The following is a 133,399-nucleotide window of genomic DNA, read 5'->3' as shown; positions in this document are numbered from 1 at the left end:
TGCAAGAGAGTGCTAGAGAGTGTCAGAGAGTGTCAGAGAGTGTCAGAGAGTGATAGTGAGTGTCTGAGAGTGATAGAGAGTGTCAGAGAGTGTCAGAGAGTGTCTGAGAGTGATAGAGAGTGTCAGAGAGTGTCAGAGAGTGTCTGAGAGTGTCAGAGAGTGTCTGAGAGTGTCAGAGAGTGATAGAGAGTGATAGAGTGTCAGAGAGTGTTAGAGAGGGATAGAGAGTTATAGAGTGTCAGAGAGTGTCAGAGAGTGATAGAGAGTGTCAGAGAGTGTCTGAGAGTGTCAGAGAGTGTCTGAGAGTGTCAGAGAGTGATAGAGAGTGTCAGAGAGTCTCTGAGAGTCTCTGATAGTGTCTGAGAGTGTCAGAGAGTGATAGAGAGTGATAAAGATTGTCAGAGAGTGTAAGACAGTGTCAGAGAGTGATAGAGAGTGTCAGAGAGTGTCAGACAGTGTCAGAGAGTGATAGTGAGTGTCTGAGAGTGTCAGATACTGTCAGAGAGTGTCAGAGAGTGTCTGAGAGTGTCAGAGAGTGTCTGAGAGTGTCTGAGAGTGTCAGAGAGTGATAGAGAGTGATAGAGAGTGATAGAGAGTGTCAGAGAGTGTCAGACAGTGTCAGAGAGTGATAGAGAGTGTCAGAGAGTGTCAGAGAGTGTCAGACAGTGTCAGAGAGTGTCAGAGAGTGTCAGAGAGTGTCTGAGAGTGATAGAGAGTGTCAGAGAGTGTCAGAGAGTGTCTGAGAGTTATAGAGAGTTTCAGAGAGTGTCATATTATGTCTGAGAGTGTCAGAGAGTGATAGAGAGTGATAGAGAGTGTCAGAGAGTTTCAGAGTGTGTCAGAGAGTGTCAGAGAGTGTCTGAGAGTGTCAGAGAGTGTCTGAGAGTGATAGAGAGTGTCAGAGAGTGTCTGAGAGTTATAGAGAGTTTCAGAGAGTGTCAGATTATGTCTGAGAGTGTCAGAGAGTGATAGCGAGTGATAGAGAGTGTCAGAGAGTTTCAGAGTGTGTCAGAGAGTGTCAGAGAGTGTCTGAGAGTGTCAGAGAGTGTCAGAGAGTGATAGCGAGTGTCTGAGAGTGTCAGAGAGTGATAGAGAGTGATAGAGAGTGTCAGAGAGTGTCAGAGAGTGATAATGAGTGATAGAGATTTTCAAAGAGTGTCAGAGAGTGATAGAGAGTGTCAGAGAGCGATAGAGAGTGATAGAGAGTTTCAGAGAGTGTCAGAGAGTGTCAGAGAGTGTCAGAGAGTGTCAGAGAGTGATAGAGAGTGATAGAGAGTTTCAGAGATTGTCAGAGAGTGTCAGAGAGTGTCTGAAAGTGATAGAGTGTGTCAGAGATTGTCAGAGTGTGTCAGAGAGTGTCAGAGTGTGTCTGAGAGTGTCAGAGAGTGATAGAGAGTGATAGAGACTGTCAGAGAGTGTCAGAGAGTGTCTGAGAGTGATAGAGAGTGTCTGAGAGTGATAGAGAGTGTCAGAGAGTGTCTGAGAGTGATAGAGAGTTTCAGAGAGTGTCAGATTCTGTCTGAGAGTGTCAGAGAGTGATAGAGAGTGTCAGAGAGTTTCGGAGTGTGTCAGAGAGTGTCAGAGAGTGTCTGAGAGTGTCAGAGAGTGATAGAGAGTGATAGAGTGTGTCAGAGAGTGTCAGAGAGTGATAGAGAGTGTCAGAGAGTGTCAGACAGTGTCAGAGAGTGATAGAGAGTGACAGAGAGTGTCAGAGAGTGTCAGAGAGTGTCAGAGAGTGATAGAGAGTGTCAGAGAGTGATAGAGAGTGTCAGAGAGTGTCAGAGAGTGATAGAGAGTTTCAGAGAGTGTCAGGGAGTGTCTGAGAGTGTCAGAGAGTGCTAGAGAGTGTCAGAGAGTGTCAGAGAGTGTCAGAGAGTGTCAGAGAGTGATAGTGAGTGTCTGAGAGTGTCAGAGAGTGTCAGAGAGTGTCAGAGAGTGATAGTGAGTGTCCGAGAGTGTCTGAGTGTGTCAGAGAGTGTCAGAGAGTGATCGAGAGTGTCAGAGAGTGATAGAGAGTGTCAGAGAGTGTCAGAGAGTGATAGAGAGTGTCAGAGAGTGATAGAGAGTGTCAGAGAGTGTCAGAGAGTGTCAGAGAGTGTCAGAGAGTGATAGAGAGTTTCAGAGAGTGTCAGGGAGTGTCTGAGAGTGTCAGAGAGTGCTAGAGAGTGTCAGAGAGTGTCAGAGAGTGTCAGAGAGTGTCAGAGAGTGATAGTGAGTGTCTGAGAGTGTCAGAGAGTGTCAGAGAGTGATAGTGAGTGTCTGAGAGTGTCAGAGAGTGTCAGAGAGTGTCAGAGAGTGATAGTGAGTGTCCGAGAGTGTCTGAGTGTGTCAGAGTGTGTCAGAGAGTGTCAGAGAGTGATAGAGAGTTTCAGAGAGTGTCAGGGAGTGTCTGAGAGTGTCAGAGAGTGCTAGAGAGTGTCAGAGAGTGTCAGAGAGTGTCAGAGAGTGTCAGAGAGTGATAGTGAGTGTCTGAGAGTGTCAGAGAGTGTCAGAGAGTGATAGTGAGTGTCTGAGAGTGTCAGAGAGTGTCAGAGAGTGTCAGAGAGTGATAGTGAGTGTCCGAGAGTGTCTGAGTGTGTCAGAGAGTGTCAGAGAGTGATCGAGAGTGTCAGAGAGTGATAGAGAGTGTCAGAGAGTGTCGGAGAGTGATAGAGAGTGTCAGAGAGTGTCAGAGAGTGTCAGAGAGTGATAGAGAGTTTCAGAGAGTGTCAGGGAGTGTCTGAGAGTGTCAGAGAGTGATAGAGAGTTTCAGAGAGTGTCAGGGAGTGTCTGAGAGTGTCAGAGAGTGCTAGAGAGTGTCAGAGAGTGTCAGAGAGTGATAGTGAGTGTCCGAGAGTGTCTGAGTGTGTCAGAGAGTGTCAGAGAGTGATCGAGAGTGTCAGAGAGTGATAGAGAGTGTCAGAGAGTGTCAGAGAGTGATAGAGAGTGTCAGAGAGTGATAGAGAGTGTCAGAGAGTGTCAGAGAGTGTCAGAGAGTGATAGAGAGTTTCAGAGAGTGTCAGGGAGTGTCTGAGAGTGTCAGAGAGTTCTAGAGAGTGTCAGAGAGTGTCAGAGAGTGTCAGAGAGTGTCAGAGAGTGATAGAGAGTTTCAGAGAGTGTCAGGGAGTGTCTGAGAGTGTCAGAGAGTTCTAGAGAGTGTCAGAGAGTGTCAGAGAGTGTCAGAGAGTGTCAGAGAGTGATAGTGAGTGTCTGAGAGTGTCAGAGAGTGTCAGAGAGTGATAGAGAGTGCTAGAGAGTGTCAGAGAGTGTCAGAGCGTGTCAGAGAGTGATAGTGAGTGTCCGAGAGTGTCTGAGTGTGTCAGAGAGTGTCAGAGAGTGATCGAGAGTGTCAGAGAGTGATAGAGAGTGTCAGAGAGTGTCAGAGAGTGATAGAGAGTGTCAGAGAGTGTCAGAGAGTGATAGAGAGTGTCAGGGAGTGTCTGAGAGTGTCAGAGAGTGCTAGAGAGTGTCAGAGAGTGTCAGAGAGTGTCAGAGAGTGTCAGAGAGTGATAGTGAGTGTCTGAGAGTGTCAGAGAGTGTCAGAGAGTGTCAGAGAGTGATAGTGAGTGTCCGAGAGTGTCTGAGTGTGTCAGAGAGTGTCAGAGAGTGATCGAGAGTCTCAGAGAGTGATAGAGAGTGTCAGAGAGTGTCAGAGAGTGATAGAGAGTGTCAGAGAGTGATAGAGAGTGTCAGAGAGTGTCAGAGAGTGTCAGAGAGTGTCAGAGAGTGTCAGAGAGTGATAGAGAGTGATCGAGAGTGTCAGAGAGTGATAGAGAGTGTCAGAGAGTGTCAGAGAGTGATAGAGAGTGTCAGAGAGTGTCAGACAGTGTCAGAGAGTGATAGAGAGTGATAGAGAGTGTCAGAGAGTGTCAGAGAGTGTCAGAGAGTGATTGAGAGTGATAGAGAGTGTCAGAGAGTGTCAGAGAGTGATAGAGAGTGTCAGAGAGTGATAGAGAGTGTCAGAGAGTGTCAGAGAGTGATAGAGAGTTTCAGAGAGTGTCAGGGAGTGTCTGAGAGTGTCAGAGAGTGCTAGAGAGTGTCAGAGAGTGATAGTGAGTGTCCGAGAGTGTCTGAGTGTGTCAGAGAGTGTCAGAGAGTGATCGAGAGTGTCATAGAGTGATAGAGAGTGTCAGAGAGTGTCAGAGAGTGATAGAGAGTGTCAGAGAGTGATAGAGAGTGTCAGAGAGTGTCAGAGAGTGTCAGAGAGTGATAGAGAGTTTCAGAGAGTGTCAGGGAGTGTCTGAGAGTGTCAGGGAGTGCTAGAGAGTGTCAGAGAGTGTCAGAGAGTGTCAGAGAGTGTCAGAGAGTGATAGTGAGTGTCTGAGAGTGTCAGAGAGTGATAGAGAGTGCTAGAGAGTGTCAGAGAGTGTCAGAGAGTGTCAGAGAGTGATAGTGAGTGTCCGAGAGTGTCTGAGTGTGTCAGAGAGTGTCAGAGAGTGATCGAGAGTGTCAGAGAGTGATAGAGAGTGTCAGAGAGTGTCAGAGAGTGATAGAGAGTGATAGAGAGTGATAGAGAGTTTCAGAGAGTGTCAGAGAGTGATAGAGAGTGATAGAGAGTGATAGAGAGTTTCAGAGAGTGTCAGGGAGTGTCTGAGAGTGTCAGATAGTGATAGTGAGTGTCTGAGAGTGTCCGAGAGTGTCAGAGAGTGATAGAGAGTGTCAGAGAGTGTCAGAGAGTGTCAGAGAGTGATAGAGAGTTTCAGAGAGTGTCAGGGAGTGTCTGAAAGTGTCAGGGAGTGTCTGAGCGTGTCAGAGAGTGATAGAGAGTTTCAGAGAGTGTCAGGGAGTGTCTGAGAGTGTCAGAGAGTGTCTGAGAGTGTCAGAGAGTGTCAGAGAGTGATAGAGAGTGATAGAGTGTCAGAGAGTGGCAGAGAGTGATAGACAGTTATAGAGTGTCAGAGAGTGTCAGAGAGTGATAGAGAGTGACAGAGATTGTCAGAGTGTGTCAGAGAGTGTCAGAGTGTGTCTGAGAGTGTCAGAGAGTGATAGAGAGTGATAGAGAGTGTCAGAGAGTGTCAGAGAGTGTCAGATAGTGATAGTGAGTGTCTGAGAGTGTCAGATAGTGATAGTGAGTGTCTGAGAGTGTCAGAGAGTGATAGAGAGTGTCTGAGAGTGTCAGAGAGTGATAGAGAGTGATAGAGAGTTTCAGAGAGTGTCAGGGAGTGTCTGAAAGTGTCAGGGAGTGTCTGAGCGTGTCAGAGAGTGATAGAGAGTTTCAGAGAGTGTCAGGGAGTGTCTGAGAGTGTCAGAGAGTGTCTGAGAGTGTCAGAGAGTGTCAGAGAGTGATAGAGAGTGATAGAGTGTCAGAGAGTGTCAGAGAGTGATAGACAGTTATAGAGTGTCAGTGAGTGTCAGAGAGTGATAGAGAGTGACAGAGATTGTCAGAGTGTGTCAGAGAGTGTCAGAGTGTGTCTGAGAGTGTCAGAGAGTGATAGAGAGTGATAGAGAGTGTCAGAGAGTGTCAGAGAGTGTCAGATAGTGATAGTGAGTGTCTGAGAGTGTCAGATAGTGATAGTGAGTGTCTGAGAGTGTCAGAGAGTGATAGAGAGTGTCAGAGAGTGTCAGAGAGTGATAGAGAGTGATAGAGAGTTTCAGAGAGTGTCAGGGAGTGTCTGAAAGTGTCAGGGAGTGTCTGAGCGTGTCAGAGAGTGATAGAGAGTTTCAGAGAGTGTCAGGGAGTGTCTGAGAGTGTCAGAGAGTGTCTGAGAGTGTCAGAGAGTGTCAGAGAGTGATAGAGAGTGATAGAGTGTCAGAGAGTGTCAGAGAGTGATAGACAGTTATAGAGTGTCAGAGAGTGTCAGAGAGTGATAGAGAGTGACAGAGATTGTCAGAGTGTGTCAGAGAGTGTCAGAGTGTGTCTGAGAGTGTCAGAGAGTGATAGAGAGTGATAGAGAGTGTCAGAGAGTGTCAGAGAGTGTCAGATAGTGATAGTGAGTGTCTGAGAGTGTCAGATAGTGATAGTGAGTGTCTGAGAGTGTCTGAGAGTGTCAGAGAGTGTCTGAGAGTGTCAGAGAGTGATAGAGAGTGTCAGAGAGTGTCAGAGAGTGATAGAGAGTGATAGAGAGTTTCAGAGAGTGTCAGGGAGTGTCTGAAAGTGTCAGGGAGTGCTAGAGAGTGTCAGAGAGTGATAGTGAGTGTCTGAGAGTGTGAGAGAGTGTCAGAGAGTGTCTGAGAGTGTCAGAGAGTGATAGAGAGTGTCAGAGAGTGATAGAGAGTGTCAGAGAGTGTCAGAGAGTGATAGAGAGTGATAGAGAGTTTCAGAGAGTGTCAGGGAGTGTCTGAGAGTGTCAGAGAGTGCTAGAGAGTGTCAGAGAGTGTCAGAGAGTGTCAGAGAGTGATAGAGAGTGTCAGAGAGTGTCAGAGAGTGATAGAGAGTGATAGAGAGTTTCAGAGAGTGTCAGGGAGTGTCTGAGAGTGTCAGAGAGTGCTAGAGAGTGTCAGAGAGTGTCAGAGAGTGTCAGAGAGTGATAGTGAGTGTCTGAGAGTGTCAGAGAGTGATAGAGAGTGCTACAGAGTGTCAGAGAGTGTCAGAGAGTGATAGTGAGTGTCCGAGAGTGTCAGAGAGTGTCAGAGAGTGATAGAGAGTGCTAGAAAGTGCTAGAGAGTGTCAGAGAGTGTCAGAGATTGTCAGAGAGTGTCAGAGAGCGTCAGAGAGTGATAGTGAGTGTCTGAGAGTGATAGAGAGTGTCAGAGAGTGTCAGAGAGTGATAGAGAGTGCTAGAGAGTGTCAGAGAGTGCCAGAGAGTGTCAGAGAGTGATAGTGAGTGTCAGAGAGTGTCAGAGAGTGTCAGAGAGTGATAGAGAGTGTCAGAGAGTGTCAGAGAGGGTCAGAGAGTGATAGTGAGTGTCAGAGAGTGTCAGAGAGTGTCAGAGAGTGCTAGAGAGTGCTAGAGAGTGCTAGAGAGTGTCATAGAGTGTCAGAGAGTGTCAGAGAGTGATAGTGAGTGTCTGAGAGTGATAGAGAGAGTCAGAGAGTGTCAGAGAGTGATAGAGAGTGATATCGAGTTTCAGAGAGTGTCAGAGAGTGTCTGAGAGTGTCAGAGAGTGTCAGAGAGTGTCTGAGAGTGTCAGAGAGTGATAGAGAGTGATAGAGTGTCAGAGAGTGATAGAGAGTTATAGAGTGTCAGAGAGTGATAGAGAGTGTCAGAGAGTGTCAGACAGTGTCAGAGAGTGATAGTGAGTGTCTGAGAGTGATAGAGAGTGTCAGAGAGTGTCAGAGAGTGATAGAGAGTGATAGAGAGTTTCAGAGAGTGTCAGAGAGTGTCAGAGAGTGTCTGAGAGTGTCAGAGAGTGTCAGAGAGTGATAGAGAGTGATAGAGTGTCAGAGAGTGTCAGAGAGTGATAGAGAGTTATAGAGTGTCAGAGAGTGTAAGAGAGTGATAGAGAGTGTCAGAGAGTGTCAGACAGTGTCAGAGAGTGATAGTGATTGTCTGAGAGTGTCAGAGAGTGTCTGAGAGTCTCTGAGAGTCTCTGAGAGTGTCTGAGAGTGTCAGAGAGTGATAGAGAGTGATAGAGAGTTTCAGAGAGTGTCAGAGAGTGATAGAGAGTGTCAGAGAGTGATAGAGAGTTTCAGAGAGTGTCAGAGAGTGTCAGAGAGTGTCAGAGAGTGATAGAGAGTGATAGAGAGTGATAGAGAGTGTCAGAGAGTGTCCGAGAGTGTCAGATAGTGATAGTGAGTGTCAGAGAGTGTCAGAGAGTGATAGAGAGTGTCAGAGAGTGATAGAGAGTGTCAGAGAGTGTCAGAGAGTGATAGAGAGTGATAGAGAGTGTCAGAGAGTGTCTGAGAGTGCTAGAGAGTGTCAGCGAGTGTCTGAGAGTGTCAGAGAGTGATAGAGAGTGTCTGAGAGTGTCTGAGAGTGTCAGAGAGTGCTAGAGAGTGTCAGAGAGTGTCAGAGAGTGTCAGAGAGTGATAGTGAGTGTCTGAGAGTGTCAGAGAGTGCTAGATAGTGTCAGAGAGTGTCAGAGAGTGATAGTGAGTGTCTGAGAGTGTCAGAGAGTGATAGAGAGTGCTAGAGAGTGTCAGAGAGTGTCAGAGAGTGTCAGAGAGTGTCAGAGAGTGATAGTGAGTGTCAGAGAGTGTCAGAGAGTGCCAGAGAGTGATAGTGAGTGTCAGAGAGTGTCAGAGAGTGTCAGAGAGTGATAGAGAGTGATAGAGAGTGATAGAGAGTGATAGAGAGTGTCAGAGAGTGTCAGATAGTGATAGTGAGTGTCAGAGAGTGTCAGAGAGTGATAGAGAGTGTCAGAGAGTGATAGAGAGTGTCAGAGAGTGTCAGAGAGTGATAGAGAGTGATAGAGAGTTTCAAAGAGTGTCAGAGAGTGTCTGAGAGTGTCAGAGAGTGATAGAGAGTGTCAGAGAGTGTCTGAGAGTGTCAGAGAGTGCTAGAGAGTGTCAGCGAGTGTCTGAGAGTGTCAGAGAGTGATAGAGAGTGTCTGAGAGTGTCTGAGAGTGTCAGAGAGTGCTAGAGAGTGTCAGAGAGTGTCAGAGAGTGTCAGAGAGTGATAATGAGTGTCTGAGAGTGTCTGAGAGTGTCAGAGAGTGCTAGATAGTGTCAGAGAGTGTCAGAGAGTGATAGAGAGTGTCTGAGAGTGTCTGAGAGTGTCAGAGAGTGCTAGAGAGTGTCAGAGAGTGTCAGAGAGTGTCAGAGAGTGATAATGAGTGTCTGAGAGTGTCTGAGAGTGTCAGAGAGTGCTAGATAGTGTCAGAGAGTGTCAGAGAGTGATAGTGAGTGTCTGAGAGTGTCTGAGAGTGTCAGAGAGTGCTAGATAGTGTCAGAGAGTGTCAGAGAGTGATAGTGAGTGTCTGAGAGTGTCAGAGAGTGATAGAGAGTGCTAGAGAGTGTCAGAGAGTGTCAGAGAGTGTCTGAGAGTGTCAGAGAGTGCTAGATAGTGTCAGCGAGTGTCTGAGAGTGTCAGAGAGTGATAGAGAGTGTCTGAGAGTGTCTGAGAGTGTCAGAGAGTGCTAGAGAGTGTCAGAGAGTGTCAGAGAGTGTCAGAGAGTGATAGTGAGTGTCTGAGAGTGTCTGAGAGTGTCAGAGAGTGCTAGATAGTGTCAGAGAGTGTCAGAGAGTGATAGTGAGTGTCTGAGAGTGTCAGAGAGTGATATAGAGTGCTAGAGAGTGTCAGAGAGTGTCAGAGAGTGTCAGAGAGTGTCAGAGAGTGATAGTGAGTGTCAGAGAGTGTCAGAGAGTGCCAGAGAGTGATAGTGAGTGTCAGAGAGTGTCAGAGAGTGTCAGAGAGTGATAGAGAGTGTCAGAGAGTGTCAGAGAGGGTCAGAGAGTGATAGAGAGTGTCAGAGAGTGTCAGAGAGTGATAGAGAGTGTCTGAGAGTGTCTGAGAGTGTCAGAGAGTGCTAGAGAGTGTCAGAGAGTGTCAGAGAGTGTCAGAGAGTGATAGTGAGTGTCTGAGAGTCTCTGAGAGTGTCAGAGAGTGCTAGATAGTGTCAGAGAGTGTCAGAGAGTGATAGTGATTGTCTGAGAGTGTCAGAGAGTGATAGAGAGTGCTAGAGAGTGTCAGAGAGTGTCAGAGAGTGTCAGAGAGTGTCAGAGAGTGATAGTGAGTGTCAGAGAGTGTCAGAGAGTGCCAGAGAGTGATAGTGAGTGTCAGAGAGTGTCAGAGAGTGTCATAGAGCGATAGAGAGTGTCAGAGAGTTTCAGAGAGGGTCAGAGAGTGATAGAGAGTGTCAGAGAGTGTCAGAGAGTGTCAGATAGTGATAGTGAGTGTCTGAGAGTGTCAGAGAGTGTCAGAGAGTGTCTGAGAGTGTCAGAGAGTGATCGAGAGTGTCAGAGAGTGATAGAGAGTGTCAGAGAGTGTCAGAGAGTGATAGAGAGTGATAGAGAGTTTCAGAGAGTGTCAGGGAGTGTCTGAAAGTGTCAGGGAGTGTCTGAGCGTGTCAGAGAGTGATAGAGAGTTTCAGAGAGTGTCAGGGAGTGTCTGAGAGTGTCAGAGAGTGTCAGAGAGTGATAGAGAGTGATAGAGAGTTTCAGAGAGTGTCAGGGAGTGTCTGAGAGTGTCAGAGAGTGCTAGAGAGTGTCAGAGAGTGTCAGAGAGTGTCAGAGAGTGATAGAGAGTGTCAGAGAGTGTCAGAGAGTGATAGAGAGTGATAGAGAGTTTCAGAGACTGTCAGGGAGTTTCTGAGAGTGTCAGAGAGTGCTAGAGAGTGTCAGAGAGTGTCAGAGAGTGTCAGAGAGTGTCTGAGAGTGTCAGAGAGTGTCAAAGAGTGTCAGAGAGTGTCAGAGAGTGTCTGAGAGTGTCTGAGAGTGATCGAGAGTGTCAGAGAGTGATAGAGAGTGTCAGAGAGTGTCAGAGAGTGATAGAGAGTGATAGAGAGTTTCAGAGAGTGTCAGGGAGTGTCTGAAAGTGTCAGGGAGTGCTAGAGAGTGTCAGAGAGAGATAGTGAGTGTCTGAGAGTGTCAGAGAGTGTCAGAGAGTGTCTGAGAGTGTCAGAGAGTGATAGAGAGTGTCAGAGAGTGATAGAGAGTGTCAGAGAGTGATAGAGAGTGTCAGAGTGTGTCAGAGAGTGATAGAGAGTGATAGAGAGTTTCAGAGAGTGTCAGGGAGTGTCTGAGAGTGTCAGAGAGTGCTAGAGAGTGTCAGAGAGTGTCAGAGAGTGTCAGAGAGTGATAGAGAGTGTCAGAGAGTGATAGAGAGTGATAGAGAGTTTCAGAGACTGTCAGGGAGTGTCTGAGAGTGTCAGAGAGTGTCAGAGAGTGCTAGAGAGTGTCAGAGAGTGTCAGAGAGTGTCAGAGAGTGATAGTGAGTGTCTGAGAGTGTCAGAGAGTGTCAGAGAGTGATAGAGAGTGCTAGAGAGTGTCAGAGAGTGTCAGAGAGTGATAGTGAGTGTCCGAGAGTGTCAGAGAGTGTCAGAGAGTGATAGAGAGTGCGAGAAAGTGCTAGAGAGTGTCAGAGAGTGTCAGAGATTGTCAGAGAGTGTCAGAGAGCGTCAGAGAGTGATAGTGAGTGTCTGAGAGTGATAGAGAGTGTCAGAGAGTGTCAGAGAGTGATAGAGAGTGCTAGAGAGTGTCAGAGAGTGTCAGAGAGTGTCAGAGAGTGATAGTGAGTGTCAGAGAGTGTCAGAGAGTGTCAGAGAGTGATAGAGAGTGTCAGAGAGTGTCAGAGAGGGTCAGAGAGTGATAGTGAGTGTCAGAGAGTGTCAGAGAGTGTCAGAGAGTGCTAGAGAGTACTAGAGAGTGTCATAGAGTGTCAGAGAGTGTCAGAGAGTGATAGTGAGTGTCTGAGAGTGATAGAGAGAGTCAGAGAGTGTCAGAGAGTGATAGAGAGTGATATCGAGTTTCAGAGAGTGTCAGAGAGTGTCTGAGAGTGTCAGAGAGTGTCAGAGAGTGTCTGAGAGTGTCAGAGAGTGATAGAGAGTGATAGAGTGTCAGAGAGTGTCAGAGAGTGATAGAGAGTTATAGAGTGTCAGAGAGTGATAGAGAGTGTCAGAGAGTGTCAGACAGTGTCAGAGAGTGATAGTGAGTGTCTGAGAGTGATAGAGAGTGTCAGAGAGTGTCAGAGAGTGATAGAGAGTGATAGAGAGTTTCAGAGAGTGTCAGAGAGTGTCTGAGAGTGTCAGAGAGTGTCAGAGAGTGTCAGAGAGTGATAGAGAGTTATAGAGTGTCAGAGAGTGTCAGAGAGTGATAGTGATTGTCTGAGAGTGTCAGAGAGTGTCTGAGAGTCTCTGAGAGTCTCTGAGAGTGTCTGAGAGTGTCAGAGAGTGATAGAGAGTGATAGAGAGTTTCAGAGAGTGTCAGAGAGTGATAGAGTGTGTCAGAGAGCGATAGAGAGTGATAGAGAGTTTCAGAGAGTGTCAGAGAGTGTCAGAGAGTGATAGAGAGTGTCTGAGAGTGTCTGAGAGTGTCAGAGAGTGCTAGAGAGTGTCAGAGAGTGTCAGAGAGTGATAGTGAGTGTCTGAGAGTGTCTGAGAGTGTCAGAGAGTGCTAGATAGTGTCAGAGAGTGTCAGAGAGTGATAGTGAGTGTCTGAGAGTGTCAGAGAGTGATAGAGAGTGCTAGAGAGTGTCAGAGAGTGTCAGAGAGTGTCAGAGAGTGTCAGAGAGTGATAGTGAGTGTCAGAGAGTGTCAGAGAGTGCCAGAGAGTGATAGTGAGTGTCAGAGAGTGTCAGAGAGTGTCAGAGAGTGATAGAGAGTGTCAGAGAGGGTCAGAGAGTGATAGTGAGTGTCAGAGAGTGTCAGAGAGTGTGAGAGAGTGCTAGAGAGTGCTAGAGAGTGCTAGAGAGTGTCATAGAGTGTCAGAGAGTGTCAGAGAGTGATAGTGAGTGTCTGAGAGTGATAGAGAGAGTCAGAGAGTGTCAGACAGTGATAGAGAGTGATATCGAGTTTCAGAGAGTGTCAGAGAGTGTCTGAGAGTGTCAGAGAGTGTCAGAGAGTGTCTGAGAGTGTCAGAGAGTGATAGAGAGTGATAGAGTGTCAGAGAGTGTCAGAGAGTTATAGAGAGTTATAGAGTGTCAGAGAGTGATAGAGAGTGTCAGAGAGTGTCAGACAGTGTCAGAGAGTGATAGTGAGTGTCTGAGAGTGATAGAGAGTGTCAGAGAGTGTCAGAGAGTGATAGAGAGTGATAGAGAGTTTCAGAGAGTGTCAGAGAGTGTCTGAGAGTGTCAGAGAGTGTCAGAGAGTGATAGAGAGTGATAGAGTGTCAGAGAGTGTCAGAGAGTGATAGAGAGTTATAGAGTGTCAGAGAGTGTAAGAGAGTGATAGAGAGTGTCAGAGAGTGTCAGACAGTGTCAGAGAGTGATAGTGATTGTCTGAGAGTGTCAGAGAGTGTCTGAGAGTCTCTGAGAGTCTCTGAGAGTGTCTGAGAGTGTCAGAGAGTGATAGAGAGTGATAGAGAGTTTCAGAGAGTGTCAGAGAGTGATAGAGAGTGTCAGAGAGCGATAGAGAGTGATAGAGAGTTTCAGAGAGTGTCAGAGAGTGTCAGAGAGTGTCAGAGAGTGATCGAGAGTGATAGAGAGTGATAGAGAGTGTCAGAGAGTGTCCGAGAGTGTCAGATAGTGATAGTGAGTGTCAGAGAGTGTCAGAGAGTGATAGAGAGTGTCAGAGAGTGATAGAGAGTGTCAGAGAGTGTCAGAGAGTGATAGAGAGTGATAGAGAGTTTCAAAGAGTGTCAGAGAGTGTCTGAGAGTGTCAAAGAGTGATAGAGAGTGTCAGAGAGTGTCTGAGAGTGTCAGAGAGTGCTAGAGAGTGTCCGCGAGTGTCTGAGAGTGTCAGAGAGTGATAGAGAGTGTCTGAGAGTGTCTGAGAGTGTCAGAGAGTGCTAGAGAGTGTCAGAGAGTGTCAGAGAGTGATAGTGAGTGTCTGAGAGTGTCTGAGAGTGTCAGAGAGTGCTAGATAGTGTCAGAGAGTGTCAGAGAGTGATAGTGAGTGTCTGAGAGTGTCAGAGAGTGATAGAGAGTGCTAGAGAGTGTCAGAGAGTGTCAGAGAGTGTCAGAGAGTGATAGTGAGTGTCAGAGAGTGTCAGAGAGTGCCAGAGAGTGCTAGAGAGTGCTAGAGAGTGTCAGAGAGTGTCAGAGAGTGATAGAGAGTGCTAGAGAGTGCTAGAGAGTGTCAGAGAGTGTCAGAGAGTGTCAGAGAGTGATAGTGAGTGTCTGAGAGTGATAGAGAGTGTCAGAGATTGTCAGCGAGTGATAGACAGTGATAGAGAGTGCTAGAGAGTGTCAGAGAGTGTCAGAGAGTGTCAGAGAGTGATAGTGAGTGTCAGAGAGTGTCAGAGAGTGTCAGAGAGTGCTAGATAGTGTCAGAGAGTGTCAGAGAGTGATAGTGAGTGTCTGAGAGTGTCAGAGAGTGATAGAGAGTGCTAGAGAGTGTCAGAGAGTGTCAGAGAGTGTCAGAGAGTGTCAGAGAGTGATAGTGAGTGTCAGAGAGTGTCAGAGAGTGCCAGAGAGTGATAGTGAGTGTCAGAGAGTGTCAGAGAGTGTCAGAGAGTGATAGAGAGTGTCAGAGAGGGTCAGAGAGTGATAGTGAGTGTCAGAGAGTGTCAGAGAGTGTGAGAGAGTGCTAGAGAGTGCTAGAGAGTGCTAGAGAGTGTCATAGAGTGTCAGAGAGTGTCAGAGAGTGATAGTGAGTGTCAGACAGTGATAGAGAGTGATATCGAGTTTCAGAGAGTGTCAGAGAGTGTCTGAGAGTGTCAGAGAGTGTCAGAGAGTGTCTGAGAGTGTCAGAGAGTGATAGAGAGTGATAGAGTGTCAGAGAGTGTCAGAGAGTTATAGAGAGTTATAGAGTGTCAGAGAGTGATAGAGAGTGTCAGAGAGTGTCAGACAGTGTCAGAGAGTGATAGTGAGTGTCTGAGAGTGATAGAGAGTGTCAGAGAGTGTCAGAGAGTGATAGAGAGTGATAGAGAGTTTCAGAGAGTGTCAGAGAGTGTCTGAGAGTGTCAGAGAGTGTCAGAGAGTGATAGAGAGTGATAGAGTGTCAGAGAGTGTCAGAGAGTGATAGAGAGTTATAGAGTGTCAGAGAGTGTAAGAGAGTGATAGAGAGTGTCAGAGAGTGTCAGACAGTGTCAGAGAGTGATAGTGATTGTCTGAGAGTGTCAGAGAGTGTCTGAGAGTCTCTGAGAGTCTCTGAGAGTGTCTGAGAGTGTCAGAGAGTGATAGAGAGTGATAGAGAGTTTCAGAGAGTGTCAGAGAGTGATAGAGAGTGTCAGAGAGCGATAGAGAGTGATAGAGAGTTTCAGAGAGTGTCAGAGAGTGTCAGAGAGTGTCAGAGAGTGATCGAGAGTGATAGAGAGTGATAGAGAGTGTCAGAGAGTGTCCGAGAGTGTCAGATAGTGATAGTGAGTGTCAGAGAGTGTCAGAGAGTGATAGAGAGTGTCAGAGAGTGATAGAGAGTGTCAGAGAGTGTCAGAGAGTGATAGAGAGTGATAGAGAGTTTCAAAGAGTGTCAGAGAGTGTCTGAGAGTGTCAAAGAGTGATAGAGAGTGTCAGAGAGTGTCTGAGAGTGTCAGAGAGTGCTAGAGAGTGTCCGCGAGTGTCTGAGAGTGTCAGAGAGTGATAGAGAGTGTCTGAGAGTGTCTGAGAGTGTCAGAGAGTGCTAGAGAGTGTCAGAGAGTGTCAGAGAGTGATAGTGAGTGTCTGAGAGTGTCTGAGAGTGTCAGAGAGTGCTAGATAGTGTCAGAGAGTGTCAGAGAGTGATAGTGAGTGTCTGAGAGTGTCAGAGAGTGATAGAGAGTGCTAGAGAGTGTCAGAGAGTGTCAGAGAGTGTCAGAGAGTGATAGTGAGTGTCAGAGAGTGTCAGAGAGTGCCAGAGAGTGCTAGAGAGTGCTAGAGAGTGTCAGAGAGTGTCAGAGAGTGATAGAGAGTGCTAGAGAGTGCTAGAGAGTGTCAGAGAGTGTCAGAGAGTGTCAGAGAGTGATAGTGAGTGTCTGAGAGTGATAGAGAGTGTCAGAGATTGTCAGAGAGTGTCAGAGAGTGTCAGAGAGTGATAGTGAGTGTCAGAGAGTGTCAGAGAGGGTCAGAGAGTGATAGTGAGTGTCTGAGAGTGTCAGAGAGTGATAGAGAGTGCTAGAGAGTGTCAGAGAGTGTCAGAGAGTGTCAGAGAGTGTCAGAGAGTGATAGTGAGTGTCAGAGAGTGTCAGAGAGTGCCAGAGAGTGATAGTGAGTGTCAGAGAGTGTCAGAGAGTGTCAGAGAGTGATAGAGAGTGTCAGAGAGGGTCAGAGAGTGATAGTGAGTGTCAGAGAGTGTCAGAGAGTGTGAGAGAGTGCTAGAGAGTGCTAGAGAGTGCTAGAGAGTGTCATAGAGTGTCAGAGAGTGTCAGAGAGTGATAGTGAGTGTCTGAGAGTGATAGAGAGAGTCAGAGAGTGTCAGACAGTGATAGAGAGTGATATCGAGTTTCAGAGAGTGTCAGAGAGTGTCTGAGAGTGTCAGAGAGTGTCAGAGAGTGTCTGAGAGTGTCAGAGAGTGATAGAGAGTGATAGAGTGTCAGAGAGTGTCAGAGAGTTATAGAGAGTTATAGAGTGTCAGAGAGTGATAGAGAGTGTCAGAGAGTGTCAGACAGTGTCAGAGAGTGATAGTGAGTGTCTGAGAGTGATAGAGAGTGTCAGAGAGTGTCAGAGAGTGATAGAGAGTGATAGAGAGTTTCAGAGAGTGTCAGAGAGTGTCTGAGAGTGTCAGAGAGTGTCAGAGAGTGATAGAGAGTGATAGAGTGTCAGAGAGTGTCAGAGAGTGATAGAGAGTTATAGAGTGTCAGAGAGTGTAAGAGAGTGATAGAGAGTGTCAGAGAGTGTCAGACAGTGTCAGAGAGTGATAGTGATTGTCTGAGAGTGTCAGAGAGTGTCTGAGAGTCTCTGAGAGTCTCTGAGAGTGTCTGAGAGTGTCAGAGAGTGATAGAGAGTGATAGAGAGTTTCAGAGAGTGTCAGAGAGTGATAGAGAGTGTCAGAGAGCGATAGAGAGTGATAGAGAGTTTCAGAGAGTGTCAGAGAGTGTCAGAGAGTGTCAGAGAGTGATCGAGAGTGATAGAGAGTGATAGAGAGTGTCAGAGAGTGTCCGAGAGTGTCAGATAGTGATAGTGAGTGTCAGAGAGTGTCAGAGAGTGATAGAGAGCGTCAGAGAGTGATAGAGAGTGTCAGAGAGTGTCAGAGAGTGATAGAGAGTGATAGAGAGTTTCAAAGAGTGTCAGAGAGTGTCTGAGAGTGTCAAAGAGTGATAGAGAGTGTCAGAGAGTGTCTGAGAGTGTCAGAGAGTGCTAGAGAGTGTCCGCGAGTGTCTGAGAGTGTCAGAGAGTGATAGAGAGTGTCTGAGAGTGTCTGAGAGTGTCAGAGAGTGCTAGATAGTGTCAGAGAGTGTCAGAGAGTGATAGTGAGTGTCTGAGAGTGTCAGAGAGTGATAGAGAGTGCTAGAGAGTGTCAGAGAGTGTCAGAGAGTGTCAGAGAGTGATAGTGAGTGTCAGAGAGTGTCAGAGAGTGCCAGAGAGTGCTAGAGAGTGCTAGAGAGTGTCAGAGAGTGTCAGAGAGTGATAGAGAGTGCTAGAGAGTGCTAGAGAGTGTCAGAGAGTGTCAGAGAGTGTCAGAGAGTGATAGTGAGTGTCTGAGAGTGATAGAGAGTGTCAGAGATTGTCAGAGAGTGTCAGAGAGTGTCAGAGAGTGATAGTGAGTGTCAGAGAGTGTCAGAGAGGGTCAGAGAGTGATAGTGAGTGTCTGAGAGTGTCAGAGAGTGATAGAGAGTGCTAGAGAGTGTCAGAGAGTGTCAGAGAGTGTCAGAGAGTGTCAGAGAGTGATAGTGAGTGTCAGAGAGTGTCAGAGAGTGCCAGAGAGTGATAGTGAGTGTCAGAGAGTGTCAGAGAGTGTCAGAGAGTGATAGAGAGTGTCAGAGAGGGTCAGAGAGTGATAGTGAGTGTCAGAGAGTGTCAGAGAGTGTGAGAGAGTGCTAGAGAGTGCTAGAGAGTGCTAGAGAGTGTCATAGAGTGTCAGAGAGTGTCAGAGAGTGATAGTGAGTGTCTGAGAGTGATAGAGAGAGTCAGAGAGTGTCAGACAGTGATAGAGAGTGATATCGAGTTTCAGAGAGTGTCAGAGAGTGTCTGAGAGTGTCAGAGAGTGTCAGAGAGTGTCTGAGAGTGTCAGAGAGTGATAGAGAGTGATAGAGTGTCAGAGAGTGTCAGAGAGTTATAGAGAGTTATAGAGTGTCAGAGAGTGATAGAGAGTGTCAGAGAGTGTCAGACAGTGTCAGAGAGTGATAGTGAGTGTCTGAGAGTGATAGAGAGTGTCAGAGAGTGTCAGAGAGTGATAGAGAGTGATAGAGAGTTTCAGAGAGTGTCAGAGAGTGTCTGAGAGTGTCAGAGAGTGTCAGAGAGTGATAGAGAGTGATAGAGTGTCAGAGAGTGTCAGAGAGTGATAGAGAGTTATAGAGTGTCAGAGAGTGTAAGAGAGTGATAGAGAGTGTCAGAGAGTGTCAGACAGTGTCAGAGAGTGATAGTGATTGTCTGAGAGTGTCAGAGAGTGTCTGAGAGTCTCTGAGAGTCTCTGAGAGTGTCTGAGAGTGTCAGAGAGTGATAGAGAGTGATAGAGAGTTTCAGAGAGTGTCAGAGAGTGATAGAGAGTGTCAGAGAGCGATAGAGAGTGATAGAGAGTTTCAGAGAGTGTCAGAGAGTGTCAGAGAGTGTCAGAGAGTGATCGAGAGTGATAGAGAGTGATAGAGAGTGTCAGAGAGTGTCCGAGAGTGTCAGATAGTGATAGTGAGTGTCAGAGAGTGTCAGAGAGTGATAGAGAGCGTCAGAGAGTGATAGAGAGTGTCAGAGAGTGTCAGAGAGTGATAGAGAGTGATAGAGAGTTTCAAAGAGTGTCAGAGAGTGTCTGAGAGTGTCAAAGAGTGATAGAGAGTGTCAGAGAGTGTCTGAGAGTGTCAGAGAGTGCTAGAGAGTGTCCGCGAGTGTCTGAGAGTGTCAGAGAGTGATAGAGAGTGTCTGAGAGTGTCTGAGAGTGTCAGAGAGTGCTAGAGAGTGTCAGAGAGTGTCAGAGAGTGATAGTGAGTGTCTGAGAGTGTCTGAGAGTGTCAGAGAGTGCTAGATAGTGTCAGAGAGTGTCAGAGAGTGATAGTGAGTGTCTGAGAGTGTCAGAGAGTGATAGAGAGTGCTAGAGAGTGTCAGAGAGTGTCAGAGAGTGTCAGAGAGTGATAGTGAGTGTCAGAGAGTGTCAGAGAGTGCCAGAGAGTGCTAGAGAGTGCTAGAGAGTGTCAGAGAGTGTCAGAGAGTGATAGAGAGTGCTAGAGAGTGCTAGAGAGTGTCAGAGAGTGTCAGAGAGTGTCAGAGAGTGATAGTGAGTGTCTGAGAGTGATAGAGAGTGTCAGAGATTGTCAGCGAGTGATAGACAGTGATAGAGAGTGCTAGAGAGTGTCAGAGAGTGTCAGAGAGTGTCAGAGAGTGATAGTGAGTGTCAGAGAGTGTCAGAGAGTGTCAGAGAGTGTCAGAGAGTGATAGAGAGTGTCAGAGAGTGTCAGAGAGGGTCAGAGAGTGATAGTGAGTGTCAGAGAGTGTCAGAGAGTGATAGAGAGTGCTAGAGAGTGCTAGAGAGTGTCAGAGAGTGTCAGAGAGTGTCAGAGAGTGATAGTGAGTGTCTGAGAGTGATAGAGAGTGTCAGAGAGTGTCAGAGACTGTCTGAGAGTGATAGAGAGTGTCAGAGAGTGTCAGAGTGTGTCTGAGAGTGTCAGAGAGTGTCTGAGAGTGTCAGAGAGTGATAGAGAGTGATAGAGTGTCAGAGAGTGTCAGAGAGGGATAGAGACTTATAGAGTGTCAGAGAGTGTCAGAGAGTGATAGAGAGTGTCAGAGAGTGTCAGACAGTGTCAGAGAGTGACAGTGATTGTCTGAGAGTGTCAGAGAGTGTCTGAGAGTGTCAGAGAGTGATAGAGAGTGTCAGAGAGTCTCTGAGAGTCTCTGAGAGTGTCTGAGAGTGTCAGAGAGTGATTGAGAGTGATAGAGATTGTCAGAGAGTGTCAGACAGTGTCAGAGAGTGATAGAGAGTGTCAGAGAGTGTCAGACAGTGTCAGATAGTGATAGTGAGTGTCTGAGAGTGTCAGATACTGTCAGAGAGTGTCAGAGAGTGTCTGAGAGTGTCAGAGAGTGTCTGAGAGTGTCAGAGAGTGATAGAGAGTGATAGAGAGTGATAGAGAGTGTCAGAGAGTGTCAGACAGTGTCAGAGAGTGATAGAGAGTGTCAGAGAGTTGCAGAGAGTGTCAGACAGTGTCAGAGAGTGTCAGAGAGTGTCAGAGAGTGTCTGAGAGTGATAGAGAGTGTCAGAGAGTGTCAGAGAGTGTCTGAGAGTTATAGAGAGTTCCAGAGAGTGTCATATTATGTCTGAGAGTGTCAGAGAGTGATAGAGAGTGATAGAGAGTGTCAGAGAGTTTCAGATTGTGTCAGAGAGTGTCAGAGAGTGTCTGAGAGTGTCAGAGAGTGTCTGAGAGTGATAGAGAGTGTCAGAGAGTGTCTGAGAGTTATAGAGAGTTTCAGAGAGTGTCAGATTATGTCTGAGAGTGTCAGAGAGTGATAGCGAGTGAAAGAGAGTGTCAGAGAGTTTCAGAGTGTGTCAGAGAGTGTCAGAGAGTGTCAGAGAGTGATAGCGAGTGTCTGAGAGTGTCAAAGAGTGATAGAGAGTTTCAGAGAGTTTCAGAGAGTGTCAGAGAGTGATAGAGAGTGTCAGAGAGTGATAGAGAGTGTCAGAGAGTGATAGAGAGTGATAGAGAGTGTCAGAGAGTGTCAGAGAGTGATAGTGAGTGATAGAGAGTTTGAGAGAGTGTCAGAGAGTGATAGAGAGTGTCAGAGAGCGATAGAGAGTGATAGAGAGTTTCAGAGAGTGTCAGAGAGTGTCAGAGAGTGTCAGAGAGTGTCAGAGAGTGATAGAGAGTGATAGAGACTTTCAGAGATTGTCAGAGAGTGTCAGAGAGTGTCTGAAAGTGATAGAGTGTGTCAGAGATTGTCAGAGTGTGTCAGAGAGTGTCAGAGTGTGTCTGAGAGTGTCAGAGAGTGATAGAGAGTGATAGAGAGTGTCAGAGAGTGTCAGAGAGTGTCTGAGAGTGAGAGAGAGTGTCTGAGAGTGATAGAGAGTGTCAGAGAGTGTCTGAGAGTGATAGAGAGTTTCAGAGAGTGTCAGATTATGTCTGAGAGTGTCAGAGAGTGATAGAGAGTGTCAGAGAGTTTCAGAGTGTGTCAGAGAGTGTCAGAGAGTGTCAGAGAGTGATAGAGAGTGTCAGAGAGTGTCAGACAGTGTCAGAGAGTGATAGAGAGTGATAGAGAGTGTCAGAGAGTGTCAGAGAGTGTCAGAGAGTGATAGAGAGTGTCAGAGAGTGTCAGACAGTGTCAGAGAGTGATAGAGAGTGATAGAGAGTGTCAGAGAGTGTCAGAGAGTGTCAGAGAGTGATAGCGAGTGTCTGAGAGTGTCAGAGAGTGAGAGAGAGTTTCAGAGAGTTTCAGAGAGTGTCAGAGAGTGATAGAGAGTGTCAGAGAGTGATGGAGAGTGATAGAGAGTGTCAGAGAGTGTCAGAGAGTGTCAGAGAGTGTCAGAGAGTGATAGTGAGTGATAGAGAGTTTCAGAGAGTGTCAGAGAGTGATAGAGAGTGTCAGAGAGCGATAGAGAGTGATAGAGAGTTTCAGAGAGTGTCAGAGAGTGTCAGAGAGAGATAGAGAATGTCAGAGAGTGATAGAGAGTGATAGAGAGTGTCAGAGTGTGTCTGAGAGTGTCAGAGAGTGATAGAGAGTGATAGAGAGCGTCAGAGAGTGTCAGATAGTGATAGTGAGTGTCTGAGAGTGTCTGAGAGTGTCAGAGAGTGATAGAGAGTGTCAGAGAGTGATAGAGAGTGTCAGAGAGTGTCAGAGAGTGATAGAGAGTGCTAGAGAGTGTCAGAGAGTGTCAGAGAGTGTCAGAGAGCGTCCGAGAGTGTCAGAGAGTGATAGTGAGTGTCTGAGAGTGTCAGAGAGTGATAGAGAGTGCTAGAGAGTGTCAGAGAGTGTCAGAGAGCGTCCGAGAGTGTCAGAGAGTGATAGTGAGTGTCTGAGAGTGTCAGAGAGTGATAGAGAGTGCTAGAGAGTGTCAGAGAGTGATAGAGAGTGCTAGAGAGTGTCAGAGAGTGTCAGAGAGTGTCAGAGAGCGTCCGAGAGTGTCAGAGAGTGATAGTGAGTGTCTGAGAGTGTCAGAGAGTGATAGAGAGTGCTAGAGAGTGTCAGAGAGTGATAGAGAGTGATAGTGAGTGTCAGAGAGTGTCAGAGAGTGCCAGAGAGTGATAGTGAGTGTCAGAGAGTGTCAGAGAGTGTCAGAGAGTGATAGAGAGTGTCAGAGAGGGTCAGAGAGTGATAGTGAGTGTCAGAGAGTGTCAGAGAGTGTGAGAGAGTGCTAGAGTGTGCTAGAGAGTGCTAGAGAGTGTCATAGAGTGTCAGAGAGTGTCAGAGAGTGATAGTGAGTGTCTGAGAGTGATAGAGAGAGTCAGAGAGTGTCAGACAGTGATAGAGAGTGATATCGAGTTTCAGAGAGTGTCAGAGAGTGTCTGAGAGTGTCAGAGAGTGTCAGAGAGTGTCTGAGAGTGTCAGAGAGTGATAGAGAGTGATAGAGTGTCAGAGAGTGTCAGAGAGTTATAGAGAGTTATAGAGTGTCAGAGAGTGATAGAGAGTGTCAGAGAGTGTCAGACAGTGTCAGAGAGTGATAGTGAGTGTCTGAGAGTGATAGAGAGTGTCAGAGAGTGTCAGAGAGTGATAGAGAGTGATAGAGAGTTTCAGAGAGTGTCAGAGAGTGTCTGAGAGTGTCAGAGAGTGTCAGAGAGTGATAGAGAGTGATAGAGTGTCAGAGAGTGTCAGAGAGTGATAGAGAGTTATAGAGTGTCAGAGAGTGTAAGAGAGTGATAGAGAGTGTCAGAGAGTGTCAGACAGTGTCAGAGAGTGATAGTGATTGTCTGAGAGTGTCAGAGAGTGTCTGAGAGTCTCTGAGAGTCTCTGAGAGTGTCTGAGAGTGTCAGAGAGTGATAGAGAGTGATAGAGAGTTTCAGAGAGTGTCAGAGAGTGATAGAGAGTGTCAGAGAGCGATAGAGAGTGATAGAGAGTTTCAGAGAGTGTCAGAGAGTGTCAGAGAGTGATCGAGAGTGATAGAGAGTGATAGAGAGTGTCAGAGAGTGTCCGAGAGTGTCAGATAGTGATAGTGAGTGTCAGAGAGTGTCAGAGAGTGATAGAGAGTGTCAGAGAGTGATAGAGAGTGTCAGAGAGTGTCAGAGAGTGATAGAGAGTGATAGAGAGTTTCAAAGAGTGTCAGAGAGTGTCTGAGAGTGTCAGAGAGTGATAGAGAGTGTCAGAGAGTGTCTGAGAGTGTCAGAGAGTGCTAGAGAGTGTCAGCGAGTGTCTGAGAGTGTCAGAGAGTGATAGAGAGTGTCTGAGAGTGTCAGAGAGTGCTAGAGAGTGTCAGAGAGTGTCAGAGAGTGATAGTGAGTGTCTGAGAGTGTCTGAGAGTGTCAGAGAGTGCTAGATAGTGTCACAGAGTGTCAGAGAGTGATAGTGAGTGTCTGAGAGTGTCAGAGAGTGATAGAGAGTGCTAGAGAGTGTCAGAGGGTGTCAGAGAGTGTCAGAGAGTGATAGTGAGTGTCAGAGAGTGTCAGAGAGTGCCAGAGAGTGCTAGAGAGTGCTAGAGAGTGTCAGAGAGTGTCAGAGAGTGATAGAGAGTGCTAGAGAGTGCTAGAGAGTGTCAGAGAGTGTCAGAGAGTGTCAGAGAGTGTCAGAGAGTGATAGTGAGTGTCTGAGAGTGATAGAGAGTGTCAGAGATTGTCAGCGAGTGATAGACAGTGACAGAGAGTGCTAGAGAGTGTCAGAGAGTGTCAGAGAGTGTCAGAGAGTGATAGTGAGTGTCAGAGAGTGTCAGAGAGTGTCAGAGAGTGTCAGAGAGTGATAGAGAGTGTCAGAGAGTGTCAGAGAGGGTCAGAGAGTGATAGTGAGTGTCAGAGAGTGTCAGAGAGTGATAGAGAGTGCTAGAGAGTGCTAGAGAGTGTCAGAGAGTGTCAGAGAGTGTCAGAGAGTGATAGTGAGTGTCTGAGAGTGATAGAGAGTGTCAGAGAGTGTCAGAGAGTGTCTGAGAGTGATAGAGAGTGTCAGAGAGTGTCAGAGTGTGTCTGAGAGTGTCAGAGAGTGTCTGAGAGTGTCAGAGAGTGATAGAGAGTGATAGAGTGTCAGAGAGTGTCAGAGAGGGATAGAGACTTATAGAGTGTCAGAGAGTGTCAGAGAGTGATAGAGAGTGTCAGAGAGTGTCAGACAGTGTCAGAGAGTGACAGTGATTGTCTGAGAGTGTCAGAGAGTGTCTGAGAGTGTCAGAGAGTGATAGAGAGTGTCAGAGAGTCTCTGAGAGTCTCTGAGAGTGTCTGAGAGTGTCAGAGAGTGATAGAGAGTGATAGAGATTGTCAGAGAGTGTCAGACAGTGTCAGAGAGTGATAGAGAGTGTCAGAGAGTGTCAGACAGTGTCAGAGAGTGATAGTGAGTGTCTGAGAGTGTCAGATACTGTCAGAGAGTGTCAGAGAGTGTCTGAGAGTGTCAGAGAGTGTCTGAGAGTGTCAGAGAGTGATAGAGAGTGATAGAGAGTGATAGAGAGTGATAGAGAGTGTCAGAGAGTGTCAGACAGTGTCAGAGAGTGATAGAGAGTGTCAGAGAGTTGCAGAGAGTGTCAGACAGTGTCAGAGAGTGTCAGAGAGTGTCAGAGAGTGTCTGAGAGTGATAGAGAGTGTCAGAGAGTGTCAGAGAGTGTCTGAGAGTTATAGAGAGTTCCAGAGAGTGTCATATTATGTCTGAGAGTGTCAGAGAGTGATAGAGAGTGATAGAGAGTGTCAGAGAGTTTCAGATTGTGTCAGAGAGTGATAGAGAGTGTCAGAGAGTGTCTGAGAGTTATAGAGAGTTTCAGAGAGTGTCAGATTATGTCTGAGAGTGTCAGAGAGTGATAGCGAGTGATAGAGAGTGTCAGAGAGTTTCAGAGTGTGTCAGAGAGTGTCAGAGAGTGTCAGAGAGTGATAGCGAGTGTCTGAGAGTGTCAAAGAGTGATAGAGAATTTCAGAGAGTTTCAGAGAGTGTCAGAGAGTGATAGAGAGTGTCAGAGAGTGGTAGAGAGTGTCAGAGAGTGATAGAGAGTGATAGAGAGTGTCAGAGAGTGTCAGAGAGTGATAGTGAGTGATAGAGAGTTTGAGAGAGTGTCAGAGAGTGATAGAGAGTGTCAGAGAGCGATAGAGAGTGATAGAGAGTTTCAGAGAGTGTCAGAGAGTGTCAGAGAGTGTCAGAGAGTGTCAGAGAGTGATAGAGAGTGATAGAGACTTTCAGAGATTGTCAGAGAGTGTCAGAGAGTGTCTGAAAGTGATAGAGTGTGTCAGAGATTGTCAGAGTGTGTCAGAGAGTGTCAGAGTGTGTCTGAGAGTGTCAGAGAGTGATAGAGAGTGATAGAGAGTGTCAGAGAGTGTCAGAGAGTGTCTGAGAGTGAGAGAGAGTGTCTGAGAGTGATAGAGAGTGTCAGAGAGTGTCTGAGAGTGATAGAGAGTTTCAGAGAGTGTCAGATTATGTCTGAGAGTGTCAGAGAGTGATAGAGAGTGTCAGAGAGTTTCAGAGTGTGTCAGAGAGTGTCAGAGAGTGTCTGAGAGTGTCAGAGAGTGATAGAGAGTGATAGAGAGTGTCAGAGAGTGTCAGAGAGTGATAGAGAGTGTCAGAGAGTGTCAGACAGTGTCAGAGAGTGATAGAGAGTGATAGAGAGTGTCAGAGAGTGTCAGAGAGTGTCAGAGAGTGATAGAGAGTGTCAGAGAGTGTCAGACAGTGTCAGAGAGTGATAGAGAGTGATAGAGAGTGTCAGAGAGTGTCAGAGAGTGTCAGAGAGTGATAGCGAGTGTCTGAGAGTGTCAGAGAGTGAGAGAGAGTTTCAGAGAGTTTCAGAGAGTGTCAGAGAGTGATAGAGAGTGTCAGAGAGTGATGGAGAGTGATAGAGAGTGTCAGAGAGTGTCAGAGAGTGTCAGAGAGTGTCAGAGAGTGATAGTGAGTGATAGAGAGTTTCAGAGAGTGTCAGAGAGTGATAGAGAGTGTCAGAGAGCGATAGAGAGTGATAGAGAGTTTCAGAGAGTGTCAGAGAGTGTCAGAGAGAGATAGAGAATGTCAGAGAGTGATAGAGAGTGATAGAGAGTGTCAGAGTGTGTCTGAGAGTGTCAGAGAGTGATAGAGAGTGATAGAGAGCGTCAGAGAGTGTCAGATAGTGATAGTGAGTGTCTGAGAGTGTCTGAGAGTGTCAGAGAGTGATAGAGAGTGTCAGAGAGTGATAGAGAGTGTCAGAGAGTGTCAGAGAGTGATAGAGAGTGCTAGAGAGTGTCAGAGAGTGTCAGAGAGTGTCAGAGAGCGTCCGAGAGTGTCAGAGAGTGATAGTGAGTGTCTGAGAGTGTCAGAGAGTGATAGAGAGTGCTAGAGAGTGTCAGAGAGTGTCAGAGAGCGTCCGAGAGTGTCAGAGAGTGATAGTGAGTGTCTGAGAGTGTCAGAGAGTGATAGAGAGTGCTAGAGAGTGTCAGAGAGTGTCAGAGAGTGTCAGAGAGTGATAGTGAGTGTCAGAGAGTGTCAGAGAGTGTCAGAGAGTGATAGAGAGTGTCAGAGAGTGTCAGAGAGTGTCAGAGAGTGTCAGAGAGTGATAGTGAGTGTCAGAGAGTGTCAGAGAGTGTCAGAGAGTGATAGAGAGTGCTAGAGAGTGCTAGAGAGTGTCAGAGAGTGTCAGAGAGTGTCAGAGAGCGATAGTGAGTGTCTGAGAGTGATAGAGGGTGTCAGAGAGTGTCAGAGAGTGATAGAGAGTGATAGAGAGTGCTAGAGAGTGTCAGAGAGTGTCACAGAGTGTCAGAGAGTGATAGTGAGTGTCAGAGAGTGTCAGAGTGTTTCAGAGAGTGATAGAGAGTGTCAGAGAGTGTCAGAGAGGGTCAGAGAGTGATAGTGAGTGCAAGAGAGTGCTAGAGAGTGTCAGAGAGTGTCAGAGAGTGTCAGAGAGTGTCAGAGAGTGATAGTGAGTGTCAGAGAGTGTCAGAGAGTGTCAGAGAGTGATAGAGAGTGTCAGAGAGTGTCAGAGAGTGTCAGCGAGGGTCAGAGAGTGATAGTGAGTGTCAGAGAGTGTCAGAGAGTGTCAGAGAGTGCTAGAGAGTGCTAGAGAGTGTCATAGAGTGTCAGAGAGTGTCAGAGAGTGATAGTGAGTGTCTGAGAGTGATAGAGAGAGTCAGAGAGTATCAGAGAGTGATAGAGAGTGATATCGAGTTTCAGAGAGTGTCAGAGAGTGTCTGAGAGTGTCAGAGAGTGTCAGAGAGTGTCAGAGAGTGTCAGAGAGTGATAGATAGTGATAGAGTGTCAGAGAGTGTCAGAGAGCGATAGAGAGTTATAGAGTGTCAGAGAGTGATAGAGAGTGTCAGAGAGTGTCAGACAGTGTCAGAGAGTGATAGTGAGTGTCTGAGAGTGATAGAGAGTGTCAGAGAGTGTCAGAGAGTGATAGAGAGTGATAGAGAGTTTCAGAGAGTGTCAGAGAGGGTCTGAGAGTGTCAGAGAGTGATAGAGGATGATAGAGTGTCAGAGAGTGTCAGAGAGTGATAGAGAGTTATAGAGTGTCAGAGAGTGTAAGAGAGTGATAGAGAGTGTCAGAGAGTGTCAGACAGTGTCAGAGAGTGATAGTGATTGTCTGAGAGTGTCAGAGAGTGTCTGAGAGTCTCTGAGAGTCTCTGAGAGTGTCTGAGAGTGTCAGAGAGTGATAGAGAGTGATAGAGAGTTTCAGAGAGTGTCAGAGAGTGATAGAGTGTGTCAGAGAGCGATAGAGAGTGATAGAGAGTTTCAGAGAGTGTCAGAGAGTGTCAGAGAGTGTCAGAGAGTGATAGAGAGTGATAGAGAGTGATAGAGAGTGTCAGAGAGTGTCAGAGAGTGTCAGATAGTGATAGTGAGTGTCTGAGAGTGTCAGAGAGTGTCAGAGAGTGTCTGAGAGTGTCAGAGAGTGATAGAGAGTGTCAGAGAGTGATAGAGAGTGTCAGAGAGTGTCAGACAGTGTCAGAGAGTGATAGTGATTGTCTGAGAGTGTCAGAGAGTGTCTGAGAGTCTCTGAGAGTCTCTGAGAGTGTCTGAGAGTGTCAGAGAGTGATAGAGAGTGATAGAGAGTTTCAGAGAGTGTCAGAGAGTGATAGAGTGTGTCAGAGAGCGATAGAGAGTGATAGAGAGTTTCAGAGAGTGTCAGAGAGTGTCAGAGAGTGTCAGAGAGTGATAGAGAGTGATAGAGAGTGATAGAGAGTGATAGAGAGTGTCAGAGAGTGTCAGAGAGTGTCAGATAGTGATAGTGAGTGTCTGAGAGTGTCAGAGAGTTTCAGAGATTGTCAGAGAGTGTCAGAGAGTGTCTGAAAGTGATAGAGTGTGTCAGAGATTGTCAGAGTGTGTCAGAGAGTGTCAGAGTGTGTCTGAGAGTGTCAGAGAGTGATAGAGAGTGTCAGAGAGTGTCAGAGAGTGTCTGAGAGTGATAGAGAGTGTCTGAGAGTGATAGAGAGTGTCAGAGAGTGTCTGAGAGTGATAGAGAGTTTCAGAGAGTGTCAGATTATGTCTGAGAGTGTCAGAGAGTGATAGAGAGTGTCAGAGAGTTTCAGAGTGTGTCAGAGAGTGTCAGAGAGTGTCTGAGAGTGTCAGAGAGTGATAGAGAGTGATAGAGAGTGTCAGAGAGTGTCAGAGAGTGATAGAGAGTGTCAGAGAGTGTCAGACAGTGTCAGAGAGTGATAGAGAGTGATAGGGAGTGTCAGAGAGTGTCAGAGAGTGTCAGAGAGTGATAGAGAGTGATAGAGAGTGTCAGAGAGTGTCAGACAGTGTCAGAGAGTGATAGAGAGTGATAGAGAGTGATAGAGAGTGTCAGAGAGTGTCAGAGAGTGATAGCGAGTGTCTGAGAGTGTCAGAGAGTGAGAGAGAGTTTCAGAGAGTTTCAGAGAGTGTCAGAGAGTGATAGAGAGTGTCAGAGAGTGATGGAGAGTGATAGAGAGTGTCAGAGAGTGTCAGAGAGTGTCAGAGAGTGTCAGAGAGTGATAGTGAGTGATAGAGAGTTTCAGAGAGTGTCAGAGAGTGATAGAGAGTGTCAGAGAGCGATAGAGAGTGATAGAGAGTTTCAGAGACTGTCAGAGAGTGTCAGAGAGAGATAGAGAATGTCAGAGAGTGATAGAGAGTGATAGAGAGTGTCAGAGTGTGTCTGAGAGTGTCAGAGAGTGATAGAGAGTGATAGAGAGCGTCAGAGAGTGTCAGATAGTGATAGTGAGTGTCTGAGAGTGTCTGAGAGTGTCAGAGAGTGATAGAGAGTGTCAGAGAGTGATAGAGAGTGTCAGAGAGTGTCAGAGAGTGATAGAGAGTGCTAGAGAGTGTCAGAGAGTGTCAGAGAGTGTCAGAGAGCGTCCGAGAGTGTCAGAGAGTGATAGTGAGTGTCTGAGAGTGTCAGAGAGTGATAGAGAGTGCTAGAGATTGTCAGAGAGTGTCAGAGAGCGTCCGAGAGTGTCAGAGAGTGATAGTGAGTGTCTGAGAGTGTCAGAGAGTGATAGAGAGTGCTAGAGAGTGTCAGAGAGTGTCAGAGAGTGTCAGAGAGTGATAGTGAGTGTCAGAGAGTGTCAGAGAGTGTCAGAGAGTGATAGAGAGTGTCAGAGAGTGTCAGAGAGTGTCAGAGAGTGATAGTGAGTGTCAGAGAGTGTCAGAGAGTGTCAGAGAGTGATAGAGAGTGCTAGAGAGTGCTAGAGAGTGTCAGAGAGTGTCAGAGAGTGTCAGAGAGTGTCAGAGAGCGATAGTGAGTGTCTGAGAGTGTCAGAGAGTGTCACAGAGTGTCAGAGAGTGATAGTGAGTGTCAGAGAGTGTCAGAGAGTGTCAGAGTGTTTCAGAGAGTGATAGAGAGTGTCAGAGAGTGTCAGAGAGGGTCAGAGAGTGATAGTGAGTGCAAGAGAGTGCTAGAGAGTGTCAGAGAGTGTCAGAGAGTGTCAGAGAGTGTCAGAGAGTGATAGTGAGTGTCAGAGAGTGTCAGAGAGTGTCAGAGAGTGATAGAGAGTGTCAGAGAGTGTCAGAGAGTGTCAGAGAGGGTCAGAGAGTGATAGTGAGTGTCAGAGAGTGTCAGAGAGTGTCAGAGAGTGCTAGAGAGTGCTAGAGAGTGCTAGAGAGTGTCATAGAGTGTCAGAGAGTGTCAGAGAGTGATAGTGAGTGTCTGAGAGTGATAGAGAGAGTCAGAGAGTATCAGAGAGTGATAGAGAGTGATATCGAGTTTCAGAGAGTGTCAGAGAGTGTCTGAGAGTGTCAGAGAGTGTCAGAGAGTGATAGTGAGTGTCTGAGAGTGATAGAGAGTGTCAGAGAGTGTCAGAGAGTGATAGAGAGTGATAGAGAGTTTCAGAGAGTGTCTGAGAGTGTCAGAGAGTGATAGAGAGTGATAGAGTGTCAGAGAGTGTCAGAGAGTGATAGAGAGTTATAGAGTGTCAGAGAGTGTAAGAGAGTGATAGAGAGTGTCAGAGAGTGTCAGACAGTGTCAGAGAGTGATAGTGATTGTCTGAGAGTGTCAGAGAGTGTCTGAGAGTCTCTGAGAGTCTCTGAGAGTGTCTGGGAGTGTCAGAGAGTGATAGAGAGTGATAGAGAGTTTCAGAGAGTGTCAGAGAGTGATAGAGTGTGTCAGAGAGCGATAGAGAGTGATAGAGAGTTTCAGAGAGTGTCAGAGAGTGTCAGAGAGTGTCAGAGAGTGATAGAGAGTGATAGAGAGTGATAGAGAGTGTCAGAGAGTGTCAGAGAGTGTCAGATAGTGATAGTGAGTGTCTGAGAGTGTCAGAGAGTGTCAGAGAGTGTCTGAGAGTGTCAGAGAGTGATAGAGAGTGTCAGAGAGTGATAGAGAGTGTCAGAGAGTGATAGAGTGTGTCAGAGAGCGATAGAGAGTGATAGAGATTTTCAGAGAGTGTCAGAGAGTGTCAGAGAGTGTCAGAGAGTGATAGAGAGTGATAGAGAGTGATAGAGAGTGTCAGAGAGTGTCAGAGAGTGTCAGATAGTGATAGTGAGTGTCTGAGAGTGATAGAGAGTGTCAGAGAGTGTCAGAGAGTGATAGAGAGTGATAGAGAGTTTCAAAGAGTGTCAGAGAGTGTCTGAGAGTGTCAGAGAGTGTCAGATAGTGATAGTGAGTGTCTGAGAGTGTCAGAGAGTGTCAGAGAGTGTCTGAGAGTGTCAGAGAGTGATAGAGAGTGTCTGAGAGTGTCAGAGAGTGATAGAGAGTGTCAGAGAGTGATAGAGAGTGTCAGAGAGTGTCAGAGAGTGATAGAGAGTGATAGAGAGTTTCAAAGAGTGTCAGAGAGTGTCTGAGAGTGTCAGAGAGTGATAGAGAGTGTCAGAGAGTGTCTGAGAGTGTCAGAGAGTCCTAGAGAGTGTCAGAGAGTGTCTGAGAGTGTCAGAGCGTGATAGAGAGTGTCAGAGAGTGTCTGAGAGTGTCAGAGATTGCTAGAGAGTGTCAGAGAGTGTCAGAGAGTGTCAGAGAGTGATAGTGAGTGTCTGAGAGTGTCTGAGAGTGTCAGAGAGTGCTAGATAGTGTCAGAGAGTGTCAGAGAGTGATAGTGAGTGTCAGAGAGTGTCAGAGAGTGATAGAGAGTGCTAGAGAGTGCTAGAGAGTGTCAGAGAGTGTCAGAGAGTGTCAGAGAGTGTCAGAGAGTGATAGTGAGTGTCAGAGAGTGTCAGAGAGTGCCAGGGAGTGCTAGAGAGTGCTAGAGAGTGTCAGAGAGTGTCAGAGAGTGTCAGAGAGTGATAGAGAGTGCTAGAGAGTGCTAGAGAGTGTCAGAGAGTGTCAGAGAGTGTCAGAGTGTGTCAGAGAGTGATAGTGAGTGTCTGAGAGTGATAGAGAGTGTCAGAGATTGTCAGCGAGTGATAGAGAGTGATAGAGAGTGCTAGATAGTGTCAGAGAGTGTCAGAGAGTGTCAGAGAGTGATAGAGAGTGTCAGAGAGTGTCAGAGAGGGTCAGAGAGTGATAGTGAGTGTCAGAGAGTGTCAGAGAGTGATGGAGAGTGCTAGAGAGTGCTAGAGAGTGTCAGAGAGTGTCAGAGAGTGTCAGAGAGTGATAGTGAGTGTCTGAGAGTGATAGAGAGTGTCAGAGAGTGTCAGAGAGTGTCTGAGAGTGATAGAGAGTGTCAGAGAGTGTCAGAGAGTGTCAGAGAGTGTCTGAGAGTGTCAGAGAGTGTCTGAGAGTGTCAGAGAGTGATAGAGAGTTATCGAGTGTCAGAGAGTGTCAGAGAGGGATAGAGAGTTATAGAGTGTCAGACAGTGTCAGAGAGTGACAGTGATTGTCTGAGAGTGTCAGAGAGTGTCTGAGAGTGTCAGAGAGTGATAGAGAGTGTCAGAGAGTGATAGAGAGTGTCAGAGAGTCTCTGAGAGTCTCTGAGAGTGTCTGAGAGTGTCAGAGAGTGATAGAGAGTGATAGAGATTGTCAGAGAGTGTCAGACAGTGTCAGAGAGTGATAGAGAGTGTCAGAGAGTGTCAGACAGTGTCAGAGAGTGATAGTGAGTGTCTGAGAGTGTCAGATACTGTCAGAGAGTGTCAGAGAGTGTCTGAGAGTGTCAGAGAGTGTCTGAGAGTGTCAGAGAATGATAGAGAGTGATAGAGAGTGATAGAGAGTGATAGAGAGTGTCAGAGAGTGTCAGACAGTGTCAGAGAGTGATAGAGAGTGTCAGAGAGTGTCAGAGAGTGTCAGACAGTGTCAGAGAGTGTCAGAGAGTGTCAGAGAGTGTCAGAGAGTGTCTGAGAGTGATAGAGAGTGTCAGAGAGTGTCTGAGAGTTATAGAGAGTTTCAGAGAGTGTCATATTATGTCTGAGAGTGTCAGAGAGTGATAGAGAGTGATAGAGAGTGTCAGAGAGTTTCAGAGTGTGTCAGAGAGTGTCAGAGAGTGTCAGAGAGTGTCTGAGAGTTTCAGAGAGTGTCTGAGAGTGATAGAGAGTGTCAGAGAGTGTCTGAGAGTTATAGAGAGTTTCAGAGAGTGTGAGATTATGTCTGAGAGTGTCAGAGAGTGATAGCGAGTGATAGAGAGTGTCAGAGAGTTTCAGAGTGTGTCAGAGAGTGTCAGAGAGTGTCTGAGAGTGTCAGCGAGTGTCAGAGAGTGATAGCGAGTGTCTGAGTGTGTCAGAGAGTGATAGAGAGTTTCAGAGGGTTTCAGAGAGTGTCAGAGAGTGATAGAGAGTGTCAGAGAGTGATAGAGAGTGTCAGAGAGTGATAGAGAGTGATAGAGAGTGTCAGAGAGTGTCAGAGAGTGATAGTGAGTGATAGAGAGTTTCAGAGAGTGTCAGAGAGTGATAGAGAGTGTCAGAGAGCGATAGAGAGTGATAGAGAGTTTCAGAGAGTGTCAGAGAGTGTCAGAGAGTGTCAGAGAGTGTCAGAGAGTGATAGAGAGTGATAGAGAGTTTCAGAGATTGTCAGAGAGTGTCAGAGAGTGTCTGAAAGTGATAGAGTGTGTCAGAGATTGTCAGAGTGTGTCAGAGAGTGTCAGAGTGTGTCTGAGAGTGTCAGAGAGTGATAGAGAGTGATAGAGAGTGTCAGAGAGTGTCAGAGAGTGTCTGAGAGTGATAGAGAGTGTCTGAGAGTGATAGAGAGTGTCAGAGAGTGTCTGAGAGTGATAGAGAGTTTCAGAGAGTGTCAGATTATGTCTGAGAGTGTCAGAGAGTGATAGAGAGTGATAGAGAGTGTCAGAGAGTTTCAGAGTGTGTCAGAGAGTGTCAGAGAGTGTCTGAGAGTGTCAGAGAGTGATAGAGAGTGATAGAGAGTGTCAGAGAGTGTCAGAGAGTGATAGAGAGTGTCAGAGAGTGTCAGACAGTGTCAGAGAGTGATAGAGAGTGATAGAGAGTGTCAGAGAGTGTCAGAGAGTGTCAGAGAGTGATAGAGAGTGTCAGAGAGTGTCAGAGAGTGTCAGAGAGTGTCTGAGAGTGATAGAGAGTGTCTGAGAGTGATAGAGAGTGTCAGAGAGTGTCTGAGAGTGATAGAGAGTTTCAGAGAGTGTCAGATTATGTCTGAGAGTGTCAGAGAGTGATAGAGAGTGATAGAGAGTATCAGAGAGTTTCAGAGTGTGTCAGAGAGTGTCAGAGAGTGTCTGAGAGTGTCAGAGAGTGATAGAGAGTGATAGAGAGTGTCAGAGAGTGTCAGAGAGTGATAGAGAGTGTCAGAGAGTGTCAGACAGTGTCAGAGAGTGATAGAGAGTGATAGAGAGTGTCAGAGAGTGTCAGAGAGTGTCAGAGAGTGATAGAGAGTGATAGAGAGTGTCAGAGAGTGTCAGAGAGTGATAGAGAGTGTCAGAGAGTGTCAGACAGTGTCAGAGAGTGATAGAGAGCGATAGAGAGTGTCAGAGAGTGTCAGAGAGTGTCAGAGAGTGATAGCGAGTGTCTGAGAGTGTCAGAGAGTGATAGAGAGTTTCAGAGAGAGATTCAGAGAGTTTCAGAGAGTGTCAGAGAGTGATAGAGAGTGTCAGAGAGTGATGGAGAGTGATAGAGAGTGTCAGAGAGTGTCAGAGAGTGTCAGAGAGTGATAGTGAGTGATAGAGAGTTTCAGAGAGTGTCAGAGAGTGATAGAGAGTGTCAGAGAGCGATAGAGAGTGTCAGAGAATGTCAGAGAGTGATAGAGAGTGATAGAGAGTGATAGTGAGTGTCTGAGAGTGTCTGAGAGTGTCAGAGAGTGATAGAGAGTGTCAGAGAGTGATAGAGTGTCAGAGAGTGTCAGAGAGTGATAGAGAGTGCTAGAGAGTGTCAGAGAGTGTCAGAGAGTGTCAGAGAGTGATAGAGAGTGCTAGAGAGTGTCAGAGAGTGTCAGAGAGCGTCCGAGAGTGTCAGAGAGTGATAGTGAGTGTCTGAGAGTGTCAGAGAGTGATAGAGAGTGCTAGAGAGTGTCAGAGAGTGTCAGAGAGTGTCAGAGAGTGATAGTGAGTGTCAGAGAGTGTCAGAGAGTGTCAGAGAGTGATAGAGAGTGTCAGAGAGTGTCAGAGAGGGTCAGAGAGTGATAGTGAGTGTCAGAGAGTGTCAGAGAGTGTCAGAGAGTGTCAGAGAGTGATAGAGAGTGATAGAGAGTGTCAGAGAGTGTCAGACGGTGTCAGAGAGTGATAGAGAGTGTCAGAGAGTGTCAGACAGTGTCAGAGAGTGTCTGAGAGTGATAGAGAGTTTCAGAGAGTGTCAGATTATGTCTGAGAGTGTCAGAGAGTGATAGAGAGTGATAGAGAGTATCAGAGAGTTTCAGAGAGTGTCAGACAGTGTCAGAGAGTGTCTGAGAGTGTCAGAGAGTGATAGAGAGTGATAGAGAGTGTCAGAGAGTGTCAGAGAGTGTCAGAGAGTGTCAGAGAGTGATAGAGAGCGTCAGAGAGTGTCAGACAGTGTCAGAGAGTGATAGAGAGTGTCAGAGAGTGTCAGAGAGTGATAGTGAGTGTCTGAGAGTGTCAGAGAGTGATAGATAGTGTCAGAGAGTGTCAGACAGTGTCAGAGAGTGTCAGACAGTGTCAGACAGTGTCAGAGAGTGATAGAGAGTGATAGAGAGTGTCAGAGAGTGTCAGAGAGTGTCAGAGAGTGTCAGAGAGGGTCAGAGAGTGATAGTGAGTGCTAGAGAGTGCTAGAGAGTGTCAGAGAGTGATAGAGAGTTTCAGAGAGTGTCAGAGAGTGTCTGAGAGTGTCAGAGAGTGTCTGAGAGTGTCAGAGAGTGATAGAGAGTGATAGAGTGTCAGAGAGTGATAGAGAGTTTCAGAGAGTGTCAGAGAGTGTCTGAGAGTGTCAGAGAGTGTCTGAGAGTGTCAGAGAGTGATAGAGAGTGATAGAGTGTCAGAGAGTGATAGAGAGTGATAGAGTGTCAGAGAGTGTCAGAGAGTGATAGAGAGTGTCAGAGAGTGTCAGAGAGTGTCAGAGAGTGTCAGAGAGTGATAGTGAGTGTCAGAGAGTGTCAGAGAGTGTCAGAGAGTGATAGAGAGTGTCAGAGAGTGTCAGAGAGGGTCAGAGAGTGATAGTGAGTGTCAGAGAGTGTCAGAGAGTGATAGAGAGTGATAGAGAGTGATAGAGAGTGTCAGAGAGTGTCAGACAGTGTCAGAGAGTGATAGAGAGTGTCAGAAAGTGTCAGAGAGTGTCAGACAGTGTCAGAGAGTGTCAGAGAGTGTCTGGGAGTGTCAGAGAGTGTCAGAGAGTGTCAGAGAGTGTCTGAGAGTGATAGAGAGTATCAGAGAGTGTCTGAGAGTTATAGAGAGTTTCAGAGAGTGTCATATTATGTCTGAGAGTGTCAGAGAGCGATAGAGAGTGATAGAGAGTGTCAGAGAGTTTCAGAGTGTGTCAGAGAGTGTCAGAGAGTGTCTGAGAGTTTCAGAGAGTGTCTGAGAGTGATAGAGTGTGTCAGAGAGTGTCTGAGAGTTATAGAGAGTTTCAGAGAGTGTCAGATTATGTCTGAGAGTGTCAGAGAGTGATAGCGAGTGATAGAGAGTGTCAGAGAGTTTCAGAGTGTGTCAGAGAGTGTCAGAGAGTGTCTGAGAGTGTCAGAGAGTGTCAGAGAGTGATAGCGAGTGTCTGAGAGTGTCAGAGAGTGATAGAGAGTTTCAGAGAGTTTCAGAGAGTGTCAGAGAGTGATAGAGAGTGTCAGAGAGTGATAGAGAGTGTCAGAGAGTGATAGAGAGTGATAGAGAGTGTCAGAGAGTGTCAGAGAGTGATAGTGAGTGATAGAGAGTTTCAGAGAGTGTCAGAGAGTGATAGAGAGTGTCAGAGAGCGATAGAGAGTGATAGAGAGTTTCAGAGAGTGTCAGAGAGTGTCAGAGAGTGTCAGAGAGTGTCAGAGAGTGATAGAGAGTGATAGAGAGTTTCAGAGATTGTCAGAGAGTGTCAGAGAGTGTCTGAAAGTGATAGAGTGTGTCAGAGATTGTCAGAGTGTGTCAGAGAGTGTCAGAGTGTGTCTGAGAGTGTCAGAGAGTGATAGAGAGTGATAGAGAGTGTCAGAGAGTGTCAGAGAGTGTCTGAGAGTGATAGAGAGTGTCAGAGAGTGTCAGACAGTGTCAGAGAGCGATAGAGAGTGATAGAGAGTGTCAGAGAGTGTCAGAGAGTGTCAGAGAGTGATAGAGAGTGATAAAGAGTGTCAGAGAGTGTCAGAGAGTGATAGAGAGTGTCAGAGAGTGTCAGACAGTGTCAGAGAGTGATAGAGAGTGATAGAGAGTGTCAGAGAGTGTAAGAGAGTGTCAGAGAGTGATAGCAAGTGTCTGAGAGTTTCAGAGAGTGATAGAGAGTTTCAGAGAGTTTCAGAGAGTGTCAGAGAGTGATAGAGAGTGTCAGAGAGTGATGGAGAGTGATAGAGAGTGTCAGAGAGTGTCAGAGAGTGTCAGAGAGTGATAGAGAGTGATAGAGAGTTTCAGAGAGTGTCAGAGAGTGATAGAGAGTGTCAGAGAGTGATAGAGAGTGATAGAGAGTTTCAGAGAGTGTCAGAGAGTGTCAGAGAATGTCAGAGAGTGATAGAGAGTGATAGAGATTGATAGAGAGTGTCAGAGTGTGTCTGAGAGTGTCAGAGAGTGATAGAGAGTGATAGAGAGCGTCAGAGAGTGTCAGATAGTGATAGTGAGTGTCTGAGAGTGTCTGAGAGTGTCAGAGTGTGATAGAGAGTGTCAGAGAGTGATAGAGAGTGTCAGAGAGTGTCAGAGAGTGATAGAGAGTGCTAGAGAGTGTCAGAGAGTGTCAGAGAGCGTCCGAGAGTGTCAGAGAGTGATAGTGAGTGTCTGAGAGTGTCAGAGAGTGATAGAGAGTGCTAGAGAGTGTCAGAGAGTGTCAGAGAGCGTCCGAGAGTGTCAGAGAGTGATAGTGAGTGTCTGAGAGTGTCAGAGAGTGATAGAGAGTGCTAGAGAGTGTCAGAGAGTGTCAGAGAGTGTCAGAGAGAGATAGTGAGTGTCAGAGAGTGTCAGAGAGTGTCAGAGAGTGATAGAGTGTGTCGGAGAGTGTCAGAGAGGGTCAGAGAGTGATAGTGAGTGTCAGAGAGTGTCAGAGAGTGTCAGAGAGTGATAGAGAGTGCTAGAGAGGGATAGAGAGTGTCAGAGAGTGTCAGAGAGTGTCAGAGAGTGTCTGAGAGTGATAGAGAGTGTCTGAGAGTGATAGAGAGTGTCAGAGAGTGTCTGAGAGTGATAGAGAGTTTCAGAGAGTGTCAGATTATGTCTGAGAGTGTCAGAGAGTGATAGAGAGTGATAGAGAGTGTCAGAGAGATTCAGAGTGTGTCAGAGAGTGTCAGAGAGTGTCTGAGAGTGTCAGAGAGTGATAGAGAGTGATAGAGAGTGATAGAGAGTGTCAGAGAGTGTCAGAGAGTGTCAGAGAGTGATAGAGAGTGTCAGAGAGTGTCAGACAGTGTCAGAGAGTGATAGAGAGTGATAGAGAGTGTCAGAGAGTGTCAGAGAGTGTCAGAGAGTGATAGAGAGTGATAAAGAGTGTCAGAGAGTGTCAGAGAGTGATAGAGAGTGTCAGAGAGTGTCAGACAGTGTCAGAGAGTGATAGAGAGTGATAGAGAGTGTCAGAGAGTGTCAGAGAGTGTCAGAGAGTGTCTGAGAGTGTCAGAGAGTGATAGAGAGTTTCAGAGAGTTTCAGAGAGTGTCAGAGAGTGATAGAGAGTGTCAGAGAGTGATGGAGAGTGATAGAGAGTGTCAGAGAGTGTCAGAGAGTGTCAGAGAGTGATAGAGAGTGATAGAGAGTTTCAGAGAGTGTCAGAGAGTGATAGAGAGTGTCAGAGAGTGATAGAGAGCGTCAGAGAGTGTCAGATAGTGATAGTGAGTGTCTGAGAGTGTCTGAGAGTGTCAGAGAGTGATAGAGAGTGTCAGAGAGTGATAGAGAGTGTCAGAGAGTGTCAGAGAGTGATAGAGAGTGCTAGAGAGTGTCAGAGAGTGTCAGAGAGTGTCAGAGAGCGTCCGAGAGTGTCAGAGAGTGATAGAGAGTGTCAGAGAGTGTTAGTGAGTGTCTGAGAGTGTCAGAGAGTGATAGAGAGTGCTAGAGAGTGTCAGAGAGTGTCAGAGAGCGTCCGAGAGTGTCAGAGAGTGATAGAGAGTGTCAGAGAGTGATAGAGAGTGTCAGAGAGTGTCAGAGAGTGATAGAGAGTGCTAGAGAGTGTCAGAGAGTGTCAGAGAGCGTCCGAGAGTGTCAGAGAGTGTTAGTGAGTGTCTGAGAGTGTCAGAGAGTGATAGAGAGTGCTAGAGAGTGTCAGAGAGTGTCAGAGAGCGTCCGAGAGTGTCAGAGAGTGATAGTGAGTGTCTGAGAGTGTCAGAGAGTGATAGAGAGTGCTAGAGAGTGTCAGAGAGTGTCAGAGAGTGTCAGAGAGTGATAGAGAGTGCTAGAGAGTGTCAGAGAGTGTCAGAGAGTGTCAGAGAGTGATAGAGAGTGCTAGAGAGTGTCAGAGAGTGTCAGAGAGCGTCCGAGAGTGTCAGAGAGTGTTAGTGAGTGTCTGAGAGTGTCAGAGAGTGATAGAGAGTGCTAGAGAGTGTCAGAGAGTGTCAGAGAGCGTCCGAGAGTGTCAGAGAGTGATAGAGAGTGTCAGAGAGTGATAGAGAGTGACAGAGAGTGTCAGAGAGTGATAGAGAGTGCTAGAGAGTGTCAGAGAGTGTCAGAGAGCGTCCAAGAGTGTCAGAGAGTGTTAGTGAGTGTCTGAGAGTGTCAGAGAGTGATAGAGAGTGCTAGAGAGTGTCAGAGAGTGTCAGAGAGCGTCCGAGAGTGTCAGAGAGTGATAGTGAGTGTCTGAGAGTGTCAGAGAGTGTCAGAGAGCGTCCGAGAGTGTCAGAGAGTGATAGTGAGTGTCTGAGAGTGTCAGAGAGTGATAGAGAGTGCTAGAGAGTGTCAGAGAGTGTCAGAGAGTGTCAGAGAGTGATAGAGAGTGCTAGAGAGTGTCAGAGAGTGTCAGAGAGCGTCCGAGAGTGTCAGAGAGTGATAGTGAGTGTCTGAGAGTGTCAGAGAGTGATAGAGAGTGCTAGAGAGTGTCAGAGAGTGTCAGAGAGTGTCAGAGAGTGATAGTGAGTGTCAGAGAGTGTCAGTGAGTGATAGAGGGTGCTAGAGAGTGTCAGAGAGTGTCAGAGAGTGTCAGAGAGTGATAGTGAGTGTCAGAGAGTGTCAGAGAGTGTCAGAGTGTTTCAGAGAGTGATAGAGAGTGTCAGAGAGTGTCAGAGAGGGTCAGAGAGTGATAGTGAGTGCTAGAGAGTGCTAGAGAGTGTCAGAGAGTGATAGAGAGTTTCAGAGAGTGTCAGAGAGTGTCTGAGAGTGTCAGAGAGTGTCTGAGAGTGTCAGAGAGTGATAGAGAGTGATAGAGTGTCAGAGAGTGATAGAGAGTGATAGAGTGTCAGAGAGTGTCAGAGAGTGATAGAGAGTGTCAGAGAGTGTCAGAGAGTGTCAGAGAGTGTCAGAGAGTGATAGTGAGTGTCAGAGAGTGTCAGAGAGTGTCAGAGAGTGATAGAGAGTGTCAGAGAGTGTCAGAGAGGGTCAGAGAGTGATAGTGAGTGTCAGAGAGTGTCAGAGAGTGATAGAGAGTGATAGAGAGTGATAGAGAGTGTCAGAGAGTGTCAGACAGTGTCAGAGAGTGATAGAGAGTGTCAGAAAGTGTCAGAGAGTGTCAGACAGTGTCAGAGAGTGTCAGAGAGTGTCTGGGAGTGTCAGAGAGTGTCAGAGAGTGTCAGAGAGTGTCTGAGAGTGATAGAGAGTATCAGAGAGTGTCTGAGAGTTATAGAGAGTTTCAGAGAGTGTCATATTATGTCTGAGAGTGTCAGAGAGCGATAGAGAGTGATAGAGAGTGTCAGAGAGTTTCAGAGTGTGTCAGAGAGTGTCAGAGAGTGTCTGAGAGTTTCAGAGAGTGTCTGAGAGTGATAGAGAGTGTCAGAGAGTGTCTGAGAGTTATAGAGAGTTTCAGAGAGTGTCAGATTATGTCTGAGAGTGTCAGAGAGTGATAGCGAGTGATAGAGAGTGTCAGAGAGTTTCAGAGTGTGTCAGAGAGTGTCAGAGAGTGTCTGAGAGTGTCAGAGAGTGTCAGAGAGTGATAGCGAGTGTCTGAGAGTGTCAGAGAGTGATAGAGAGTTTCAGAGAGTTTCAGAGAGTGTCAGAGAGTGATAGAGAGTGTCAGAGAGTGATTGAGAGTGTCAGAGAGTGATAGAGAGTGATAGAGAGTGTCAGAGAGTGTCAGAGAGTGATAGTGAGTGATAGAGAGTTTCAGAGAGTGTCAGAGAGTGATAGAGAGTGTCAGAGAGCGATAGAGAGTGATAGAGAGTTTCAGAGAGTGTCAGAGAGTGTCAGAGAGTGTCAGAGAGTGTCAGAGAGTGATAGAGAGTGATAGAGAGTTTCAGAGATTGTCAGAGAGTGTCAGAGAGTGTCTGAAAGTGATAGAGTGTGTCAGAGATTGTCAGAGTGTGTCAGAGAGTGTCAGAGTGTGTCTGAGAGTGTCAGAGAGTGATAGAGAGTGATAGAGAGTGTCAGAGAGTGTCTGAGAGTGATAGAGAGTGTCTGAGAGTGATAGAGAGTGTCAGAGAGTGTCTGAGAGTGATAGAGAGTTTCAGAGAGTGTCAGATTATGTCTGAGAGTGTCAGAGAGTGATAGAGAGTGATAGAGAGTGTCAGAGAGTTTCAGAGTGTGTCAGAGAGTGTCAGAGAGTGTCTGAGAGTGTCAGAGAGTGATAGAGAGTGATAGAGAGTGTCAGAGAGTGATAGAGAGTGTCAGAGAGTGTCAGACAGTGTCAGAGAGTGATAGAGAGTGATAGAGAGTGTCAGAGAGTGTCAGAGAGTGTCAGAGAGTGATAGAGAGTGATAAAGAGTGTCAGAGAGTGTCAGAGAGTGATAGAGAGTGTCAGAGAGTGTCAGACAGTGTCAGAGAGTGATAGAGAGTGATAGAGAGTGTCAGAGAGTGTAAGACAGTGTCAGAGAGTGATAGCAAGTGTCTGAGAGTTTCAGAGAGTGATAGAGAGTTTCAGAGAGTTTCAGAGAGTGTCAGAGAGTGATAGAGAGTGTCAGAGAGTGATGGAGAGTGATAGAGAGTGTCAGAGAGTGTCAGAGAGTGTCAGAGAGTGATAGAGAGTGATAGAGAGTTTCAGAGAGTGTCAGAGAGTGATAGAGAGTGTCAGAGAGTGATAGAGAGTGATAGAGAGTTTCAGAGAGTGTCAGAGAGTGTCAGAGAATGTCAGAGAGTGATAGAGAGTGATAGAGATTGATAGAGAGTGTCAGAGTGTGTCTGAGAGTGTCAGAGAGTGATAGAGAGTGATAGAGAGCGTCAGAGAGTGTCAGATAGTGATAGTGAGAGTCTGAGAGTGTCTGAGAGTGTCAGAGTGTGATAGAGAGTGTCAGAGAGTGATAGAGAGTGTCAGAGAGTGTCAGAGAGTGATAGAGAGTGCTAGAGAGTGTCAGAGAGTGTCAGAGAGCGTCCGAGAGTGTCAGAGAGTGATAGTGAGTGTCTGAGAGTGTCAGAGAGTGATAGAGAGTGCTAGAGAGTGTCAGAGAGTGTCAGAGAGCGTCCGAGAGTGTCAGAGAGTGATAGTGAGTGTCTGAGAGTGTCAGAGAGTGATAGAGAGTGCTAGAGAGTGTCAGAGAGTGTCAGAGAGTGTCAGAGAGAGATAGTGAGTGTCAGAGAGTGTCAGAGAGTGTCAGAGAGTGATAGAGTGTGTCGGAGAGTGTCAGAGAGGGTCAGAGAGTGATAGTGAGTGTCAGAGAGTGTCAGAGAGTGTCAGAGAGTGATAGAGAGTGCTAGAGAGGGGTAGAGAGTGTCAGAGAGTGTCAGAGAGTGTCAGAGAGTGTCTGAGAGTGATAGAGAGTGTCTGAGAGTGATAGAGAGTGTCAGAGAGTGTCTGAGAGTGATAGAGAGTTTCAGAGAGTGTCAGATTATGTCTGAGAGTGTCAGAGAGTGATAGAGAGTGATAGAGAGTGTCAGAGAGATTCAGAGTGTGTCAGAGAGTGTCAGAGAGTGTCTGAGAGTGTCAGAGAGTGATAGAGAGTGATAGAGAGTGATAGAGAGTGTCAGAGAGTGTCAGAGAGTGTCAGAGAGTGATAGAGAGTGTCAGAGAGTGTCAGACAGTGTCAGAGAGTGATAGAGAGTGATAGAGAGTGTCAGAGAGTGTCAGAGAGTGTCAGAGAGTGATAGAGAGTGATAAAGAGTGTCAGAGAGTGTCAGAGAGTGATAGAGAGTGTCAGAGAGTGTCAGACAGTGTCAGAGAGTGATAGAGAGTGATATAGAGTGTCAGAGAGTGTCAGAGAGTGTCAGAGAGTGATAGCGAGTGTCTGAGAGTGTCAGAGAGTGATAGAGAGTTTCAGAGAGTTTCAGAGAGTGTCAGAGAGTGTCAGAGAGTGATAGAGAGTGATAGAGAGTTTCAGAGAGTGTCAGAGAGTGATAGAGAGTGTCAGAGAGTGATAGAGAGTGATAGAGAGTTTCAGAGAGTGTCAGAGAGTGTCAGAGAGTGTCAGAGAATGTCAGAGAGTGATAGAGAGTGATAGAGAGTGATAGAGAGTGTCAGAGTGTGTCTGAGAGTGTCAGAGAGTGATAGAGAGTGATAGAGAGCGTCAGAGAGTGTCAGATAGTGATAGTGAGTGTCTGAGAGTGTCTGAGAGTGTCAGAGAGTGATAGAGAGTGTCAGAGAGTGATAGAGAGTGTCAGAGAGTGTCAGAGAGTGATAGAGAGTGCTAGAGAGTGTCAGAGAGTGTCAGAGAGTGTCAGAGAGCGTCCGAGAGTGTCAGAGAGTGATAGAGAGTGTCAGAGAGTGTTAGTGAGTGTCTGAGAGTGTCAGAGAGTGATAGAGAGTGCTAGAGAGTGTCAGAGAGTGTCAGAGAGCGTCCGAGAGTGTCAGAGAGTGATAGAGAGTGTCAGAGAGTGATAGAGAGTGTCAGAGAGTGTCAGAGAGTGATAGAGAGTGCTAGAGAGTGTCAGAGAGTGTCAGAGAGCGTCCGAGAGTGTCAGAGAGTGTTAGTGAGTGTCTGAGAGTGTCAGAGAGTGATAGAGAGTGCTAGAGAGTGTCAGAGAGTGTCAGAGAGCGTCCGAGAGTGTCAGAGAGTGATAGTGAGTGTCTGAGAGTGTCAGAGAGTGATAGAGAGTGCTAGAGAGTGTCAGAGAGTGTCAGAGAGTGTCAGAGAGTGATAGAGAGTGCTAGAGAGTGTCAGAGAGTGTCAGAGAGTGTCAGAGAGTGATAGAGAGTGCTAGAGAGTGTCAGAGAGTGTCAGAGAGCGTCCGTGAGTGTCAGAGAGTGTTAGTGAGTGTCTGAGAGTGTCAGAGAGTGATAGAGAGTGCTAGAGAGTGTCAGAGAGTGTCAGAGAGCGTCCGAGAGTGTCAGAGAGTGATAGAGAGTGTCAGAGAGTGATAGAGAGTGTCAGAGAGTGTCAGAGAGTGATAGAGAGTGCTAGAGAGTGTCAGAGAGTGTCAGAGAGCGTCCGAGAGTGTCAGAGAGTGTTAGTGAGTGTCTGAGAGTGTCAGAGAGTGATAGAGAGTGCTAGAGAGTGTCAGAGAGTGTCAGAGAGCGTCCGAGAGTGTCAGAGAGTGATAGTGAGTGTCTGAGAGTGTCAGAGAGTGTCAGAGAGCGTCCGAGAGTGTCAGAGAGTGATAGTGAGTGTCTGAGAGTGTCAGAGAGTGATAGAGAGTGCTAGAGAGTGTCAGAGAGTGTCAGAGAGTGTCAGAGAGTGATAGAGAGTGCTAGAGAGTGTCAGAGAGTGTCAGAGAGCGTCCGAGAGTGTCAGAGAGTGATAGTGAGTGTCTGAGAGTGTCAGAGAGTGATAGAGAGTGCTAGAGAGTGTCAGAGAGTGTCAGAGAGTGTCAGAGAGTGATAGTGAGTGTCAGAGAGTGTCAGTGAGTGATAGAGGGTGCTAGAGAGTGTCAGAGAGTGTCAGAGAGTGTCAGAGAGTGATAGTGAGTGTCAGAGAGTGTCAGAGAGTGTCAGAGTGTTTCAGAGAGTGATAGAGAGTGTCAGAGAGTGTCAGAGAGGGTCAGAGAGTGATAGTGATTGCTAGAGAGTGCTAGAGAGTGTCAGAGAGTGTCAGAGAGTGATAGAGAGTTTCAGAGAGTGTCAGAGAGTGTCTGAGAGTGTCAGAGAGTGTCTGAGAGTGTCAGAGAGTGATAGAGAGTGATAGAGTGTCAGAGAGTGATAGAGAGTGATAGAGTGTCAGAGAGTGTCAGAGAGTGATGGCGAGTGTCAGAGAGTGCCAGACAGTGTCAGAGAGTGATAGAGATTGTCTGAGAGTGTCAGAGAGTGCCTGAGAGTGTCAGAGAGTGATAGAGAGTGTCAGAGAGTCTCTGAGAGTGTCAGAGAGTGTCTGAGAGTGTCAGAGAGTGATAGAGAGTGATAGAGATTGTCAGAGAGTGTCAGACAGTGTCAGAGAGTGATAGAGAGTGTCAGAGACTGTCAGACAGTGTCAGAGAGTGATAGTGAGTGTCTGAGAGTGTCAGATAGTGTCAGAGAGTGATATAGAGTGATAGAGAGTTTCAGAGAGTGTCAGTGAGTGTCAGAGCGTGACAGAGAGTGATAGAGAGTGATAGAGAGTTTCAGAGAGTGTAAGAGAGTGTCTGAGAGTGTCAGAGAGTGACAGAGAGTGATAGAGAGTGTCAGAGAGTGATAGAGAGTGATAGAGAGTTTCAGAGAGTGTCAGAGAGTGTCAGAGAATGTCAGAGAGTGATAGAGAGTGATAGAGATTGATAGAGAGTGTCAGAGTGTGTCTGAGAGTGTCAGAGAGTGATAGAGAGTGATAGAGAGCGTCAGAGAGTGTCAGATAGTGATAGTGAGTGTCTGAGAGTGTCTGAGAGTGTCAGAGTGTGATAGAGAGTGTCAGAGAGTGATAGAGAGTGTCAGAGAGTGTCAGAGAGTGATAGAGAGTGCTAGAGAGTGTCAGAGAGTGTCAGAGAGCGTCCGAGAGTGTCAGAGAGTGATAGTGAGTGTCTGAGAGTGTCAGAGAGTGATAGAGAGTGCTAGAGAGTGTCAGAGAGTGTCAGAGAGCGTCCGAGAGTGTCAGAGAGTGCTAGAGAGTGTCTGAGAGTGATAGAGAGTGCTAGAGAGTGTCAGAGAGTGTCAGAGAGTGTCAGAGAGAGATAGTGAGTGTCAGAGAGTGTCAGAGAGTGTCAGAGAGTGATAGAGAGTGTCAGAGAGTGTCAGAGAGGGTCAGAGAGTGATAGTGAGTGTCAGAGAGTGTCAGAGAGTGTCAGAGAGTGATAGAGAGTGCTAGAGAGTGATAGAGAGTGTCAGAGAGTGTCAGAGAGTGTCAGAGAGTGTCAGAGAGTGTCAGAGAGTGTCTGAGAGTGATAGAGAGTGTCTGAGAGTGATAGAGAGTGTCAGAGAGTGTCTGAGAGTGATAGAGAGTTTCAGAGAGTGTCAGATTATGTCTGAGAGTGTCAGAGAGTGATAGAGAGTGATAGAGAGTTTCAGAGAGATTCAGAGTGTGTCAGAGAGTGTCAGAGAGTGTCTGAGAGTGTCAGACAGTGTCAGAGAGTGATAGAGAGTGATAGAGAGTGTCAGAGAGTGTCAGAGAGTGATAGCGAGTGTCTGAGAGTGATAGAGAGTGTCTGAGAGTGATAGAGAGTGTCTGAGAGTGATAGAGAGTGTCAGAGAGTGTCTGAGAGTGATAGAGAGTTTCAGAGAGTGTCAGATTATGTCTGAGAGTGTCAGAGAGTGATAGAGAGTGATAGAGAGTTTCAGAGAGATTCAGAGTGTGTCAGAGAGTGTCAGAGAGTGTCTGAGAGTGTCAGACAGTGTCAGAGAGTGATAGAGAGTGATAGAGAGTGTCAGAGAGTGTCAGAGAGTGATAGCGAGTGTCTGAGAGTGTCCGAGAGTGATAGAGAGTTTCAGAGAGTTTCAGAGAGTGTCAGAGAGTGATAGAGAGTGTCAGAGAGTGATGGAGAGTGATAGAGAGTGTCAGAGAGTGTCAGAGAGTGTCAGAGAGTGATAGAGAGTGATAGAGAGTGATGGAGAGTTTCAGAGAGTGTCAGAGAGTGATAGAGAGTGTCAGATAGTGATAGAGAGTGATAGAGAGTTTCAGAGAGTGTCAGAGAGTGTCAGAGAGAGATAGTGAGTGTCAGAGAGTGTCAGAGAGTGTCAGAGAGTGATAGAGAGTGTCAGAGAGTGTCAGAGAGGGTCAGAGAGTGATAGTGAGTGTCAGAGAGTGTCAGAGAGTGTCAGAGAGTGATAGAGAGTGCTAGAGAGTGATAGAGAGTGTCAGAGAGTGTCAGAGAGTGTCAGAGAGTGTCAGAGAGTGTCAGAGAGTGTCTGAGAGTGATAGAGAGTGTCTGAGAGTGATAGAGAGTGTCAGAGAGTGTCTGAGAGTGATAGAGAGTTTCAGAGAGTGTCAGATTATGTCTGAGAGTGTCAGAGAGTGATAGAGAGTGATAGAGAGTTTCAGAGAGATTCAGAGTGTGTCAGAGAGTGTCAGAGAGTGTCTGAGAGTGTCAGAGAGTGATAGAGAGTGATAGAGAGTGATAGAGAGTGTCAGAGAGTGTCAGAGAGTGATAGAGAGTGTCAGAGAGTGTCAGACAGTGTCAGAGAGTGATAGAGAGTGATAGAGAGTGATAGAGAGTGTCAGAGAGTGTCAGAGAGTGTCAGAGAGTGATAGAGAGTGATAAAGAGTGTCAGAGAGTGTCAGAGAGTGATAGAGAGTGTCAGAGAGTGTCAGACAGTGTCAGAGAGTGATAGAGAGTGATAGAGAGTGATAGAGAGTGTCTGAGAGTGATAGAGAGTGTCTGAGAGTGATAGAGAGTGTCAGAGAGTGTCTGAGAGTGATAGAGAGTTTCAGAGAGTGTCAGATTATGTCTGAGAGTGTCAGAGAGTGATAGAGAGTGATAGAGAGTTTCAGAGAGATTCAGAGTGTGTCAGAGAGTGTCAGAGAGTGTCTGAGAGTGTCAGAGAGTGATAGAGAGTGATAGAGAGTGATAGAGAGTGTCAGAGAGTGTCAGAGAGTGATAGAGAGTGTCAGAGAGTGTCAGACAGTGTCAGAGAGTGATAGAGAGTGATAGAGAGTGATAGAGAGTGTCAGAGAGTGTCAGAGAGTGTCAGAGAGTGATAGAGAGTGATAAAGAGTGTCAGAGAGTGTCAGAGAGTGATAGAGAGTGTCAGAGAGTGTCAGACAGTGTCAGAGAGTGATAGAGAGTGATAGAGAGTGTCAGAGAGTGTCAGAGAGTGATAGCGAGTGTCTGAGAGTGTCCGAGAGTGATAGAGAGTTTCAGAGAGTTTCAGAGAGTGTCAGAGAGTGATAGAGAGTGTCAGAGAGTGATGGAGAGTGATAGAGAGTGTCAGAGAGTGTCAGAGAGTGTCAGAGAGTGATAGAGAGTGATAGAGAGTGATGGAGAGTTTCAGAGAGTGTCAGAGAGTGATAGAGAGTGTCAGATAGTGATAGAGAGTGATAGAGAGTTTCAGAGAGTGTCAGAGAGTGTCAGAGAATGTCAGAGAGTGATAGAGAGTGATAGAGAGTGTCAGAGTGTGTCTGAGAGTGTCAGAGAGTGATAGAGAGTGATAGAGAGCGTCAGAGAGTGTCAGATAGTGATAGTGAGTGTCTGAGAGTGTCTGAGAGTGTCAGAGAGTGATAGAGAGTGTCAGAGAGTGATAGAGAGTGTCAGAGAGTGTCAGAGAGTGATAGAGAGTGCTAGAGAGTGTCAGAGAGTGTCAGAGAGCGTCCGAGAGTGTCAGAGAGTGATAGAGAGTGTCAGAGAGTGATAGAGAGTGTCAGAGAGTGTCAGAGAGTGATAGAGAGTGCTAGAGAGTGTCAGAGAGTGTCAGAGAGCGTCCGAGAGTGTCAGAGAGTGTTAGTGAGTGTCTGAGAGTGTCAGAGAGTGATAGAGAGTGCTAGAGAGTGTCAGAGAGTGTCAGAGAGCGTCCGAGAGTGTCAGAGAGTGATAGAGAGTGTCAGAGAGTGATAGAGAGTGTCAGAGAGTGTCAGAGAGTGATAGAGAGTGCTAGAGAGTGTCAGAGAGTGTCAGAGAGCGTCCGAGAGTGTCAGAGAGTGTTAGTGAGTGTCTGAGAGTGTCAGAGAGTGATAGAGAGTGCTAGAGAGTGTCAGAGAGTGTCAGAGAGCGTCCGAGAGTGTCAGAGAGTGATAGTGAGTGTCTGAGAGTGTCAGAGAGTGATAGAGAGTGCTAGAGAGTGTCAGAGAGTGTCAGAGAGTGTCAGAGAGTGATAGTGAGTGTCAGAGAGTGTCAGAGAGTGATAGAGGGTGCTAGAGAGTGTCAGAGAGTGTCACAGAGTGTCAGAGAGTGATAGTGAGTGTCAGAGAGTGTCAGAGAGTGTCAGAGTGTTTCGGAGAGTGATAGAGAATGTCAGAGAGTGTCAGAGAGGGTCAGAGAGTGATAGTGAGTGCTAGAGAGTGCTAGAGAGTGTCAGAGAGTGTCAGAGAGTGATAGAGAGTTTCAGAGAGTGTCAGAGAGTGTCTGAGAGTGTCAGAGAGTGTCTGAGAGTGTCAGAGAGTGATAGAGTGTCAGAGAGCGATAGAGAGTGATAGAGTGTCAGAGAGTGTCAGAGAGTGATGGAGAGTGTCAGAGAGTGTCAGACAGTGTCAGAGAGTGATAGAGATTGTCTGAGAGTGTCAGAGAGTGTCTGAGAGTGTCAGAGAGTGATAGAGAGTGTCAGAGAGTCTCTGAGAGTGTCAGAGAGTGTCTGAGAGTGTCAGAGAGTGATAGAGAGTGATAGAGATTGTCAGAGAGTGTCAGACAGTGTCAGAGAGTGATAGAGAGTGTCAGAGAGTGTCAGACAGTGTCAGAGAGTGATAGTGAGTGTCTGAGAGTGTCAGATAGTGTCAGAGAGTGATATAGAGTGATAGAGAGTGATAGAGAGTTTCAGAGAGTGTCAGTGAGTGTCAGAGCGTGACAGAGAGTGATAGAGAGTGATAGAGAGTTTCAGAGAGTGTCAGAGAGTGTCTGAGAGTGTCAGAGAGTGTCTGAGAGTGATAGAGAGTTTCAGAGAGTGTCAGATTATGTCTGAGAGTGTCAGAGAGTGATAGAGAGTGATAGAGAGTTTCAGAGAGATTCAGAGTGTGTCAGAGAGTGTCAGAGAGTGTCTGAGAGTGTCAGACAGTGTCAGAGAGTGATAGAGAGTGATAGAGAGTGTCAGAGAGTGTCAGAGAGTGATAGCGAGTGTCTGAGAGTGTCCGAGAGTGATAGAGAGTTTCAGAGAGTTTCAGAGAGTGTCAGAGAGTGATAGAGAGTGTCAGAGAGTGATGGAGAGTGATAGAGAGTGTCAGAGAGTGTCAGAGAGTGTCAGAGAGTGATAGAGAGTGATAGAGAGTGATGGAGAGTTTCAGAGAGTGTCAGAGAGTGATAGAGAGTGTCAGATAGTGATAGAGAGTGATAGAGAGTTTCAGAGAGTGTCAGAGAGTGTCAGAGAGAGATAGTGAGTGTCAGAGAGTGTCAGAGAGTGTCAGAGAGTGATAGAGAGTGTCAGAGAGTGTCAGAGAGGGTCAGAGAGTGATAGTGAGTGTCAGAGAGTGTCAGAGAGTGTCAGAGAGTGATAGAGAGTGCTAGAGAGTGATAGAGAGTGTCAGAGAGTGTCAGAGAGTGTCAGAGAGTGTCAGAGAGTGTCAGAGAGTGTCTGAGAGTGATAGAGAGTGTCTGAGAGTGATAGAGAGTGTCAGAGAGTGTCTGAGAGTGATAGAGAGTTTCAGAGAGTGTCAGATTATGTCTGAGAGTGTCAGAGAGTGATAGAGAGTGATAGAGAGTTTCAGAGAGATTCAGAGTGTGTCAGAGAGTGTCAGAGAGTGTCTGAGAGTGTCAGAGAGTGATAGAGAGTGATAGAGAGTGATAGAGAGTGTCAGAGAGTGTCAGAGAGTGATAGAGAGTGTCAGAGAGTGTCAGACAGTGTCAGAGAGTGATAGAGAGTGATAGAGAGTGATAGAGAGTGTCAGAGAGTGTCAGAGAGTGTCAGAGAGTGATAGAGAGTGATAAAGAGTGTCAGAGAGTGTCAGAGAGTGATAGAGAGTGTCAGAGAGTGTCAGACAGTGTCAGAGAGTGATAGAGAGTGATAGAGAGTGATAGAGAGTGTCTGAGAGTGATAGAGAGTGTCTGAGAGTGATAGAGAGTGTCAGAGAGTGTCTGAGAGTGATAGAGAGTTTCAGAGAGTGTCAGATTATGTCTGAGAGTGTCAGAGAGTGATAGAGAGTGATAGAGAGTTTCAGAGAGATTCAGAGTGTGTCAGAGAGTGTCAGAGAGTGTCTGAGAGTGTCAGAGAGTGATAGAGAGTGATAGAGAGTGATAGAGAGTGTCAGAGAGTGTCAGAGAGTGATAGAGAGTGTCAGAGAGTGTCAGACAGTGTCAGAGAGTGATAGAGAGTGATAGAGAGTGATAGAGAGTGTCAGAGAGTGTCAGAGAGTGTCAGAGAGTGATAGAGAGTGATAAAGAGTGTCAGAGAGTGTCAGAGAGTGATAGAGAGTGTCAGAGAGTGTCAGACAGTGTCAGAGAGTGATAGAGAGTGATAGAGAGTGTCAGAGAGTGTCAGAGAGTGATAGCGAGTGTCTGAGAGTGTCCGAGAGTGATAGAGAGTTTCAGAGAGTTTCAGAGAGTGTCAGAGAGTGATAGAGAGTGTCAGAGAGTGATGGAGAGTGATAGAGAGTGTCAGAGAGTGTCAGAGAGTGTCAGAGAGTGATAGAGAGTGATAGAGAGTGATGGAGAGTTTCAGAGAGTGTCAGAGAGTGATAGAGAGTGTCAGATAGTGATAGAGAGTGATAGAGAGTTTCAGAGAGTGTCAGAGAGTGTCAGAGAATGTCAGAGAGTGATAGAGAGTGATAGAGAGTGTCAGAGTGTGTCTGAGAGTGTCAGAGAGTGATAGAGAGTGATAGAGAGCGTCAGAGAGTGTCAGATAGTGATAGTGAGTGTCTGAGAGTGTCTGAGAGTGTCAGAGAGTGATAGAGAGTGTCAGAGAGTGATAGAGAGTGTCAGAGAGTGTCAGAGAGTGATAGAGAGTGCTAGAGAGTGTCAGAGAGTGTCAGAGAGCGTCCGAGAGTGTCAGAGAGTGATAGAGAGTGTCAGAGAGTGATAGAGAGTGTCAGAGAGTGTCAGAGAGTGATAGAGAGTGCTAGAGAGTGTCAGAGAGTGTCAGAGAGCGTCCGAGAGTGTCAGAGAGTGTTAGTGAGTGTCTGAGAGTGTCAGAGAGTGATAGAGAGTGCTAGAGAGTGTCAGAGAGTGTCAGAGAGCGTCCGAGAGTGTCAGAGAGTGATAGAGAGTGTCAGAGAGTGATAGAGAGTGTCAGAGAGTGTCAGAGAGTGATAGAGAGTGCTAGAGAGTGTCAGAGAGTGTCAGAGAGCGTCCGAGAGTGTCAGAGAGTGTTAGTGAGTGTCTGAGAGTGTCAGAGAGTGATAGAGAGTGCTAGAGAGTGTCAGAGAGTGTCAGAGAGCGTCCGAGAGTGTCAGAGAGTGATAGTGAGTGTCTGAGAGTGTCAGAGAGTGATAGAGAGTGCTAGAGAGTGTCAGAGAGTGTCAGAGAGTGTCAGAGAGTGATAGTGAGTGTCAGAGAGTGTCAGAGAGTGATAGAGGGTGCTAGAGAGTGTCAGAGAGTGTCACAGAGTGTCAGAGAGTGATAGTGAGTGTCAGAGAGTGTCAGAGAGTGTCAGAGTGTTTCGGAGAGTGATAGAGAATGTCAGAGAGTGTCAGAGAGGGTCAGAGAGTGATAGTGAGTGCTAGAGAGTGCTAGAGAGTGTCAGAGAGTGTCAGAGAGTGATAGAGAGTTTCAGAGAGTGTCAGAGAGTGTCTGAGAGTGTCAGAGAGTGTCTGAGAGTGTCAGAGAGTGATAGAGTGTCAGAGAGCGATAGAGAGTGATAGAGTGTCAGAGAGTGTCAGAGAGTGATGGAGAGTGTCAGAGAGTGTCAGACAGTGTCAGAGAGTGATAGAGATTGTCTGAGAGTGTCAGAGAGTGTCTGAGAGTGTCAGAGAGTGATAGAGAGTGTCAGAGAGTCTCTGAGAGTGTCAGAGAGTGTCTGAGAGTGTCAGAGAGTGATAGAGAGTGATAGAGATTGTCAGAGAGTGTCAGACAGTGTCAGAGAGTGATAGAGAGTGTCAGAGAGTGTCAGACAGTGTCAGAGAGTGATAGTGAGTGTCTGAGAGTGTCAGATAGTGTCAGAGAGTGATATAGAGTGATAGAGAGTGATAGAGAGTTTCAGAGAGTGTCAGTGAGTGTCAGAGCGTGACAGAGAGTGATAGAGAGTGATAGAGAGTTTCAGAGAGTGTCAGAGAGTGTCTGAGAGTGTCAGAGAGTGACAGAGAGTGATAGAGAGTTTCAGAGAGTGTCAGAGAGTGTCAGAGAGAGTCAGAGAGTGATAGAGAGTGATAGAGAGTGTCAGAGAGTGTCAGACGGTGTCAGAGAGTGATAGAGAGTGTCAGAGAGTGATAGAGAGTGTCAGAGAGTGTCAGAGAGTGTCTGAGAGTGATAGAGAGTTTCAGAGAGTGTCAGATTATGTCTGAGAGTGTCAGAGAGTGATAGAGAGTGATAGAGAGTATCAGAGAGTTTCAGAGTGTGTCAGAGAGTGTCAGAGAGTGTCTGAGAGTGTCAGAGAGTGATAGAGAGTGATAGAGAGTGTCAGAGAGTGTCAGAGAGTGATAGAGAGCGTCAGAGAGTGTCAGACAGTGTCAGAGAGTGATAGAGAGTGATAGAGAGTGTCAGAGAGTGTCAGAGAGTGATAGTGAGTGTCAGAGAGTGTCTGAGATTGTCAGAGAGTGATAGAGAGTGATAGAGAGTGTCAGAGAGTGTCAGAGAGTGATAGTGAGTGTCTGAGAGTGTCAGAGAGTAATAGAGTGTGATAGAGAGTGTCAGAGAGTGATAGATAGTGTCAGAGAGTGTCAGACAGTGTCAGAGAGTGTCAGACAGTGTCAGACAGTGTCAGAGAGTGATAGAGAGTGATAGAGAGTGTCAGAGAGTGTCAGAGAGTGATAGTGAGTGTCTGAGAGTGATAGTGAGTGCTAGAGAGTGCTAGAGAGTGTCAGAGAGTGTCAGAGAGTGATAGAGAGTTTCAGAGAGTGTCAGAGAGTGTCTGAGAGTGTCAGAGAGTGTCTGAGAGTGTCAGAGAGTGATAGAGTGTCAGAGAGTGATAGAGAGTGATAGAGTGTCAGAGAGTGTCAGAGAGTGATGGAGAGTGTCAGAGAGTGTCAGACAGTGTCAGAGAGTGATAGAGATTGTCTGAGAGTGTCAGAGAGTGTCTGAGAGTGTCAGAGAGTGATAGAGAGTGTCAGAGAGTCTCTGAGAGTGTCAGAGAGTGTCTGAGAGTGTCAGAGAGTGATAGAGAGTGATAGAGATTGTCAGAGAGTGTCAGACAGTGTCAGAGAGTGATAGAGAGTGTCAGAGAGTGTCAGAGAGTGTCAGAGAGTGTCAGAGAATGTCTGAGAGTGTCAGAGAGTGATAGAGTGTCAGAGAGTGATAGAGAGTGATAGAGTGTCAGAGAGTGTCAGAGAGTGATGGAGAGTGTCAGAGAGTGTCAGACAGTGTCAGAGAGTGATAGAGATTGTCTGAGAGTGTCAGAGAGTGTCTGAGAGTGTCAGAGAGTGATAGAGAGTGTCAGAGAGTCTCTGAGAGTGTCAGAGAGTGTCTGAGAGTGTCAGAGAGTGATAGAGAGTGATAGAGATTGTCAGAGAGTGTCAGACAGTGTCAGAGAGTGATAGAGAGTGTCAGAGAGTGTCAGACAGTGTCAGAGAGTGATAGAGTGTCAGAGAGTGATAGAGAGTGATAGAGTGTCAGAGAGTGTCAGAGAGTGATGGAGAGTGTCAGAGAGTGTCAGACAGTGTCAGAGAGAGATAGAGATTGTCTGAGAGTGTCAGAGAGTGTCTGAGAGTGTCAGAGAGTGATAGAGAGTGTCAGAGAGTCTCTGAGAGTGTCAGAGAGTGTCTGAGAGTGTCAGAGAGTGATAGAGAGTGATAGAGATTGTCAGAGAGTGTCAGACAGTGTCAGAGAGTGATAGAGAGTGTCAGAGAGTGTCAGACAGTGTCAGAGAGTGATAGTGAGTGTCTGAGAGTGTCAGATAGTGTCAGAGAGTGATATAGAGTGATAGAGAGTGATAGAGAGTTTCAGAGAGTGTCAGTGAGTGTCAGAGCGTGACAGAGAGTGATAGAGAGTGATAGAGAGTTTCAGAGAGTGTCAGAGAGTGTCTGCGAGTGTCAGAGAGTGACAGAGAGTGATAGAGAGTTTCAGAGAGTGTCAGAGAGTGTCAGAGAGAGTCAGAGAGTGATAGAGAGTGATAGAGAGTGTCAGAGAGTGTCAGACGGTGTCAGAGAGTGATAGAGAGTGTCAGAGAGTGATAGAGAGTGTCAGAGAGTGTCAGCGAGTGTCTGAGAGTGATAGAGAGTTTCAGAGAGTGTCAGATTATGTCTGAGAGTGTCAGAGAGTGATAGAGAGTGATAGAGAGTATCAGAGAGTTTCAGAGTGTGTCAGAGAGTGTCAGAGAGTGTCTGAGAGTGTCAGAGAGTGATAGAGAGTGATAGAGAGTGTCAGAGAGTGTCAGAGAGTGATAGAGAGCGTCAGAGAGTGTCAGACAGTGTCAGAGAGTGATAGAGAGTGATAGAGAGTGTCAGAGAGTGTCAGAGAGTGATAGTGAGTGTCAGAGAGTGTCTGAGATTGTCAGAGAGTGATAGAGAGTGATAGAGAGTGTCAGAGAGTGTCAGAGAGTGATAGTGAGTGTCTGAGAGTGTCAGAGAGTGATAGAGTGTGATAGAGAGTGTCAGAGAGTGATAGATAGTGTCAGAGAGTGTCAGACAGTGTCAGACAGTGTCAGAGAGTGTCAGACAGTGTCAGACAGAGTCAGAGAGTGATAGAGAGTGATAGAGAGTGTCAGAGAGTGTCAGAGAGTGATAGTGAGTGTCTGAGAGTGTCAGAGAGTGATAGAGAGTGTCAGAGAGTGTCAGACAGTGTCAGAGAGTGATAGAGAGTGATAGAGAGTGTCAGAGAGTGACAGAGAGGGTCAGAGAGTGTCAGAGAGTGTCAGAGAGTGATAGAGAGTGTCCGAGAGTGTCAGACAGTGTCAGAGAGTGTCAGAGAGTGATAGAGAGTGTCAGAGAGTGTCAGAGAGCGATAGTGAGTGTCTGAGAGTGATAGTGAGTGTCTGAGAGTGATAGTGAGTGTCTGAGAGTGATAGAGAGTGTCAGGGTGTGTCAGAGAGTGTCAGAGAGTGTCAGAGAGTGATAGACAGTGTCTGAGAGTGTCAGAGAGTGTCTGAGAGTGTCAGAGAGTGATAGGGAGTGATAGTGAGTGTCTGAGAGTGTCTGAGAGTGTCAGAGAGTGTCAGAGAGTGTCAGAGAGTGATAGAGAGTGATAGAGAGATTCAGAGAGTGTCAGTGAGTGTCTGAGTGTGTCAGAGAACGTCAGAGAGTGTCAGAGTGTGTCAGAGAGTGATAGAGAGTGATAGAGAGTGATAGAGAGTGTCAGAGTGTGTCTGAGAGTGTCAGAGAGTGATAGAGAGTGATAGAGAGCGTCAGAGAGTGTCAGATAGTGATAGTGAGTGTCTGAGAGTGTCTGAGAGTGTCAGAGAGTGATAGAGAGTGTCAGAGAGTGATAGAGAGTGTCAGAGAGTGTCAGAGAGTGATAGAGAGTGCTAGAGAGTGTCAGAGAGTGTCAGAGAGCGTCCGAGAGTGTCAGAGAGTGATAGAGAGTGTCAGAGAGTGATAGAGAGTGTCAGAGAGTGTCAGAGAGTGATAGAGAGTGCTAGAGAGTGTCAGAGAGTGTCAGAGAGCGTCCGAGAGTGTCAGAGAGTGTTAGTGAGTGTCTGAGAGTGTCAGAGAGTGATAGAGAGTGCTAGAGAGTGTCAGAGAGTGTCAGAGAGCGTCCGAGAGTGTCAGAGAGTGATAGAGAGTGTCAGAGAGTGATAGAGAGTGTCAGAGAGTGTCAGAGAGTGATAGAGAGTGCTAGAGAGTGTCAGAGAGTGTCAGAGAGCGTCCGAGAGTGTCAGAGAGTGTTAGTGAGTGTCTGAGAGTGTCAGAGAGTGATAGAGAGTGCTAGAGAGTGTCAGAGAGTGTCAGAGAGCGTCCGAGAGTGTCAGAGAGTGATAGTGAGTGTCTGAGAGTGTCAGAGAGTGATAGAGAGTGCTAGAGAGTGTCAGAGAGTGTCAGAGAGTGTCAGAGAGTGATAGTGAGTGTCAGAGAGTGTCAGAGAGTGATAGAGGGTGCTAGAGAGTGTCAGAGAGTGTCACAGAGTGTCAGAGAGTGATAGTGAGTGTCAGAGAGTGTCAGAGAGTGTCAGAGTGTTTCGGAGAGTGATAGAGAATGTCAGAGAGTGTCAGAGAGGGTCAGAGAGTGATAGTGAGTGCTAGAGAGTGCTAGAGAGTGTCAGAGAGTGTCAGAGAGTGATAGAGAGTTTCAGAGAGTGTCAGAGAGTGTCTGAGAGTGTCAGAGAGTGTCTGAGAGTGTCAGAGAGTGATAGAGTGTCAGAGAGCGATAGAGAGTGATAGAGTGTCAGAGAGTGTCAGAGAGTGATGGAGAGTGTCAGAGAGTGTCAGACAGTGTCAGAGAGTGATAGAGATTGTCTGAGAGTGTCAGAGAGTGTCTGAGAGTGTCAGAGAGTGATAGAGAGTGTCAGAGAGTCTCTGAGAGTGTCAGAGAGTGTCTGAGAGTGTCAGAGAGTGATAGAGAGTGATAGAGATTGTCAGAGAGTGTCAGACAGTGTCAGAGAGTGATAGAGAGTGTCAGAGAGTGTCAGACAGTGTCAGAGAGTGATAGTGAGTGTCTGAGAGTGTCAGATAGTGTCAGAGAGTGATATAGAGTGATAGAGAGTGATAGAGAGTTTCAGAGAGTGTCAGTGAGTGTCAGAGCGTGACAGAGAGTGATAGAGAGTGATAGAGAGTTTCAGAGAGTGTCAGAGAGTGTCTGAGAGTGTCAGAGAGTGACAGAGAGTGATAGAGAGTTTCAGAGAGTGTCAGAGAGTGTCAGAGAGAGTCAGAGAGTGATAGAGAGTGATAGAGAGTGTCAGAGAGTGTCAGACGGTGTCAGAGAGTGATAGAGAGTGTCAGAGAGTGATAGAGAGTGTCAGAGAGTGTCAGAGAGTGTCTGAGAGTGATAGAGAGTTTCAGAGAGTGTCAGATTATGTCTGAGAGTGTCAGAGAGTGATAGAGAGTGATAGAGAGTATCAGAGAGTTTCAGAGTGTGTCAGAGAGTGTCAGAGAGTGTCTGAGAGTGTCAGAGAGTGATAGAGAGTGATAGAGAGTGTCAGAGAGTGTCAGAGAGTGATAGAGAGCGTCAGAGAGTGTCAGACAGTGTCAGAGAGTGATAGAGAGTGATAGAGAGTGTCAGAGAGTGTCAGAGAGTGATAGTGAGTGTCAGAGAGTGTCTGAGATTGTCAGAGAGTAATAGAGAGTGATAGAGAGTGTCAGAGAGTGTCAGAGAGTGATAGTGAGTGTCTGAGAGTGTCAGAGAGTAATAGAGTGTGATAGAGAGTGTCAGAGAGTGATAGATAGTGTCAGAGAGTGTCAGACAGTGTCAGAGAGTGTCAGACAGTGTCAGACAGTGTCAGAGAGTGATAGAGAGTGATAGAGAGTGTCAGAGAGTGTCAGAGAGTGATAGTGAGTGTCTGAGAGTGATAGTGAGTGCTAGAGAGTGCTAGAGAGTGTCAGAGAGTGTCAGAGAGTGATAGAGAGTTTCAGAGAGTGTCAGAGAGTGTCTGAGAGTGTCAGAGAGTGTCTGAGAGTGTCAGAGAGTGATAGAGTGTCAGAGAGTGATAGAGAGTGATAGAGTGTCAGAGAGTGTCAGAGAGTGATGGAGAGTGTCAGAGAGTGTCAGACAGTGTCAGAGAGTGATAGAGATTGTCTGAGAGTGTCAGAGAGTGTCTGAGAGTGTCAGAGAGTGATAGAGAGTGTCAGAGAGTCTCTGAGAGTGTCAGAGAGTGTCTGAGAGTGTCAGAGAGTGATAGAGAGTGATAGAGATTGTCAGAGAGTGTCAGACAGTGTCAGAGAGTGATAGAGAGTGTCAGAGAGTGTCAGAGAGTGTCAGAGAGTGTCAGAGAATGTCTGAGAGTGTCAGAGAGTGATAGAGTGTCAGAGAGTGATAGAGAGTGATAGAGTGTCAGAGAGTGTCAGAGAGTGATGGAGAGTGTCAGAGAGTGTCAGACAGTGTCAGAGAGTGATAGAGATTGTCTGAGAGTGTCAGAGAGTGTCTGAGAGTGTCAGAGAGTGATAGAGAGTGTCAGAGAGTCTCTGAGAGTGTCAGAGAGTGTCTGAGAGTGTCAGAGAGTGATAGAGAGTGATAGAGATTGTCAGAGAGTGTCAGACAGTGTCAGAGAGTGATAGAGAGTGTCAGAGAGTGTCAGACAGTGTCAGAGAGTGATAGAGTGTCAGAGAGTGATAGAGAGTGATAGAGTGTCAGAGAGTGTCAGAGAGTGATGGAGAGTGTCAGAGAGTGTCAGACAGTGTCAGAGAGAGATAGAGATTGTCTGAGAGTGTCAGAGAGTGTCTGAGAGTGTCAGAGAGTGATAGAGAGTGTCAGAGAGTCTCTGAGAGTGTCAGAGAGTGTCTGAGAGTGTCAGAGAGTGATAGAGAGTGATAGAGATTGTCAGAGAGTGTCAGACAGTGTCAGAGAGTGATAGAGAGTGTCAGAGAGTGTCAGACAGTGTCAGAGAGTGATAGTGAGTGTCTGAGAGTGTCAGATAGTGTCAGAGAGTGATATAGAGTGATAGAGAGTGATAGAGAGTTTCAGAGAGTGTCAGTGAGTGTCAGAGCGTGACAGAGAGTGATAGAGAGTGATAGAGAGTTTCAGAGAGTGTCAGAGAGTGTCTGAGAGTGTCAGAGAGTGACAGAGAGTGATAGAGAGTTTCAGAGAGTGTCAGAGAGTGTCAGAGAGAGTCAGAGAGTGATAGAGAGTGATAGAGAGTGTCAGAGAGTGTCAGACGGTGTCAGAGAGTGATAGAGAGTGTCAGAGAGTGATAGAGAGTGTCAGAGAGTGTCAGCGAGTGTCTGAGAGTGATAGAGAGTTTCAGAGAGTGTCAGATTATGTCTGAGAGTGTCAGAGAGTGATAGAGAGTGATAGAGAGTATCAGAGAGTTTCAGAGTGTGTCAGAGAGTGTCAGAGAGTGTCTGAGAGTGTCAGAGAGTGATAGAGAGTGATAGAGAGTGTCAGAGAGTGTCAGAGAGTGATAGAGAGCGTCAGAGAGTGTCAGAGAGTGATAGAGAGTGATAGAGAGTGTCAGAGAGTGTCAGAGAGTGATAGTGAGTGTCAGAGAGTGTCTGAGATTGTCAGAGAGTGATAGAGAGTGATAGAGAGTGTCAGAGAGTGTCAGAGAGTGATAGTGAGTGTCTGAGAGTGTCAGAGAGTGATAGAGTGTGATAGAGAGTGTCAGAGAGTGATAGATAGTGTCAGAGAGTGTCAGACAGTGTCAGACAGTGTCAGAGAGTGTCAGACAGTGTCAGACAGTGTCAGAGAGTGATAGAGAGTGATAGAGAGTGTCAGAGAGTGTCAGAGAGTGATAGTGAGTGTCTGAGAGTGTCAGAGAGTGATAGAGAGTGTCAGAGAGTGTCAGACAGTGTCAGAGAGTGATAGAGAGTGATAGAGAGTGTCAGAGAGTGTCAGAGAGTGACAGTGAGTGTCTGAGAGTGTCAGAGAGTGATAGAGAGTGACAGAGAGGGTCAGAGAGTGTCAGAGAGTGTCAGAGAGTGATAGAGAGTGTCCGAGAGTGTCAGACAGTGTCAGAGAGTGTCAGAGAGTGATAGAGAGTGTCAGAGAGTGTCAGAGAGCGATAGTGAGTGTCTGAGAGTGATAGTGAGTGTCTGAGAGTGATAGTGAGTGTCTGAGAGTGATAGAGAGTGTCAGGGTGTGTCAGAGAGTGTCAGAGAGTGTCAGAGAGTGATAGACAGTGTCTGAGAGTGTCAGAGAGTGTCTGAGAGTGTCAGAGAGTGATAGGGAGTGATAGTGAGTGTCTGAGAGTGTCTGAGAGTGTCAGAGAGTGTCAGAGAGTGTCAGAGAGTGATAGAGAGTGATAGAGAGATTCAGAGAGTGTCAGTGAGTGTCTGAGTGTGTCAGAGAACGTCAGAGAGTGTCAGAGTGTGTCAGAGAGTGATAGAGAGTGATAGAGAGTGTCAGAGAGCGTCAGAGTGTGTCAGATAGTGATAGTGAGTGTCAGAGAGTGATAGAGAGTGTCTGAGAGTGTCAGAGAGTGATAGAGAGTGATAGAGAGTGTCAGAGAGTGTCAGAGAGTGATAGTGAGTGTCAGAGAGTGTCTGAGATTGTCAGAGAGTGATAGAGAGTGATAGAGAGTGTCAGAGAGTGTCAGAGAGTGATAGAGAGTGTCTGAGAGTGTCAGAGAGTGATAGAGTGTGATAGAGAGTGTCAGAGAGTGATAGAGAGTGTCAGAGAGTGTCAGAGTGTGTCAGATAGTGATAGTGAGTGTCAGAGAGTGATAGAGAGTGTCTGAGAGTGTCAGAGAGCGATAGAGAGTGATAGAGAGTGTCAGAGAGTGTCAGAGAGTGATAGTGAGTGTCAGAGAGTGTCTGAGATTGTCAGAGAGTGATAGAGAGTGATAGAGAGTGTCAGAGAGTGTCAGAGAGTGTCAGAGAGTGATAGTGAGTGTCTGAGAGTGTCAGAGAGTGATAGAGTGTGATAGAGAGTGTCAGAGAGTGTCAGAGAGTGATAGAGAGTGATAGAGAGTGTCAGAGAGTGATAGAGAGTGATAGAGTGTGTCAGAGAGTGATAGAGAGTGTCAGAGATTGTCCGAGAGTGATAGAGAGTGTCAGAGAGTGTCTGAGATAGTCAGAGAGTGATAGAGAGTGATAGAGAGTGATAGAGAGTGTCAGAGAGTGTCAGAGAGTGATAGTGAGTGTCTGAGAGTGTCAGAGAGTGATAGAGAGTGATAGAGAGTGTCAGAGAGTGATAGAGAGTGTCAGAGAGTGATAGAGAGTGATAGAGAGTGTCAGAGAGTGATAGAGAGTGTCAGAGAGTGTCAGAGAGTGATAGAGAGTGTCAGAGAGTGTCTGAGAGTGTCAGACAGTGTCAGAGAGTGTCAGAGAGTGATAGAGAGTGTCAGAGAGTGTCAGAGAGTGATAGAGAGTGTCAGAGAGTGTCAGAGAGTGATAGAGAGTGATAGAGAGGGTCAGAGAGTGTCAGAGAGTGTCAGAGAGTGATAGTGAGTGATAGAGAGCTTCAGAGAGTGTCAGAGAGTGATAGAGAGTGTCAGAGAGCGATAGAGAGCGATAGAGAGTTTCAGAGAGTGTCAGAGAGTGTCAGAGAGTGATAGAGAGTGATAGAGAGTTTCAGAGAGTGTCAGAGAGTGTCAGAGAGTGTCTGAGAGTGATAGAGAGTGACAGAGATTGTCAGAGTGTGTCAGAGAGTGTCAGAGTGTGTCTGAGAGTGTCAGAGAGTGATAGAGAGTGATAGAGAGTTTCAGAGAGTGTCAGAGAGTGTCAGAGAGTGTCTGAGAGTGATAGAGAGTGACAGAGATTGTCAGAGTGTGTCAGAGAGTGTCAGAGTGTGTCTGAGAGTGTCAGAGAGTGATAGAGAGTGTCAGAGAGTGTCAGAGAGTGTCAGAGAGTGATAGTGAGTGATAGAGAGTTTCAGAGAGTGTCAGAGAGTGATAGAGAGTGTCAGAGAGCGATAGAGAGTGATAGAGAGTTTCAGAGAGTGTCAGCGAGTGTCAGAGAGTGATAGAGAGTGATAGAGAGTTTCAGAGAGTGTCAGAGAGTGTCAGAGAGTGTCTGAGAGTGATAGAGATGACAGAGATTGTCAGAGTGTGTCAGAGAGTGTCAGAGTGTGTCTGAGAGTGTCAGAGAGTGATAGAGAGTGATAGAGAGTTTCAGAGAGTGTCAGAGAGTGTCAGAGAGTGTCTGAGAGTGATAGAGAGTGACAGAGATTGTCAGAGTGTGTCAGAGAGTGTCAGAGTGTGTGAGAGTGTCAGAGAGTGATAGAGAGTGATAGAGAGTGTCAGAGAGTGTCAGAGAGTGTCAGAGAGTGTCAGAGAGTGATAGTGAGTGATAGAGAGTTTCAGAGAGTGTCAGAGAGTGATAGAGAGTGTCAGAGAGCGATAGAGAGTGATAGAGAGTTTCAGAGAGTGTCAGAGAGTGTCAGAGAGTGATAGATAGTGATAGAGAGTTTCAGAGAGTGTCAGAGAGTGTCAGAGAGTGTCTGAGAGTGATAGAGAGTGACAGAGATTGTCAGAGTGTGTCAGAGAGTGTCAGAGTGTGTCTGAGAGTGTCAGAGAGTGATAGAGAGTGATAGAGAGGGTCAGAGAGTGTCAGATAGTGAGAGTGAGTGTCTGAGAGTGTCAGAGTGTGTCAGAGAGTGTCAGAGTGTGTCTGAGAGTGTCAGAGAGTGATAGAGAGTGATAGAGAGTGTCAGAGAGTGTCAGAGAGTGTCAGAGAGTGTCAGAGAGTGATAGTGAGTGATAGAGAGTTTCAGAGAGTGTCAGAGAGTGATAGAGAGTGTCAGAGAGCGATAGAGAGTGATAGAGAGTTTCAGAGAGTGTCAGAGAGTGTCAGAGAGTGATAGATAGTGATAGAGAGTTTCAGAGAGTGTCAGAGAGTGTCAGAGAGTGTCTGAGAGTGATAGAGAGTGACAGAGATTGTCAGAGTGTGTCAGAGAGTGTCAGAGTGTGTCTGAGAGTGTCAGAGAGTGATAGAGAGTGATAGAGAGGGTCAGAGAGTGTCAGATAGTGAGAGTGAGTGTCTGAGAGTGTCAGAGAGTGTCAGAGAGTATCTGAGAGTGTCAGAGAGTGATAGAGAGTGTCAGAGAGTGATAGCGAGTGTCAGAGAGTGTCAGAGAGTCATAGAGAGTGTCAGAGATGTCTGAGAGTGTCAAACAGTGTCAGAGAGTGTCAGAGAGTGTCAGAGAGTGATAGAGAGTGTCAGAGAGTGTCAGAGAGTGTCAGAGAGTGATAGTGAGTGATAGAGAGTTTCAGAGAGTGTCAGAGAGTGATAGAGAGTGTCAGAGAGCGATAGAGAGTGATAGAGAGTTTCAGAGAGTGTCAGAGAGTGTCAGAGAGTGATAGAGAGTTTCAGAGAGTGTCAGAGAGTGTCAGAGAGTGTCTGAGAGTGATAGAGAGTGACAGAGATTGTCAGAGTGTGTCAGAGAGTGTCAGAGTGTGTCTGAGAGTGTCAGAGAGTGATAGAGAGTGATAGAGAGTGTCAGAGAGTGATAGAGAGTGTCAGAGAGTGATAGAGAGTGATAGAGAGTGTCAGAGAGTGATAGAGAGTTTCAGAGAGTGTCAGAGTGTGTCTGAGAGTGTCAGACAGTGATAGAGAGTGATAGAGAGTGTCAGAGAGTGATAGCGAGTGTCAGAGAGTGTCAGAGAGTGATAGAGAGTGTCAGAGAGTGTCTGAGAGTGTCAGACAGTGTCAGAGAGTGTCAGAGAGCGATAGAGAGTGTCAGAGAGTGTCAGAGAGTGTCAGAGAGTGATAGAGAGTGTCAGAGAGTGTCTGAGAGTGTCAGAGAGTGATAGAGAGTGATAGAGAGTGTCAGAGAGTGTCAGAGAGTGTCAGAGAGTGTCAGAGAGTGATAGTGAGTGATAGAGAGATTCAGAGAGTTTCAGAGAGTGATAGAGAGTGTCAGAGAGCGATAGAGAGTGATAGAGAGTTTCAGAGAGTGTCAGAGAGTGTCAGAGAGTGATAGAGAGTTTCAGAGGGTGTCAGAGAGTGTCAGAGAGTGTCTGAGAGTGATAGAGAGTGACAGAGATTGTAAGAGTGTGTCAGAGAGTGTCAGAGTGTGTCTGAGAGTGTCAGAGAGTGATAGAGAGTGATAGAGAGTGTCAGAGAGTCATAGAGAGTGTCAGAGAGTGTCAGAGAGTGAGAGTGAGTGTCTGAGAGTGTCAGAGAGTGTCTGAGAGTGTCAGAGAGTGATAGAGAGTGATAGAGAGTGTCAGAGAGTGATAGCGAGTGTCAGAGAGTGTCAGAGAGTGATAGAGAGTGTCAGAGAGTGTCTGAGAGTGTCAGACAGTGTCAGAGAGTGTCAGAGAGTGTCAGAGAGTGATAGAGAGTGTCAGAGAGTGTCAGAGAGTGATAGAGAGTGTCAGAGAGTGTCTGAGAGTGTCAGAGAGTGATAGAGAGTGATAGAGAGTGTCAGAGAGTGTCAGAGAGTGTCAGAGAGTGATAGTGAGTGATAGAGAGTTTCAGAGAGTGTCAGAGAGTGATAGAGAGTGTCAGAGAGCGATAGAGAGTGATAGAGAGTTTCAGAGAGTGTCAGAGAGTGTCAGAGAGTGATAGAGAGTTTCAGAGAGTGTCAGAGAGTGTCAGAGAGTGTCTGAGAGTGATAGAGAGTGACAGAGATTGTCAGAGTGTGTCAGAGAGTGTCAGAGTGTGTCTGAGAGTGTCAGAGAGTGATAGTGAGTGATAGAGAGTTTCAGAGAGTGTCAGAGAGTGATAGAGAGTGTCAGAGAGCGATAGAGAGTGATAGAGAGTTTCAGAGAGTGTCAGAGAGTGTCAGAGAGTGATAGAGAGTTTCAGAGAGTGTCAGAGAGTGTCAGAGAGTGTCTGAGAGTGATAGAGAGTGACAGAGATTGTCAGAGTGTGTCAGAGAGTGTCAGAGTGTGTCTGAGAGTGTCAGAGAGTGATAGAGAGTGATAGAGAGTGTCAGAGAGTGTCAGAGAGTGAGAGTGAGTGTCTGAGAGTGATAGAGAGTGACAGAGATTGTCAGAGTGTGTCAGAGAGTGTCAGAGTGTGTCTGAGAGTGTCAGAGAGTGATAGAGAGTGATAGAGAGTGTCAGAGAGTGTCAGAGAGTGTCAGATAGTGAGAGTGAGTGTCTGAGAGTGTCAGAGAGTGTCAGAGAGTGTCAGAGAGTGTCAGATAGTGAGAGTGAGTGTCTGAGAGTGATAGAGAGTGACAGAGATTGTCAGAGTGTGTCAGAGAGTGTCAGAGTGTGTCTGAGAGTGTCAGAGAGTATCAGAGAGTGATATAGAGTGATACAGAGTGTCAGAGAGTTTCAGAGAGTGTCAGAGAGTGTCAGAGAGTGTCAGAGAGTGTCAGAGAGTGTCTGAGAGTGATAGAGAGTGACAGAGATTGTCAGAGTGTGTCAGAGAGTGCCAGAGTGTGTCTGAGAGTGTCAGAGAGTGATAGAGAGTGTCAGATAGTGAGAGTGAGTGTCTGAGAGTGATAGAGAGTGACAGAGATTGTCAGAGTGTGTCAGAGAGTGTCAGAGTGTGTCTGAGAGTGTCAGAGAGTGTCAGAGAGTGATAGAGAGTGATAGAGAGTGTCAGAGAGTGTCAGAGAGTGTCAGAGAGTGTCAGATAGTGAGAGTGAGTGTCAGAGAGTGTCAGAGAGTGTCAGAGAGTGTCAGATAGTGAGAGTGAGTGTCTGAGAGTGTCAGAGAGTGTCAGAGAGTGTCAGAGAGGGTCAGATAGTGAGAGTGAGTGTCTGAGAGTGTCAGAGAGTGTCAGAGAGTGTCAGAGAGTGTCAGAGAGTGATAGAGAGTGTCAGAGAGTGATAGAGAGTGTCAGAGAGTGTCAGAGAGTGATAGAGAGTGTCAGAGAGTGTCAGAGAGTGATAGAGAGTGTCAGAGAGTGATAGAGAGTGTCAGAGAGTGATAGAGAGTGATAGAGAGTGTCAGAGAGTGTCAGAGAGTGTCAGAGAGTGATAGTGAGTGATAGAGAGTTTCAGAGAGTGTCAGAGAGTGATAGAGAGTGTCAGAGAGCGATAGAGAGTGATAGAGAGTTTCAGAGAGTGTCAGAGAGTGTCAGAGAGTGATAGAGAGTTTCAGAGAATGTCAGAGAGTGTCAGAGAGTGTCAGAGAGTGTCTGAGAGTGATAGAGAGTGACAGAGATTGTCAGAGTGTGTCAGAGAGTGTCAGAGTGTGTCTGAGAGTGTCAGAGAGTGATAGAGAGTGTCAGAGAGTGTCAGAGAGTGATAGAGAGTGATAGAGAGTGTCAGAGAGTCATAGAGAGTGTCAGAGAGTGTCAGAGAGTGAGAGTGAGTGTCTGAGAGTGTCAGAGAGTGTCTGAGAGTGTCAGAGAGTGATAGAGAGTGATAGAGAGTGTCAGAGAGTGATAGCGAGTGTCAGAGAGTGTCAGAGAGTGATAGAGAGTGTCAGAGAGTGTCAGAGAGTGATAGAGAGTGTCAGAGAGTGTCAGAGAGTGATAGAGAGTGATAGAGAGTGTCAGAGAGTGTCAGAGAGTGTCAGAGAGTGTCAGATAGTGAGAGTGAGTGTCAGAGAGTGTCAGAGAGTGTCAGAGAGTGTCAGATAGTGAGAGTGAGTGTCTGAGAGTGTCAGAGAGTGTCAGAGAGTGTCAGAGAGGGTCAGAAAGTGAGAGTGAGTGTCTGAGAGTGTCAGAGAGTGTCAGAGAGTGTCAGAGAGTGATAGAGAGTGTCAGAGAGTGATAGAGAGTGTCAGAGAGTGTCAGAGAGTGATAGAGAGTGTCAGAGAGTGTCAGAGAGTGATAGAGAGTGTCAGAGAGTGATAGAGAGTGCCAGAGAGTGATAGAGAGTGATAGAGAGTGTCAGAGAGTGTCAGAGAGTGTCAGAGAGTGATAGTGAGTGATAGAGAGTTTCAGAGAGTGTCAGAGAGTGATAGAGAGTGTCAGAGAGCGATAGAGAGTGATAGAGAGTTTCAGAGAGTGTCAGAGAGTGTCAGAGAGTGATAGAGAGTTTCAGAGAATGTCAGAGAGTGTCAGAGAGTGTCAGAGAGTGTCTGAGAGTGATAGAGAGTGACAGAGATTGTCAGAGTGTGTCAGAGAGTGTCAGAGTGTGTCTGAGAGTGTCAGAGAGTGATAGAGAGTGTCAGAGAGTGTCAGAGAGTGATAGAGAGTGTCAGAGAGTGTCAGAGAGTGATAGAGAGTGTCAGAGAGTGTCAGAGAGTGATAGAGAGTGTCAGAGAGTGTCTGAGAGTGTCAGAGAGTGATAGAGAGTGATAGAGAGTGTCAGAGAGAGTCAGAGAGTGTCAGAGAGTGATAGTGAGTGATAGAGAGTTTCAGAGAGTGTCAGAGAGTGATAGAGAGTGTCAGAGAGCGATAGAAAGTGATAGAGAGTTTCAGAGAGTGTCAGAGAGTGTCAGAGAGTGATAGAGAGTTTCAGAGAGTGTCAGAGAGTGTCAGAGAGTGTCTGAGAGTGATAGAGAGTGACAGAGATTGTCAGAGTGTGTCAGAGAGTGTCAGAGTGTGTCTGAGAGTGTCAGAGAGTGATAGAGAGTGATAGAGAGTGTCAGAGAGTGTCAGAGAGTGTCAGATAGTGAGAGTGAGTGTCTGAGAGTGTCAGAGAGTGTCAGAGAGTGTCAGAGAGTGTCAGATAGTGAGAGTGAGTGTCTGAGAGTGATAGAGAGTGACATAGATTGTCAGAGTGTGTCAGAGAGTGTCAGAGTGTGTCTGAGAGTGTCAGAGAGTGATAGAGAGTGATAGAGTGTGTCAGAGAGTGTCAGAGAGTGTCAGATAGTGAGAGTGAGTGTCTGAGAGTGTCAGAGAGTGTCAGAGAGTGTCAGAGAGTGTCAGATAGTGAGAGTGAGTTTCTGAGAGTGATAGAGAGTGACATAGATAGTCAGAGTGTGTCAGAGAGTGATAGAGAGTGTCAGAGAGTGTCAGAGAGTGATAGAGAGTGATAGAGAGTTTCAGAGAGTGTCAGAGAGTGTCAGATAGTGAGAGTGAGTGTCTGAGAGTGTCAGAGAGTGTCAGAGAGTGTCAGAGAGTGTCAGATAGTGAGAGTGAGTGTCTGAGAGTGATAGAGAGTGACAGAGATTGTCAGAGTGTGTCAGAGAGTGTCAGAGTGTGTCTGAGAGTGTCAGAGAGTGTCAGAGAGTGATATAGAGTGATAGAGAGTGTCAGAGAGTTTCAGAGAGTGTCAGAGAGTGTCAGAGAGTGTCAGAGAGTGTCAGAGAGTGTCTGAGAGTGATAGAGAGTGACAGAGATTGTCAGAGTGTGTCAGAGAGTGTCAGAGTGTGTCTGAGAGTGAGAGTGAGTGTCTGAGAGTGATAGAGAGTGACAGAGATTGTCAGAGTGTGTCAGAGAGTGCCAGAGTGTGTCTGAGAGTGTCAGAGAGTGATAGAGAGTGATAGAGAGTGTCAGAGAGTGTCAGAGAGTGTCAGATAGTGAGAGTGAGTGTCTGAGAGTGTCAGAGAGTGTCAGAGAGTGTCAGATAGTGAGAGTGAGTGTCTGAGAGTGATAGAGAGTGACAGAGATTGTCAGAGTGTGTCAGAGAGTGTCAGAGTGTGTCTGAGAGTGTCAGAGAGTGTCAGAGAGTGATAGAGAGTGATAGAGAGTGTCAGAGAGTGTCAGAGAGTGTCAGAGAGTGTCAGATAGTGAGAGTGAGTGTCAGAGAGTGTCAGAGAGTGTCAGAGAGTGTCAGATAGTGAGAGTGAGTGTCTGAGAGTGTCAGAGAGTGTCAGAGAGTTTCAGATAGTGAGAGTGAGTGTCAGAGAGTGTCAGAGAGTGTCAGAGAGTGATAGAGAGTGTCAGAGAGTGATAGAGAGTGTCAGAGAGTGTCAGAGAGTGATAGAGAGTGATAGAGAGTTTCAGAGAGTGTCAGAGAGTGTCAGAGAGTGTCAGAGAGTGAGAGAGAGTGCTAGAGAGTGTCAGAGAGTGTCAGAGAGTGATAGAGAGTGCTAGAGAGTGTCAGAGAGTGTCAGAGAGTGTCAGAGAGTATCAGAGAGTGATAGTGAGTGTCAGAGAGTGTCAGAGAGTGTCAGAGAGTGATAGAGAGTGTCAGAGAGTGTCAGGGAGGGTCAGAGAGTGATAGTGAGTGTCAATGAGTGTCAGAGAGTCTCAGAGAGTGATAGAGAGTGCTAGAGAGTGCTAGAGAGTGTCAGAGAGTGTCAGAGAGTGTCAGAGATTCATAGTGAGTGTCTGAGAGTGATAGAGAGTGTCAGAGAGTGTCAGAGAGTGATAGAGAGTGATAGAGAGTGCTAGAGAGTGTCAGAGAGTGTCAGAGAGTGTCAGAGAGAGATAGTGAGTGTCGGAGAGTGTCAGAGAGTGTCAGAGAGTGATAGAGAGCGTCAGAGAGTGTCAGAGAGGGTCAGAGAGTGATAGTGAGTGTCAGAGAGTGTCAGAGATTGTCAGAGAGTGTCAGAGAGTGATAGAGAGTGTCAGAGAGTGTCAGAGAGTGTCAGAGAGTGTCAGAGAGTGATAGAGAGTGATAGAGAGTGTCAGAGAGTGATAGAGAGTATCAGAGAGTTTCAGAGTGTGTCAGAGAGTGATAGAGAGTGTCAGAGAGTGATAGAGAGTGATAGGGAGTGTCAGAGAGTGTCAGAGAGTGTCAGAGAGTGATAGTGAGTGTCTGAGAATGTCAGAGTGTGTCAGAGAGTGTCAGAGAGTGATAGAGAGTGATAGAGATATTCAGAGAGTGTCCGTGAGTGTCTGAGAGTGTCAGAGAGTGTCAGAGAGTGTCAGAGAGTGATAGAGAGTGATAGAGAGTGTCAGAGAGTGTCAGAGTGTGTCAGATAGTGATAGTGAGTGTCAGAGAGTGATAGAGAGTGTCTGAGAGTGTCAGAGAGTGATAGAGAGTGATAGAGAGTGTCAGAGAGTGTCAGAGAGTGATAGAGACTGTCAGAGAGTGATAGAGAGTGATAGAGAGTGTCAGAGAGTGTCAGAGAGTGATAGTGAGTGTCTGAGAATGTCAGAGTGTGTCAGAGAGTGTCAGAGAGTGATAGAGAGTGATAGAGATATTCAGAGAGTGTCAGTGAGTGTCTGAGAGTGTCAGAGAGTGTCAGAGAGTGTCAGAGTGTGTCAGATAGTGATAGTGAGTGTCAGAGAGTGATAGAGAGTGTCAGAGAGTGATAGAGTGTGTCAGAGAGTGATAGAGAGTGATAGAGTGTGTCAGAGAGTGATAGAGAGTGTCAGAGAATGTCAGAGAGTGATAGAGAGTGTCAGAGAGTGTCTGAGAGTGTCAGAGAGTTTCAGAGAGTGTCAGAGAGTGATAGAGAGTGTCAGAGAGTGTCAGAGAGTGATAGAGAGTGTCAGAGAGTGTCTGAGAGTGTCAGAGAGTGATAGTGAGTGTCAGAGAGAGTCAGAGAGTGATAGTGAGTGTCAGAGAGTGTCAGAGAGAGTCAGAGAGTGATAGAGAGTGCTAGAGAGTGTCAGAGAGTGTCAGAGGGTGTCAGAGAGTGTCAGAGAGTGATAGCGAGTGTCAGAGAGTGTCAGAGAGTGATAGTGAGTGATAGAGAGTGTCAGAGAGCGATAGAGAGTGATAGAGAGTGATAGAGAGTGTCAGAGAGTGTCAGAGAGTGATAGAGAGTGATAGAGAGTTTCAGAGAGTGTCAGAGAGTGTCAGAGAGTGTCTGAGAGTGATAGAGATGACAGAGATTGTCAGAGTGTGTCAGAGAGTGTCAGAGTGTGTCTGAGAGTGTCAGAGAGTGATAGAGAGTGATAGAGAGTTTCAGAGAGTGTTAGAGAGTGTCAGAGAGTGTCTGAGAGTGATAGAGAGTGACAGAGATTGTCAGAGTGTGTCAGAGAGTGTCAGAGTGTGTCTGAGAGTGTCAGAGAGTGATAGAGAGTGATAGAGAGTGTCAGAGAGTGTCAGAGAGTGTCAGAGAGTGATAGTGAGTGATAGAGAGTTTCAGAGAGTGTCAGAGAGTGATAGAGAGTGTCAGAGAGCGATAGAGAGTGATAGAGAGTTTCAGAGAGTGTCAGAGAGTGTCAGAGAGTGATAGAGAGTGATAGAGAGTTTCAGAGAGTGTCAGAGAGTGTCTGAGAGTGATAGAGAGTGACAGAGATTGTCAGAGTGTGTCAGAGAGTGTCAGAGTGTGTCTGAGAGTGTCAGAGAGTGATAGAGAGTGATAGAGAGGGTCAGAGAGTGTCAGAGAGTGATAGTGAGTGTCAGAGAGAGTCAGAGAGTGATAGTGAGTGTCAGAGAGTGTCAGAGAGAGTCAGAGAGTGATAGAGAGTGCGAGAGAGTGTCAGAGAGTGTCAGAGGGTGTCAGAGAGTGTCAGAGAGTGATAGCGAGTGTCAGAGAGTGTCAGAGAGTGATAGTGAGTGATAGAGAGTGTCAGAGAGCGATAGAGAGTGATAGAGAGTGATAGAGAGTGTCAGAGAGTGTCAGAGAGTGATAGAGAGTGATAGAGAGTTTCAGAGAGTGTCAGAGAGTGTCAGAGAGTGTCTGAGAGTGATAGAGATGACAGAGATTGTCAGAGTGTGTCAGAGAGTGTCAGAGTGTGTCTGAGAGTGTCAGAGAGTGATAGAGAGTGATAGAGAGTTTCAGAGAGTGTTAGAGAGTGTCAGAGAGTGTCTGAGAGTGATAGAGAGTGACAGAGATTGTCAGAGTGTGTCAGAGAGTGTCAGAGTGTGTCTGAGAGTGTCAGAGAGTGATAGAGAGTGATAGAGAGTGTCAGAGAGTGTCAGAGAGTGTCAGAGAGTGATAGTGAGTGATAGAGAGTTTCAGAGAGTGTCAGAGAGTGATAGAGAGTGTCAGAGAGCGATAGAGAGTGATAGAGAGTTTCAGAGAGTGTCAGAGAGTGTCAGAGAGTGATAGAGAGTTTCAGAGAGTGTCAGAGAGTGTCAGAGAGTGTCTGAGAGTGATAGAGAGTGACAGAGATTGTCAGAGTGTGTCAGAGAGTGTCAGAGTGTGTCTGAGAGTGTCAGAGAGTGATAGAGAGTGATAGAGAGGGTCAGAGAGTGTCAGATAGTGAGAGTGAGTGTCTGAGAGTGTCAGAGAGTGTCAGAGAGTGTCTGAGAGTGTCAGAGAGTGATAGAGAGTGTCAGAGAGTGATAGAGAGTGTCAGAGAGTGATAGAGAGTTTCAGAGAGTGTCAGAGAGTGTCTGAGAGTGTCAGAGAGTGATAGAGAGTGATAGAGAGTGTCAGAGAGTGATAGCGAGTGTCAGAGAGTGTCAGAGAGTCATAGAGAGTGTCAGAGAGTGTCTGAGAGTGTCAAACAGTGTCAGAGAGTGTCAGAGAGTGTCAGAGAGTGATAGAGAGTGTCAGAGAGTGTCAGAGAGTATCAGAGAGTGATAGTGAGTGATAGAGAGTTTCAGAGAGTGTCAGAGGGTGATAGAGAGTGTCAGAGAGCGATAGAGAGTGATAGAGAGTTTCAGAGAGTGTCAGAGAGTGTCAGAGAGTGATAGAGAGTTTCAGAGAGTGTCAGAGAGTGTCTGAGAGTGATAGAGAGTGACAGAGATTGTCAGAGTGTGTCAGAGAGTGTCAGAGTGTGTCTGAGAGTGTCAGAGAGTGATAGAGAGTGATAGAGAGTGTCAGAGAGTGATAGAGAGTGTCAGAGAGTGATAGAGAGTGTCAGAGAGTGATAGAGAGTGTCAGAGAGTGATAGCGAGTGTCAGAGAGTGTCAGAGAGTGATAGAGAGTGTCAGAGAGTGTCTGAGAGTGTCAGACAGTGTCAGAGAGTGTCAGAGAGCGATAGAGAGTGTCAGAGAGTGTCAGAGAGTGTCAGAGAGTGATAGAGAGTGTCAGAGAGTGTCTGAGAGTGTCAGAGAGTGTCAGAGAGTGTCAGAGAGTGATAGTGAGTGATAGAGAGTTTCAGAGAGTTTCAGAGAGTGATAGAGAGTGTCAGAGAGCGATAGAGAGTGATAGAGAGTTTCAGAGAGTGTCAGAGAGTGTCAGAGAGTGATAGAGAGTTTCAGAGTGAGTCAGAGAGTGTCAGAGAGTGTCTGAGAGTGATAGAGAGTGACAGAGATTGTAAGAGTGTGTCAGAGAGTGTCAGAGTGTGTCTGAGAGTGTCAGAGAGTGATAGAGAGTGATAGAGAGTGTCAGAGAGTCATAGAGAGTGTCAGAGAGTGTCAGAGAGTGAGAGTGAGTGTCTGAGAGTGTCAGAGAGTGTCTGAGAGTGTCAGAGAGTGATAGAGAGTGATAGAGAGTGTCAGAGAGTGATAGCGAGTGTCAGAGAGTGTCAGAGAGTGATAGAGAGTGTCAGAGAGTGTCTGAGAGTGTCAGACAGTGTCAGAGAGTGTCAGAGAGTGTCAGAGAGTGATAGAGAGTGTCCGAGAGTGTCAGAGTGTGATAGAGAGTGTCAGATAGTGTCAGAGAGTAATAGTGAGTGATAGAGAGTTTCAGAGAGTGTCAGAGAGTGATAGAGAGTGTCAGAGAGCGATAGAAAGTGATAGAGAGTTTCAGAGAGTGTCAGAGAGTGTCAGAGAGTGATAGAGAGTTTCAGAGAGTGTCAGAGAGTGTCAGAGAGTGTCTGAGAGTGATAGAGAGTGACAGAGATTGTCAGAGTGTGTCAGAGAGTGTCAGAGTGTGTCTGAGAGTGTCAGAGAGTGATAGAGAGTGATAGAGAGTGTGTGAGAGTGTCAGAGAGTGAGAGTGAGTGTCTGAGAGTGATAGAGAGTGACAGAGATTGTCAGAGTGTGTCAGAGAGTGTCAGAGTGTGTCTGAGAGTGTCAGAGAGTGATAGAGAGTGATAGAGAGTGTCAGAGAGTGTCAGAGAGTGTCAGATAGTGAGAGTGAGTGTCTGAGAGTGTCAGAGAGTGTCAGAGAGTGTCAGAGAGTGTCAGATAGTGAGAGTGAGTGTCTGAGAGTGATAGAGAGTGACAGAGATTGTCAGAGTGTGTCAGAGAGTGTCAGAGTGTGTCTGAGAGTGTCAGAGAGTGTCAGAGAGTGATATAGAGTGATAGAGAGTGTCAGAGAGTTTCAGAGAGTGTCAGAGAGTGTCAGAGAGTGTCAGAGAGTGTCAGAGAGTGTCTGAGAGTGATAGAGAGTGACAGAGATTGTCAGAGTGTGTCAGAGAGTGTCAGAGTGTGTCTGAGAGTGAGAGTGAGTGTCTGAGAGTGATAGAGAGTGACAGAGATTGTCAGAGTGTGTCAGAGAGTGCCAGAGTGTGTCTGAGAGTGTCAGAGAGTGATAGAGAGTGATAGAGAGTGTCAGAGAGTGTCAGAGAGTGTCAGAGAGTGTCAGATAGTGAGAGTGAGTGTCTGAGAGTGTCAGAGAGTGTCAGAGAGTGTCAGAGAGTGTCAGATAGTGAGAGTGAGTGTCTGAGAGTGATAGAGAGTGACAGAGATTGTCAGAGTGTGTCAGAGAGTGTCAGAGTGTGTCAGAGAGTGTCAGAGAGTGATAGAGAGTGATAGAGAGTGTCAGAGAGTGTCAGAGAGTGTCAGAGAGTGTCAGATAGTGAGAGTGAGTGTCAGAGAGTGTCAGAGAGTGTCAGAGAGTGTCAGATAGTGAGAGTGAGTGTCTGAGAGTGTCAGAGAGTGTCAGAGAGTGTCAGAGAGTGTCAGATAGTGAGAGTGAGTGTCAGAGAGTGTCAGAGAGTGTCAGAGAGTGTCAGAGAGTGATAGAGAGTGTCAGAGAGTGATAGAGAGTTTCAGAGAGTGTCAGAGAGTGATAGAGAGTGTCAGAGAGTGTCAGAGAGTGATAGAGAGTGTCAGAGAGTGTCTGAGAGTGTCAGAGAGTGATAGAGAGTGATAGAGAGTGTCAGAGAGTGTCAGAGAGTGTCAGAGAGTGATAGTGAGTGATAGAGAGTTTCAGAGAGTGTCAGAGAGTGATAGAGAGTGTCAGAGAGCGATAGAGAGTGATAGAGAGTTTCAGAGAGTGTCAGAGAGTGTCAGAGAGTGATAGAGAGTTTCAGAGAGTGTCAGAGAGTGTCAGAGAGTGTCTGAGAGTGATAGAGAGTGACAGAGATTGTCAGAGTGTGTCTGAGAGTGTCAGAGAGTGATAGAGAGTGATAGAGAGTGTCAGAGAGTGTCAGAGAGTGATAGAGAGTGTCAGAGAGTGTCAGAGAGTGATAGAGAGTGTCAGAGAGTGTCAGAGAGTGATAGAGAGTGTCAGAGAGTGTCTGAGAGTGTCAGAGAGTGATAGAGAGTGATAGAGAGTGTCAGAGAGTGTCAGAGAGTGTCAGAGAGTGATAGTGAGTGATAGAGAGTTTCAGAGAGTGTCAGAGAGTGATAGAGAGTGTCAGAGAGCGATAGAGAGTGATAGAGAGTTTCAGAGAGTGTCAGAGAGTGTCAGAGAGTGATAGAGAGTTTCAGAGAGTGTCAGAGAGTGTCAGAGAGTGTCTGAGAGTGATAGAGAGTGACAGAGATTGTCAGAGTGTGTCAGAGAGTGTCAGAGAGTGATAGAGAGTGCTAGAGAGTGCTAGAGAGTGTCTGAGAGTGTCAGAGAGTGTCAGAGATTCATAGTGAGTGTCTGAGAGTGATAGAGAGTGTCAGAGAGTGTCAGAGAGTGATAGAGAGTGATAGAGAGTGCTAGAGAGTGTCAGAGAGTGTCAGAGAGTGTCAGAGAGTGATAGTGAGTGTCGGAGAGTGTCAGAGAGTGTCAGAGAGTGATAGAGAGCGTCAGAGAGTGTCAGAGAGGGTCAGAGAGTGATAGTGAGTGTCAGAGAGTGTCAGAGAGTGTCAGAGAGTGATAGAGAGTGATAGAGAGTGTCAGAGAGTGTCAGAGAGTGTCAGAGAGTGTCAGAGAGTGTCAGAGAGTGATAGAGAGTGATAGAGAGTGTCAGAGAGTGATAGAGAGTATCAGAGAGTTTCAGAGTGTGTCAGAGAGTGATAGAGAGTGTCAGAGAGTGATAGAGAGTGATAGGGAGTGTCAGAGAGTGTCAGAGAGTGTCAGAGAGTGATAGTGAGTGTTTGAGAATGTCAGAGTGTGTCAGAGAGTGTCAGAGAGTGATAGAGAGTGATAGAGATATTCAGAGAGTGTCCGTGAGTGTCTGAGAGTGTCAGAGAGTGTCAGAGAGTGATAGAGAGTGATAGAGAGTGTCAGAGAGTGTCAGAGTGTGTCAGATAGTGATAGTGAGTGTCAGAGAGTGATAGAGAGTGTCTGAGAGTGTCAGAGAGTGATAGAGAGTGATAGAGAGTGTCAGAGAGTGATAGTGAGTGTCAGAGAGTGATAGAGAGTGATAGAGAGTGTCAGAGAGTGTCAGAGAGTGTCAGAGAGTGATAGTGAGTGTCTGAGAATGTCAGAGTGTGTCAGAGAGTGTCAGAGAGTGATAGAGAGTGATAGAGATATTCAGAGAGTGTCAGTGAGTGTCTGAGAGTGTCAGAGAGTGTCAGAGAGTGTCAGAGAGTGATAGAGAGTGATAGAGAGTGTCAGAGAGTGTCAGAGTGTGTCAGATAGTGATAGTGAGTGTCAGAGAGTGATAGAGAGTGTCAGAGAGTGATAGAGAGTGTCAGAGAGTGATAGAGAGTGATAGAGTGTGTCAGAGAGTGATAGAGAGTGTCAGAGAATGTCAGAGAGTGATAGAGAGTGTCAGAGAGTGTCTGAGAGTGTCAGAGAGTGTCAGAGAGTGTCAGAGAGTGATAGAGAGTGTCAGAGAGTGTCAGAGAGTGATAGAGAGTGTCAGAGAGTGTCTGAGAGTGTCAGAGAGTGATAGAGAGTGATAGTGAGTGTCAGAGAGAGTCAGAGAGTGATAGTGAGTGTCAGAGAGTGTCAGAGAGAGTCAGAGAGTGATAGAGAGTGCTAGAGAGTGTCAGAGAGTGTCAGAGGGTGTCAGAGAGTGTCAGAGAGTGATAGCGAGTGTCAGAGAGTGTCAGAGAGTGATAGTGAGTGTCAGAGAGTGTCTGAGAGTGTCAGAGAGTGATAGAGAGTGATAGAGAGTGTCAGAGAGTGTCAGAGAGTGATAGTGAGTGTCTGAGAGTGTCAGAGAGTGATAGAGAGTGATATAGAGTGTCAGAGAGTGTCAGAGAGTGTCAGAGAGTGATAGAGAGTGTCAGAGAGTGATAGAGAGTGTCAGAGAGTGACAGAGAGTGATAGAGAGTGTCAGAGAGTGTCAGAGAGTGATAGAGAGTGTCAGAGAGTGTCAGAGAGTGTCAGAGAGTGATAGTGAGTGTCAGAGAGTGTCAGAGAGTGATAGTGAGTGTCAGAGAGTGTCTGAGAGTGTCAGAGAGTGATAGAGAGTGATAGAGAGTGTCAGAGAGTGTCAGAGAGTGATAGTGAGTGTCTGAGAGTGTCAGAGAGTGATAGAGAGTGATATAGAGTGTCAGAGAGTGTCAGAGAGTGTCAGAGAGTGATAGAGAGTGTCAGAGAGTGATAGAGAGTGTCAGAGAGTGACAGAGAGTGATAGAGAGTGTCAGAGAGTGTCAGAGAGTGATAGAGAGTGTCAGAGAGTGTCAGAGAGTGTCAGAGAGTGATAGTGAGTGTCTGAGAGTGTCAGAGAGTGATAGAGAGTGATATAGAGTGTCAGAGAGTGTCAGAGAGTGTCAGAGAGTGATAGTGAGTGTCAGAGAGTGATAGAGAGTGATAGAGAGTTTCAGAGAGTGTCAGAGAGTGTCTGAGAGTGTCAGAGAGTGATAGAGAGTGCTAGAGAGTGTCAGAGAGTGTCAGAGAGTGTCAGAGAGTGATAGTGAGTGATAGAGAGTGTCAGAGAGTGTCAGAGAGTGTCAGAGAGTGATAGAGAGTGTCAGAGAGTGATAGAGAGTGTCAGAGAGTGATAGAGAGTGATAGAGAGTGTCAGAGAGTTTCAGAGAGTGATAGTGAGTGTCAGAGAGTGATAGAGAGTGATAGAGAGTGTCAGAGAGTGTCAGAGAGTGTCAGAGAGTGATAGTGAGTGTCTGAGAATATCAGAGTGTGTCAGAGAGTGTCAGAGAGTGATAGAGAGTGATAGAGATATTCAGAGAGTGTCAGTGAGTGTCTGAGAGTGTCAGAGAGTGTCAGAGAGTGTCAGAGAGTGATAGAGAGTGATAGAGAGTGTCAGAGAGTGTCAGAGTGTGTCAGATAGTGATAGTGAGTGTCAGAGAGTGATAGAGAGTGTCAGAGAGTGATAGAGAGTGTCAGAGAGTGATACAGAGTGATAGAGTGTGTCAGAGAGTGATAGAGACTGTCAGAGAATGTCAGAGAGTGATAGAGAGTGTCAGAGAGTGTCTGAGAGTGTGAGAGAGTGTCAGAGAGTGTCAGAGAGTGATAGAGAGTGTCAGAGAGTGTCAGAGAGTGATAGAGAGTGTCAGAGAGTGTCTGAGAGTGTCAGAGAGTGATAGAGAGTGATAGTGAGTGTCAGAGAGAGTCAGAGAGTGATAGTGAGTGTCAGAGAGTGTCAGAGAGAGTCAGAGAGTGATAGAGAGTGCTAGAGAGTGTCAGAGAGTGTCAGAGGGTGTCAGAGAGTGTCAGAGAGTGATAGCGAGTGTCAGAGAGTGTCAGAGAGTGATAGTGAGTGTCAGAGAGTGTCTGAGATTGTCAGAGAGTGATAGAGAGTGATAGAGAGTGTCAGAGAGTGTCAGAGAGTGATAGTGAGTGTCTGAGAGTGTCAGAGAGTGATAGAGAGTGATATAGAGTGTCAGAGAGTGTCAGAGAGTGTCAGAGAGTGATAGAGAGTGTCAGAGAGTGATAGAGAGTGTCAGAGAGTGATAGAGAGTGTCAGAGAGTGACAGAGAGTGATAGAGAGTGTCAGAGAGTGTCAGAGAGTGATAGAGAGTGTCAGAGAGTGTCAGACAGTGTCAGAGAGTGATAGTGAGTGTCTGAGAGTGTCAGAGAGTGATAGAGAGTGATATAGAGTGTCAGAGAGTGTCAGAGAGTGTCAGAGAGTGATAGTGAGTGTCAGAGAGTGATAGAGAGTGATAGAGAGTTTCAGAGAGTGTCAGAGAGTGTCTGAGAGTGTCAGAGAGTGATAGAGAGTGCTAGAGAGTGTCAGAGAGTGTCAGAGAGTGTCAGAGAGTGATAGTGAGTGATAGAGAGTGTCAGAGAGTGTCAGAGAGTGTCAGAGAGTGATAGAGAGTGTCAGAGAGTGATAGAGAGTGTCAGAGAGTGATAGAGAGTGATAGAGAGTGTCAGAGAGTGATAGAGTGTCAGAGAGTGATAGAGTGTCAGAGAGTGTCAGAGAGTGATAGAGAGTGTCAGAGAGTGACAGAGAGTGATAGAGAGTGTCAGAGAGTGTCAGAGAGTGATAGAGAGTGTCAGAGAGTGTCTGAGAGTGTCAGAAAGTGATAGAGAGTGATAGAGTGTCAGAGAGTGTCAGAGAGTGATAGTGAGTGTCAGAGAGTGATAGAGAGTGATAGAGAGTTTCAGAGAGTGTCAGAGAGTGTCTGAGAGTGTCAGAGAGTGTCAGAGAGTGTCAGAGAGTGATAGTGAGTGTCTGAGAGTGTCAGAGAGTGATAGAGAGTGATATAGAGTGTCAGAGAGTGTCAGAGAGTGTCAGAGAGTGATAGAGAGTGTCAGAGAGTGATAGAGAGTGTCAGAGAGTGATAGAGAGTGATAGAGAGTGTCAGAGAGTGATAGAGTGTCAGAGAGTGTCAGAGAGTGATAGAGAGTGTCAGAGAGTGACAGAGAGTGATAGAGAGTGTCAGAGAGTGTCAGAGAGTGATAGAGAGTGTCAGAGACTGTCTGAGAGTGTCAGAAAGTGATAGAGAGTGATAGAGTGTCAGAGAGTGTCAGAGAGTGATAGTGAGTGTCAGAGAGTGATAGAGAGTGATAGAGAGTTTCAGAGAGTGTCAGAGAGTGTCTGAGAGTGTCAGAGAGTGATAGAGAGTGCTAGAGAGTGTCAGAGAGTGTCAGAGAGTGTCAGAGAGTGATAGTGAGTGATAGAGAGTGTCAGAGAGTGTCAGAGAGTGTCAGAGAGTGTCAGATAGTGAGAGTGAGTGTCTGAGAGTGTCAGAGAGTGTCAGAGAGTGTCAGAGAGTGATAGAGAGTGTCAGAGAGTGTCTGAGAGTGTCAGAGAGTGTCAGAGAGTGTCAGAGAGTGTCAGAGAGTGGTAGTGAGTGATAGAGAGTTTCAGAGAGTTTCAGAGAGTGATAGAGAGTGTCAGAGAGCGATAGAGAGTGATAGAGAGTTTCAGAGAGTGTCAGAGAGTGTCAGAGAGTGATAGAGAGTTTCAGAGTGAGTCAGAGAGTGTCAGAGAGTGTCTGAGAGTGATAGAGAGTGACAGAGATTGTAAGAGTGTGTCAGAGAGTGTCAGAGTGTGTCTGAGAGTGTCAGAGAGTGATAGAGAGTGATAGAGAGTGTCAGAGAGTCATAGAGAGTGTCAGAGAGTGTCAGAGAGTGAGAGTGAGTGTCTGAGAGTGTCAGAGAGTGTCTGAGAGTGTCAGAGAGTGATAGAGACAGATAGAGAGTGATAGAGAGTGATAGAGAGTGTCAGAGAGTGTCAGAGAGTGTCAGAGAGTGTCAGATAGTGAGAGTGAGTGTCAGAGAGTGTCAGAGAGTGTCAGAGAGTGTCAGATAGTGAGAGTGAGTGTCTGAGAGTGTCAGAGAGTGTCAGAGAGTGTCAGAGAGTGTCAGATAGTGAGAGTGAGTGTCTGAGAGTGTCAGAGAGTGTCAGAGAGTGTCAGAGAGTGTCAGAGAGTGATAGAGAGTGTCAGAGAGTGATAGAGAGTGTCAGAGAGTGTCAGAGAGTGATAGAGAGTGTCAGAGAGTGATAGAGAGTGTCAGAGAGCGATAGAGAGTGATAGAGAGTTTCAGAGAGTGTCAGAGAGTGTCAGAGAGTGATAGAGAGTTTCAGAGAGTGTCAGAGAGTGTCAGAGAGTGTCTGAGAGTGATAGAGAGTGACAGAGATTGTCAGAGTGTGTCTGAGAGTGTCAGAGAGTGATAGAGAGTGATAGAGAGTGTCAGAGAGTGTCAGAGAGTGATAGAGAGTGTCAGAGAGTGTCAGAGAGTGATAGAGAGTGTCAGAGAGTGTCAGAGAGTGATAGAGAGTGTCAGAGAGTGTCTGAGAGTGTCAGAGAGTGATAGAGAGTGATAGAGAGTGTCTAAGAGTGTCAGAGAGTGTCAGAGAGTGATAGTGAGTGATAGAGAGTTTTAGAGAGTGTCAGAGAGTGATAGAGAGTGTCAGAGAGCGATAGAGAGTGATAGAGAGTTTCAGAGAGTGTCAGAGAGTATCCGAGAGTGATAGAGAGTTTCAGAGAGTGTCAGAGAGTGTCAGAGAGTGTCTGAGAGTGATAGAGAGTGACAGAGATTGTCAGAGTGTGTCAGAGAGTGTCAGAGAGTGATAGAGAGTGCTAGAGAGTGCTAGAGAGTGTCAGAGAGTGTCAGAGAGTGTCAGAGATTCATAGTGAGTGTCTGAGAGTGATAGAGAGTGTCAGAGAGTGTCAGAGAGTGATAGAGAGTGATAGAGAGTGCTAGAGAGTGTCAGAGAGTGTCAGAGAGTGTCAGAGAGTGATAGTGAGTGTCGGAGAGTGTCAGAGAGTGTCAGAGAGTGATAGAGAGCGTCAGAGAGTGTCAGAGCGGGTCAGAGAGTGATAGTGAGTGTCAGAGAGTGTCAGAGAGTGTCAGAGAGTGTTAGAGAGTGATAGAGAGTGTCAGAGAGTGTCAGAGAGTGTCAGAGAGTGTCAGAGAGTGATAGAGAGTGATAGAGAGTGTCAGAGAGTGATAGAGAGTATCAGAGAGTTTCAGAGTGTGTCAGAGAGTGATAGAGAGTGTCAGAGAGTGATAGAGAGTGATAGGGAGTGTCAGAGAGTGTCAGAGAGTGTCAGAGAGTGATAGTGAGTGTCTGAGAATGTCAGAGTGTGTCAGAGAGTGTCAGAGAGTGATAGAGAGTGATAGAGATATTCAGAGAGTGTCCGTGAGTGTCTGAGAGTGTCAGAGAGTGTCAGAGAGTGTCAGAGAGTGATAGAGAGTGATAGAGAGTGTCAGAGAGTGTCAGAGTGTGTCAGATAGTGATAGTGAGTGTCAGAGAGTGATAGAGAGTGTCTGAGAGTGTCAGAGAGTGATAGAGAGTGATAGAGAGTGTCAGAGAGTGTCAGAGAGTGATAGTGAGTGTCAGAGAGTGATAGAGAGTGATAGAGAGTGTCAGAGAGTGTCAGAGAGTGTCAGAGAGTGATAGTGAGTGTCTGAGAATGTCAGAGTGTGTCAGAGAGTGTCAGAGAGTGATAGAGAGTGATAGAGATATTCAGAGAGTGTCAGTGAGTGTCTGAGAGTGTCAGAGAGTGTCAGAGAGTGTCAGAGAGTGATAGAGAGTGATAGAGAGTGTCAGAGAGTGTCAGAGTGTGTCAGATAGTGATAGTGAGTGTCAGAGAGTGTCAGAGAGTGATAGAGAGTGTCAGAGAGTGATAGAGAGTGATAGAGTGTGTCAGAGAGTGATAGAGAGTGTCAGAGAATGTCAGAGAGTGATAGAGAGTGTCAGAGAGTGTCAGAGAGTGTCAGAGAGTGTCAGAGAGTGTCAGAGAGTGATAGAGAGTGTCAGAGAGTGTCAGAGAGTGATAGAGAGTGTCAGAGAGTGTCTGAGAGTGTCAGAGAGTGATAGAGAGTGATAGTGAGTGTCAGAGAGAGTCAGAGAGTGATAGTGAGTGTCAGAGAGTGTCAGAGAGAGTCAGAGAGTGATAGAGAGTGCTAGAGAGTGTCAGAGAGTGTCAGAGGGTGTCAGAGAGTGTCAGAGAGTGATAGCGAGTGTCAGAGAGTGTCAGAGAGTGATAGTGAGTGTCAGAGAGTGTCTGAGATTGTCAGAGAGTGATAGAGAGTGATAGAGAGTGTCAGAGAGTGTCAGAGAGTGATAGTGAGTGTCTGAGAGTGTCAGAGAGTGATAGAGAGTGATATAGAGTGTCAGAGAGTGTCAGAGAGTGTCAGAGAGTGATAGAGAGTGTCAGAGAGTGATAGAGAGTGTCAGAGAGTGATAGAGAGTGTCAGAGAGTGACAGAGAGTGATAGAGAGTGTCAGAGAGTGTCAGAGAGTGATAGAGAGTGTCAGAGAGTGTCAGAGAGTGTCAGAGAGTGATAGTGAGTGTCTGAGAGTGTCAGAGAGTGATAGAGAGTGATATAGAGTGTCAGAGAGTGTCAGAGAGTGTCAGAGAGTGATAGTGAGTGTCAGAGAGTGATAGAGAGTGATAGAGAGTTTCAGAGAGTGTCAGAGAGTGTCTGATAGTGTCAGAGAGTGATAGAGAGTGCTAGAGAGTGTCAGAGAGTGTCAGAGAGTGTCAGAGAGTGATAGTGAGTGATAGAGAGTGTCAGAGAGTGTCAGAGAGTGTCAGAGAGTGATAGAGAGTGTCAGAGAGTGATAGAGAGTGTCAGAGAGTGATAGAGAGTGATAGAGAGTGTCAGAGAGTGATAGAGTGTCAGAGAGTGTCAGAGAGTGATAGAGAGTGTCAGAGAGTGACAGAGAGTGATAGAGAGTGTCAGAGAGTGTCAGAGAGTGATAGAGAGTGTCAGAGAGTGTCTGAGAGTGTCAGAAAGTGATAGAGAGTGATAGAGTGTCAGAGAGTGTCAGAGAGTGATAGTGAGTGTCAGAGAGTGATAGAGAGTGATAGAGAGTTTCAGAGAGTGTCAGAGAGTGTCTGAGAGTGTCAGAGAGTGTCAGAGAGTGTCAGAGAGTGATAGTGAGTGTCTGAGAGTGTCAGAGAGTGATAGAGAGTGATATAGAGTGTCAGAGAGTGTCAGAGAGTGATAGAGAGTGTCAGAGAGTGATAGAGAGTGTCAGAGAGTGATAGAGAGTGATAGAGAGTGTCAGAGAGTGATAGAGTGTCAGAGAGTGTCAGAGAGTGATAGAGAGTTTCAGAGAGTGACAGAGAGTGATAGAGAGTGTCAGAGAGTGTCAGAGAGTGATAGAGAGTGTCAGAGAGTGTCTGAGAGTGTCAGAAAGTGATAGAGAGTGATAGAGTGTCAGAGAGTGTCAGAGAGTGATAGTGAGTGTCAGAGAGTGATGGAGAGTGATAGAGAGTTTCAGAGAGTGTCAGAGAGTGTCTGAGAGTGTCAGAGAGTGATAGAGAGTGCTAGAGAGTGTCAGAGAGTGTCAGAGAGTGTCAGAGAGTGATAGTGAGTGATAGAGAGTGTCAGAGAGTGTCAGAGAGTGTCAGAGAGTGTCAGATAGTGAGAGTGAGTGTCAGAGAGTGATAGAGAGTGCTAGAGAGTGTCAGAGAGTGTCAGAGAGTGTCAGAGAGTGATAGTGAGTGATAGAGAGTGTCAGAGAGTGTCAGAGAGTGTCAGAGAGTGTCAGATAGTGAGAGTGAGTGTCTGAGAGTGTCAGAGAGTGTCAGAGAGTGTCAGAGAGTGTCAGATAGTGAGAGTGAGTGTCTGAGAGTGATAGAGAGTGACATAGATTGTCAGAGTGTGTCAGAGAGTGTCAGAGTGTGTCTGAGAGTGTCAGAGAGTGATAGAGAGTGATAGAGAGTGTCAGAGAGTGTCAGAGAGTGTCAGATAGTGAGAGTGAGTGTCAGAGAGTGTCAGAGAGTGTCAGAGAGTGTCAGATAGTGAGAGTGAGTGTCTGAGAGTGTCAGAGAGTGACATAGATTGTCAGAGTGTGTCAGAGAGTGTCAGAGTGTGTCTGAGAGTGATAGAGAGTGTCAGAGAGTGTCAGAGAGTGTCAGAGAGTGATAGAGAGTGATAGAGAGTTTCAGAGAGTGTCAGAGAGTGTCAGAGAGTGTCAGAGAGTGAGAGAGAGTGCTAGAGAGTGTCAGAGAGTGTCAGAGAGTGATAGAGAGTGCTAGAGAGTGTCAGAGAGTGTATGAGAGTGTCAGAGAGTGATAGTGAGTGTCTGAGAGTGTCTGAGAGTGATAGAGATTGTCAGAGATTGTCAGAGAGTGTCAGAGAGTGTCTGAGAGTGATAGAGAGTGACAGAGATTGTCAGAGTGTGTCAGAGAGTGTCAGAGTGTGTCTGAGAGTGTCAGAGAGTGATAGAGAGTGATAGAGAGTGTCAGAGAGTGATAGAGAGTTTCAGAGAGTGTCAGAGAGTGTCAGAGAGTGTCTGAGAGTGATAGAGATTGTCAGAGATTGTCAGAGAGTGTCAGAGAGTGTCTGAGAGTGATAGAGAGTGACAGAGATTGTCAGAGTGTGTCAGAGAGTGTCAGAGTGTGTCTGAGAGTGTCAGAGAGTGATAGAGAGTGATAGAGAGTGTCAGAGTGTGTCAGAGAGTGTCAGAGAGTGTCAGATAGTGAGAGTGAGTGTCTGAGAGTGTCAGAGAGTGTCAGAGAGTGTCAGATAGTGAGAGTGAGTGTCTGAGAGTGATAGAGAGTGACAAAGATTGTCAGAGTGTGTCAGAGAGTGTCAGAGTGTGTCTGAGAGTGTCAGAGAGTGATAGAGAGTGATAGAGAGTGTCAGAGAGTGTCAGAGAGTGTCAGAGAGTGTCAGATAGTGAGAGTGAGTGTCTGAGAGTGTCAGAGAGTGTCAGAGAGTGTCAGATAGTGAGAGTGAGTGTCTGAGAGTGTCAGAGAGTGTCAGAGAGTGTCAGAGAGTGATAGAGAGTGTCAGAGAGTGATAGAGAGTGTCAGAGAGTGTCAGAGAGTGATAGAGAGTGATAGAGAGTTTCAGAGAGTGTCAGAGAGTGTCAGAGAGTGTCAGAGAGTGAGAGAGAGTGCTAGAGAGTGTCAGAGAGTGTCAGAGAGTGATAGAGAGTGCTAGAGAGTGTCAGAGAGTGTCAGAGAGTGTCAGAGAGTGATAGTGAGTGTCTGAGAGTGTCAGAGAGTGATAGAGAGTGCTAGAGAGTGTCAGAGAGTGTCAGAGAGTGTCAGAGAGTGTCAGAGAGTGATAGTGAGTGTCAGAGAGTGTCAGAGAGTGTCAGAGAGTGATAGAGAGTGTCAGAGAGTGTCAGAGAGGGTCAGAGAGTGATAGTGAGTGTCAATGAGTGTCAGAGAGTGTCAGAGAGTGATAGTGATTGCTAGAGAGTGCTAGAGAGTGTCAGAGAGTGTCAGAGAGTGTCAGAGATTCATAGTGAGTGTCTGAGAGTGATAGAGAGTGTCAGAGAGTGTCAGAGAGTGATAGAGAGTGCTAGAGAGTGTCAGAGAGTGTCAGAGAGTGTCAGAGAGTGATAGTGAGTGTCGGAGAGTGTCAGAGAGTGTCAGAGAGTGATAGAGAGCGTCAGAGAGTGTCAGAGAGGGTCAGAGAGTGATAGTGAGTGTCAGAGAGTGTCAGAGAGTGTCAGAGAGTGATAGAGAGTGATAGAGAGTGTCAGAGAGTGTCAGAGAGTGTCAGAGAGTGTCAGAGAGTGATAGAGAGTGATAGAGAGTGTCAGAGAGTGATAGAGAGTATCAGAGAGTTTCAGAGTGTGTCAGAGAGTGATAGAGAGTGTCAGAGAGTGATAGAGAGTGATAGTGAGTGTCTGAGAATGTCAGAGTGTGTCAGAGAGTGTCAGAGAGTGATAGAGAGTGATAGAGAGTGTCAGAGAGTGACAGAGAGTGATAGAGAGTGTCAGAGAGTGTCAGAGAGTGTTAGAGAGTGTCAGAGAGTGTCTGAGAGTGTCAGAAAGTGATAGAGAGTGATAGAGTGTCAGAGAGTGTCAGAGAGTGTCAGAGAGTGATAGTGAGTGTCAGAGAGTGATAGAGAGTGATAGAGAGTTTCAGAGAGTGTCAGAGAGTGTCTGAGAGTGTCAGAGAGTGATAGAGAGTGCTAGAGAGTGTCAGAGAGTGTCAGAGAGTGTCAGAGAGTGATAGTGAGTGTCTGAGAGTGTCAGAGAGTGATAGAGAGTGCTAGAGAGTGTTAGAGAGTGTCAGAGAGTGTCAGAGAGTGATAGTGAGTGTCAGTGAGTGTCAGAGAGTGTCAGAGAGTGATAGAGAGTGCTAGAGAGTGCTAGAGAGTGTCAGGGAGTGTCAGAGAGTGTCAGAGAGTCTTAGTGACTGTCTGAGATTGACAGAGAGTGTCAGAGAGTCAGAGAGTGTCAGAGAGTGTTAGAGAGTGATAGAGAGTGCTAGAGAGTGTCAGAGAGTGTCAGAGAGTGTCAGAGAGTTATAGTGAGTGTCAGAGAGTGTCTGAGAGTGTCAGAGAGTGATAGAGAGTGTCAGAGAGTGTCAGAGAGGGTCAGAGAGTGATAGTGAGTGTCAGAGAGTGTCAGAGAGCGTCAGAGAGTGATAGAGAGTGATAGAGAGTGTCAGAGAGTGTCAAAGAGTGTCAGAGAGTGATAGAGAGTGATAGAGAGTGTCAGAGAGTGATAGAGAGTGTCAGAGAGTGTCAGAGAGTGATAGAGAGTGATAGAGAGTTTCAGAGAGTGTCAGAGAGTGTCTGAGAGTGTCAGAGAGTGATAGAGAGTGATAGAGAGTGTCAGAGAGTGATAGCGAGTGTCAGACAGTGTCAGAGAGTGAATTAGTGTGTCAGAGAGTGTCTGAGAGTGTCAGACAGTGTCAGAGAGTGTCAGAGAGTGATAGAGAGTGTCAGAGAGTGTCAGAGAGTGATAGAGAGTGTCAGAGAGTGTCTGAGAGTATCAGAGAGTGATAGAGAGTGATAGAGAGTGTCAGAGAGTGTCAGAGAGTGTCAGAGAGTGATAGTGAGTGATAGAGAGTTTCAGAGAGTGTCAGAGAGTGATATAGAGTGTCAGAGAGCGATAGAGAGTGATAGAGAGTTTCAGAGAGTGTCAGAGAGTGTCAGAGAGTGATAGAGAGTGATAGAGAGTTTCATAGAGTGTCAGAGAGTGTCAGAGAGTGTCTGAGAGTGATAGAGAGTGACAGAGATTGTCAGAGTGTGTCAGAGAGTGTCAGAGTGTGTCTGAGAGTGTCAGAGAGTGATAGAGAGTGATAGAGAGTGTCAGAGAGTGTCAGAGAGTGTCAGATAGTGAGAGTGAGTGTCTGAGAGTGTCAGAGAGTGTCAGAGAGTGTCTGAGAGTGTCAGAGAGTGATAGAGAGTGTCAGAGAGTGAAAGAGAGTGTCAGAGAGTGTCAGAGAGTGTCAGAGAGTGATAGAGAGTTTCAGAGAGTGTCAGAGAGTGTCAGAGAGTGTCTGAGAGTGACAGAGAGTGCTAGAGAGTGTCAGAGAGTGATAGAGAGTGCTAGAGAGTGTCAGAGAGTGTCAGAGAGTGTCAGAGAGTGTCAGAGAGTGATAGTGAGTGTCAGTGAGTGTCAGAGAGTGTCAGAGAGTGATAGAGAGTGCTAGAGAGTGTCAGAGAGTGTCAGAGAGTGTCAGAGAGTGTCAGAGAGTGATAGTGAGTGTCAGAGAGTGTCAGAGAGTGTCAGAGAGTGTCAGAGAGTGATAGTGAGTGTCAGAGAGTGTCAGAGAGTGTCAGAGAGTGATAGAGATCGTCCGAGTGTGTCAGAGAGTGTCAGAGAGTGATAGAGAGTGATAGAGAGTGATAGAGAGTGCTAGAGAGTGTCAGAGAGTGTCAGAGAGTGTCAGAGAGTGATAGAGATCGTCCGAGTGTGTCAGAGAGTGTCAGAGAGTGATAGAGAGTGATAGAGAGTGATAGAGAGTGACAGAGAGTGCTAGAGAGTGTCAGAGAGTGATAGAGAGTGCTAGAGAGTGTCAGAGAGTGTCAGAGAGTGTCAGAGAGTGTCAGAGAGTGATAGTGAGTGTCAGTGAGTGTCAGAGAGTGATAGAGAGTGATAGAGAGTGCTAGAGAGTGTCAGAGAGTGTCAGAGAGTGTCAGAGAGTGTCAGAGAGTGATAGTGAGTGTCAGAGAGTGTCAGAGAGTGTCAGAGAGTGTCAGAGAGTGATAGTGAGTGTCAGAGAGTGTCAGAGAGTGTCAGAGAGTGATAGAGATCGTCCGAGTGTGTCAGAGAGTGTCAGAGAGTGATAGAGAGTGATAGAGAGTGATAGAGAGTGCTAGAGAGTGTCAGAGAGTGTCAGAGAGTGTCAGAGAGTGATAGAGAGCGTCAGAGAGTGTCAGAGAGTGTCAGAGAGTGTCAGAGAGTGATAGAGAGTGATAGAGAGTGTCACAGAATGTCAGAGAGTGTCAGAGAGTGATAGAGAGTGATAGAGAGTGTCAGAGAGTGATAGAGAGTATCAGAGAGATTCAGAGAGTGTCAGAGAGTGATAGAGAGTGATAGAGAGCGTCAGAGAGTGTCAGAGAGTGTCAGAGAGTGTCAGAGAGTGATAGTGAGTGTCAGAGAGTGTCAGAGAGTGTCAGAGAGTGATAGAGAGCGTCAGAGAGTGTCAGAGAGTGTCAGAGAGTGTCAGAGAGTGATAGAGAGTGATAGAGAGTGTCACAGAATGTCAGAGAGTGTCAGAGAGTGATAGAGAGTGATAGAGAGTGTCAGAGAGTGATAGAGAGTATCAGAGAGATTCAGAGAGTGTCAGAGAGTGATAGAGAGTGTCACAGAGTGATAGAGAGTGATAGAGAGTGTCAGATAGTGTCAGAGAGTGTCAGAGAGTGATAGTGAGTGTCTGAGAATGTCAGAGAGTTTCAGAGAGTGTCAGAGAGTGATAGAGAGTGATAGAGAGTGTCAGAGAGTGTCAGAGTGTGTCAGATAGTGATAGTGAGTGTCAGATAGTGATAGAGAGTGTCTGAGAGTGTCAGAGAGTGATAGAGAGTGATAGAGAGTGTCAGAGAGTGTCAGAGAGTGATAGTCAGTGTCAGAGAGTGTCTGAGATTGTCAGAGAGTGATAGAGAGTGTCAGAGAGTGATAGAGAGTGTCAGAGAGTGATAGAGAGTGATAGAGTGTGTCAGAGAGTGATAGAGAGTGTCAGAGATTGTCAGAGAGTGATAGAGAGTGTCAGAGAGTGTCTGAGAGTGTCAGAGAGTGTCAGAGAGTGATAGAGAGTGTCAGAGAGTGTCAGAGAGTGATAGAGAGTGTCAGAGAGTGTCTGAGAGTGTCAGAGAGTAATAGAGAGTGATAGAGAGTGTCAGAGAGTGTCAGATAGTGATAGTGAGTGTCAGAGAGGGTCTGAGAGTGTCAGAGAGTAATAGAGAGTGATAGAGAGTGTCAGAGAGAGTCAGAGAGTGATAGAGAGTGCTAGAGAGTGTCAGAGAGTGTCAGAGGGTGTCAGAGAGTGTCAGAGAGTGATAGCGAGTGTCAGAGAGTGTCAGAGAGTGATAGTGAGTGTCAGAGAGTGTCAGAGAGTGTCAGAGAGTGATAGAGAGTGTCAGAGAGTGATAGTGAGTGTCAGAGAGTGGTAGAGAGTGTCAGAGAGTGATAGAGAGTGATAGAGTGTGTCAGAGAGTGATAGAGAGTGTCAGAGAGTGTCAGAGAGTGATAGAAAGTGTCAGAGAGTGTCTGAGAGTGTCAGAGAGTGTCAGAGAGTGTCAGAGAGTGATAGAGAGTGTCAGAGAGTGTCAGAGAGTGATAGAGAGTGTCAGAGAGTGTCTGAGAGTGTCAGAGAGTGATAGAGAGTGATAGAGAGTGTCAGAGAGTGTCAGAGAGTGATAGTGAGTGTCAGAGAGAGTCAGAGAGTGATAGAGAGTGCTAGAGAGTGTCAGAGAGTGTCAGAGAGTGATAGTGAGTGTCAGAGAGTGTCTGAGATTGTCAGAGAGTGATAGAGAGTGTCAGAGAGTGTCAGAGAGTGATAGTGAGTGTCTGAGAGAGTCAGAGAGTGATAGAGAGTGATAGAGAGTGTCAGAGAGTGTCAGAGAGTGATATAGAGTGTCAGAGAGTGATAGAGAGTGTCAGAGAGTGATAGAGAGTGTCAAAGAGTGATAGAGAGTGTCAGAGAGTGTCAGAGAGTGATAGAGAGTGTCAGAGAGTGATAGAGAGTGTCAGAGAGTGTCAGAGAGTGATAGAGAGTGTCAGAGAGTGTCAGAGAGTGATGGAGAGTGTCAGAGAGTGTCAGAGAGTGTCAGAGAGTGATAGAGAGTGTCAGAGAGTGTCTGAGAGTGTCAGAGAGTGATAGAGAGTTTCAGAGAGTGTCAGAGAGAGTCAGAGAGTGTCAGAGAGTGATAGAGAGTGCTAGAGAGTGTCAGAGAGTGTCAGAGAGTGATAGAGAGTGCTAGAGAGTGTCAGAGAGTGTCAGAGAGTGTCAGAGAGTGTCAGAGAGTGATAGTGAGTGTCTGAAAGTTTCAGAGAGTGATAGAGAGTGCTAGAGAGTGTCAGAGAGTGTCAGAGAGTGTCAGAGAGTGATAGTGAGTGTCAGAGAGTGTCAGAGAGTGTCAGAGAGTGTCAGAGAGTGATAGAGAGTGTCAGAGAGTGTCAGAGAGTGTCAGAGAGTGATAGTGAGTGTCAGTGAGTGTCAGAGAGTGTCAGAGAGTGATAGAGAGTGCTAGAGAGTGTCAGAGAGTGTCAGAGAGTGTCAGAGAGTGTCAGAGAGTCATAGTGAGTGTCTGAGAGTGATAGAGAGTGTCAGAGAGTGTCAGAGAGTGTCAGAGAGTGATAGAGAGTGATAGAGAGTGCTAGAGAGTGTCAGAGAGTGTCAGAGAGTGATAGTGAGTGTCAGAGAGTGATAGTGAGTGTCTGAGAGAGTCAGAGAGTGATAGAGAGTGATAGAGAGTGTCAGAGAGTGTCAGAGAGTGATATAGAGTGTCAGAGAGTGATAGAGAGTGTCAAAGAGTGATAGAGAGTGTCAGAGAGTGTCAGAGAGTGATAGAGAGTGTCAGAGAGTGATAGAGAGTGTCAGAGAGTGTCAGAGAGTGATAGAGAGTGTCAGAGAGTGTCAGAGAGTGTCAGAGAGTGTCAGAGAGTGATAGCGAGTGTCAGAGAATGTCTGAGAGTGTCAGAGGGTGATAGAGAGTTTCAGAGAGTGTCAGAGAGTGTCAGAGAGTGTCAGAGAGTGATAGAGAGTGCTAGAGAGTGTTAGAGAGTGTCAGAGAGTGATAGAGAGTGCTAGAGAGTGTCAGAGAGTGTCAGAGAGTGTCAGAGAGTGTCAGAGAGTGACAGTGAGTGTCTGAAAGTTTCAGAGAGTGATAGAGAGTGCTAGAGAGTGTCAGAGAGTGTCAGAGAGTGTCAGAGAGTGATAGTGAGTGTCAGAGAGTGTCAGAGAGTGTCAGAGAGTGTCAGAGAGTGATAGAGAGTGTCAGAGAGTGTCAGAGAGGGTCAGAGAGTGAGAGTGAGTGTCAGTGAGTGTCAGAGAGTGTCAGAGAGTGATAGAGAGTGCTAGAGAGTGTCAGAGAGTGTCAGAGAGTGTCAGAGAGTGTCAGAGAGTCATAGTGCGTGTCTGAGAGTGATAGAGAGTGTCAGAGAGTGTCAGAGAGTGTCAGAGAGTGATAGAGAGTGATAGAGAGTGCTAGAGAGTGTCAGAGAGTGTCAGAGAGTGTCAGAGAGTGTCAGAGAGTGATAGTGAGTGTCAGAGAGTGATAGTGAGTGTCAGAGAGTGTCAGAGAGTGATAGAGAGCGTCAGAGAGTGTCAGAGAGTGTCAGAGAGTGTCAGAGAGTGATAGAGAGTGATAGAGAGTGTCAGAGAGTGTCAGAGAGTGTCAGAGAGTGATAGAGAGTGATAGAGAGTGTCAGAGAGTGATAGAGAGTGTCAGAGAGTGTCAGAGAGTGTCAGAGAGTGATAGTGAGTGTCTGAGAATGTCAGAGTTTGTCAGAGAGTGTCAGAGAGTGATGGAGAGTGATAGAGAGATTCAGAGAGTGTCAGTGAGTGTCTGAGAGTGTCAGAGAGTGTCAGAGAGTGTCAGAGAGTGATAGAGAGTGATAGAGAGTGTCAGAGAGTGTCAGAGTGTGTCAGATAGTGATAGTGAGTGTCAGAGAGTGATAGAGAGTGTCTGAGACTGTCAGACAGTGATAGAGAGTGATAGAGAGTGTCAGAGAGTGATAGTGAGTGTCAGAGAGTGTCTGAGATTGTCAGAGAGTGATAGAGAGTGTCAGAGAGTGATAGCGAGTGTCAGAGAGTGATAGAGAGTGTCAGAGAGTGATAGAGAGTGATAGAGTGTGTCAGAGAGTGTCAGAGAGTGTCAGAGAGTGATAGTGAGTGTCAGAAAGTGTCTGAGATTGTCAGAGAGTGATAGAGAGTGTCAGAGAGTGATAGCGAGTGTCAGAGAGTGATAGAGAGTGTCAGAGAGTGATAGAGAGTGATAGAGTGTGTCAGAGAGTGTCAGAGAGTGTCAGAGAGTGTCAGAGAGTGATAGAGAGTGTCAGAGAGTGTCAGAGAGTGAAAGAGAGTGTCAGAGAGTGATAGAGAGTGTCAGAGAGTGACAGAGAGTGATAGAGAGTGATAGAGTGTGTCAGAGAGTGATAGAGAGTGTCAGAGAGTGTCAGAGAGTGATAGAAAGTGTCAGAGAGTGTCTGAGAGTGTCAGAGAGTGTCAGAGAGTGTCAGAGAGTGATAGAGAGTGTCAGAGAGTGTCAGAGAGTGATAGAGAGTGTCAGAGAGTGTCTGAGAGTGTCAGAGAGTGATAGAGAGTGATAGAGAGTGTCAGAGAGTGTCAGAGAGTGATAGTGAGTGTCAGAGAGAGTCAGAGAGTGATAGAGAGTGCTAGAGAGTGTCAGAGAGTGTCAGAGAGTGATAGTGAGTGTCAGAGAGTGTCTGAGATTGTCAGAGAGTGATAGAGAGTGTCAGAGAGTGTCAGAGAGTGATAGTGAGTGTCTGAGAGAGTCAGAGAGTGATAGAGAGTGATAGAGAGTGTCAGAGAGTGTCAGAGAGTGATATAGAGTGTCAGAGAGTGATAGAGAGTGTCAGAGAGTGATAGAGAGTGTCAAAGAGTGATAGAGAGTGTCAGAGAGTGTCAGAGAGTGATAGAGAGTGTCAGAGAGTGATAGAGAGTGTCAGAGAGTGTCAGAGAGTGATAGAGAGTGTCAGAGAGTGTCAGAGAGTGATGGAGAGTGTCAGAGAGTGTCAGAGAGTGTCAGAGAGTGATAGAGAGTGTCAGAGAGTGTCTGAGAGTGTCAGAGAGTGATAGAGAGTTTCAGAGAGTGTCAGAGAGAGTCAGAGAGTGTCAGAGAGTGATAGAGAGTGCTAGAGAGTGTCAGAGAGTGTCAGAGAGTGATAGAGAGTGCTAGAGAGTGTCAGAGAGTGTCAGAGAGTGTCAGAGAGTGTCAGAGAGTGATAGTGAGTGTCTGAAAGTTTCAGAGAGTGATAGAGAGTGCTAGAGAGTGTCAGAGAGTGTCAGAGAGTGTCAGAGAGTGATAGTGAGTGTGAGAGAGTTTCAGAGAGTGTCAGAGAGTGTCAGAGAGTGATAGAGAGTGTCAGAGAGTGTCAGAGAGGGTCAGAGAGTGATAGTGAGTGTCAGTGAGTGTCAGAGAGTGTCAGAGAGTGATAGAGAGTGCTAGAGAGTGTCAGAGAGTGTCAGAGAGTGTCAGAGAGTGTCAGAGAGTCATAGTGAGTGTCTGAGAGTGATAGAGAGTGTCAGAGAGTGTCAGAGAGTGTCAGAGAGTGATAGAGAGTAATAGAGAGTGCTAGAGAGTGTCAGAGAGTGTCAGAGAGTGATAGTGAGTGTCAGAGAGTGATAGTGAGTGTCTGAGAGAGTCAGAGAGTGATAGAGAGTGATAGAGAGTGTCAGAGAGTGTCAGAGAGTGATATAGAGTGTCAGAGAGTGATAGAGAGTGTCAAAGAGTGATAGAGAGTGTCAGAGAGTGTCAGAGAGTGATAGAGAGTGTCAGAGAGTGATAGAGAGTGTCAGAGAGTGTCAGAGAGTGATAGAGAGTGTCAGAGAGTGTCAGAGAGTGTCAGAGAGTGTCAGAGAGTGTCAGAGAGTGTCAGAGAGTGATAGAGAGTGTCAGAGAGTGTCTGAGAGTGTCAGAGGGTGATAGAGAGTTTCAGAGAGTGTCAGAGAGTGTCAGAGAGTGTCAGAGAGTGATAGAGAGTGCTAGAGAGTGTCAGAGAGTGTCAGAGAGTGATAGAGAGTGCTAGAGAGTGTCAGAGAGTGTCAGAGAGTGTCAGAGAGTGTCAGAGAGTGACAGTGAGTGTCTGAAAGTTTCAGAGAGTGATAGAGAGTGCTAGAGAGTGTCAGAGAGTGTCAGAGAGTGATAGTGAGTGTCAGAGAGTGTCAGAGAGTGTCAGAGAGTGTCAGAGAGTGATAGAGAGTGTCAGAGAGTGTCAGAGAGGGTCAGAGAGTGAGAGTGAGTGTCAGTGAGTGTCAGAGAGTGTCAGAGAGTGATAGAGAGTGCTAGAGAGTGTCAGAGAGTGTCAGAGAGTGTCAGAGAGTGTCAGAGAGTCATAGTGGGTGTCTGAGAGTGATAGAGAGTGTCAGAGAGTGTCAGAGAGTGATAGAGAGTGATAGAGAGTGTCAGAGAGTGTCAGAGAGTGTCAGAGAGTGATAGAGAGTGATAGAGAGTGTCAGAGAGTGATAGAGAGTGTCAGAGAGTGTCAGAGAGTGTCAGAGAGTGATAGAGAGTGATAGAGAGTGCTAGAGAGTGTCAGAGAGTGTCAGAGAGTGTCAGAGAGTGTCAGAGAGTGATAGTGAGTGTCAGAGAGTGATAGTGAGTGTCAGAGAGTGTCAGAGAGTGATAGAGAGCGTCAGAGAGTGTCAGAGAGTGTCAGAGAGTGTCAGAGAGTGATAGAGAGTGATAGAGAGTGTCAGAGAGTGTCAGAGAGTGTCAGAGAGTGATAGAGAGTGATAGAGAGTGTCAGAGAGCGATAGAGAGTGTCAGAGAGTGTCAGAGAGTGTCAGAGAGTGATAGTGAGTGTCTGAGAATGTCAGAGTGTGTCAGAGAGTGTCAGAGAGTGATGGAGAGTGATAGAGAGATTCAGAGAGTGTCAGTGAGTGTCTGAGAGTGTCAGAGAGTGTCAGAGAGTGTCAGAGAGTGATAGAGAGTGATAGAGAGTGTCAGAGAGTGTCAGAGTGTGTCAGATAGTGATAGTGAGTGTCAGAGAGTGATAGAGAGTGTCTGAGAGTGTCAGACAGTGATAGAGAGTGATAGAGAGTGTCAGAGAGTGATAGTGAGTGTCAGAGAGTGTCTGAGATTGTCAGAGAGTGATAGAGAGTGTCAGAGAGTGATAGCGAGTGTCAGAGAGTGATAGAGAGTGTCAGAGAGTGATAGAGAGTGATAGAGTGTGTCAGAGAGTGAGAGAGAGTGTCAGAGAGTGTCAGAGAGTGATAGAGAGTGTCAGAGAGTGTCTGAGAGTGTCAGAGAGTGTCAGAGAGTGTCAGAGAGTGATAGAGAGTGTCAGAGAGTGTCAGAGAGTGATAGAGTGTCAGAGAGTGTCAGAGAGTGAAAGAGAGTGTCAGAGAGTGATAGAGAGTGTCAGAGAGTGACAGAGAGTGATAGAGAGTGTCAGAGAGTGTCAGAGAGTGATAGAGAGTGTCAGAGAGTGTCTGAGAGTGTCAGAGAGTGTCTGAGAGTGTCAGAAAGTGATAGAGAGTTTCAGAGAGTGTCAGAGAGTGTCTGAGAGTGTCAGAGAGTGATAGAGAGTGCTAGAGAGTGTCAGAGAGTGTCAGAGAGTGATAGAGAGTGCTAGAGAGTGTTAGAGAGTGTCAGAGAGTGTCAGAGAGTGATAGAGAGTGTCAGAGAGTGTCAGAGAGTGTCAGAGAGTGATAGTGAGTGTCAGTGAGTGTCAGAGAGTGTCAGAGAGTGATAGAGAGTGCTAGAGAGTGTCAGGGAGTGTCAGAGAGTGTCAGAGAGTGTCAGAGAGTCTTAGTGAGTGTCTGAGAGTGACAGAGAGTGTCAGAGAGTCAGAGAGTGTCAGAGAGTGTTAGAGAGTGATAGAGAGTGCTAGAGAGTGTCAGAGAGTGTCAGAGAGTGATAGTGAGTGTCAGAGAGTGTCAGAGAGTGTCAGAGAGTGATAGAGAGTGTCAGAGAGTGTCAGAGAGGGTCAGAGAGTGATAGTGAGTGTCAGAGAGTGTCAGAGAGTGTCAGAGAGTGTCAGAGAGTGACAGAGAGTGATAGAGAGTGTCAGAGAGTGATAGAGAGTGTCAGAGAGTGTCAGAGAGTGATAGAGAGTGATAGAGAGTTTCAGAGAGTGTCAGAGAGTGTCTGAGAGTGTCAGAGAGTGATAGAGAGTGATAGAGAGTGTCAGAGAGTGATAGCGAGTGTCAGAGAGTGTCAGAGAGTGAATTAGAGTGTCAGAGAGTGTCTGAGAGTGTCAGACAGTGTCAGAGAGTGTCAGAGAGTGTCAGAGAGTGATAGAGAGTGTCAGAGAGTGTCAGAGAGTGATAGAGAGTGTCAGAGAGTGTCTGAGAGTATCAGAGAGTGATAGAGAGTGATAGAGAGTGTCAGAGAGTGTCAGAGAGTGATAGTGAGTGATAGAGAGTTTCAGAGAGTGTCAGAGAGTGATATAGAGTGTCAGAGAGCGATAGAGAGTGATAGAGAGTTTCAGAGAGTGTCAGAGAGTGTCAGAGAGTGATAGAGAGTGATAGAGAGTTTCAGAGAGTGTCAGAGAGTGTCAGAGAGTGTCTGAGAGTGATAGAGAGTGACAGAGATTGTCAGAGTGTGTCAGAGAGTGTCAGAGTGTGTCTGAGAGTGTCAGAGAGTGATAGAGAGTGCTAGAGAGTGTCAGAGAGTGATAGAGAGTGCTAGAGAGTGTCAGAGAGTGTCAGAGAGTGTCAGAGAGTGATAGTGAGTGTCAGAGAGTGTCAGAGAGTGTCAGAGAGTGATAGTGAGTGTCAGTGAGTGTCAGAGAGTGTCAGAGAGTGTCAGAGAGTGATAGAGAGTGCTAGAGAGTGTTAGAGAGTGTCAGAGAGTGTCAGAGAGTGATAGAGAGTGTCAGAGAGTGTCAGAGAGTGTCAGAGAGTGATAGTGAGTGTCAGTGAGTGTCAGAGAGTGTCAGAGAGTGATAGAGAGTGCTAGAGAGTGCTAGAGAGTGTCAGGGAGTGTCAGAGTGTGTCTGAGAGTGATAGAGTGTGTCTGAGAGTGATAGAGAGTGTCAGAGAGTGTCAGAGAGTGATAGAGAGTGATAGAGAGTTTCAGAGAGTGTCAGAGAGTGTCAGAGAGTGTCAGAGAGTGAGAGAGAGTGCTAGAGAGTGTCAGAGAGTGATAGTGAGTGTCTGAGAGTGTCAGAGAGTGATAGAGAGTTTCAGAGAGTGTCAGAGAGTGTCAGAGAGTGTCTGAGAGTGATAGAGATTGTCAGAGATTGTCAGAGAGTGTCAGAGAGTGTCTGAGAGTGATAGAGAGTGACAGAGATTGTCAGAGTGTGTCAGAGAGTGTCAGAGTGTGTCTGAGAGTGTCAGAGAGTGATAGAGAGTGATAGTGAGTGTCAGAGAGTGTCAGAGAGTGTCAGAGAGTGTCAGAGAGTGATAGTGAGTGTCTGAGAGTGTCAGAGAGTGATAGAGAGTTTCAGAGAGTGTCAGAGAGTGTCTGAGAGTGATAGAGATTGTCAGAGATTGTCAGAGAGTGTCAGAGAGTGTCTGAGAGTGATAGAGAGTGACAGAGATTGTCAGAGTGTGTCAGAGAGTGTCAGAGTGTGTCTGAGAGTGTCAGAGAGTGTCAGAGAGTGATAGAGAGTGATAGAGAGTGTCAGAGAGTGTCAGAGAGTGTCAGAGAGTGTCAGATAGTGGGAGTGAGTGTCTGAGAGTGTCAGAGAGTGTCAGAGAGTGTCAGATAGTGAGAGTGAGTGTCTGAGAATGATAGAGAGTGACAAAGATTGTCAGAGTGTGTCAGAGAGTGTCAGAGTGTGTCTGAGAGTGTCAGAGAGTGATAGAGAGTGATAGAGAGTGTCAGAGAGTGTCAGAGAGTGTCAGATAGTGAGAGTGAGTGTCTGAGAGTGTCAGAGAGTGTCAGAGAGTGTCAGATAGTGAGAGTGAGTGTCTGAGAGTGTCAGAGAGTGTCAGAGAGTGTCAGAGAGTGATAGAGAGTGTCAGAGAGTGATAGAGAGTGTCAGAGAGTGTCAGAGAGTGATAGAGAGTGATAGAGAGTTTCAGAGAGTGTCAGAGAGTGTCAGAGAGTGTCAGAGAGTGAGAGTGAGTGCTAGAGAGTGTCAGAGAGTGTCAGAGAGTGATAGAGAGTGCTAGAGAGTGTCAGAGAGTGTCAGAGAGTGTCAGAGAGTGATAGTGAGTGTCTGAGAGTGTCAGAGAGTGATAGAGAGTGCTAGAGAGTGTCAGAGAGTGTCAGAGAGTGTCAGAGAGTGATAGTGAGTGTCAGAGAGTGTCAGAGAATGTCAGAGAGTGATAGAGAGTGTCAGAGAGTGTCAGAGAGGGTCAGAGAGTGATAGTGAGTGTCAATGAGTGTCAGAGAGTGTCAGAGAGTGATAGAGAGTGCTAGAGAGTGCTAGAGAGTGTCAGAGAGTGTCAGAGAGTGTCAGAGATTCATAGTGAGTGTCTGAGAGTGATAGAGAGTGTCAGAGAGTGTCAGAGAGTGATAGAGAGTGATAGAGAGTGCTAGAGAGTGTCAGAGAGTGTCAGAGAGTGTCAGAGAGGGATAGTGAGTGTCGGAGAGTGTCAGAGAGTGTCAGAGAGTGATAGAGAGCGTCAGAGAGTGTCAGAGAGGGTCAGAGAGTGATAGTGAGTGTCAGAGAGTGTCAGAGAGTGTCAGAGAGTGATAGAGAGTGATAGAGAGTGTCAGAGAGTGTCAGAGAGTGTCAGAGAGTGATAGAGAGTGATAGAGAGTGTCAGAGAGTGATAGAGAGTATCAGAGAGTTTCAGAGTGTGTCAGAGAGTGATAGAGAGTGTCAGAGAGTGATAGAGAGTGATAGGGAGTGTCAGAGAGTGTCAGAGAGTGTCAGAGAGTGTCAGAGAGTGATAGTGAGTGTCTGAGAATGTCAGAGTGTGTCAGAGAGTGTCAGAGAGTGATAGAGAGTGATAGAGATATTCAGAGAGTGTCCGTGAGTGTCTGAGAGTGTCAGAGAGTGTCAGAGAGTGTCAGAGAGTGATAGAGAGTGATAGAGAGTGTCAGAGAGTGTCAGAGTGTGTCAGATAGTGATAGTGAGTGTCAGAGAGTGATAGAGAGTGTCTGAGAGTGTCAGAGAGTGATAGAGAGTGATAGAGAGTGTCAGAGAGTGTCAGAGAGTGATAGTGAGTGTCAGAGAGTGATAGAGAGTGATAGAGAGTGTCAGAGAGTGTCAGAGAGTGTCAGAGAGTGATAGTGAGTGTCTGAGAATGTCAGAGTGTGTCAGAGAGTGTCAGAGAGTGATAGAGAGTGATAGTGATATTCAGAGAGTGTCAGTGAGTGTCTGAGAGTGTCAGAGAGTGTCAGAGAGTGTCAGAGAGTGATAGAGAGTGATAGAGAGTGTCAGAGAGTGTCAGAGTGTGTCAGATAGTGATAGTGAGTGTCAGAGAGTGATAGAGAGTGTCAGAGAGTGATAGAGAGTGTCAGAGAGTGATAGAGAGTGATAGAGTGTGTCAGAGAGTGATAGAGAGTGTCAGAGAATGTCAGAGAGTGATAGAGAGTGTCAGAGAGTGTCTGAGAGTGTCAGAGAGTGTCAGAGAGTGTCAGAGAGTGATAGAGAGTGTCAGAGATTGTCAGAGAGTGATAGAGAGTGTCAGAGAGTGTCTGAGAGTGTCAGAGAGTGATAGAGAGTGATAGTGAGTGTCAGAGAGATTCAGAGAGTGATAGTGAGTGTCAGAGAGTGTCAGAGAGAGTCAGAGAGTGATAGAGAGTGCTAGAGAGTGTCAGAGAGTGTCAGAGGGTGTCAGAGAGTGTCAGAGAGTGATAGCGAGTGTCAGAAAGTGTCAGAGAGTGATAGTGAGTGTCAGAGAGTGTCTGAGATTGTCAGAGAGTGATAGAGAGTGATAGAGAGTGTCAGAGAGTGTCAGAGAGTGATAGTGAGTGTCTGAGAGTGTCAGAGAGTGATAGAGAGTGATATAGAGTGTCAGAGAGTGTCAGAGAGTGTCAGAGAGTGATAGAGAGTGTCAGAGAGTGATAGAGAGTGTCAGAGAGTGATAGAGAGTGATAGAGAGTGTCAGAGAGTGATAGAGTGTCAGAGAGTGTCAGAGAGTGATAGAGAGTGTCAGAGAGTGATAGAGAGTGTCAGAGAGTGACAGAGAGTGATAGAGAGTGTCAGAGAGTGTCAGAGAGTGTCAGAGAGTGTCTGAGAGTGTCAGAAAGTGATAGAGAGTGATAGAGTGTCAGAGAGTGTCAGAGAGTATCAGAGAGTGATAGTGAGTGTCAGAGAGTGATAGAGAGTGATAGAGAGTTTCAGAGAGTGTCAGAGAGTGTCTGAGAGTGTCAGAGAGTGATAGAGAGTGCTAGAGAGTGTCAGAGAGTGTCAGAGAGTGTCAGAGAGTGATAGTGAGTGTCTGAGAGTGTCAGAGAGTGATAGAGAGTGCTAGAGAGTGTTAGAGAGTGTCAGAGAGTGTCAGAGAGTGATAGTGAGTGTCAGTGAGTGTCAGAGAGTGTCAGAGAGTGATAGAGAGTGCTAGAGAGTGCTAGAGAGTGTCAGGGAGTGTCAGAGAGTGTCAGAGCGTGTCAGAGAGTCTTAGTGAGTGTCTGAGAGTGACAGAGAGTGTCAGAGAGTCAGAGAGTGTCAGAGAGTGTTAGAGAGTGATAGAGAGTGCTAGAGAGTGTCAGAGAGTGTCAGAGAGTGTCAGAGAGATATAGTGAGTGTCAGAGAGTGTCAGAGAGTGTCAGAGAGTGATAGAGAGTGTCAGAGAGTGTCAGAGAGGGTCAGAGAGTGATAGTGAGTGTCAGAGAGTGTCAGAGAGTGTCAGAGAGTGTCAGAGAGTGATAGAGAGTGATAGAGAGTGTCAGAGAGTGTCAGAGAGTGATAGAGAGTGATAGAGAGTGTCAGAGAGTGATAGAGAGTGTCAGAGAGTGTCAGAGAGTGTCAGAGAGTGATAGAGAGTTTCAGAGAGTGTCAGAGAGTGTCTGAGAGTGTCAGAGAGTGATAGAGAGTGATAGAGAGTGTCAGAGAGTGATAGCGAGTGTCAGACAGTGTCAGAGAGTGAATTAGAGTGTCAGAGAGTGTCTGAGAGTGTCAGACAGTGTCAGAGAGTGTCAGAGAGTGTCAGAGAGTGATAGAGAGTGTCAGAGAGTGTCAGAGAGTGATAGAGAGTGTCAGAGAGTGTCTGAGAGTATCAGAGAGTGATAGAGAGTGATAGAGAGTGTCAGAGAGTGTCAGAGAGTGTCAGAGAGTGATAGTGAGTGATAGAGAGTTTCAGAGAGTGTCAGAGAGTGATATAGAGTGTCAGAGAGCGATAGAGAGTGATAGAGAGTTTCAGAGAGTGTCAGAGAGTGTCAGAGAGTGATAGAGAGTGATAGAGAGTTTCAGAGAGTGTCAGAGAGTGTCAGAGAGTGTCTGAGAGTGATAGAGAGTGACAGAGATTGTCAGAGTGTGTCAGAGAGTGTCAGAGTGTGTCTGAGAGTGTCAGAGAGTGATAGAGAGTGATAGAGAGTGTCAGAGAGTGTCAGAGAGTGTCAGATAGTGAGAGTGAGTGTCTGAGAGTGTCAGAGAGTGTCAGAGAGTGTCTGAGAGTGTCAGAGAGTGATAGAGAGTGTCAGAGAGTGAAAGAGAGTGTCAGAGAGTGTCAGAGAGTGTCAGAGAGTGATAGAGAGTTTCAGAGAGTGTCAGAGAGTGTCAGAGAGTGTCTGAGAGTGACAGAGAGTGCTAGAGAGTGTCAGAGAGTGATAGAGAGTGCTAGAGAGTGTCAGAGAGTGTCAGAGAGTGTCAGAGAGTGTCAGAGAGTGATAGTGAGTGTCAGAGAGTGTCAGAGAGTGTCAGAGAGTGATAGAGAGTGTCAGAGAGTGTCAGAGAGGGTCAGAGAGGGTCAGAGAGTGATAGTGAGTGTCAGTGAGTGTCAGAGAGTGTCAGAGAGTGATAGAGAGTGCTAGAGAGTGTCAGAGAGTGTCAGAGAGTGTCAGAGAGTGTCAGAGAGTCATAGTGAGTGTCTGAGAGTGATAGAGAGTGTCAGAGAGTGTCAGAGAGTGTCAGAGAGTGATAGAGAGTGATAGAGAGTGCTAGAGAGTGTCAGAGAGTGTCAGAGAGTGTCAGAGAGTGTCAGAGAGTGATAGTGAGTGTCAGAGAGTGTCAGAGAGTGTCAGAGAGTGTCAGAGAGTGATAGTGAGTGTCAGAGAGTGTCAGAGAGTGTCAGAGAGTGATAGAGAGCGTCCGAGAGTGTCAGAGAGTGTCAGAGAGTGATAGAGAGTGATAGAGAGTGATAGAGAGTGCTAGAGAGTGTCAGAGAGTGTCAGAGAGTGTCAGAGAGTGATAGTGAGTGTCAGAGAGTGTCAGAGAGTGTCAGAGAGTGTCAGAGAGTGATAGAGAGCGTCAGAGAGTGTCAGAGAGTGTCAGAGAGTGTCAGAGAGTGATAGAGAGTGATAGAGAGTGTCACAGAGTGTCAGAGAGTGTCAGAGAGTGATAGAGAGTGATAGAGAGTGTCAGAGAGTGATAGAGAGTATCAGAGAGATTCAGAGAGTGTCAGAGAGTGATAGAGAGTGTCAGAGAGTGATAGAGAGTGATAGAGAGTGTCAGATAGTGTCAGAGAGTGTCAGAGAGTGATAGTGAATGTCTGAGAATGTCAGAGAGTGTCAGAGAGTGTCAGAGAGTGATAGAGAGTGATAGAGAGTGTCAGAGAGTGTCAGAGTGTGTCAGATAGTGATAGTGAGTGTCAGATAGTGATAGAGAGTGTCTGAGAGTGTCAGAGAGTGATAGAGAGTGATAGAGAGTGTCAGAGAGTGTCAGAGAGTGATAGTCAGTGTCAGAGAGTGTCTGAGATTGTCAGAGAGTGATAGAGAGTGTCAGAGAGTGATAGAGAGTGTCAGAGAGTGATAGAGAGTGATAGAGTGTGTCAGAGAGTGATAGAGAGTGTCAGAGATTGTCAGAGAGTGATAGAGAGTGTCAGAGAGTGTCTGAGAGTGTCAGAGAGTGTCAGAGAGTGATAGAGAGTGTCAGAGAGTGTCAGAGAGTGATAGAGAGTGTCAGAGAGTGTCTGAGAGTGTCAGAGAGTAATAGAGAGTGATAGAGAGTGTCAGAGAGTGTCAGATAGTGATAGTGAGTGTCAGAGAGGGTCTGAGAGAGTCAGAGAGTAATAGAGAGTGATAGAGAGTGTCAGAGAGAGTCAGAGAGTGATAGAGAGTGCTAGAGAGTGTCAGAGAGTGTCAGAGGTTGTCAGAGAGTCTCAGAGAGTGATAGCGAGTGTCAGAGAGTGTCAGAGAGTGATAGTGAGTGTCAGAGAGTGTCAGAGAGTGTCAGAGAGTGATAGAGAGTGTCAGAGAGTGATAGTGAGTGTCAGAGAGTGGTAGAGAGTGTCAGAGAGTGATAGAGAGTGATAGAGTGTGTCAGAGAGTGATAGAGAGTGTCAGAGAGTGTCAGAGAGTGATAGAAAGTGTCAGAGAGTGTCTGAGAGTGTCAGAGAGTGTCAGAGAGTGTCAGAGAGTGATAGAGAGTGTCAGAGAGTGTCAGAGAGTGATAGAGTGTCAGAGAGTGACTGAGAGTGTCAGAGAGTGATAGAGAGTGATAGAGAGTGTCAGAGAGTGTCAGAGAGTGATAGTGAGTGTCAGAGAGAGTCAGAGAGTGATAGATAGTGCTAGAGAGTGTCAGAGAGTGTCAGAGAGTGATAGTGAGTGTCAGAGAGTGTCTGAGATTGTCAGAGAGTGATAGAGAGTGTCAGAGAGTGTCAGAGAGTGATAGTGAGTGTCTGAGAGAGTCAGAGAGTGATAGAGAGTGATAGAGAGTGTCAGAGAGTGTCAGAGAGTGATATAGAGTGTCAGAGAGTGATAGAGAGTGTCAGAGAGTGATAGAGAGTGTCAAAGAGTGATAGAGAGTGTCAGAGAGTGTCAGAGAGTGATAGAGAGTGTCAGAGAGTGATAGAGAGTGTCAGAGAGTGTCAGGGAGTGATAGAGAGTGTCAGAGAGTGTCAGAGAGTGATGGAGAGTGTCAGAGAGTGTCAGAGAGTGTCAGAGAGTGATAGAGAGTGTCAGAGAGTGTCTGAGAGTGTCAGAGAGTGATAGAGAGTTTCAGAGAGTGTCAGAGAGAGTCAGAGAGTGTCAGAGAGTGATAGAGAGTGCTAGAGAGTGTCAGAGAGTGTCAGAGAGTGATAGAGAGTGCTAGAGAGTGTCAGAGTGTGTCAGAGAGTGTCAGAGAGTGTCAGAGAGTGATAGTGAGTGTCTGAAAGTTTCAGAGAGTGATAGAGAGTGCTAGAGAGTGTCAGAGAGTGTCAGAGAGTGTCAGAGAGTGACAGTGAGTGTCAGAGAGTGTCAGAGAGTGTCAGAGAGTGTCAGAGAGTGATAGAGAGTGTCAGAGAGTGTCAGAGAGGGTCAGAGAGTGATAGTGAGTGTCAGTGAGTGTCAGAGAGTGTCAGAGAGTGATAGAGAGTGCTAGAGAGTGTCAGAGAGTGTCAGAGAGTGTCAGAGAGTCATAGTGAGTGCCTGAGAGTGATAGAGAGTGTCAGAGAGTGTCAGAGAGTGTCAGAGAGTGATAGAGAGTGTCAGAGAGTGATAGAGAGTGATAGAGTGTGTCAGAGAGTGATAGAGAGTGTCAGAGATTGTCAGAGAGTGATAGAGAGTGTCAGAGAGTGTCTGAGAGTGTCAGAGAGTGTCAGAGAGTGATAGAGAGTGTCAGAGAGTGTCAGAGAGTGATAGAGAGTGTCAGAGAGTGTCTGAGAGTGTCAGAGAGTAATAGAGAGTGATAGAGAGTGTCAGAGAGTGTCAGATAGTGATAGTGAGTGTCAGAGAGGGTCTGAGAGTGTCAGAGAGTAATAGAGAGTGATAGAGAGTGTCAGAGAGAGTCAGAGAGTGATAGAGAGTGCTAGAGAGTGTCAGAGAGTGTCAGAGGTTGTCAGAGAGTCTCAGAGAGTGATAGCGAGTGTCAGAGAGTGTCAGAGAGTGATAGTGAGTGTCAGAGAGTGTCAGAGAGTGTCAGAGAGTGATAGAGAGTGTCAGAGAGTGATAGTGAGTGTCAGAGAGTGGTAGAGAGTGTCAGAGAGTGATAGAGAGTGATAGAGTGTGTCAGAGAGTGATAGAGAGTGTCAGAGAGTGTCAGAGAGTGATAGAAAGTGTCAGAGAGTGTCTGAGAGTGTCAGAGAGTGTCAGAGAGTGTCAGAGAGTGATAGAGAGTGTCAGAGAGTGTCAGAGAGTGATAGAGTGTCAGAGAGTGTCTGAGAGTGTCAGAGAGTGATAGAGAATGATAGAGAGTGTCAGAGAGTGTCAGAGAGTGATAGTGAGTGTCAGAGAGAGTCAGAGAGTGATAGATAGTGCTAGAGAGTGTCAGAGAGTGTCAGAGAGTGATAGTGAGTGTCAGAGAGTGTCTGAGATTGTCAGAGAGTGATAGAGAGTGTCAGAGAGTGTCAGAGAGTGATAGTGAGTGTCTGAGAGAGTCAGAGAGTGATAGAGAGTGATAGAGAGTGTCAGAGAGTGTCAGAGAGTGATATAGAGTGTCAGAGAGTGATAGAGAGTGTCAGAGAGTGATAGAGAGTGTCAAAGAGTGATAGAGAGTGTCAGAGAGTGTCAGAGAGTGATAGAGAGTGTCAGAGAGTGATAGAGAGTGTCAGAGAGTGTCAGAGAGTGATAGAGAGTGTCAGAGAGTGTCAGAGAGTGATGGAGAGTGTCAGAGAGTGTCAGAGAGTGTCAGAGAGTGATAGAGAGTGTCAGAGAGTGTCTGAGAGTGTCAGAGAGTGATAGAGAGTTTCAGAGAGTGTCAGAGAGAGTCAGAGAGTGTCAGAGAGTGATAGAGAGTGCTAGAGAGTGTCAGAGAGTGTCAGAGAGTGATAGAGAGTGCTAGAGAGTGTCAGAGAGTGTCAGAGAGTGTCAGAGAGTGATAGTGAGTGTCTGAAAGTTTCAGAGAGTGATAGAGAGTGCTAGAGAGTGTCAGAGAGTGTCAGAGAGTGTCAGAGAGTGATAGTGAGTGTCAGAGAGTGTCAGAGAGTGTCAGAGAGTGTCAGAGAGTGATAGAGAGTGTCAGAGAGCGTCAGAGAGGGTCAGAGAGTGATAGTGAGTGTCAGTGAGTGTCAGAGAGTGTCAGAGAGTGATAGAGAGTGCTAGAGAGTGTCAGAGAGTGTCAGAGAGTGTCAGAGAGTCATAGTGAGTGCCTGAGAGTGATAGAGAGTGTCAGAGAGTGTCAGAGAGTGTCAGAGAGTGATAGAGAGTGATAGAGAGTGCTAGAGAGTGTCAGAGAGTGTCAGAGAGTGATAGTGAGTGTCAGAGAGTGATAGTGAGTGTCTGAGAGAGTCAGAGAGTGATAGAGAGTGATAGAGAGTGTCAGAGAGTGTCAGAGAGTGATAGAGAGTGTCAGAGAGTGATAGAGAGTGTCAAAGAGTGATAGAGAGTGTCAGAGAGTGTCAGAGAGTGATAGAGAGTGTCAGAGAGTGATAGAGAGTGTCAGAGAGTGTCAGAGAGTGATAGAGAGTGTCAGAGAGTGTCAGAGAGTGATAGAGAGTGTCAGAGAGTGTCAGAGAGTGTCAGAGAGTGATAGAGAGTGTCAGAGAGTGTCTGAGAGTGTCAGAGGGTGATAGAGAGTTTCAGAGAGTGTCAGAGAGTGTCAGAGAGTGTCAGAGAGTGATAGAGAGTGCTAGAGAGTGTCAGAGAGTGTCAGAGAGTGATAGAGAGTGCTAGAGAGTGTCAGAGAGTGTCAGAGAGTGTCAGAGAGTGTCAGAGAGTGATAGAGAGTGTCAGAGAGTGTCAGAGAGGGTCAGAGAGTGATAGTGAGTGTCAGTGAGTGTCAGAGAGTGTCAGAGAGTGATAGAGAGTGCTAGAGAGTGTCAGAGAGTGTCAGAGAGTGTCAGAGAGTGTCAGAGAGTCATAGTGAGTGTCTGAGAGTGATAGAGAGTGTCAGAGAGTGTCAGAGAGTGATAGAGAGTGATAGAGAGTGCTAGAGAGTGTCAGAGAGTGTCAGAGAGTGATAGTGAGTGTCAGAGAGTGATAGTGAGTGTCTGAGAGAGTCAGAGAGTGATAGAGAGTGATAGAGAGTGTCAGAGAGTGTCAGAGAGTGATAGAGAGTGTCAGAGAGTGATAGAGAGTGTCAAAGAGTGATAGAGAGTGTCAGAGAGTGTCAGAGAGTGATAGAGAGTGTCAGAGAGTGATAGAGAGTGTCAGAGAGTGTCAGAGAGTGATAGAGAGTGTCAGAGAGTGTCAGAGAGTGATAGAGAGTGTCAGAGAGTGTCAGAGAGTTTCAGAGAGTGTCAGAGAGTGTCAGAGAGTGTCAGAGAGTGATAGAGAGTGCTAGAGAGTGTCAGAGAGTGTCAGAGAGTGATAGAGAGTGCTAGAGAGTGTCAGAGAGTGTCAGAGAGTGTCAGAGAGTGTCAGAGAGTGACAGTGAGTGTCTGAAAGTTTCAGAGAGTGATAGAGAGTGCTAGAGAGTGTCAGAGAGTGTCAGAGAGTGTCAGAGAGTGATAGTGAGTGTCAGAGAGTGTCAGAGAGTGTCAGAGAGTGTCAGAGAGTGATAGAGAGTGTCAGAGAGTGTCAGAGAGGGTCAGAGAGTGAGAGTGAGTGTCAGTGAGTGTCAGAGAGTGTCAGAGAGTGATAGAGAGTGCTAGAGAGTGTCAGAGAGTGTCAGAGAGTGTCAGAGAGTGTCAGAGAGACATAGTGGGTGTCTGAGAGTGATAGAGAGTGTCAGAGAGTGTCAGAGAGTGTCAGAGAGTGATAGAGAGTGATAGAGAGTGCTAGAGAGTGTCAGAGAGTGTCAGAGAGTGTCAGAGAGTGTCAGAGAGTGATAGTGAGTGTCAGAGAGTGATAGTGAGTGTCAGAGAGTGTCAGAGAGTGATAGAGAGCGTCAGAGAGTGTCAGAGAGTGTCAGAGAGTGTCAGAGAGTGATAGAGAGTGATAGAGAGTGTCAGAGAGTGTCAGAGAGTGTCAGAGAGTGATAGAGAGTGATAGAGAGTGTCAGAGAGTGATAGAGAGTGTCAGAGAGTGTCAGAGAGTGTCAGAGAGTGATAGTGAGTGTCTGAGAATGTCAGAGTGTGTCAGAGAGTGTCAGAGAGTGATGGAGAGTGATAGAGAGATTCAGAGAGTGTCAGTGAGTGTCTGAGAGTGTCAGAGAGTGTCAGAGAGTGTCAGAGAGTGATAGAGAGTGATAGAGAGTGTCAGAGAGTGTCAGAGTGTGTCAGATAGTGATAGTGAGTGTCAGAGAGTGATAGAGAGTGTCTGAGAGTGTCAGACAGTGATAGAGAGTGATAGAGAGTGTCAGAGAGTGATAGTGAGTGTCAGAGAGTGTCTGAGATTGTCAGAGAGTGATAGAGAGTGTCAGAGAGTGATAGCGAGTGTCAGAGAGTGATAGAGAGTGTCAGAGAGTGATAGAGAGTGATAGAGTGTGTCAGAGAGTGAGAGAGAGTGTCAGAGAGTGTCAGAGAGTGATAGAGAGTGTCAGAGAGTGTCTGAGAGTGTCAGAGAGTGTCAGAGAGTGTCAGAGAGTGATAGAGAGTGTCAGAGAGTGTCAGAGAGTGATAGAGTGTCAGAGAGTGTCAGAGAGTGAAAGAGAGTGTCAGAGAGTGATAGAGAGTGTCAGAGAGTGACAGAGAGTGATAGAGAGTGTCAGAGAGTGTCAGAGAGTGATATAGAGTGTCAGAGAGTGTCTGAGAGTGTCAGAAAGTGATAGAGAGTTTCAGAGAGTGTCAGAGAGTGTCTGAGAGTGTCAGAGAGTGATTGAGAGTGCTAGAGAGTGTCAGAGAGTGTCAGAGAGTGTCAGAGAGTGATAGTGAGTGTCTGAGAGTGTCAGAGAGTGATAGAGAGTGCTAGAGAGTGTTAGAGAGTGTCAGAGAGTGTCAGAGAGTGATAGAGAGTGTCAGAGAGTGTCAGAGAGTGTCAGAGAGTGATAGTGAGTGTCAGTGAGTGTCAGAGAGTGTCAGAGAGTGATAGAGAGTGCTAGAGAGTGTCAGGGAGTGTCAGAGAGTGTCAGAGAGTGTCAGAGAGTCTTAGTGAGTGTCTGAGAGTGACAGAGAGTGTCAGAGAGTCAGAGAGTGTCAGAGAGTGTTAGAGAGTGATAGAGAGTGATAGAGAGTGTCAGAGAGTGTCAGAGAGTGTCAGAGAGTGATAGTGAGTGTCAGAGAGTGTCTGAGAGTGTCAGAGAGTGATAGAGAGTGTCAGAGAGTGTCAGAGAGGGTCAGAGAGTGATAGTGAGTGTCAGAGAGTGTCAGAGAGTGTCAGAGAGTGTCAGAGAGTGATAGAGAGTGATAGAGAGTGTCAGAGAGTGTCAGAGAGTGACAGAGAGTGATAGAGAGTGATAGAGAGTGTCAGAGAGTGCTGGAGAGTGCTAGAGAGTGTCAGAGAGTGTCAGAGAGTGTCAGAGAGTGATAGAGAGTGATAGAGAGTGTCAGAGAGTGTCAGAGAGTGTCTGAGAGTGTCAGAGAGTGATAGAGAGTGCGAGAGAGTGTCAGAGAGTGTCAGAGAGTGATAGAGAGTGTGAGAGAGTGTCAGAGAGGGTCAGAGAGTGTCAGAGAGGGTCAGAGAGTGATAGTGAGTGTCAGAGAGTGTCAGAGAGTGATAGAAAGTGCTGGAGAGTGCTAGAGAGTGTCAGAGAGTGTCAGAGAGTGTCAGAGAGTGTCAGAGAGTGTCAGTGAGTGATAGTGAGTGTCTGAGAGTGATAGAGAGTGTCAGAGAGTGTCAGAGAGTGATAGAGAGTCATAGAGAGTGATAGAGAGTTTCAGAGAGTGTCAGAGAGTGTCAGAGAGTGATAGAGAGTGCTAGAGAGTGTCAGAGAGTGTCAGAGTGTGTCAGAGAGTGTCAGAGAGTGATAGTGAGTGTCAGAGAGTGCTAGAGAGTGATAGAGAGTGTCAGAGAGTGTCAGAGAGTGTCAGAGAGTGATAGTGAGTGTTAGAGAGTGTCAGAGAGTGATAGAGAGTTCTAGAGAGTGCTAGAGAGTGTCAGAGAGTGTCAGAGAGTGTCAGAGTGTGATAGTGAGTGTCAGAGAGTGTCAGAGAGTGTCAGAAAGTGATAGAGAGTGTCACAGAGTGTCAGAGAGTGTCAGAGAGTGATAGTGAGTGTCAGAGAGTGTCAGAGAGAGTCAGAGAGTGTCAGAGAGTTTCAGAGAGTGTCAGAGAGTGTCAGAGAGTTTCAGAGAGTGTCAGAGAGTGATAGAGAGTTTCAGAGAGTTTCAGAGAGTGTCAGAGAGTGATAGAGAGTGTCAGAGAGTGATAGAGAGTGATAGAGAGTGTCAGAGAGTGTCAGAGAGTGTCAGAGAGTGATAGTGAGTGTCTGAGAATGTCAGAGTGTGTCAGAGAGTGTCAGAGAGTGATAGAGAGTGATAGAGAGTTTCAGAGAGTGTCAGAGAGTGTCAGAGAGTGTCAGAGAGTGATAGAGAGTGATAGAGAGTTTCAGAGAGTGTCAGAGAGTGATAGAGAGTGTCAGAGAGCGATAGAGAGTGATAAAGAGTTTCAGAGAATGTTAGAGAGTGTCAGAGAGTGTCAGAGAGTGATAGAGAGTGATAGAGAGTTTCAGAGATTGTCAGAGTGTGTCAGAGAGTGTCAGAGATTGTCTGAGAGTGTCAGAGAGTGTCAGAGAGTGTCAGAGAGTGTCAGAGAGTGTCAGAGAGTGTCAGATAGTGATAGAGAGTGTCTGAGTGTGATAGAGAGTGACAGAGATTGTCAGAGTGTGTCAGAGAGTGTCAGAGTGTGTCTGAGAGTGTCAGAGAGAGTCAGAGAGTGTCAGAGAGTGATAGAGAGTGTCAGAGAGTGTCAGAGAGTGTCAGATAGTGATAGTGAGTGTCTGAGAGTGTCAGAGAGTGATTGAGAGTGTCAGAGACTGTCAGATAGTGATAGTGAGTGTCTGAGAGTGTCAGAGAGAGTCAGAGAGTGATAGAGAGTGCTAGAGAGTGTCAGAGAGTGTCAGATAGTGATAGTGAGTGTCTGAGAGTGTCAGAGAGTGATAGAGAGTGTCAGAGAGTGTCAGAGAGTGATAGAGAGTGTCAGATAGTGTCAGAGAGTGTCAGATAGTGATAGTGAGTGTCTGAGACTGTCAGAGAGTGTCTGAGAGTGTCTGAGAGTGTCAGAGAGTGATAGTGAGTGTCAGAGAGTGATAGAGAGTGTCAGAGAGTGTCAGAGAGTGATAGAGAGTGGTAGAGAGTTCCAGAGAGTGTCAGAGAGTGTATGAGAGTGTCAGAGAGTGTCAGAGAGTGCTAGAGAGTGTCAGAGAGTGTCAGAGAGTGACAGAGAGTGTCAGAGAGTGTCGGAGAGTGATAGAGAGTGGTAGAGAGTTTCAGAGAGTGTCTGAGAGTGTCAGAGAGTGATAGAGAGTGCTAGAGAGTGTCAGAGAGTGTCAGAGAGTGTCAGAGAGTGATAGCGAGTGTCAGAGAGTGTCAGAGAGTGATAGAGAGTGGTAGAGAGTTTCAGAGAGTGTCAGAGAGTGATAGAGAGTGTCAGAGAGTGTCAGAGAGTGTCAGATAGTGATAGAGAGTGTCTGAGAGTGATAGAGAGTGACTGAGATTGTCAGAGTGTGTCAGAGAGTGTCAGAGTGTGTCTGAGAGTGTCAGAGAGAGTCAGAGAGTGTCAGAGAGTGATAGAGAGTGTCAGAGAGTGTCAGAGAGTGTCAGATAGTGATAGTGAGTGTCTGAGAGTGTCAGAGAGTGATAGAGAGTGTCAGAGAGTGTCAGAGACTGTCAGATAGTGATAGTGAGTGTCTGAGAGTGTCAGAGAGAGTCAGAGAGTGATAGAGAGTGCTAGAGAGTGTCAGAGAGTGTCAGATAGTGATAGTGAGTGTCTGAGAGTGTCTGAGAGTGTCAGAGAGTGTCAGAGAGTGTCAGAGAGTGATAGAGAGTGTCAGATAGTGTCAGAGAGTGTCAGAGAGTGTCAGAGAGTGATAGAGAGTGATAGAGAGTGTCAGATAGTGTCAGAGAGTGTCAGAGAGTGTCAGAGAGTGTCAGAGAGTGTCAGAGAGTGTCAGAGAGTGATAGAGAGTGTCAGATAGTGTCAGAGAGTGTCAGATAGTGATAGTGAGTGTCTGAGAGTGTCAGAGAGTGTCTGAGAGTGTCTGAGAGTGTCAGAGAGTGATAGTGAGTGTCTGAGAGTGTCTGAGAGTGATAGTGAGTGTCAGAGAGTGATAGAGAGTGTCAGAGAGTGTCAGAGAGTGATAGAGAGTGGTAGAGAGTTCCAGAGAGTGTCAGAGAGTGTATGAGAGTGTCAGAGAGTGTCAGAGAGAGCTAGAGAGTGTCAGAGAGTGTCAGAGAGTGTCAGAGAGTGATAGAGAGTGTCAGAGAGTGTCGGAGAGTGATAGAGAGTGGTAGAGAGTTTCAGAGAGTGTCTGAGAGTGTCAGAGAGTGATAGAGAGTGCTAGAGAGTGTCAGAGAGTGTCAGAGAGTGTCAGAGAGTGACAGCGAGTGTCAGAGAGTGTCAGAGAGTGATAGAGAGTGGTAGAGAGTTTCAGAGAGTGTCAGAGAGTGTCTGAGAGTGTCAGAGAGTGATAGAGAGTGCTAGAGAGTGTCAGAGAGTGTCAGATAGTGATAGTGAGTGTCTGAGAGTTTCAGAGAGTGATAGAGAGTGCTGAGAGTGTCAGAGAGTGTCAGAGAGTGATAGTGAGTGTCAGAGAGTGTCAGAGAGTGTCAGAGAGTGATTGAGAGTGTCAGAGAGGGTCAGAGAGTGATAGTGAGTGTCAGAGAGTGTCAGAGAGTGTCAGAGAGTGATGGAGAGTGCTAGAGAGTGCTAGAGAGTGTCAGAGAGTGTCAGAGAGTGTCAGAGAGTGATAGTGAGTGTCTGAGAGTGATATAGAGTGTCAGAGAGTGATAGAGAGTGCTAGAGAGTGTCAGAGAGTGTCAGAGAGTGTCAGAGAGTGATAGTGAGTGTCAGAGAGTGTCAGAGAGTGATAGAGAGTGGTAGAGAGTGTCAGAGAGTGTCAGAGAGTGTCAGAGAGTGATAGAGAGTGCTAGAGAGTGTCAGAGAGTGTCAGAGAGTGTCAGAGAGTGATAGTGAGTGTCTGAGAGTGTCAGAGAGTGATAGAGAGTGCTAGAGAGTGTCAGAGAGTGTCAGAGAGTGATAGTGAGTGTCAGAGAGTGTCAGAGAGTGTCAGAGAGTGATAGAGAGTGTCAGAGAGTGTCAGAGAGGGTCAGAGAGTGATAGTGAGTGTCAGAGAGTGTCAGAGAGTGTCAGAGAGTGATGGAGAGTGCTAGAGAGTGCTAGAGAGTGTCAGAGAGTGTCAGAGAGTGATAGTGAGTGTCTGAGAGTGATATAGAGTGTCAGAGAGTGATAGAGAGTGCTAGAGAGTGCTAGAGGGTGTCAGAGAGTGTCAGAGAGTGTCAGAGAGTGTCAGAGTGTGATAGTGAGTGTCAGAGAGTGTCAGAGAGTGTCAGAGAGTGATAGAAAGTGTCAGAGAGTGTCAGAGAGTGTCAGAGAGTGATAGTGAGTGTCAGAGAGTGTCAGAGAGAGTCAGAGATGGATAGAGAGTGCTAGAGAGTGTCAGAGAGTGTCAGAGAGTGTCAGAGAGTGATAGAGAGTGATAGAGACTGTTAGAGAGTGATAGAGAGTTTCAGAGAGTTTCAGAGATTGTCAGAGAGTGATAGAGAGTGTCAGCGAGTGATAGAGAGTGATAGAGAGTGTCTGAGAATGTCAGAGTGTGTCAGAGAGTGTCAGAGAGTGATAGAGAGTGTCCGAGAGTGATAGAGAGTGATAGAGAGTTTCAGAGAGTGTCAGAGAGTGTCAGAGAGTGTCAGAGAGTGATAGAGAGTGATAGAGAGTGATAGAGAGTTTCAGAGAGTGTCAGAGAGTGATAGAGAGTGTCAGAGAGCGATAGAGAGTGTTAGAGAGTTTCAGAGAGTTTCAGAGAGTGTCAGAGAGTGTCAGAGAGTGTCAGAGAGTGATAGAGAGTGATAGAGAGTGATAGAGAGTTTCAGAGAGTGTCAGAGAGTTTCAGAGAGTGTCTGAGAGTGATAGAGAGTGACAGAGATTGTCAGAGTGTGTCAGAGAGTGTCAGAGTGTGTCTGAGAGTGTCAGAGAGTGTTAGAGAGTGTTAGAGAGTGTTAGAGAGTTTCAGAGAGTGTCAGAGAGTGTCAGAGAGTGTCAGAGAGTGATAGAGAGTGATAGAGAGTGATAGAGAGTTTCAGAGAGTGTCAGAGAGTTTCAGAGAGTGTCTGAGAGTGATAGAGAGTGACAGAGATTGTCAGAGTGTGTCAGAGAGTGTCAGAGTGTGTCTGAGAGTGTCAGAGAGTGTCAGAGAGTGTCAGAGAGTGTCAGATAGTGATAGTGAGTGTCTGAGAGTGTCAGAGAGTGTCAGATAGTGTCTGAGAGTGTCAGAGAGTGCTAGAGAGTGTCAGAGAGTGTCAGAGAGTGTCAGAGAGTGATAGAGAGTGTCAGAGAGGGTCAGAGAGTGATAGTGAGTGTCAGAGAGTGTCAGAGAGTGTCAGAGAGTGATGGAGAGTGCTAGAGAGTGCTAGAGAGTGTCAGAGAGTGTCAGAGAGTGTCAGAGAGTGATAGTGAGTGTCTGAGAGTGATAGAGAGTGTAAGAGACTATCAGAGAGTGCTAGAGAGTGATAGAGAGTGCAAGAGAGTGTCAGAGAGTGTCAGAGTGTGTCAGAGAGTGTCAGAGAGTGATAGAGAGTTTCAGAGAGTTTCAGAGAGTGTCAGAGAGTGATAGAGAGTGTCAGAGAGTGATAGAGAGTGATAGAGAGTGTCAGAGAGTGTCAGAGAGTGTCAGAGAGTGATAGTGAGTGTCTGAGAATGTCAGAGTGTGTCAGAGAGTGTCAGAGAGTGATAGAGAGTGATAGAGAGTTTCAGAGAGTGTCAGAGAGTGTCAGAGAGTGTCAGAGAGTGATAGAGAGTGATAGAGAGTTTCAGAGAGTGTCAGAGAGTGATAGAGAGTGTCAGAGAGCGATAGAGAGTGATAAAGAGTTTCAGAGAATGTCAGAGAGTGTCAGAGAGTGTCTGAGAGTGTCAGAGAGTGTCAGAGAGTGTCAGAGAGTGATAGAGAGTGTCAGATAGTGTCAGAGAGTGTCAGATAGTGATAGTGAGTGTCTGAGAGTGTCAGAGAGTGTCTGAGAGTGTCTGAGAGTGTCAGAGAGTGATAGTGAGTGTCAGAGAGTGATAGAGAGTGTCAGAGAGTGTCAGAGAGTGATAGAGAGTGGTAGAGAGTTCCAGAGAGTGTCAGAGAGTGTATGAGAGTGTCAGAGAGTGTCAGAGAGTGCTAGAGAGTGTCAGAGAGTGTCAGAGAGTGTCAGAGAGTGATAGAGAGTGTCAGAGAGTGTCGGAGAGTGATAGAGAGTGGTAGAGAGTTTCAGAGAGTGTCTGAGAGTGTCAGAGAGTGATAGAGAGTGCTAGAGAGTGTCAGAGAGTGTCAGAGAGTGATAGCGAGTGTCAGAGAGTGTCAGAGAGTGATAGAGAGTGGTAGAGAGTTTCAGAGAGTGTCAGAGATTGTCTGAGAGTGTCAGAGAGTGATAGAGAGTGCTAGAGAGTGTCAGAGAGTGTCAGATAGTGATAGTGAGTGTCTGAGAGTTTCAGAGAGTGATAGAGAGTGCTGAGAGTGTCAGAGAGTGTCAGAGAGTGATAGTGAGTGTCAGAGAGTGTCAGAGAGTGTCTGAGAGTGTCAGAGAGTGATTGAGAGTGTCAGAGAGGGTCAGAGAGTGATAGTGAGTGTCAGAGAGTGTCAGAGAGTGTCAGAGAGTGATGGAGAGTGCTAGAGAGTGCTAGAGAGTGTCAGAGAGTGTCAGAGAGTGTCAGAGAGTGATAGTGAGTGTCTGAGAGTGATATAGAGTGTCAGAGAGTGATAGAGAGTGCTAGAGAGTGTCAGAGAGTGTCAGAGAGTGTCAGAGAGTGATAGAGAGTGTCAGAGAGTGTCAGAGAGTGATAGACAGTGGTAGAGAGTGTCAGAGAGTGTCAGAGAGTGTCAGAGAGTGATAGAGAGTGCTAGAGAGTGTCAGAGAGTGTCAGAGAGTGATAGTGAGTGTCTGAGAGTGTCAGAGAGTGATGGAGAGTGCTAGAGAGTGTCAGAGAGTGTCAGAGAGTGATAGTGAGTGTCAGAGAGTGTCAGAGAGTGTCAGAGAGTGTCAGAGAGTGATAGAGAGTGTCAGAGAGTGTCAGAGAGGGTCAGAGAGTGATAGTGAGTGTCAGAGAGTGTCAGAGAGTGTCAGAGAGTGATGGAGAGTGCTAGAGAGTGCTAGAGAGTGTCAGAGAGTGTCAGAGAGTGATAGTGAGTGTCTGAGAGTGATATAGAGTGTCAGAGAGTGATAGAGAGTGCTAGAGAGTGCTAGAGAGTGTCAGAGAGTGTCAGAGAGTGTCAGAGAGTGTCAGAGTGTGATAGTGAGTGTCAGAGAGTGTCAGAGAGTGTCAGAGAGTGATAGAAAGTGTCAGAGAGTGTCAGAGAGTGTCAGAGAGTGATAGTGAGTGTCAGAGAGTGTCAGAGAGAGTCAGAGAGTGATAGAGAGTGCTAGAGAGTGTCAGAGAGTGTCAGAGAGTGTCAGAGAGTGTCAGAGAGTGATAGAGAGTGATAGAGACTGTTAGAGAGTGATAGAGAGTGTCAGAGAGTGATAGAGAGTGTCAGAGAGTGATAGAGAGTGTCAGCGAGTGATAGAGAGTGATAGAGAGTGTCTGAGAATGTCAGAGTGTGTCAGAGAGTGTCAGAGAGTGATAGAGAGTGTCCGACAGTGATAGAGAGTGATAGAGAGTTTCAGAGAGTGTCAGAGAGTGTCAGAGAGTGTCAGAGAGTGATAGAGAGTGATAGAGAGTGATAGAGAGTTTCAGAGAGTGTCAGAGAGTGATAGAGAGTGTCAGAGAGCGATAGAGAGTGTTAGAGAGTTTCAGAGAGTGTCAGAGAGTCTCAGAGAGTGTCAGAGAGTGATAGAGAGTGATAGAGAGTGATAGAGAGTTTCAGAGAGTGTCAGAGAGTTTCAGAGAGTGTCTGAGAGTGATAGAGAGTGACAGAGATTGTCAGAGTGTGTCAGAGAGTGTCAGAGTGTGTCTGAGAGTGTCAGAGAGTGTCAGAGAGTGATAGAGAGTGTCAGAGAGTGTCAGAGAGTGTCAGATAGTGATAGTGAGTGTCTGAGAGTGTCAGAGAGTGTCAGATAGTGTCTGAGAGTGTCAGAGAGTGCTAGAGAGTGTCAGAGAGTGTCAGAGAGTGTCAGAGAGTGATAGAGAGTGTCAGAGAGGGTCAGAGAGTGATAGTGAGTGTCAGAGAGTGTCAGAGAGTGTCAGAGAGTGATGGAGAGTGCTAGAGAGTGCTAGAGAGTGTCAGAGAGTGTCAGAGAGTGTCAGAGAGTGATAGTGAGTGTCTGAGAGTGATAGAGAGTGTAAGAGAGTGTCAGAGAGTGCTAGAGAGTGATAGAGAGTGCTAGAGAGTGTCAGAGTGTCAGAGTGTGTCAGAGAGTGTCAGAGAGTGATAGAGAGTGTCAGAGAGTGATAGAGAGTGATAGAGAGTTTCAGAGAGTGTCAGAGAGTGTCAGAGAGTGTCAGAGAGTGATAGAGAGTGATAGAGAGTGATAGAGAGTTTCAGAGAGTGTCAGAGAGTGATAGAGAGTGTCAGAGAGCGATAGAGAGTGATAAAGAGTTTCAGAGAATGTCAGAGAGTGTCAGAGAGTGTCTGAGAGTGTCAGAGAGTGTCAGAGAGTGTCAGAGAGTGATAGAGAGTGTCAGATAGTGTCAGAGAGTGTCAGATAGTGATAGTGAGTGTCTGAGAGTGTCAGAGAGTGTCTGAGAGTGTCTGAGAGTGTCAGAGAGTGATAGTGAGTGTCAGAGAGTGATAGAGAGTGTCAGAGAGTGTCAGAGAGTGATAGAGAGTGGTAGAGAGTTCCAGAGAGTGTCAGAGAGTGTATGAGAGTGTCAGAGAGTGTCAGAGAGTGCTAGAGAGTGTCAGAGAGTGTCAGAGAGTGTCAGAGAGTGATAGAGAGTGTCAGAGAGTGTCGGAGAGTGATAGAGAGTGGTAGAGAGTTTCAGAGAGTGTCTGAGAGTGTCAGAGAGTGATAGAGAGTGCTAGAGAGTGTCAGAGAGTGTCAGAGAGTGATAGCGAGTGTCAGAGAGTGTCAGAGAGTGATAGAGAGTGGTAGAGAGTTTCAGAGAGTGTCAGAGAGTGTCTGAGAGTGTCAGAGAGTGATAGAGAGTGCTAGAGAGTGTCAGAGAGTGTCAGATAGTGATAGTGAGTGTCTGAGAGTTTCAGAGAGTGATAGAGAGTGCTGAGAGTGTCAGAGAGTGTCAGAGAGTGATAGTGAGTGTCAGAGAGTGTCAGAGAGTGTCTGAGAGTGTCAGAGAGTGATTGAGAGTGTCAGAGAGGGTCAGAGAGTGATAGTGAGTGTCAGAGAGTGTCAGAGAGTGTCAGAGAGTGATGGAGAGTGCTAGAGAGTGCTAGAGAGTGTCAGAGAGTGTCAGAGAGTGTCAGAGAGTGATAGTGAGTGTCTGAGAGTGATATAGAGTGTCAGAGAGTGATAGAGAGTGCTAGAGAGTGTCAGAGAGTGTCAGAGAGTGTCAGAGAGTGATAGAGAGTGTCAGAGAGTGTCAGAGAGTGATAGACAGTGGTAGAGAGTGTCAGAGAGTGTCAGAGAGTGTCAGAGAGTGATAGAGAGTGCTAGAGAGTGTCAGAGAGTGTCAGAGAGTGTCAGAGAGTGTCAGAGAGTGATAGTGAGTGTCTGAGAGTGTCAGAGAGTGATGGAGAGTGCTAGAGAGTGTCAGAGAGTGTCAGAGAGTGATAGTGAGTGTCAGAGAGTGTCAGAGAGTGTCAGAGAGTGTCAGAGAGTGATAGAGAGTGTCAGAGAGTGTCAGAGAGGGTCAGAGAGTGATAGTGAGTGTCAGAGAGTGTCAGAGAGTGTCAAAGAGTGATGGAGAGTGCTAGAGAGTGCTAGAGAGTGTCAGAGAGTGTCAGAGAGTGATAGTGAGTGTCTGAGAGTGATATAGAGTGTCAGAGAGTGATAGAGAGTGCTAGAGAGTGCTAGAGAGTGTCAGAGAGTGTCAGAGAGTGTCAGAGAGTGTCAGAGTGTGATAGTGAGTGTCAGAGAGTGTCAGAGAGTGTCAGAGAGTGATAGAAAGTGTCAGAGAGTGTCAGAGAGTGTCAGAGAGTGATAGTGAGTGTCAGAGAGTGTCAGAGAGAGTCAGAGAGTGATAGAGAGTGCTAGAGAGTGTCAGAGAGTGTCAGAGAGTGTCAGAGAGTGTCAGAGAGTGATAGAGAGTGATAGAGACTGTTAGAGAGTGATAGAGAGTTTCAGAGAGTTTCAGAGAGTGTCAGAGAGTGATAGAGAGTGTCAGCGAGTGATAGAGAGTGATAGAGAGTGTCTGAGAATGTCAGACTGTGTCAGAGAGTGTCAGAGAGTGATAGAGAGTGTCCGAGAGTGATAGAGAGTGATAGAGAGTTTCAGAGAGTGTCAGAGAGTGTCAGAGAGTGTCAGAGAGTGATAGAGAGTGATAGAGAGTGATAGAGAGTTTCAGAGAGTGTCAGAGAGTGATAGAGAGTGTCAGAGAGCGATAGAGAGTGTTAGAGAGTTTCAGAGAGTGTCAGAGAGTCTCAGAGAGTGTCAGAGAGTTATAGAGAGTGATAGAGAGTGATAGAGAGTTTCAGAGAGTGTCAGAGAGTTTCAGAGAGTGTCTGAGAGTGATAGAGAGTGACAGAGATTGTCAGAGTGTGTCAGAGAGTGTCAGAGTGTGTCTGAGAGTGTCAGAGAGTGTCAGAGAGTGATAGAGAGTGTCAGAGAGTGTCAGAGAGTGTCAGATAGTGATAGTGAGTGTCTGAGAGTGTCAGAGAGTGTCAGATAGTGTCTGAGAGTGTCAGAGAGTGCTAGAGAGTGTCAGAGAGTGTCAGAGAGTGTCAGAGAGTGATAGAGAGTGTCAGAGAGGGTCAGAGAGTGATAGTGAGTGTCAGAGAGTGTCAGAGAGTGTCAGAGAGTGATGGAGAGTGCTAGAGAGTGCTAGAGAGTGTCAGAGAGTGTCAGAGAGTGTCAGAGAGTGATAGAGAGTGTCAGAGAGTGATAGAGAGTGATAGAGAGTTTCAGAGAGTGTCAGAGAGTGTCAGAGAGTGTCAGAGAGTGATAGAGAGTGATAGAGAGTGATAGAGAGTTTCAGAGAGTGTCAGAGAGTGATAGAGAGTGTCAGAGAGCGATAGAGAGTGATAAAGAGTTTCAGAGAGTGTCAGAGAATGTCAGAGAGTGTCAGAGAGTGTCTGAGAGTGTCAGAGAGTGTCAGAGAGTGTCAGAGAGTGATAGAGAGTGTCAGATAGTGTCAGAGAGTGTCAGATAGTGATAGTGAGTGTCTGAGAGTGTCAGAGAGTGTCTGAGAGTGTCTGAGAGTGTCAGAGAGTGATAGTGAGTGTCAGAGAGTGATAGAGAGTGTCAGAGAGTGTCAGAGAGTGATAGAGAGTGGTAGAGAGTTCCAGAGAGTGTCAGAGAGTGTATGAGAGTGTCAGAGAGTGTCAGAGAGTGCTAGAGAGTGTCAGAGAGTGTCAGAGAGTGTCAGAGAGTGATAGAGAGTGTCAGAGAGTGTCGGAGAGTGATAGAGAGTGGTAGAGAGTTTCAGAGAGTGTCTGAGAGTGTCAGAGAGTGATAGAGAGTGCTAGAGAGTGTCAGAGAGTGTCAGAGAGTGATAGCGAGTGTCAGAGAGTGTCAGAGAGTGATAGAGAGTGGTAGAGAGTTTCAGAGAGTGTCAGAGAGTGTCTGAGAGTGTCAGAGAGTGATAGAGAGTGCTAGAGAGTGTCAGAGAGTGTCAGATAGTGATAGTGAGTGTCTGAGAGTTTCAGAGAGTGATAGAGAGTGCTGAGAGTGTCAGAGAGTGTCAGAGAGTGATAGTGAGTGTCAGAGAGTGTCAGAGAGTGTCAGAGAGTGTCAGAGAGTGATTGAGAGTGTCAGAGAGGGTCAGAGAGTGATAGTGAGTGTCAGAGAGTGTCAGAGTGTGTTAGAGAGTGATGGAGAGTGCTAGAGAGTGCTAGAGAGTGTCAGAGAGTGTCAGAGAGTGTCAGAGAGTGATAGTGAGTGTCTGAGAGTGATATAGAGTGTCAGAGAGTGATAGAGAGTGCTAGAGAGTGTCAGAGAGTGTCAGAGAGTGATAGAGAGTGTCAGAGAGTGTCAGAGAGTGATAGACAGTGGTAGAGAGTGTCAGAGAGTGTCAGAGAGTGTCAGAGAGTGATAGAGAGTGCTAGAGAGTGTCAGAGAGTGTCAGAGAGTGTCAGAGAGTGATAGTGAGTGTCTGAGAGTGTCAGAGAGTGATAGAGAGTGCTAAAGAGTGTCAGAGAGTGTCAGAGAGTGATAGTGAGTGTCAGAGAGTGTCAGAGAGTGTCAGAGAGTGTCAGAGAGTGATAGAGAGTGTCAGAGAGTGTCAGAGAGGGTCAGAGAGTGATAGTGAGTGTCAGAGAGTGTCAGAGAGTGTCAGAGAGTGATGGAGAGTGCTAGAGAGTGCTAGAGAGTGTCAGAGAGTGTCAGAGAGTGATAGTGAGTGTCTGAGAGTGATATAGAGTGTCAGAGAGTGATAGAGAGTGCTAGAGAGTGCTAGAGAGTGTCAGAGAGTGTCAGAGAGTGTCAGAGAGTGTCAGAGTGTGATAGTGAGTGTCAGAGAGTGTCAGAGAGTGTCAGAGAGTGATAGAAAGTGTCAGAGAGTGTCAGAGAGTGTCAGAGAGTGATAGTGAGTGTCAGAGAGTGTCAGAGAGAGTCAGAGAGTGATAGAGAGTGCTAGAGAGTGTCAGAGAGTGTCAGAGAGTGTCAGAGAGTGTCAGAGAGTGATAGAGAGTGATAGAGACTGTTAGAGAGTGATAGAGAGTTTCAGTGAGTTTCAGAGAGTGTCAGAGAGTGATAGAGAGTGTCAGCGAGTGATAGAGAGTGATAGAGAGTGTCTGAGAATGTCAGAGTGTGTCAGAGAGTGTCAGAGAGTGATAGAGAGTGTCCGAGAGTGATAGAGAGTGATAGAGAGTTTCAGAGAGTGTCAGAGCGTGTCAGAGAGTGTCAGAGAGTGATAGAGAGTGATAGAGAGTGATAGAGAGTTTCAGAGAGTGTCAGAGAGTGATAGAGAGTGTCAGAGAGCGATAGAGAGTGTTAGAGAGTTTCAGAGAGTGTCAGAGAGTCTCAGAGAGTGTCAGAGAGTGATAGAGAGTGATAGAGAGTGATAGAGAGTTTCAGAGAGTGTCAGAGAGTTTCAGAGAGTGTCTGAGAGTGATAGAGAGTGACAGAGATTGTCAGAGTGTGTCAGAGAGTGTCAGAGTGTGTCTGAGAGTGTCAGAGAGTGTCAGAGAGTGATAGAGAGTGTCAGAGAGTGTCAGAGAGTGTCAGATAGTGATAGTGAGTGTCTGAGAGTGTCAGAGAGTGTCAGATAGTGTCTGAGAGTGTCAGAGAGTGCTAGAGAGTGTCAGAGAGTGTCAGAGAGTGTCAGAGAGTGATAGAGAGTGTCAGAGAGGGTCAGAGAGTGATAGTGAGTGTCAGAGAGTGTCAGAGAGTGTCAGAGAGTGATGGAGAGTGCTAGAGAGTGCTAGAGAGTGTCAGAGAGTGTCAGAGAGTGTCAGAGAGTGATAGTGAGTGTCTGAGAGTGATAGAGAGTGTAAGAGAGTGTCAGAGAGTGCTAGAGAGTGATAGAGAGTGCTAGAGAGTGTCAGAGTGTCAGAGTGTGTCAGAGAGTGTCAGAGAGTGATAGAGAGTGTCAGAGAGTGATAGAGAGTGATAGAGAGTTTCAGAGAGTGTCAGAGAGTGTCAGAGAGTGTCAGAGAGTGATAGAGAGTGATAGAGAGTGATAGAGAGTTTCAGAGAGTGTCAGAGAGTGATAGAGAGTGTCAGAGAGCGATAGAGAGTGATAAAGAGTTTCAGAGAGTGTCAGAGAGTGTGAGAGAGTGTCAGAGAGTGATAGAGAGTGATAGAGAGTGATAGAGAGTTTCAGAGAGTGTCAGAGAGTGATAGAGAGTGTCTGAGAGTGATAGAGAGTGACAGAGATTTTCAGAGTGTGTCAGAGTGTGTCTGAGAGTGTCAGATAGTGTCTGAGAGTGTCAGAGAGTGCTAGAGAGAGGTAGAGAGTGTCAGAGAGTGTCAGAGAGTGATAGAGAGTGGTAGAGAGTTTCAGAGAGTGTCAGAGAGTGATGGAGAGTGCTAGAGAGTGTCAGAGAGTGTCAGAGAGTGATAGTGAGTGTCTGAGAGTGATATAGAGTGTCAGAGAGTGATAGAGAGTGTCAGAGAGTGTCAGATAGTGATAGTGAGTGTCTGAGAGTGTCAGAGAGTGTCAGATAGTGTCTGAGAGTGTCAGAGAGTGCTAGAGAGTGGTAGAGAGTGTCAGAGAGTGATAGAGAGTGGTAGAGAGTGTCAGAGAGTGTCAGAGAGTGATAGTGAGTGTCTGAGAGTGATATAGAGTGTCAGAGAGTGATAGAGAGTGCTAGAGAGTGCTAGAGAGTGTCAGAGAGTGTCAGAGAGTGTCAGAGTGTGATAGTGAGTGTCAGAGAGTGTCAGAGAGTGTCAGAGAGTGATAGAAAGTGTCAGAGAGTGTCAGAGAGTGTCAGAGAGTGATAGTGAGTGTCAGAGAGTGTCAGAGAGAGTCAGAGAGTGATAGAGAGTGCTAGAGAGTGTCAGAGAGTGTCAGAGAGTGTCAGAGAGTGTCAGAGAGTGATAGAGAGTGATAGAGACTGTTAGAGAGTGATAGAGAGTTTCAGAGAGTTTCAGAGAGTGTCAGAGAGTGATAGAGAGTGTCAGCGAGTGATAGAGAGTGATAGAGAGTGTCTGAGAATGTCAGAGTGTGTCAGAGAGTGTCAGAGAGTGATAGAGAGTGTCCGAGAGTGATAGAGAGTGTTAGAGAGTTTCAGAGAGTGTCAGAGAGTCTCAGAGAGTGTCAGAGAGTGATAGAGAGTGATAGAGAGTTTCAGAGAGTGTCAGAGAGTTTCAGAGAGTGTCTGAGAGTGATAGAGAGTGACAGAGATTGTCAGAGTGTGTCAGAGAGTGTCAGAGTGTGTCTGAGAGTGTCAGAGAGTGTCAGAGAGTGATAGAGAGTGTCAGAGTGTGTCAGAGAGTGTCAGATAGTGATAGTGAGTGTCTGAGAGTGTCAGAGAGTGTCAGATAGTGTCTGAGAGTGTCAGAGAGTGCTAGAGAGTGTCAGAGAGTGTCAGAGAGTGTCAGAGAGTGATAGAGAGTGTCAGAGAGGGTCAGAGAGTGATAGTGAGTGTCAGAGAGTGTCAGAGAGTGTCAGAGAGTGATGGAGAGTGCTAGAGAGTGCTAGAGAGTGTCAGAGAGTGTCAGAGAGTGTCAGAGAGTGATAGAGAGTGTCAGAGAGTGTCGGAGAGTGATAGAGAGTGGTAGAGCGTTTCAGAGAGTGTCAGAGAGTGTCTGAGAGTGTCAGGGAGTGATAGAGAGTGCTAGAGAGTGTCAGAGAGTGTCAGAGAGTGTCAGAGAGTGATAGAGAGTGTCAGAGAGTGTCAGAGAGTGATAGAGAGTGCTAGAGAGTGTCAGAGAGTGTCAGAGAGTGTCAGAGAGTGATAGAGAGTGTCAGAGACTGTCAGAGAGTGATAGAGAGTGGTAGAGAGTGTCAGAGAGTGTCAGAGAGTGATAGTGAGCGTCTGAGAGTGTCAGAGAGTGATAGAGAGTGCTAGAGATTGTCAGAGAGTGTCAGAGAGTGTCAGAGAGTGATAGTGAGTGTCAGAGAGTGTCAGAGAGTGTCAGAGAGTGATTGAGAGTGTCAGTGAGTGTCAGAGAGGGTCAGAGAGTGATAGAGAGTGTCAGAGAGTGTCAGAGAGTGTCAGAGAGTGATGGAGAGTGCTAGAGATTGCTAGAGAGTGTCAGAGAGTGTCAGAGAGTGTCAGAGAGTCATAGTGAGTGTCTGAGAGTGATATAGAGTGTCAGAGAGTGATAGAGAGTGCTAGAGAGTGTCAGAGAGTGTCAGAGAGTGATAGAGAGTGTCAGAGAGTGTCAGAGAGTGATAGAGAGTGGTAGATAGTTTCAGAGAGTGTCAGAGAGTGTCTGAGAGTGTCAGAGAGTGATAGAGAGTGCTAGAGAGTGTCAGAGAGTGTCAGAGAGTGATAGTGATTGTCTGAGAGTGTCAGAGAGTGATAGAGAGTGCTAGAGAGTGTCAGAGAGTGTCAGAGAGTGATAGTGAGTGTCAGAGAGTGTCAGAGAGTGTCAGAGAGTGATAGAGAGTGTCAGAGAGTGTCAGAGAGGGTCAGAGAGTGATAGTGAGTGTCAGAGAGTGTCAGAGAGTGTCAGAGAGTGATGGAGAGTGCTAGAGAGTGCTAGAGAGTGTCAGAGAGTGTCAGAGAGTGATAGTGAGTGTCTGAGAGTGATATAGAGTGTCAGAGAGTGTCAGAGAGTGATAGAGAGTGCTAGAGAGTGCTAGAGAGTGTCAGAGAGTGTCAGAGAGTGTCAGAGAGTGTCAGAGTGTCAGAGTGTGATAGTGAGTGTCAGAGAGTGTCAGAGAGTGATAGAAAGTGTCAGAGAGTGTCAGAGAGTGTCAGAGAGTGATAGTGAGTGTCAGAGAGTATCAGAAAGAGTCAGAGAGTGATAGAGAGTGCTAGAGAGTGTCAGAGAGTGTCAGAGAGTGTCAGAGAGTGATAGAGAGTGATAGAGACTGTTAGAGAGTGATAGAGAGTTTCAGAGAGTTTCAGAGAGTGTCAGAGAGTGATAGAGAGTGTCAGCGAGTGATAGAGAATGATAGAGAGTGTCTGAGAATGTCAGAGTGTGTCAGAGAGTGTCAGAGAGTGATAGAGAGTGTCAGAGAGTGATAGAGAGTGATAGAGAGTTTCAGAGAGTGTCAGAGAGTGTCAGAGAGTGTCAGAGAGTGATAGAGAGTGATAGTGAGTGATAGAGAGTTTCAGAGAGTGTCAGAGAGTGATAGAGAGTGTCAGAGAGCGATAGAGAGTGTTAGAGAGTTTCAGAGAGTGTCAGAGAGTGATAGAGAGTGTCAGAGAGTGTCAGAGAGTGATAGAGAGTGGTAGAGAGTGTCAGAGAGTGTCAGAGAGTGATAGTGAGCTTCTGAGAGTGTCAGAGAGTGATAGAGAGTGCTAGAGAGTGTCAGAGAGTGTCAGAGAGTGATAGTGAGTGTCAGAGAGTGTCAGAGAGTGTCAGAGAGTGATGGAGAGTGCTAGAGAGTGTCAGAGAGTGTCAGAGAGTGTCAGAGAGTGATAGTGAGTGTCAGAGAGTGTCAGAGAGTGTCAGAGAGTGATGGAGAGTGCTAGAGAGTGTCAGAGAGTGTCTGAGAGTGTCAGAGAGTGATAGTGAGTGTCTGAGAGTGTCAGAGAGTGATAGAGAGTGCTAGAGAGTGTCAGAGAGTGTCAGAGAGTGATAGTGAGTGTCAGAGAGTGTCAGAGAGTGTCAGAGAGTGTCAGAGAGTGTCAGAGTGTGTCTGAGAGTGTCAGAGAGTGTCAGAGAGTGATAGAGAGTGTCAGAGAGTGTCAGAGAGTGTCAGATAGTGATAGTGAGTGTCTGAGAGTGTCAGAGAGTGTCAGATAGTGTCTGAGAGTGTCAGAGAGTGCTAGAGAGTGTCAGAGAGTGTCAGAGAGTGTCAGAGAGTGATAGAGAGTGTCAGAGAGGGTCAGAGAGTGATAGTGAGTGTCAGAGAGTGTCAGAGAGTGTCAGAGAGTGATGGAGAGTGCTAGAGAGTGCTAGAGAGTGTCAGAGAGTGTCAGAGAGTGTCAGAGAGTGATAGTGAGTGTCTGAGAGTGATAGAGAGTGTAAGAGAGTGTCAGAGAGTGCTAGAGAGTGATAGAGAGTGCTAGAGAGTGTCAGAGTGTCAGAGTGTGTCAGAGAGTGTCAGAGAGTGATAGAGAGTGTCAGAGAGTGATAGAGAGTGATAGAGAGTTTCAGAGAGTGTCAGAGAGTGTCAGAGAGTGTCAGAGAGTGATAGAGAGTGATAGAGAGTGATAGAGAGTTTCAGAGAGTGTCAGAGAGTGATAGAGAGTGTCAGAGAGCGATAGAGAGTGATAAAGAGTTTCAGAGAGTGTCAGAGAGTGTGAGAGAGTGTCAGAGAGTGATAGAGAGTGATAGAGAGTGATAGAGAGTTTCAGAGAGTGTCAGAGAGTGATAGAGAGTGTCTGAGAGTGATAGAGAGTGACAGAGATTTTCAGAGTGTGTCAGAGTGTGTCTGAGAGTGTCAGATAGTGTCTGAGAGTGTCAGAGAGTGCTAGAGAGAGGTAGAGAGTGTCAGAGAGTGTCAGAGAGTGATAGAGAGTGGTAGAGAGTTTCAGAGAGTGTCAGAGAGTGATGGAGAGTGCTAGAGAGTGTCAGAGAGTGTCAGAGAGTGATAGTGAGTGTCTGAGAGTGATATAGAGTGTCAGAGAGTGATAGAGAGTGTCAGAGAGTGTCAGATAGTGATAGTGAGTGTCTGAGAGTGTCAGAGAGTGTCAGATAGTGTCTGAGAGTGTCAGAGAGTGCTAGAGAGTGGTAGAGAGTGTCAGAGAGTGATAGAGAGTGGTAGAGAGTGTCAGAGAGTGTCAGAGAGTGATAGTGAGTGTCTGAGAGTGATATAGAGTGTCAGAGAGTGATAGAGAGTGCTAGAGAGTGCTAGAGAGTGTCAGAGAGTGTCAGAGAGTGTCAGAGTGTGATAGTGAGTGTCAGAGAGTGTCAGAGAGTGTCAGAGAGTGATAGAAAGTGTCAGAGAGTGTCAGAGAGTGTCAGAGAGTGATAGTGAGTGTCAGAGAGTGTCAGAGAGAGTCAGAGAGTGATAGAGAGTGCTAGAGAGTGTCAGAGAGTGTCAGAGAGTGTCAGAGAGTGTCAGAGAGTGATAGAGAGTGATAGAGACTGTTAGAGAGTGATAGAGAGTTTCAGAGAGTTTCAGAGAGTGTCAGAGAGTGATAGAGAGTGTCAGCGAGTGATAGAGAGTGATAGAGAGTGTCTGAGAATGTCAGAGTGTGTCAGAGAGTGTCAGAGAGTGATAGAGAGTGTCCGAGAGTGATAGAGAGTGTTAGAGAGTTTCAGAGAGTGTCAGAGAGTCTCAGAGAGTGTCAGAGAGTGATAGAGAGTGATAGAGAGTTTCAGAGAGTGTCAGAGAGTTTCAGAGAGTGTCTGAGAGTGATAGAGAGTGACAGAGATTGTCAGAGTGTGTCAGAGAGTGTCAGAGTGTGTCTGAGAGTGTCAGAGAGTGTCAGAGAGTGATAGAGAGTGTCAGAGTGTGTCAGAGAGTGTCAGATAGTGATAGTGAGTGTCTGAGAGTGTCAGAGAGTGTCAGATAGTGTCTGAGAGTGTCAGAGAGTGCTAGAGAGTGTCAGAGAGTGTCAGAGAGTGTCAGAGAGTGATAGAGAGTGTCAGAGAGGGTCAGAGAGTGATAGTGAGTGTCAGAGAGTGTCAGAGAGTGTCAGAGAGTGATGGAGAGTGCTAGAGAGTGCTAGAGAGTGTCAGAGAGTGTCAGAGAGTGTCAGAGAGTGATAGAGAGTGTCAGAGAGTGTCGGAGAGTGATAGAGAGTGGTAGAGCGTTTCAGAGAGTGTCAGAGAGTGTCTGAGAGTGTCAGGGAGTGATAGAGAGTGCTAGAGAGTGTCAGAGAGTGTCAGAGAGTGTCAGAGAGTGATAGAGAGTGTCAGAGAGTGTCAGAGAGTGATAGAGAGTGCTAGAGAGTGTCAGAGAGTGTCAGAGAGTGTCAGAGAGTGATAGAGAGTGTCAGAGACTGTCAGAGAGTGATAGAGAGTGGTAGAGAGTGTCAGAGAGTGTCAGAGAGTGATAGTGAGCGTCTGAGAGTGTCAGAGAGTGATAGAGAGTGCTAGAGATTGTCAGAGAGTGTCAGAGAGTGTCAGAGAGTGATAGTGAGTGTCAGAGAGTGTCAGAGAGTGTCAGAGAGTGATTGAGAGTGTCAGTGAGTGTCAGAGAGGGTCAGAGAGTGATAGAGAGTGTCAGAGAGTGTCAGAGAGTGTCAGAGAGTGATGGAGAGTGCTAGAGATTGCTAGAGAGTGTCAGAGAGTGTCAGAGAGTGTCAGAGAGTCATAGTGAGTGTCTGAGAGTGATATAGAGTGTCAGAGAGTGATAGAGAGTGCTAGAGAGTGTCAGAGAGTGTCAGAGAGTGATAGAGAGTGTCAGAGAGTGTCAGAGAGTGATAGAGAGTGGTAGATAGTTTCAGAGAGTGTCAGAGAGTGTCTGAGAGTGTCAGAGAGTGATAGAGAGTGCTAGAGAGTGTCAGAGAGTGTCAGAGAGTGATAGTGATTGTCTGAGAGTGTCAGAGAGTGATAGAGAGTGCTAGAGAGTGTCAGAGAGTGTCAGAGAGTGATAGTGAGTGTCAGAGAGTGTCAGAGAGTGTCAGAGAGTGATAGAGAGTGTCAGAGAGTGTCAGAGAGGGTCAGAGAGTGATAGTGAGTGTCAGAGAGTGTCAGAGAGTGTCAGAGAGTGATGGAGAGTGCTAGAGAGTGCTAGAGAGTGTCAGAGAGTGTCAGAGAGTGATAGTGAGTGTCTGAGAGTGATATAGAGTGTCAGAGAGTGTCAGAGAGTGATAGAGAGTGCTAGAGAGTGCTAGAGAGTGTCAGAGAGTGTCAGAGAGTGTCAGAGAGTGTCAGAGTGTCAGAGTGTGATAGTGAGTGTCAGAGAGTGTCAGAGAGTGATAGAAAGTGTCAGAGAGTGTCAGAGAGTGTCAGAGAGTGATAGTGAGTGTCAGAGAGTATCAGAAAGAGTCAGAGAGTGATAGAGAGTGCTAGAGAGTGTCAGAGAGTGTCAGAGAGTGTCAGAGAGTGATAGAGAGTGATAGAGACTGTTAGAGAGTGATAGAGAGTTTCAGAGAGTTTCAGAGAGTGTCAGAGAGTGATAGAGAGTGTCAGCGAGTGATAGAGAATGATAGAGAGTGTCTGAGAATGTCAGAGTGTGTCAGAGAGTGTCAGAGAGTGATAGAGAGTGTCAGAGAGTGATAGAGAGTGATAGAGAGTTTCAGAGAGTGTCAGAGAGTGTCAGAGAGTGTCAGAGAGTGATAGAGAGTGATAGTGAGTGATAGAGAGTTTCAGAGAGTGTCAGAGAGTGATAGAGAGTGTCAGAGAGCGATAGAGAGTGTTAGAGAGTTTCAGAGAGTGTCAGAGAGTGATAGAGAGTGTCAGAGAGTGTCAGAGAGTGATAGAGAGTGGTAGAGAGTGTCAGAGAGTGTCAGAGAGTGATAGTGAGCTTCTGAGAGTGTCAGAGAGTGATAGAGAGTGCTAGAGAGTGTCAGAGAGTGTCAGAGAGTGATAGTGAGTGTCAGAGAGTGTCAGAGAGTGTCAGAGAGTGATGGAGAGTGCTAGAGAGTGTCAGAGAGTGTCAGAGAGTGTCAGAGAGTGATAGTGAGTGTCAGAGAGTGTCAGAGAGTGTCAGAGAGTGATGGAGAGTGCTAGAGAGTGTCAGAGAGTGTCTGAGAGTGTCAGAGAGTGATAGTGAGTGTCTGAGAGTGTCAGAGAGTGATAGAGAGTGCTAGAGAGTGTCAGAGAGTGTCAGAGAGTGATAGTGAGTGTCAGAGAGTGTCAGAGAGTGTCAGAGAGTGTCAGAGAGTGATAGAGAGTGTCAGAGAGTGTCAGAGAGGGTCAGAGAGTGATAGTGAGTGTCAGAGAGTGTCAGAGAGTGTCAGAGAGTGATGGAGAGTGCTAGAGAGTGCTAGAGAGTGTCAGAGAGTGTCAGAGAGTGATAGTGAGTGTCTGAGAGTGATATAGAGTGTCAGAGAGTGATAGAGAGTGCTAGAGAGTGCTAGAGAGTGTCAGAGAGTGTCAGAGAGTGTCAGAGAGTGTCAGAGTGTGATAGTGAGTGTCAGAGAGTGTCAGAGAGAGTCAGAGAGTGATAGAGAGTGCTAGAGAGTGTCAGAGAGTGTCAGAGAGTGTCAGAGAGTGTCAGAGAGTGATAGAGAGTGATAGAGACTGTTAGAGAGTGATAGAGAGTTTCAGAGAGTTTCAGAGAGTGTCAGAGAGTGATAGAGAGTGTCAGCGAGTGATAGAGAGTGATAGAGAGTGTCTGAGAATGTCAGAGTGTGTCAGAGAGTGTCAGAGAGTGATAGAGAGTGTCCGAGAGTGATAGAGAGTGATAGAGAGTTTCAGAGAGTGTCAGAGAGTGTCAGAGAGTGTCAGAGAGTGTCAGAGAGTGATAGAGAGTGATATAGAGTGATAGAGAGTTTCAGAGAGTGTCAGAGAGTGATAGAGAGTGTCAGAGAGCGATAGAGAGTGTTAGAGAGTTTCAGAGAGTGTCAGAGAGTGTCAGAGAGTGTCAGAGAGTGATAGAGAGTGATAGAGAGTGATAGAGAGTTTCAGAGAGTGTCAGAGACTTTCAGAGAGTGTCTGAGAGTGATAGAGAGTGACAGAGATTGTCAGAGTGTGTCAGAGAGTGTCAGAGTGTGTCTGAGAGTGTCAGAGAGTGTTAGAGAGTGTTAGAGAGTGTTAGAGAGTTTCAGAGAGTGTCAGAGAGTGTCAGAGAGTGTCAGAGAGTGATAGAGAGTGATAGAGAGTGATAGAGAGTTTCAGAGAGTGTCAGAGAGTTTCAGAGAGTGTCAGAGTGTGTCTGAGAGTGTCAGAGAGTGTCAGATAGTGATAGTGAGTGTCTGAGAGTGTCAGAGAGTGTCAGATAGTGTCTGAGAGTGTCAGAGAGTGCTAGAGAGTGTCAGAGAGTGTCAGAGAGTGTCAGAGAGTGATAGAGAGTGTCAGAGAGGGTCAGAGAGTGATAGTGAGTGTCAGAGAGTGTCAGAGAGTGTCAGAGAGTGATGGAGAGTGCTAGAGAGTGCTAGAGAGTGTCAGAGAGTGTCAGAGAGTGTCAGAGAGTGATAGTGAGTGTCTGAGAGTGATAGAGAGTGTAAGAGAGTGTCAGAGAGTGCTAGAGAGTGATAGAGAGTGCTAGAGAGTGTCAGAGAGTGTCAGAGTGTGTCAGAGAGTGTCAGAGAGTGATAGAGAGTTTCAGAGAGTTTCAGAGAGTGTCAGAGAGTGATAGAGAGTGTCAGAGAGTGATAGAGAGTGATAGAGAGTGTCAGAGAGTGTCAGAGAGTGTCAGAGAGTGATAGTGAGTGTCTGAGAATGTCAGAGTGTGTCAGAGAGTGTCAGAGAGTGATAGAGAGTGATAGAGAGTTTCAGAGAGTGTCAGAGAGTGTCAGAGAGTGTCAGAGAGTGATAGAGAGTGATAGAGAGTTTCAGAGAGTGTCAGAGAGTGATAGAGAGTGTCAGAGAGCGATAGAGAGTGATAAAGAGTTTCAGAGAATGTCAGAGAGTGTCAGAGAGTGTCAGAGAGTGATAGAGAGTGATAGAGAGTTTCAGAGATTGTCAGAGTGTGTCAGAGAGTGTCAGAGATTGTCTGAGAGTGTCAGAGAGTGTCAGAGAGTGATAGAGAGTGTCAGAGAGTGTCAGAGAGTGTCAGATAGTGATAGAGAGTGTCTGAGAGTGATAGAGAGTGACAGAGATTGTCAGAGTGTGTCAGAGAGTGTCAGAGTGTGTCTGAGAGTGTCAGAGAGAGTCAGAGAGTGTCAGAGAGTGATAGAGAGTGTCAGAGAGTGTCAGAGAGTGTCAGATAGTGATAGTGAGTGTCTGAGACTGTCAGAGAGTGATAGAGAGTGTCAGAGACTGTCAGATAGTGATAGTGAGTGTCTGAGAGTGTCAGAGAGAGTCAGAGAGTGATAGAGAGTGCTAGAGAGTGTCAGAGAGTGTCAGATAGTGATAGTGAGTGTCTGAGAGTGTCAGAGAGTGATAGAGAGTGTCAGAGAGTGTCAGAGAGTGATAGAGAGTGTCAGATAGTGTCGGAGAGTTTCAGATAGTGATAGTGAGTGTCTGAGAGTGTCAGAGAGTGTCTGAGAGTGTCTGAGAGTGTCAGAGAGTGATAGTGAGTGTCAGAGAGTGATAGAGAGTGTCAGAGAGTGTCAGAGAGTGATAGAGAGTGGTAGAGAGTTCCAGAGAGTGTCAGAGAGTGTATGAGAGTGTCAGAGAGTGTCAGAGAGTGCTAGAGAGTGTCAGAGAGTGTCAGAGAGTGTCAGAGAGTGATAGAGAGTGTCAGAGAGTGCCGGAGAGTGATAGAGAGTGGTAGAGAGTTTCAGAGAGTGTCTGAGAGTGTCAGAGAGTGATAGAGAGTGCTAGAGAGTGTCAGAGAGTGTCAGAGAGTGATAGCGAGTGTCAGAGAGTGTCAGAGAGTGATAGAGAGTGGTAGAGAGTTTCAGAGAGTGTCAGAGAGTGTCTGAGAGTGTCAGAGAGTGATAGAGAGTGCTAGAGAGTGTCAGAGTGTGTCAGATAGTGATAGTGAGTGTCTGAGAGTTTCAGAGAGTGATAGAGAGTGCTGAGAGTGTCAGAGAGTGTCAGAGAGTGATAGTGAGTGTCAGAGAGTGTCAGAGAGTGTCAGAGAGTGTCAGAGAGTGATTGAGAGTGTCAGAGAGGGTCAGAGAGTGATAGTGAGTGTCAGAGAGTGTCAGAGAGTGATAGAGAGTGGTAGAGAGTTCCAGAGAGTGTCAAAGAGTGTATGAGAGTGTCAGAGAGTGTCAGAGAGTGCTAGAGAGTGTCAGAGAGTGTC

This window comes from Heterodontus francisci, unplaced genomic scaffold, assembly GCF_036365525.1.
Source record: "Heterodontus francisci isolate sHetFra1 unplaced genomic scaffold, sHetFra1.hap1 HAP1_SCAFFOLD_101_1, whole genome shotgun sequence".
In the NCBI taxonomy this organism is placed as follows: Eukaryota; Metazoa; Chordata; class Chondrichthyes; order Heterodontiformes; family Heterodontidae; genus Heterodontus; species Heterodontus francisci.
This window is presented reverse-complemented; position numbering follows the sequence as displayed.